This window comes from Lethenteron reissneri, chromosome 50 (genome assembly GCF_015708825.2).
Source record: "Lethenteron reissneri isolate LAM-NWPU_2019-01 chromosome 50, ASM1570882v1, whole genome shotgun sequence".
Classification (NCBI taxonomy): Eukaryota; Metazoa; Chordata; class Hyperoartia; order Petromyzontiformes; family Petromyzontidae; genus Lethenteron; species Lethenteron reissneri.
This window is the reverse complement of record NC_083828.1, coordinates 7,123,268-7,238,673: the sequence shown is the minus strand read 5'-3', so window position 1 is coordinate 7,238,673 and position 115,406 is coordinate 7,123,268. Positions and strand designations below refer to the sequence as shown.

Below are 115,406 nucleotides of genomic sequence, written 5' to 3'. Positions count from 1 at the left end.
AGAGCGGAGGAACGGGAGCACAGGGCCAGGAGAGACGAGGAGAGAGAGAGAGGGCTGCGTCAGGGACTCGCTGCTAGTGCTGCTGCTGCACGGAGCGGCGTCTGTTCTCACAGTGGGCGGGGCGAGGGGGAGGGCTCGGAGTGGGGGTGGCCACTCACAGAAGTCACGTGGTTCGCGGGAGGCTTGAGCTGGTTTAGATAGAGAGACGTTTTTATTGAGAGCAATCGCCGACGAGTGAGTCACTGCTGTGTTAGAGGATGGCGCGCAGAAGCGGATATCACAGAGCTAGCACCGAGAACCCTTCTTCAAATGGCCCCTGTAAAGGCATGGGGTATCTATATATAAGGGAAATTTGTGAATGTGTGTGACTGTTTAAAATGTTTAGCATACTTGCCAACATGCAACAAACTTGAAATTTGGCATGTGAGTAGCTTCCAGTCTGTACACAATGCAAAACGTAAATCGACTTTTGTATTTGGGGGGGGGGGGAGGGGGCGCAATAATGGATATATTTTGCACGGCAAGTGAGCGGTGACGTGAGGGGCTCAGAGTGGGGGTGGCCACTCACTGAAGTCACGCGAGTTACGGGAGGCCTCAGCTAGTTTCACATGGAGATACAGAGATGTGTCCATGAGAGCGGCGGAGGGATTCGGGGTGGCCACACAGGGAGTCACACGATGCACGGGAAGGCTTGAGCTGGCAGGTGGCGGAGAAAACATCGGGGACATCGCGCGGAACAACGCGCGGAACAACGCGCGCTCACACAGCCAGAGACCGCGCCTGCAGCTGCGCCGGCAGCGGCACCACGCGGCGCAGGAAACCGACGGCGAGCTTGCGGATCTTGGCCCCGGCGTGGGAACACGAGGGTGGATCCTGCGTCAGCTGCCGCCAATGTTGTTTGTTGACGGGCGTAGCGGCACGGTCGAGGGTGAAGGAGCAGGCCCTGCGGCTGCCTGCGCGTGCCACTGCCAGCGGAAACGGCCTCCACTAGAGGGAGCTCTCGGGAGCTTCTCTCTAAATTTCGATGTAAAGCTTTCGTGACTGCAGGGATTCATCGTCTTGGTTCTTTCGGTAAAGTCACGTAGAAGGGAAGTAATAAAATAATAAAAATAAAACATAATAAAATAATTCTCACGACGTTTCGGCCACAACGCAAGCAGCCGTCCTCAGGTGAAGAACATGTCTGTCGATAAGACAGAGTCTAAATGACACGTCTTAGGCTTGGAGTGTCTATTTAAGCTGTGAGGGAGGAGGAAGAGAGCCTTGACAAAATAATTTGCATTTGAAGAGGAATTTAGCATATTTAGCAATTTAGCATATTTATGGGAAATGCAGGAATGCGAACAGTGCTAATTGTGAAATGCGTGGGAGGTGGGCGGGGAGTTTTCTAATACTAGATTTGAAGCCTTCAGCCGCATCACCCAGTCCCATTTACACGCACCTTTACATCATCCGCATCCAGTTTACACAACAAAGGCTCATTCCTAACAGCGTGCTTCAGCCGCACCGAACCTCACAAAAATAATATTCAGGGCCTACCTTGGCTCCTCCCACCCTCAACCAGTATATATACAAATACTGTTCTTGGAATTTCTCTCCTTGATACAGCTATCGTGCTGTGACGGTACCACCTGAAGACGGAAGCTTGTGTTGCCTCCGAAACGTCGTGATTTTTATTTTATTTTACTTTTATTCATTTTAAATGTTACCTACGTGACTTTACCGAAAAAAACCTAAGAATATGAAGCCTCTCTCTACATAGGGTATTTGGCCTACTCTTCCACGCTGGCCAGACGACTCGGAAGAGGCGGCAACACCCACGCTTTAACCCCGCCGCCCGCGGCCTGCCGCTTGGCTCACTGTCACGGACCCATTCACACCGCCGGTTGGACAGAGCGGAGGAGAGGTGGAGGGGGAGGTGGATTTAAAGATAAGCCTCGTCGCTTCAAACCACCGCCCCGGGGAGATGAAATCGAACCCGCGACCTCTTGATCGCAAGTCCGGTGGTGCTGGCCGGTACACCGTGGGCAAAGTCTGCATTTAAAGGCCCCGAGTGAAACTCTGCAGGCGGCAGCAGCAGCGGCGGCGGGGGTCAGAGTGCGCGCGGCTGCTGTTACCATTGTTATTAGATCTTTTAAACAAATCCCCGTCTCTCTGGGGCGCCGCGCCGTTAAATTCCTTTCCCCCAACTCGAAAAACAAATCTGCCGTCTCCGTCTCCACTGGGCGTCGCAGCCGCCGCCGCCGCCCCCATCGCGCCAGCTCCACATGGGGTTCCATCGCAGGAAGAACGGGAAGGAGCGGCGGCGCCACGGTTAGCGCAGCGCGATAGGAGCACGGCGGCTCGAAAAGAATTCGAGTTCCGAACCACGGCCAACATCGGGGAGGGAGGCGAGCGAGTGTTGTGAACCCAGCCCTGGCGCGCCACCAACCCTTCACCTGACCCGTGCTGGCCAGCGTGGTGAAGTATGGTCTATTCGGCCCTGTTGAAGTCGTAAAGTAAATAAGCGTACAGCACGCTCCTTGCCCACATCTGGGCCCTGCGTGTGACGAAAAATATATAAAAGTAGTTTTTTAGACATGCCATCGGCCACGCGGCCTTCTGGCGGTGATTTCTGTTTTTTTGGTTCAACTGAAGCAAACTCTCGACCGGCGCAACATCCAGCGTCTCATCAGCAGCAGCAGCAGAGTGAGGCTCGCTTGAACTAATGCTGGTGACCTGCCAGATGTTTACTAGGCAAGGGCTCACTCTCTGTTAGATATGGGTCCTGGTTCAGCGAAAAAACTCTGCAATGCACGACACAAATAGCCACGATCGTCGTTGTGGAGAGGACAAGTAACAAAATGCATGGAATGCAGACAATGTAATTTACATAGCAGCCCTCACGTCAATCAGGGTTCTGAGTGCTTTACAATAAGTAATATTTTTTAAAACTTTTTTAAAACACGCTTTTATGAAATGTCCTAGTAATGGGAAGAACTCCACGACTCCAGGAAGTGGCCCCGAAGCTTGCCATAATGTAAGGGACCGTGGCCAATTACAGCCAACGTCAGTTGAGCGTGGACAATTAGACCCAAGCCGAAACATAACATATAAAAAAGACTGTTTAAAAATATACATATTTTTTTATTTTTATGATGGAATATAGTATTGTCATCAGTATGACATAAGTATACCAAGTCGATACCATATTGGGAAGTGGGTTAAAATTGAGTTACAAGATTTGAGGATACAATGACAACAACAACGACGACAACAGACAGTGAGTTAAATGAAAGCGTGTAAAAATAAAATTCAACGCCAACGCCCAACACGTGGGATACGCGGCACGCAAGGCGGTCCACGTAAAATTCATCAGCAAAGCCACGTGCCCCCTTGGGCCTCACCACCTCTGAGCCACACCAAACTGAACCTCAAATCCTGATTCGTGGAAAGCCATCGCACATCACCGGCAAGCGAGTCACTGCACGCCTGGCGCTCCACTCCCCCGCTTACCTCCAGTCGTGCGGAGTGCGGTCAGGCACGGCGGTCTACTTGCTGTTCCTCTGCCTGACGGCCTTCGTGTCGGCATGGCTATTCTCTGCTGCGCCCTTCCTGTTACCGTGACAGACAAAACGAGCGGCACGGTGACACATCCGATACTTAGCCCGGGGTGGCGGTGGTGGTGGTTGTGCCTGGGCACGTGGCCTGCAAACCCAGCACTACGGAGGTAGCGAGGGTTGGCGGATCAAGCGGGTGTCGAGTAGGACCCGTACTCTGGCTCGGCGGGAGAAGGCATTACCGGCAGAGTGTGGATGCCATCAATCTCCCTCGCCTGGTATGCAGGAGGTCGTGGGTTCGATCCAAACCCTGACGCCTGCTGCTGTATATTTGGAGTTTGCGTGTCTCTCTCTCTCTCCGTGTTCGCGTGGATTTTATACCTCCGGGTTTTCCCTCCACATTTAGAAACACGCGTTTAGTTATTTAGATTATTTTGGTGCTATAACTGTCCAAATGATGGGCCACTTTGTTGAGCTATCATTTGTGACCAAGTCGCTTCTGAAAAACAAGTTGATACCTCAGTGGGCTTTGCCTGGTAGGACGAGGATGGTTCAATGTTTGTGTGTGTTTGGGTGATTTTTTTTACCTTTCTAGTACTTCGCATTCCTATCGTGTTTTTGTACCGTTTGTTGTTGAAACGCTCTTCCCCCGTGCCCCTGCTGGACATCCGTGAACACGAGCTTCTCAGCTCATCGGATTCCTCCAGTAGTCTTTCCCAGGGTGCTCCGCTTCTCATCTCGGCCCCTGCGTTCACAATCTCCATTGTTCCTCACTATGCCCTCCCCCCCTCCCTCTCTGTACTCAGTCACGTTTCCGCTCCCCTCCGTTGGAATAAACTCCCGACTCCACGTCAACACAGCCAACTTCAATCGTTCGTTTTTGTTCCTCCCTTGAGAATAATCTTTTTTCAATAGCGTGTCCCTTCTACCACTTCCTGCACGCATCCTTCAAACCTTAACCACCCCCCCCCCCCCCTTCCTAACCTCGCCAGCCCTCCCTATCATCACCCTTCAACACATTGTCCTGCGGAGGGAGCTGGTAGGAACGTTGGGTTGCTCGGTCAATGGCCAGGGTCAACGGCGGCGTGGTGTGTTCCGCAAACATGCCCGACTGTGAGGGCGGGCACAAGCCGGCGTGAGTAGGTTAAACGTTGAGTTTTATAAGGGCACCACGGGGTGACCAGACCCTCCCCACCCAGCCCCACCCTCACCACCCAGCCCCTCCCCACCCTCCCCTCTACACCCAGCCCCACCCCTCCCATTTTTGGATGCACGACGGACGGACACAATAATCCCCTGTGGGCAGGTGGAACCAGAAGAGATTCCTACCAATATCATCCTTCCTCTTCCTAACTTCACCCCCTCTCTCTTTCCCTACCACCACCCTCCATTGCCATCCCTTCCCCACCCCAACACTCACTTTTCCCCATCGACCAATAACTAGCGGACACTTTGCAATTCTTGTAAAGCGCCTTCGACAAAAAAACGCTACGTAAAATCCTCGTCATTGATTTGGCCGAAAACATCGCCATATGTCGGGAACCACAGAGCTTGGGCAACGTTTGGCGCCGGCTCACCGCCCCGCTGCTACCGCTGCCTTACCACTCGTCCCCGTCACCCCCTCGCACCCCTCAGCCGTCCCTCTCCCTCTCTTCGAGGGCAATTTAGCGGACGCCGTGCGGCGGCGGCGCAGTGTTACGAGTTGACGTTTGCTTGTTTGTTTGTTGTTGTTGTTGTTACGTGAACACAGCATAGGTGTGCGAGGTACGCGACATTATCAGCACTGGGGGGGGGGGGGGGAGACAAAGGCGGCCGGGCGTGGTGCTATGACCACACCACCCTCTTCGTGCGTCGTGCCAGCCTTCATAGCTGCTCGCCGACAGCACTTGCCCTGATGGTTATGTGTAGGCTACACGGGGCACCTTTGGTTTCTTTGTGTGAGTGTGTGTGTGAGTGTGTGTGTGAGTGTGAGTGAGTGTGAGTGTGTGAGCGTGCGTGTGAGCGAGCGTGTGTGCGAGCGTGTGTGCGTGAGTGTGTGTGTGAGTGTGTGTGAGTGTGTGTGTGAGCGTGTGTGTGAGCGTGTGAGTGTGCGTGTGAGTGTGCGTGTGTGTGAGCGTGTGTGTGAGCGAATGTGTGTGCGCGTGTGTGTGCGCGTGTGTGTGCGCGTGTGTGTGCGAGTGTGTGTGCGCGTGTGTGTGCGAGTGTGTGTGCGCGTGTGTGTGCGAGTGTGTGTGCGCGTGTGTGTGCGAGTGTGTGTGCGCGTGTGTGTGCGAGTGTGTGTGCGCGTGTGTGTGCGAGTGTGTGTGTGTGAGTGTGTGTGTGCGCACGTGGACTTACAGTGCCATAGTTCCGTCATCCTCTGCAAGAACCGGAGAAACAAGAAACACGCGTTCCGTTTAGTAGACAAATACGTCGAGTACAGCATCAAATACAAACAACAAGTCATATTAAGCAGGTAACAATGCATGTACAGCTCTCCATTGCTCTACTCCTGAATTGATGCCTCTCTCCCCAAGGCCGTATGGGGGAGGAGGCTCGTGAAGGACGCTGCTGGGCAGCTGGAGCGACGCTCACAATGACGAGCGGAGCGCCAGGCAGCTAAAGCACAGCAAGTTAGCACAGTAGGGGGCACAGGTGGTGCATCAGCCAATCATCTCGGTCAGTCGACCCGTGGCACCTGGGTCTGTCCCGTGACCTCCTGCCAGCGGGCGCTCGACACTTCACGTGGCCTCAAAGTGCACTTAGCCTGGCACAGGCGCCGTGGTGAAGAACAAAACATACTCTTGGTCTTAAGCCTCACCTTACCATATTAATAAAAAAGTGTGCCGTTCCTGGCCCTTCCCCCTTCAACCATTATATATACGGGGTAGTATTTCTTGTGATCTCTCATTTACTTGATACAGCTGTCGTGGCTGTGACGGTTCCACCTGAAGACGGAGGCTTGTGTTGCATCCAAAACGTCGTGAATTTTTTAATTTGTTTTATTTTACTTTTATTAATTGAAATTTTTTACCTACGTGACTTTACCGAAAAAACCTAAGAGTAACAAAACATAGTACAACAAATTAATAATATGAATGGGTAGACCAGAATGGTGAAGTATGGTCAAACTAAATCACCGATGTACAAACACGTGTCGCGGGCAGCGCGGCAAAAACATCCCTCGCTGTACTCTGCTTCTACGGTTCCCGCTTTCGGCAAACACACCGCCCCGACCAACACGGGGGGGGGAAATCGACGGTCATCCAGCAGCGGAGTAGCAGAGGCGGGTCGCGCCGGCGTACCGACAGGGGTGGCCGTCGCTTTCTTGCGCCCCATCTTCTCGCAGGCGAAGATGATGACGATGAGAACGACCACCTCGGCGGCGATGCCCAGGAAGGGCCACACTGCGTCACGTAGGTCGTGAACCTGGGGGGGGGGAGGGGGGGGGTCGAACCCGGGCACGGCGAGGCGAGCGGCCGGTCAGGAGACAAGTCCTCGTCATCGACGCCGCCGTCGTGAGCGCGCGTGGTGCAGAGAACGCCGGTTTCAGTCAAAGATAGCAATCCCGCGCGCGCGTGTGTGTGTGTACATGGGCCTCTCCAAGGTCGGATCAGCCTCAAATGAGTGCCTGCTGTGGTGCGCAAAAAACATCGCCACTGGGGAGACAAAGGCGGCTGGGCGTGGTGCTGGCCGCCCACCCCCTCGCGTGCCGTTCCGGCCTTCGTAGGTGCTCGCCAACAGCACTTGCCCCAACAGTCTGTTAAGGCTGCACGGGAAATGTTTGTCTTTGTTGTCTTTGTACGTGTGTGCGTGTGTGTGTACGTGTGTGTGTGTGCGTGTACGTGTGTGTGCGTGTACGTGTGTGTGTGTGCGTGTACGTGTGTGTGTGCGTGTACGTGTGTGTGCGTGTGTGCGTGTACGTGTGTGTGTGTGCGTGTACGTGTGTGTGCGTGTACGTGTGTGTGTGTGCGTGTACGTGTGTGTGTGTGCGTGTACGAGTGCGTGTGTGCGTGTACGTGTGTGTGTGTGCGTGTACGAGTGCGTGTGTGCGTGTACGTGTGTGTGTGTGCGTGTACGAGTGCGTGTGTGCGTGTACGTGTGTGTGTGTGCGTGTACGAGTGCGTGTGTGCGTGTACGTGTGCATTTGTGGGGAGTTGTGGGGAGCGGTAGTTGCAGTGGTCCGCGTGCTGCGCTACAAACCCGGCGAGCCGAGTTTGATTCCCGCTCGCGGCCAACACCCAGTGACAATTGTCCGAATCGGTCGTGGGCCACCCCTAGGTCGACTGCTTTTTGTGTTTAGTTTGTTGTCCTTCCCCCGCACCTCCAATTAGCACGGTTGGCTACGTACGGTGCGAAAGAAGTTCAACGTACGCACCTACAACTCGACCTCAAATGAGTACCCGGTGCGGCGTGTAAACATTGCCACTGGGGAGACAAAGGCGGCTGGGCATGCTGCTGGCCGCCCACCCCTTCGCGTGCCATGCCGGGCTTCATTAGGTGCTCGCTAACAGCGCTTGCCCCAACATTCTGTTAATGCTATAAGGGGGGGATCGTTGTCTTTCTGCGTGTCACGTTTGCCAATCATCCGGCTGGTCAAGCGTGGTGAGAGCCTTGGTTTGTTGGGCCCCACCGACCCGGCTGCGGCGCTACGTTCAAGGGCGTCGGCGTCGGCGGCATTGAGAATTGCGCACGGCTCCCCCCACGTCGTACTTTGAAGGTGACGGTGTCGTTGCTGGAGCCGGCGTCGTTGCTGGCGACGCACAGGTATTCGCCCTCGTCCTCGCGCGAGACCGCGGCGATCACGTGCTGCGTCTTCGCGCCACTCTCGCTCTCCGCGTCGCCCAGCGGCTGCGCGCGCCGCGAAGGTCACCGGGCAAAATGGGCGTCAGCAACGTCGTCGTTACAGTCATCGGCAACATCACCATGGGCGTCGTCGTGATCGTGATCAGCAGCATCGTTGATCGTCAGCAGCAGCAGCATTATCATGAGCATCATCATTATCAGCATCATCATGATAGTCATCACCAGGATCACGGTAAACGTCATGATCACCTTCATGATGATGTCAAAGACCTCCGGCACCCACCCACCGAAAACCCACCCACCCACTGACACACCCACCTACCTACCAGCCACCGAAATCTCACCCACCCACCCCCACTGACCCACCTACCACTCATCCAAAACCCATCCACCGACCTACCCACCCATCCCACCCACCAATAACCCACCCACCTTATACGTATCTCGGTGTTAAAGACTTCACCCACGCACCCTGTGCGTAGGGTTACCGCCTCCGAGGTTCAAACCCCTGGGACACATCATGGAAAGAAGATGAATATCTCACAGTGCCAGAGAAGGGGAGACCCACATGCAAATCCACTAAGTGGGATATATTATAATTATCACTATCATCATCATATAATTATTATAACTAAACCGACAGATTTGCCGGGCGGGCAGCTGGAGCAGCAAGAGTTCGGGGGGGGGGGGGGTAGGGAGGGGATTCTGGGAAAGGCAGGCCAGGCAGAGGTCGCAAACGGGGTTTGATTTCTTACCCGTACCCATACCCGGCCGCACCAGGGTCGCATACGGGTACCCATACCCGTACCCTACCCGATACCCGGCTACCCGTACCCGGCTGGGTATCGGGTAGGGTACGTGTACCCGATTGCGACCTCTGGGATGAAGCCATGTTGCAGGCGCGGGTGGGTTGATTCTAGGAACTTGAATTGTGAGAAAAGACAAGACGTTGGGAAATGAGTGACAAACGGTTAGTCAGCAGTGACTCACGGCCTACCCGTACCCGGCCGCACCAGGGTCGCAAACGGGTACCCGTACCCGGCTGGGTACGGGTAGCCGGGTATCGGGTAGGGTATGGGTATCGGGTACCCGGTTGCGACCTCTGAGGCCAGGTGCCCGACCTCGTCCTCGCTCGCTCGCACGTCCACTCACCGTGAGCGTCTTCTTGTCCGCAGACAGCTTGAACCACGTCCAGGTTGGGGTCGGGAAGCCTTGGAAGGCCAGGTGGCAACTGATCACGGTCTTGTGGCCGATGTACGCCGACAGCTTGCGCTCCTTCTTGTGGTCCTTCTTGTGGTCCTTCTTGTGCTCCTTCTTGCCCCCCGACGACACCGCGTCGAACTGGGGGGCGGCTGCGAGCAGAGCGACGCGGGGACGGGGGCAGTCAGCGCCGCGGCAGGGCGAGCGACTTGCCCCCGACGCCTACGCGGGGGGGGGGGGGGGGGGGTACCTTTGGCTTTGTTGCAAAAGTTAACGGGGCCACTGGAAAGGCCTCGACGAGACGGAGCTCTGGAGAGCGAGAGGCGCCTCTAGCGGAGGGTAATTTGGCCTACTCTTCCACGCTGACATGTTGGAGTGGGTGAGAGTACCCACATTTAACCCCACCGCACGCGACTTGCCGATCGACTTTGGCGTCCCCATTTAAGCCGCTCGGAGCACAGAGGCGGTGCGGATGGGGGCGGGGGTGGGGGTTTAAAAAACTCTGCCCCATCGTGTTTCAAGTGCCACCCCGCCAGTGCTCGCATTGGGGGACGATGGTGAGCGTTGCGCTTGCAACGCAGGGGTCGTCAGTTTGATTTCTATGCGAAGATCGCCCGTGTAGACTTAACAGACTGTTGGGGCAAGTTCTGTCGGCGAGCAACCTTATGAAGGCCGGCACGGCACACGAAAGGGGGTGGCATGATTACGCACGTAATGCAGGAGATCGCCGATTATCCGGCGGCTTCGGGAGAGATTTTCAAAAACGGTGGATAATCACCGATCATCATTATTTAAAGTAGCTTATTTTTTGACACATTCTTGTATGGCGTAATGTTTTTAGGTGCTGTAGTATTTTTGTGCGTTTCAAATTAGTTTACTAGATGACATTGGCATGAATAAACAAATAGACAAAAATACATATCCTACTTTAAAAAGTTACTGTATTTACTGTACCATACTTACCACTCTAACCTCGATGATTCTGCATGGGGCGATGTATAAACGTGCAGTATTTTCATTGTTTAAGTTGTATGTAGTGTATAATGCACTGTATGTATTATTTAACACTGAAATCAAGCAAAGCTACTTTTTTTTGTAACGCTACACACAGTGGTACCGATCTCCAGACTGTTTACCGCTTTTCGAGCGATTTGCCGGTGTCACCGGATTGGCCTGGGACCACCGGATAAATGTTGGAAGCAGCCGGACAATCGGTGCGCCGGATGATTCGATGACCGACCGTATCTGAATCTCGTGACCGCTCACCTTTGACCAGAACGGTTGCGTTCCAGGAGTTGTGTTTGCTGCCGAAGAGGCAGGTGTAAGCGCCGGCCTCGAGCAAGCTACGAACGCTGAAAGCACAAGAACGGCCGCATCAACGGCCATTGTGGAGCAGAGGTCGCAACCGGGTACCCGATACCCATACCCTACCCGATACCCGGCTACCCGTACCCGGCCGGGTACGGGTACGGGTACCCGTTTGCGACCCTGGTGCGGCCGGGTACGGGTACGGGTAGGCCGTGAGTCACTGGTGAGTAACCGTTTGTCACTCACTTCGGGTAGGGTACGGGTACGGGTAGGGAACGGGTACCCGTACCCGGCCGGGTACGGGTACGGGTACGCATTTGCGACCCTGGTGCGGCCGGGTACGGGTACGGGTAAGGAATCAAAACCCGTTTGCGACCTGTGTTGTGGAGGCCCAGTTGTGGCAAGTTACGGGGCGATGACGATGACGACAACGAGACGCAGCCACAAAGTTCGAGGGTATTCGTCGAGCCGGACTTCCTTCTACCCTTTGGACGAGGCGACGTTACGACGCCGATCATCATCGCGACGAACGGGAACTTTAAATGCACGGCGGGCTGCGGAGATTACAACGACGAGTGTAATTGTAGCTCAGTGAGAACCCTTTCATTCCGCGAGAGGCAATTGGCGCGGGCCTGCGATTGGTTACTCATGCCGCGGCTTGCCCCCGTGCGGTGTCGTACCCGCAGACTCGGCCTCGGCAAGGCAAGGTAAAAGGTAAAAACGACGAGCCTACCTTTACCCTACCTTTTACCTTACCACAATACAATCACTCTACCCTACCTTTTACCCTTTAGCAGGTAAGGTAAAAGTGTAAAAACAACGAGCCTACCTTTACCCTACCTTTTACCCTTACCCCATACACATTGCCCGATGACAGGGTAATTACTGGGGTACTGCTACACATGAAGAAGGTTTGTAACAGGTAAATGCTAGGTAGAGCGCTTTATTCATGTAGAATACTCTCGATGATTCCAATTTTAAATGGAGGCCACGGACTGCGCCACGGAGCTTTTAGCGAGCGGCAAACGCAAGGTGTTTACGGTAAACACAAGGTGTTTACCGGGTAATTCTTCCACGCTACCTTTACCCGACCCTTTACCTTGGCATGTCGACACCTTTACCTTTACTCTTTTACCCGGTTTTACCTGGTAAAAAGGGTAAATTACTTCCCTTCTACATGACTTTACCGAAAGAACCAAGAAGATGAATCCCTGCAGTCACGAAAGCTTTAAATCGAAATTTAAGGGTAAATTACCTTACCCTGCTGAGGCCTACCGCAGACTTTGCAACGCGGTCTTCTGCCAAAGGTCGTGTTGTTTGGCAGGGGGGTAGGGGGGGGTTGGGGTGATGACTCCTCGTCTCTTGTAGAACATTGGGTGAAAATAAAAAATGTAAGCAATGTGAAAAAACCGGATGAGTTAGTTTTGGCTTGGCAGCAATTAACGGCGGTTGCCAAAATATGGGCAAACTGTGTTGACAAAACGGTGCCAAGTGCAGCAGACCGGCGTCATGGCGCGACAAGGAGAGCTCAGCCAAGGGCAACGTCGCGGGTCAACACACGTGCTTGTCATCGTTGGCGTCATCGCCAGCGCACGCCGCAGTCTGTCCACTGCTGGATGAAGGCCTTCCCAAGCCCTCGCGCTCGTTCAAGCGAGACCGTTCCGGAGATGGTTGTCGGGAACTTCTGGGGCGTGTTCCGCCCCTTTGGCTGCGACTCCACCACCAGTCTCGTGCACTCTCGCTGCGTGCAAACCGTGACTTCTTAAAACCCGTGTGCGTCCGAGCCGAACTCATTGCTCCAGCGGTCAGTCGCCTCTTCAACGCTCTTCTGTCGCTACTACCCTACTACCGCTCGGCGATTCGTCAATCCATGCGGAGGCATCGGTTTTGCAGACCGACTGTTGCGTCTCATCCACGCTAGAGGCTGACCGAAATTCGGTTTCGGTTTCGGCGCCGAAAGTTGGCAAATGGCCTTTTCCGGCATACTTTCGGTTTCGGCCAAAAGTCAATTATTTACTTTTGGTTTCGGCCGAAACTGATATTGACTTTCGGTCGTCATTCGTCAACCGAAGATCTATTTGTAGAATGTAACGCTAGTGCTACGTCTATCACTCTGCCTATCGGCCGGTCAGTCGGCGCTAGGCAATCCTATGCGATAGGCTGCAAACACACACACGTCAGCAGCAGCAGCTTGGGAGCGAGGTTACAGCCGCAGCCATGGTCTGCTAATGTATATACGACCGGTCAACAGAATGTCTGGCTGAATGCGGAAAAACTGTTGTTTCTTAACTACAACATTCGTTAGTTTATGGATATAATTACTAAGTAAGTAACACCTAAAGATTTGATATTTAGCAACTCTTACTGCAGGCTCTGAATAATTAGTTCTAGATTTATGTTTAATTAAAGTAGCATTGCATCGTAACATATTTCATGAATCTTGTGTTCGGTAACTTTGGTTATATACCTTCCTGTTTCGGTCTCGGTCAAAAGTGTTGTTAAACTTTCGGTTTCGGCTTCAGTTTCGGCCGAAAGTCTATTTTTTACTTTCGGTCTGGTTTCGGCCGAAACCAGAAATTTAGTTTCGGTCGGCCTCTAATCCACACTGTGTTCAACCACCGCACAACACACTCGCTCACCTAACCAATCGCTCTCACTCACCCACTCAGCAATCGCCATTCGCCACGAAGTGGCGGTGACTTTCACCATGGCGCTTGTGCCAGGCTATGTGCACTTTACCACACCCACTCACCCACGCATTCACCCACACAATCACCACACTACAGGTCACCTCACTTATTTTTCAGATTATTCCCTCTCACTCCTCCACTTTGTAATTCCATCCTCCTCCTCCCATCATCATCATCGTCGTCTCTTACAACAAAAATAACCTTGCTCAATGCAAGAAACGTATTAACACGTATCGACTACCAGAAACGTCATTGGAACCTCATTTGCCAGTAAAAAATATGATAATTGGTTTTTTACCCTTCTTTTACTGGCAAATGAGGTTCCAATGGTGTAAATGCTTACCCCGAGCTCTCATACTCTGATGGTGCATTGTCTTTGAGTTGTGCGCCTTTTGGCGTCATCTGGTCCAACACCATGTGAGACTAGGCTCTAAGGAAAGCTGTCTCGGGTGTGGACCAATCAACTTCAAGGACAGTGCATACATTATCAGAGTTATGTTTTTTGTTTGCATTATGACTGCAGGTATTGTGGTCTATGCAAACATGACTCCTTGTAAAAAAGGTGTCAGTTTTGTTGCCAGATAAAAGGGTAAAAAAAACAATTATCATACCAGAAACGTATTCACACCTTCAATAGTGCTGCTCTTTGTTGCGATCTCTCCCGTGTGTTTTTGGGTTGCACTGCACACGCTGTTCCGCACGCTCCGCTGCAGAAGCTCCCAGCACGGGCAGCGCAACGTCGGACACCGCGCGGTACGACTAGGGCTCCCCCATTATCAATTTCAATGACTGGGAGGTGTGGAGGGTGAATCGACGCAGCCCCAGCAACGGCTTCTCATGAGCAGCGAGACGTCACCGCCGAGCTTCTGGGATCGAACCCACGTGTCGGCCGTCCTCCGGTGGGGCATCCCGCTGGGCAGACGCACAGCGGCTCAACCCCGACGGCACAACCGGACGGACGGCACGTCAGCGCGGCGAGCTAAAGAACAACCTCGATGGTGCGGCCGTGACTCACGTGTGGTTCATGTAGTTGCTCGGCACCCAGTCGCCGTGGATCTTCGAGCCATTGTGGAGCCACGAGCGAGCCACCACCTCGTCGCCCGACGGCACGAGGCGGCACTCGAGCAGCGCGAGCGACGAGTTCTTCCCCAGGATGAGGTCGGAGGTCGCGACGACGGCGGCGGCGGCGGCGGACGGCGCTGCGGAAAGAAAAGGGGGGGGGATAAAAACGTGTCGGCAGAGACGGGGCGGCTGGCAGCAGCGCGGCGTGGTGACCGGGGGGAACAAGGCGGCTCGATCAAGTCGGTTTCCCCAAGAAGGTCCCAGGGCGAAACGTCGGGCGTCGTGCCGATGAACAGCGCGCGGTACGACCCAAGAGAGCACGGCGTGGCCGCGAAATCACCAAGAGGCCGGAATGAAGAGAGCCGGTTAACGGCAGCTGTTCCACTGCTGGATGAGACCGTGCGTGAGTAAGTCCCTCCCGCAATCGGGGTTTGAACTCACGACCTCCCGATTGCGAGCCGCTCGCTCTACCGCTGGGCCGCCTCGGCTAACCAACTCCACTGGCACACCAACTCCACTTGCACACCAACTCCACTTGCACACCAACTCCACTTGCACACCAACTCCACTTGCACACTAACTCCACTTGCACACCAACTCCACTTGCACACCAACTCCACTGGCACACCACGGTCACTTGAGTATACCATCCTATAATATGTACAGGTGTCTTGCCACAAGGGACTCGCCCCCACGGGAAAAATCTGGACGCGTTGGGCAAAACGGTTACGCTGTGGATGTGCTTGTGGCTCTTACGCCGTGGCAACGTGGAATTGCTGGAGGCCGTTCAGACAAGGTGGGCGATCTTTTCATTGCCACTCACATTTGCCAAACATTCGACCCAGGAAAGCCACGGTTTGAGTCTCAAGAATATTTATGGAGAGGGTCCTGCTACATGAGGATGTTTGGCCGATTTACAAACGAGCGTGCGAGAAAACCTTGCCACACAAAATGGGGGGGGAGGTCAGAGGTGGGGTGGGGAGGGATACTACTCAAAGCTCCACACAGATCGACACAACAAACCATTGCCATCTCCTGACCCAAGGCCGTAGCCATGGAGTCAACATTGGGGGGGACCAAATCTTCTAGGGTGTCTCGGAGTCCCAATCCAGAAAAATATCTAAATTTGAAAACTCATTTCCTGCCTAAAATATTTAAAAAGTCACCAACACATGGGATGGACTTTTTATTTATTTTTACAATAATGTCTAATAGTGTAATGTATTACATTGCCCTGTTTTTACTTTTTTACCATTTCTTATTTCATTGTATATAATGGCAGAATTTAGTGATTAATAAAGTACAACCATAACCACAATCATATGAACATAAATCTATGCATTGATTTATATGAAGACAATCCCAGATATTGTGGCCAAGGTTTAGCAAATTGTTGTTTTTATTTACATAGCATAGCAATTATTATTTTAAAGCAATATATTGGGGGGGACATTTTGAGCATATTTGAATATTGGGGGGGGGGGGGGATGTGTCCCCCCCAAAATATATTATAATTACGGCCTTGCCATGACCCGCCTCGCAACCCCGGCAACCCCGGCCTGCAAACAACCACACGAGCGATTACACTGGTCAACACACTTTTTCTGGCACGAGGTATTCCAACGGTTTTAAGGTAATTTTGCGATTGACAAAAACTGATTCCAAATCTGGCATCAGTTTTTGTCAATCACATCAGGTTTTTGAAATATCAAATATTGCATTTTCAATAAAAACTGCAGAAGAAAAATATTAAATAAATGTGCATATCTACATCAAATGATATTATAAACACACTATCCTAAAAATACAGCACCATATTTTAACACTAAAGCAGTCACTGACTCGCAACAACTTGCAATCATAAGTGGCAGTTAACTTTGGGTAAAATCAATGAAAATGGGGTATGCCGATAGCACCCTGAAATTAGTCTAAAACAGCTGCAAAAGTCCAGGCCAGAAAAAAAAAATTTGTTGACCAGTGTTATCCAAGCGCAAGGTCTACCGAGATCCAGGGGGGTGGTGGGGCATTGTCCCAGGGTTTTTATTCGGCAAGCCAGGCTGCCTCTCACCTGGGCTGGGAGTCAAACTGGCATCCTGGGAGACGGAGGCTCCGGCGAAGAGTGCGAGAGTGATGACGACGCACAGGGCTTGCAGCATGGCTCCCATCTCCCTTGGGGGTGGCAGGGGCAGGTGAGGATTGGCAAACACATTGTGACCGTAGCCAGCGTGAATCTTACACCACAAGGCAGCATTGGGAGAAGTGTGCGTGTGTGAGTACACTCCCGGTCCTGGGCACCCACCCCACCCCCCTCTAGGTCGACTCAGCCTCAAACGAGGACCGTACCTCGGCGCGGTGTGTAGTAAACAACAGCATTGGGGAGACAAAGGCAGCCGCGCGTTTGTTATTGATCGCCCGATGCCCTTGTAGGTAACGCTATCTCTGTGTCTGTGTGTGTTTTGTGTATTAACGTGGGGAGCGGTGGTGTAGCGGTTAGCGGATGTGTGGTATAATGGAGGGCTAAAGGAACGAAGCTCACAACAACGAGCGGAGCGACCGGGGCGGTTAAAACGCGACAAATTTGGCACAGTCTGGAGCACAGGTGGGGCATCTGGCGGTCATCTCAGGTGAAGGTCAACCCGAAATACCTGGCTGGGTCTGTATCGCGTGACCTCCTGCCGGAGAGACTTCCACACCGCACGTGACCTCAAGGTGCACCTAGCCTGGCACAAGCTGCCGTGATGACGTAGCCGTCAATTAATAGCGGAAAGGCGGTTGTTGTTGTTGTGTGTACGGGCGGCATAGGAGTGCATGTCTTTGGATGTACGTCTGCGTATGGATGTACATACTGCATTTTTTTGTACACGTGGGGAGCGGTGGTGCAGCGGTTAGCGCGCTGCGCTACGAACCCGGCGACCCGAGTTCGATTCCCGCTCACGGCCACCACCGGTGACGATTATCTGAACCTGTCCTGGGCCTCCCCTAGGTCGACTCGGCCTCAAACGAGTACCTGGTGCGATGTGCAAACATCGCCACTGGGGAGACAAAGGCGGCCGGGCGTGGTGCTGTCCACCCCACCCCCTCGTGTGCTGTGCTTCATAGGTGCTCGCTAACAGCACTTGCCCCTACAGTATGTTAGAAGCTACACGGGGGATCTTTGTCTTTGTGTGTGTCGCTACGTGTACAGTACACAAGTGTGCGTACAGTGCTGTATTAAGTGCAGAATAAATGCGCGTGAAGTGTGCGCACTGTATGGTACTAAATTAAGGCCGAGTAGACCTAGGCGCTGCAATAGGTTCTCGCTAACAACACGACGAGGCAATCTCCGTATAATTGTACCGTATTTAGACTACCCGTAGTTACTATTGAGACTACCCTTAGTTACTAACACACATGTCAACCCCGTATAAGTGCCCTACCTAATTATTACAGACCAATTCAGACCTTGCTGGTCACCCCGTGCCTCTTATAAATCTCAACGTTCATCCTGCAAAGTGCCATCACAAGGGAGAAACACAAACACATAGACAAAACATTATGTTGTTTTGCCCGCATTGAAACGGCGCATGGACCTGTAAACTCAATTTTCGTGAATAAGAATAACGGGTAAACCGTATGGGTTGACAGCTATGACAACCACACACTCACCCACCCACACAGCCACTCACTCACCCACTCACTCACCCACACACTCAGCCACTCACTCAGCCACACACTCACCCACACACACACTCACTCACACACTCACCCACACACTCACCCACCCACACACACACTCACCCACACACTCACTCACGCACACTCACTCACACACTCACTCACTCACACACTCAGCCACTCACTCACCCACACACTCAGCCACTCACTCAGCCACACACTCACCCACACACACACTCACTCACACACTCACCCACACACTCACCCACCCACCCACACCCACACACTCACTCACTCACCCACACACTCAGCCACTCACTCAGCCACACACTCACCCACACACACACTCACCCACCCACCCACACACTCACTCACTCACCCACACACTCAGCCACTCACTCAGCCACACACTCACCCACACACACACTCACTCACACACTCACCCACACACTCACCCACCCACACACTCACTCACCCACACACTCACTCACACTTACTCACACACTCACTCACACACTCAGCCACTCACTCAGCCACACACTCACCCACACACACACTCACTCACACACTCACCCACACACACACTCACTCACACACTCACTCACCCACACACTCAGCCACCCACACACTCACCCACCCACACACTCACACTCACTCACACTCAGCCACATACCCACCCACACACTCACCCACCCACACACTCACCCACCCACTCGCTCACCCACACACTCACCCACACACTCACTCACTCACCCACACACTCACCCACACACTCACTCAACCACACACTCACTCACCCACACACTCACTCACTCACACAGTAATCCACACACTCACCCACCACACACTCACACACTCACCCACACACTCACCCACCCACACACACACTCACCCACACACACACTCAGCCACACACTCACCCACACACTCACACACTCGCTCACCCACACACTCACTCAGCCACACACTCACCCACACAGTCACCCACACACTCACCCACCTACACATTCACCCACACACTCAGCCACGAAATAACCCACCCACACAGTCACCCACACACTCACCCACACAGTCACCCACACACTCACCCACCTACACACTCGCCCACCCACACACTCAGCCACGAAATAACCCACCCACACACTCACCCACACAGTCACCCACACACTCACCCACCGACACTCTCACTCACCCACACACTTACCCACTAACCCACACACACTGACCCACTCACACACATGCCTCCCTTATTACAGACCAATTCAGACCTCACAATTCAGACCTCACTGCCCTTACAAATCTCGACTTCATCCTACAAAGTGCCATCACAAGGAGAGAAACACAAATAGACATTTTTTTTGCCCGCATTGAAACGGCTGTACGCAGTATGGACCTGAAAAATCAATTTCCCTGTACAAAAAATACGGGCTTAACCCGTATGATTTGACACGGTAAGTTACTATAATCTACCATGCGAAACATAACGTGTACAACAACAACAACAACAAGACCATTATTATTATTTATTTGGCACGATTGCAAAGTCCACCGCTGAATGAATGACCTTCACCCCTCCGATCGTGGCGTTCGTTTGACCATACTTCACCACTCCGGTGTGCAGCGGAGTTGATCAGCTCGAACGTGGTGGTCCTGGAGTCGAACTCGGACGTCGCGGGTGACAGGTGGAGGCTGAAGCGACGCGTTGCGGCCGCCGGTTAAAAAGTGTCGCAGTTTAAATGCCGGGGCGGTGAGCGGTGGCGCAGCGGTTAGCGCGCTGCCGGTTTAACCCCACCACAACCTCACTACCACACCACCACCACAACACAGCCACAACTCCACCACAACACAACACCACAACCACAACAACCACAACACCACCACAAACTCACTACCACACCACCAACACAACACCACCACACCACTACCACACCACCACAACCACAATACCACCACCACACAACCACCAACAACACAACACCAACACCACCACCACAACACCACCACCACAACCTCACTACCAAACCACCACCCGACCACCACCAACACAACACCACCACCACCACAACACCACCACCACAACACTACAACACCACCACAACCTCACTACCACCACCACAACACCACCACCACAACTCCACCACCACTCCACCACCACAACCTCACTACTACCCTACCATCACCCTCCCCCCAACCCAAGTTCAATTCGCCGGCCGCTGATAGCAATCAGCGAACGAGCGTTGAATCAGATTCGCTCTTCGTCCAACTTAGCACCGACCTACGGGGTGAAGTATGGTCAAACGACCCTTCCAAGACCCTCAACCCAACCATCAGTTTCGGAAGTTACCTCTAAACCTCTCGATGTCTATAAACACAAGACCCGCCCTTGTGTTTATAGACGCAGCGTCCCTTGCACAGACACTGAAACACACGTGGGATGATGGTTTTGTTTGACAGGCGGCCAGAGAGAGATGGAGAGAGGGCATTGATGGGTGATGCTGACCTGGGCTGCTGCAGGGATTGAGTCAGCACCTCCTCCTCCTGCTGCTCCTCCTGCTGCTGCTGATCCACACTCGCTCACTCTTCTCGCTTCTGTCTCTCTCCGCTAAATCTTCTCTTCTCTTCTGCACGTCTACTCCGACTGATTCTCTCGCTCTCTCTGTGATGCTCTCTTCACTCTCTCTCTATCTGACGCTCTCTCTCACGCTCTCTTTGCAATCTCTCTCACGCTCTCTCTGATGCACTCTCGCTCCACTCTATCTCACGCTCTCTCTTCTTCCCGTGCGCTCTCTCTCTCTCACGCTCTCTCTCCACTCTCTCTGACGCTCACTCTGCACTCTCCTCTCTCTCCACTCTCTCCTCTCTCTCACACAGCTCTCCCCACCCTCTCTCTGATGCTCTCTCTCTCTCCACTCTCACGCTCTCTCTTCTTCCCGTGCGCTCTCTCTCTCTCTCTGACGCTCTCCACGCTCTCTCTCTCACGCTCTCTCTCCACTCTCTCCTCTCTCTCTCACACAGCTCTCCCCACCCTCTCTCTGATGATCTCTCTCTCTCCACTCTCTCTCACGCTCTCTCTTCTTCCCGTGCGCTCTCTCTCTCTCTGACGCTCTACACGCTCTCTCTCTCACGCTCTCCCCACCCTCTCTCTGATGCTCTCTCTCTCTCTCTCCACCCTCTCTCTCTGACGCTCTCTCTCACACAGAACCCCCTCTCTCTCTCTCTCTGTGCCGTCATTCAGACGGGATCTCGGCTGAATCACGGGGACCGCACCCGGCAACTCCCCCGTAGAGAGACACACAGCCAAAGATCCCCCGTGTAGCCTCAATAGACTGCTGGGGCAAGTGCTGCTGGCGGACACTTACGAAGGCCGGCACGGCACACGAGGGGAGTGGCGTGGACTGTTGACCAGCACATCACGCCCCCGGGGGCCGCCTTTGTCTTAATTTAAGGCTGAGTCGACCTAGGCGTGGCCCAGGACCGGCTAATATATTCACCAGTTGTATCGGTCGTCAGCTGGAAAATTACTACTGTACGAATACTATTTTTGTTGCTACGATTTGTGCGACATACGGAATCTTAATTAATTTTAAGGCGGTGTTACAACACCCGGAGGCAGCCACAGACATGCAACATCCTTGCATTTCCCTAAATACAAAAAGACAAAGATCCCCCATATAGCCTGAACAGACTGTAGGGGCAAGTGCTGTGAGCGAGCACCTATGAAGGCCGGAACGGCACACGAAGTGGTGGGTGGCCAGCATCACGCCCGGCCGTCTTTGTCTCCCTTGCGGAAATACTTACACATCGCACCAGGGACTCATTTGAGGCCGAGTCGACCTAGGGGATGTCCAGGACAGGTTCAGATAATCGTCACCGGTGTTGGCCGTGAGCGGGATTCGAACTGGGGTCACCGGGTTCGGAGCGCAGCGCGCTAACCGCTGCACCACCGCTCCCCACGTGTACAAAAATAATGCAGTACAGTATATCCATACGCAGACGTACATCCATGGACATGCACTCCTATGCCGCCCGTACACACAACAACAACCGCCTTTCCGCTATTGACGGCGACGTCATGACGGCGCTTGTGCCAGGCTAGGTGCACCTTGAAGCAACGTGCGGTGTGGAAGGCTCTCCGGCAGGAGGTCACGCGATACAGACCCAGCCAGGTATTTCGGGTTGACCTTCACTTGAGATGACCGCCAGATGCCCCACCTGTGCTCCAGACTGTGCCAAATTTGTCGCGTTTTAACCGCCCCGGTCGCTCCGCTCGTTGTTGTGAGCTTCGTTCCTTTAGCCCTCCATTATACCCCATTACCACACACCACTCCCTCTGAATAATCCATGCACGGCCCCCACTCACTCACTGAACGTTGCACGCACACACACACACACTGGTTAAGCCGGTGTCATATTACCCTGTTCAATTATTGAAGGCGCCAGCCATCTCGCCCCCCGCCACAGAAAATGAGGACCACGACGCTCACTGTATCATCTCCGAAAATAAATATATTTCGTCGTGGAAAATATACACGATAAGTATGATTCCCATAGCTATAGCCCTCCAGCAAATTTTTTTTAATGTATAGTTTTTAAAAAACAACACGTCCCATTAACCTTCTGGGAGTGCGTAATTTCAGCAATAAAGCCAAACTCTGGACCGGGTTTCAACATTCAGGCATCTTCTCATCGCTGCGTGCGACGGGCGGTGGTGATGTGGCCCTTGTCGTTTTGCAGAGACTCCACGGTTCGAACTACAGCGGCGGCCCCCTGGTTAATACCTGCGGTCGTATTAACCGTGAGCACATCGCCACAATATAAGCAAACAATACTGAAAATGTAATCGTAAATTACTCAATTATTCAACATGGCAAACCTCGCCCCCACGACTGCGAAAACGTTGCAGGACCCTCCTGACAACATGAATTAACCTCTCTGTGAGTGCACGTGGTAGTCGTTCAGAACCAAGTACAGGAGCTCCTATAGTTACGAACGAGTTAGGTTACAGAGGTCTGTTCGTAAGTCGATTTGTTCGAAAGTCCAACTGTGCTCCTGTCGATTCCAAACATGGTGTACACCGTGTACACTAAACACGGTGAATGGTATTAGAATGTGTATAATCTGCTGTGGACGTATATGTCACGGGTTATTCGTGTTCTGTAGATGTAGATGCCACTGCTCCTTCATGTTCTGCAGATGTAGATGCCACTGGTTCTTCATATTCTGCAGATGTAGATGCCACTGGTTCTTCATATTCTGCAGATGTAGATGCCACTGGTTATTCGTGTTCTGTAGATGTAGATGCCACTGGTTATTCGTGTTCTGTAGATGTAGATGCCACTGGTTCTTCATATTCTGCAGATGTAGATGCCACTGCTTCTTCATGTTCTGTAGATGTAGATGCCACTGGTTCTTCATGTTCTGTAGATGTAGATGCCACTGGTTCTTCACATTCTGCAGATGTAGATGCCACTGGTTCTTCATATTCTGCAGATGTAGATGCCACTGGTGCTTCATGTTCTGTAGATGTAGATGCCACTGGTTATTCGTGTTCTGTAGATGTAGATGCCACTGGTTCTTCATATTCTGCAGATGTAGATGCCACTGCTTCTTCATGTTCTGTAGATGTAGATGCCACTGGTTCTTCATGTTCTGTAGATGTAGATGCCACTGGTTCTTCATATTCTGCAGATGTAGATGCCACTGGTGCTTCATGTTCTGTAGATGTAGATGCCACTGGTTATTCATATTCTGTAGATGTAGATGCCATTGGTTCATCATATTCTATAGAGGTAGATGCCACTGGTTCTTCATGTTCTTTAGATGTAGATGCCACTGGTTCTTCATATTCTGTAGATGTAGATGCCACTGGTTCATCATATTCTATAGAGGTAGATGCCACTGGTTCTTCATGTTCTTTAGATGTAGATGCCACTGGTTATTCATATTCTGTAGATGTAGATGCCATTGGTTCATCATATTCTATAGAGGTAGATGCCACTGGTTCTTCATGTTCTTTAGATGTAGATGCCACTGATTCTTCATATTCTGTAGATGTAGATGCCACTGGTTCATCATATTCTATAGAGGTAGATGCCACTGGTTCTTCATGTTCTTTAGATGTAGATGCCACTGGTTATTCATATTCTGTAGATGTAGATGCCATTGGTTCATCATATTCTATAGAGGTAGATGCCACTGGTTCTTCATGTTCTTTAGATGTAGATGCCACTGGTTATTCATATTCTGTAGATGTAGATGCCATTGGTTCATCATATTCTATAGAGGTAGATGCCACTGGTTCTTCATGTTCTTTAGATGTAGATGCCACTGGTTATTCATATTCTGTAGATGTAGATGCCATTGGTTCATCATATTCTATAGAGGTAGATGCCACTGGTTCTTCATGTTCTTTAGATGTAGATGCCACTGGTTCTTCATGTTCTTTAGATGTAGATGCCACTGGTTCATCATATTCTATAGAGGTAGATGCCACTGGTTATTCATATTCTGTAGATGTAGATGCCACTGGTTCTTCACGTTCTGCAGATGTACCACCACCACCATCTATTGCGCGGTGGTTTAACTTACGACTCTCGGTCCGGACAGGCAATTAGACATACGGACCAGGTTTGTTAGTATCTATGAAAGTTCGTAAATCGAATGTTTGTAAGTCGGGGAGTCCCTGTAGAGCTGGGATATCCCATTAAGTACTGGATTTCATTACTAAATCGATTATCAATTTAATTGACCCACCAATCGGATGGCGCGTAAATAAGTTACAAAAATACAAGTCCCACCTCTATTCCCATATGTGCTGCTGTATATACACACAGACCCATAGGCCCGCAGACCCATATAGCCTTAGACACATAGACGTACTGTACATACAGATGCATAGACTTACATAAAGACCGTAGGCTTACATAAACAACCATCGTCGCATACTACCCATATACTGTACCGACATAACCTGATAAATAAACTGTGACTTGCATAAATTTACGTAGGAACTCGTAGGCTTATGTAAAATCACGTTTAAACACAGACTTACATAACCAGTGTTATTATCGAATGTGTTGAGCGTTTGTCATTTTGCGCCGCTGCCAACACATCAGCATCGTCAAATCATGTTTTGATTGGATACGCTTGCATACACACCCACAGCCTCACGAAGAGACTCAAAGACTTACACACGGACCCATAGACTCGCATCGAGACCCATTGATTTACACAGGGACCCATAGACTCGCATAGAGACCCGTTGATTTACACAGGGACCCATAGACTCGCATAGAGACCCGTTGATTTACACAGGGACCCATAGACTCGCATAGAGACCCATTGATTTACACAGGGACCCATAGACTCGCATAGAGACCCGTTGATTTACACACGGACCCATAGACTCGCATAGAGACCCGTTGATTTACACAGGGACCCATAGACTCGCATAGAGACCCATTGATTTACACACGGACCCATAGACTCGCATAGAGACCCGTTGATTTACACAGGGACCCATAGACTCGCATAGAGACCCGTTGATTTACACAGGGACCCATAGACTCGCATAGAGACCCATTGATTTACACACGGACCCATAGACTCGCATAGAGACCCGTTGATTTACACACGGACCCATAGACTCGCATAGAGACCCGTTGATTTACACAGGGACCCATAGACTCGCATAGAGACCCATTGATTTACACACGGACCCATAGACTCGCATAGAGACCCATTGATTTACACACGGACCCATAGACTCGCATAGAGACCCGTTGATTTACACAGGGACCCATAGACTCGCATAGAGACCCGCTGATTTACACAGGGACCCATAGACTCGCATAGAGACCCATTGATTTACACAGGGACCCATAGACTCGCATAGAGACCCGTTGATTTACACACGGACCCATAGACTCGCATAGAGACCCGTTGATTTACACACGGACCCATAGACTCGCATAGAGACCCGTTGATTTACACAGGGACCCATAGACTCGCATAGAGACCCGTAGATTTACACAGGGACCATTAGACTCGCATAGAGACCCATTGATTTACACAGGGACCCATAGACTCGCATAGAGACCCATTGATTTACACACGGACCCATAGACTTGCATAGAGACCCGTTGATTTACACAGTGACCCATAGACTCGCATAGAGACCCATTGATTTACACAGGGACCCATAGACTCGCATAGAGACCCATTGATTTACACAGTGACCCATAGACTCGCATAGAGACCCATTGATTTACACAGGGACCCATAGACTCGCATAGAGACCCATTGATTTACACAGGGATCCATAGACTCGCATAGAGACCCATTGATTTACACAGTGACCCATAGACTCGCATAGAGACCCATTGATTTACACAGGGACCCATAGACTCGCACAGAGGCTCATTGATTTGCACAGGGACCCATAGACTCGCATAGAGACCCACTGATTTACACAGGGACCCATAGACTCGCGTAGAGACCCATTGATGTACACAGGGACCCATAGACTCACATAGAGACCCACTGATTTACACAGGGACCCATAGACTCGCATAGAGACCCACTGATTTACACAGAGACCCATAGACTCGCATAGAGACCCATTGATTTACACAGGGACCCATAGACTCGCATAGAGACCCACTGATTTACACAGAGACCCATAGACTCGCATAGAAACCCACTGATTTACACAGAGACCCATAGACTCGCATAGAGACCCATTGATTTACACAGGGACCCATAAACTCGCATAGAGACCCACTGATTTACACAGAGACCCATAGACTTGCAGAGAGACCCATTGATTTACACAGGGACCCATAGACTCGCATAGAGACCCATTGATTTACACAGGGACCCATAAACTCGCATAGAGACCCACTGATTTACACAGAGACCCATAGACTCGCGTAGAGACCCATTGATTTACACAGAGACCCATAGACTCGCATAGAGACCCACTGATTTACACAGAGACCCATAGACTCGCATAGAGACCCACTGATTTACACAGAGACCCATAGACTCGCATAGAGACCCACTGATTTACACAGGGACCCATAGACTCGCATAGAGACCCACTGATTTACACAGGGACCCATAGACTCGCACAGAGACCCATTGATTTACACAGGGACCCATAGACTCGCATAGAAACCCACTGATTTACACAGGGACCCATAGACTCACATAGAGACCCATTGATTTACACAGGGACCCATAGACTCGCATAGAGACCCATTGATTTACACAGGGACCCATAGACTCGCATAGAGACCCACTGATTTACACAGGGACCCATAGACTCGCATAGAGACCCATTGATTTACACAGGGACCCATAGACTCGCATAGAGACCCGTTGATTTACACAGAGACCCATAGACTCGCGTAGAGATCCATTGATTTATACAGGGACCCATAGACTCGCATAGAGACCCACTGATTTACACAGGGACCCATAGACTCGCATAGAGACCCGTTGATTTACACAGGGACCCATAGACTCGCATAGAGACCCGTTGATTTACACAGAGACCCATAGACTCGCGTAGAGACCCTCTGATTTACACAGGGACCCATAGACTCGCATAGAGACCCGTTGATTTACACAGGGACCCATAGACTCGCATAGAGACCCGTTGATTTACACAGAGACCCATAGACTCGCGTAGAGACCCTCTGATTTACACAGGGACCCATAGACTCGCATAGAGACCCATTGATTTACACAGGGACCCATAGACTCGCATAGAGACCCGTTGATTTACACAGAGACCCATAGACTCGCGTAGAGACCCGCTGATTTACACAGGGACCCATAGACTCGCACAGAGACCCATTGATTTACACAGGGACCCATAGACTCGCATAGAGACCCGTTGATTTACACAGGGACCCATAGACTCGCATAGAGATCCATTGATGTACACAGGGACCCATAGACTCGCATAGAGACCCATTGATTTATACAGGAACCTATATACTCGCATAGAGACCCATTGATTTACACAGAGACCCATAGACTCGCATAGAGACCCATTGATTTACACAGAGACCCATAGACTCGCATAGAGATCCATTGATTTACACAGGGACCCATAGACTCGCATAGAGACCCACTGATTTACACATGGACCCATAGACTCGCATAGAGACCCGTTGATTTACACAGAGACCCATAGACTCGCATAGAGACCCATTGATTTACACAGGGACCCATAGACTCGCATAGAGACCCACTGATGTACACAGAGACCCATAGACTCGCATAGAGACCCATTGATTTACACAGGGACCCATAGACTCGCATAGAGACCCATTGATTTACACAGGGACCCAGAGACTCGCATAGAGACCCATTGATTTACACAGGGACCCATAGACTCGCATAGAGACCCATTGATTTACACAGGGGCCCATAGACTCGCACAGAGACCCACTGATTTACACAGGGACCCATAGACTCGCATAGAGACCCATTGATTTACACAGGGACCCAGAGACTCGCATAGAGACCCGTTGATTTACACAGGGACCCATAGACTCGCATAGAGACCCGTTGATTTACACAGGGACCCATAGACTCGCATCGAGACCCATTGATTTACACAGGGACCCATAGACTCGCATAGAGACCCATTGATTTACACAGGGACCCATAGACTCGCATAGAGACCCATTGATTTACACAGGGACCCATAGACTCGCATAGAGACCCGTTGATTTACACAGGGACCCATAGACTCGCATAGAGACCCGTTGATTTACACAGGGACCCATAGACTCACATAGAGACCCATTGATTTACACACTGACCCATAGACTCGCATAGAGACCCATTGATTTACACAGGGACCCATAAACTCGCATAGAGACCCGTTGATTTACACAGGGACCCATAGACTCGCATAGAGACCCGTTGATTTACACAGAGACCCATAGACTCTAATAGAGACCCACTGATTTACACAGGGACCCATAGACTCGCATAGAGACCCACTGATTTACACAGAGACCCATAGACTCGCATAGAGACCCATTGATTTACACAGGGACCCATAGACTCGCACAGAGACCCATTGATGTACACAGGGACGCATAGACTCGCATCGAGACCCATTGATTTACACAGGGACCCATAGACTCGCATAGAGACCCGTTGATTTACACAGAGACCCATAGACTCGCATAGAGACCCATTGATGTACACAGGGACCCATAGACTCGCATCGAGACCCGTTGATTTACACAGGGACCCATAGACTCATATAGAGACCCATTGATTTACACAGAGACCCATAGACTCGCATCGAGACCCGTTGATTTACACAGGGACCCATAGACTCATATAGAGACCCATTGATTTACACAGAGACCCATAGACTCGCATAGAGACCCATTGATTTACACAGGGACCCATAGACTCATATAGAGACCCATTGATTTACACAGAGACCCATAGACTCGCATAGAGACCCGTTGATTTACACAGGGACCCATAGACTCGCATAGCGACCTGTTGATTTACACAGGGACCCATAGACTCGCATAGAGACCCGTTGATTTACACAGGGACCCATAGACTCGCATAGAGACCCGTTGATTTACACAGGAACCCATATACTCGCATAGAGACCCATTGATTTACACAGAGACCCATAGACTCGCATAGAGACCCATTGATTTACACAGAGACCCATAGACTCGCATAGAGACCCATTGATTTATACAGGAACCCATATACTCGCATAGAGACCCATTGATTTACACAGGGACCCATCGACTCGCATTGACTATAGACTTACATAGGGACCCAGAGACCTGCACAGTGCTGTGGAATGGAGGATCGCATGAGAATCTGAAAGTCGCCAAAATTTTTTTTAAACAAGCCCCTCACTGCGCAGACAACCACGGCTCTAATATGGGATCTACTCACTCCTAGCGATAAATTATCTTAAACGTGCATCGCCTTTGTACTAAATTTCGATTAAAAGCTTTCGTGTCTGCAGAGATTCATCTTCTTGGTTCTTTCGGTAAAGTCACGTAGAATGGAAAGGATAAAATAATAAAATAAAACATAAAATAATTCTCACGACTTTTCGGCCACAACGCAAGCAGCCGTCCTCAGGTGAAGACCAGGTCTGTCGGGGAGACAGCGTCTGAGGACGGCTGCTTGCGTTGTGGCCGAAACATCGTGTGAATAATTTTATAATGTTTTATTTTTTTACTTTTTTATTTCCATTCTACGTGACTTTACTGAAAGAACCAAGAAGGCGTCTTTGTACTGTCCGCCTTTCGGCGTTGCTCTCCGGTCTCATCCTGGTGAGACTGGGCCATAAAGAAGGCCGTCTCTAGTTAGGGCCAATCAGTTTCAAAGATAATGCCATACATCACCAGAGCGTGTGTGCGTGTTCACCACAAGTGCGTGTGGTTAATGCAGACAGGATTCAAACTCGTTGGTTCTTTCGGTAAAGTCACGTAGATGAATAAAAATAATAAAAATAATCAAATGAAAATAACTAGATGAAAAATAATAAAACAAAACTAACTAGTTATTTTCATTGCATTATTTTTATTTTTCATCTACGTGACTTTACCGAAAGAACCAAAGAGTTTGGATCCTTGCAGTCACGAAAACTTCAAATCCAGACAGGATTCCTTGAAAAAAAGGATTCCGTTTGTCGTTTTAACATCTTAACATCTCACGGCTTTTTGCCAGAAAGGGTAAAACCTGTTGTTAATTGGTTGTTTACCCTTCTATCTGGCAACAAAACTGACACCTTTTTACAAGGAGTCATGTTTGCATAGACCGCAATACCTGCAGTCATAATACAAACAAAAGACATAACTCTGATAATGTGCACTGTCCTTGAAGTTGATTGGTCCACACCCGAGACAGCTTTCCTTAGAGCCTAGTCTCACATGGGTTGGACCAGAAGACGCCAAAAGGCGTAAAAAGGTGTCAGTTTTGTTGCCAGATAGAAGGGTAAAGAACCAATTATCATATTTTTACTGGCAAATGAGGTCCCCATAGGTTAAACCTGTTGTTAAACCGCGGCTCAAGTTCAAGTTCATGTATTAGGTATAGCCCTGTGAGCCATTCGGCTCTTGAATCGGGTGCAACCGCAACAAACAAAACACAAAAACATGAACAAGAAAACATCTTAAAGTGAATATGTGACTAAGTGCAAACAGAAAATCCAAGAAAAGACAGCAAAATATTGCAGAAAAAAACACCGTACACCAACAGTGTGCAAAAATCCCAGTGGGATGCAAGTCAAACAACAAGACAACTTAGATTAAGGCCATCATTTTACTCCGTACTACAACAAACAAACATGGCTAAACGAATACACTTTTCGAAATCACGGCCCTGCAGTTGTCCGACCCCGAACACAAATACAAACGTCGTTGTCGCGTCCGCGCGTTCACCAAGGAAAGCAGTAGCTCCGGGTGGTTCCTGCCAAAAGCTTCTGCTGCGTCAGGAGCCGCCGACGTCGCCGCTTCTCTGTGCGATCCAGAGGTCGCAAACGGGTTTTGATTCCTTACCCGTACCCGGCCGCACCAGGGTCGCAAATGGGTAACTGTACCCGGCCGGGTACGGGTACCCGTTCCCTACCCGTACCCGTACCCTACCCGAAATGAGTGACAAACGGTTACTCACCGGTGACTCACGGCTTACCCGTACCCGGCCGCACCAGGGTCGCAAACGGCTACCCGTACCCGTACGGGTAGCCGGGTATCAGGTAGGGTACGGGTATCGGGTACCCGGTTGCGACCTCTGGTGTGACCCCAGTAGAGTCCTGTGCAGGGCGCTTTTCAGCATTGGGATTGGGGTCTGTTACCTCGTGGTACACTCAACTGGCTCCCCATCGCCAGTAGGGTCACATACAAGACCGCCTGCCTCTGCCACAACGCCTTCATATCCGCCTGCCCGCCGTACCTCTCTTCATTATTGACAACTTGCAGCGCAGCACACGACAGATGCCTGCGCAGCGCGACTCACGACCTCCTCTTGATACCAAGATCCAGGATGGTCATCGTGTCTATACGCCGCTTCTCGGTGGCAGCCTCAACAGTCTGGAACGCTGCCATCCCTCTGCACATTCGCAGCATCACCTCAATCGCCTCCTTCAAGAGACACTTAAAAACTCACCTCTACAACCACGTGCTTTTGAGCGACTCTGAGCTTGGCTCCGCGCCTCTGAGTTGCGGCCACTACGTCTGCAAATTTGCGCGCGTTACAAATTTGAACTATTATTATTATTCAGACCCTGACGTCTGTATATTTGGAGTTTGCGTGTTCTGCCCGTGGTCGCGACGACTTTTATTCGGGTCCTCCTCCGGTTGTTTTCCTCCTCCACATTTCAAAACACGCCTTTGGAGTATTTGGGTGCTATCAAGGCCGTAATTATAACATATATATATTGCGGACACATCCCCACCCCCCCAATATTAAAATATGCTCAAAATGTCCCCCCCCCCCTCCAATATATTGCTATAAATTAGATTTTCTGTTTATATGATTGTGGTTATGGTTGTACTTTATTAATCCCTAATCTCTGCCATTGCATACAATGAAACAAGAAAAGGTAAAAAAAACAGCTATGTAATACTTAGACACTGTAAAAAAAAGTCCATCCTATGTTAGTGAATTTTTTTATATTTTAGGCAGGAAATTCGTTTTCAAATGTACATTTTTTTCTGGGAGGGGGGACCCCCAGACCCTCTGGAAGATTTAGTCTCCCCCAATGTTGACTCCATGGCGACGGTGTTGGGTGCTATACATTTCCACGTGGTGACTTCGTTGAGCTATCATTTGTGGCCAGATCGCTTCTGAGAAAGCTATATATAGCTCAATGGGCCTTGCCTGGCAAAATAAAAGTGGTTAAATTTACATTGCGTGTGTGGTTTTTTTGTTCGCTATCAGAAGGAACCAGAGGAGAACGCAGAAAAAATTAAGCCGTAAAAACAAAAGTTTTTCTCTATAAATCCTTTATATGCGTGGCATCGGTTTTATTTTATTATTCATTTCTGTTTTTCTTGAGTAAGAGTTTCATTTTTATCACATTGGTATTTTAAATTAAATGAAAAAAATCCTAAAAAGTGTAAAATTTTGGAAAAAAATTTTCAGGAAAATAAATTGTCACGCACAACGAGTGTGTGCAAAATGTCAGCTCGATTTAATCACGGGAAATGGGTTAAAAAACGACCGAAAGATTTGCACGGTCGAAAGCGCACAAGCAAGCAAGTGAACTTAATATAAAGGATTTTAAAAAGACGAGCAGAACATACAAACTCCACGCGGAAAGGCACCCCCACTCGGGCATCGAACCCAGGATAATCAATCCCAGGCAGAATTGCTACCACTTCGCCACCCTGTCAACAAGAAGCCACCACACCAGCCATGTTCTAGACACCGCTGGATCAAGCTCCACCCAAACCATCGTCACCTCCCGAGTCGGCGCCGCGATGCGACAATTCCGTGTTGCGTCGTGTGGGCGACGATGCCATCTCACAAAAAGGCATCCGCAGTGAATAACCGCATCGGTTTCACCAGTGGATGCGCTCTTCGAGCCCGTTGTAGCGTGGTGGTTGGTAGCGCTGTTGTGTCAGTCTACATGCTTTGTGATACTGGTAGAAACCCACTGGTTCCACCAGCCCACAGGGGATTATTGTGTCCGTCCGTCGTGCAGGGAGGGGCTGGGTGGGGAGGGTGGGGAGGGGAGTGTGGGGAGGGGCTGGTCACCCCGTGGTGCCCTTATAAAACTCAACTCAACCTACTCACGCCGGCTTGTGCCCGCCCTCACAGTCGGTCATATTTGCGGAATACACCACGCCGCCGTTGACCCTGGCCATTGACCGAGCAACCCAACGTTCCTACCAGCTCCCTCCACAGGAATGTGTTAATTTGCTTTGGTTCTTATCAACGTGCTTTCCATCTTAAACAGAATAGAATATACCACCGCCTTCATCCAATCTGGCCGTATCCAGGGTGATGGGTAACAGCGCCAATAGCGCAAAGCGGAGGATCATTTGTTTGCCGTTTTGTTCCGCACTGCGGGAAACTCTGTGGTGGCTTCACGGCAACACTCGCTCCGTTCAGTCTTCCATTCAGATTTAAAGTTAGCAGAAATTGCTCTTTTGAGAGGTTGAGATTAAACAGTTCAAGGACGAGGGTTTAACCTTTTAATTTTTTATCACTTTCATGAATGTACGTTTAACTTCTTTCGCACCGTACGGAGCCAACAATGCTGCATCGGAGGTGCGGTGGAAGGACAACAAACTAAACGCACACAACGCAGCTCTAAAGAAACAAAGTTTTCAATCTCGAAAATGGTTCGTGTCTTTGCCCTACACCAACCAGATCGTTCATCCAGTGCCACTTATGCCCCCCGCCCCCCATCTGTACATCATCCGCACAACTCAAGACGCGTCATCTTTGGCTCGGCTCTCTCCAAGCTGGCTCATCCGTGTTGATTCACGTGTGTGGCTACCCAACTATTGCGGGGCTGACGAGTTAGCATTAGGGACACTAAATTAGAACTGCACACCGAGTACAAATACATTAGCTGGCACGGAGCCCACACAACCCCACACACCCCTGTGCCGAGTGGCACAGCAGTGCCAGTGTGCCCTGGTGGTGCTCGGACATGTATTATATTTCACCTATTCTCATAAACATTGGTCAAGTGATGCATCCAAACTGAGAAATAAACACTCGTTTGCTGGAACGAGAAATGTGCCAACTTGGAATTTCAAGTGGCTAACTTTTTTAAATCCTTTATATTAAGTTCGCTTGCTTGCGGGCTTGCATGCTTGCTTGCTTACAACCGTGCAAATCTTTCGGTCGTTTTTTAACCCACTTCCCGTGATCCAATCGAGCTGACATTTTCCACACAGACTCGTTGTGCGTGACAATTAATGTTCGTGAAGATTTTTTTCCAAAATTTTACACTTTTTAGGACAAAAATAATATATTTAATTATCAATTGCTTAATGGTGCAATGCAAATCATCTGACCCATAGGTGGCAGCCATCTCAAGCCAGAGGACGAGAGGACTAGCCGCCACGCATATAAAGGATTTATAGTGAAAAAAACTGTTTTTACGGGTTATACTTATTCACCTATTCTCATAAACATTTGTCAAGTGATGTATCCAAATAAACACTTAAAATCATCTAAACTGGACACCCCGGTCGTTTTCTGGAACGAGAAATGTGCCAACTTGGAATCTCAAGTGGCTAACGTTCTTTTTTCTGAACAGACCCACCCTTGTGAATTTCTCCCCACCGGAAGTGCCGAGCTCACATCACAATCCGAATGATTCCTGTGGGGCAACACACGCACCCGACCTGCTCCACTAAAAATTTGCCCGCGAAACGAGACGAGTGAAACGCAAAAACACGCGCGGGGTGCACGCATGCTCACATGGATATTTTATTTTCCCTTTTACAAGACAAGACAAGCCCGGGCACGTCGGCAGCGCACAGTGCAGATGAAGCAAAGGGAAGGAAGGGAGGAAGGGTTGAAGGGGAGGGGGGGGGGGAGACGAAGGGGAGGTGAACTCAGGTGCGGGGAAGTGAGCTGAGGAACTTGGGAAGAGAGAATAAATACACTGCAGCAGCACAGCAAACACACACACACACACAGCCCACAGCCGCCGCCACCACCAACCACCACCACCGTACACACACACAATCTTCAAGTGTATAACTAAGACAAAAAGCACAATGTGGCTTTTTCTTCCGAAATCCCTAGTTACAGCCAAGTTTTTTACGTGTCATCCGTTACGTAAGCCCGCCGCCGTTGCAGCGCTGGGATAACGAGATGTGGCCGACCGCCCCGGGGTTAACCGGAGTGGAGGTTAACCGCCGCGGGGTTAACCACCGCGGGGTTAACTGCCTGTGTGGCAACGTTTGTCTCAACTATACGGGGCGCAGGTGCTGGCACCACCACCATGAAGTAAAGGCGAGACGACAACATTGACAGTGACGATGGCCCGAAGGAGAACGCGTTTTTCTTTGGGAGATGAGTCTTGGTTTTTGCTGGCAAGCGAGTCTATACTTTTATACTATTACGCATTTATATTGGTGGCAGAAAATATATGGATTCTTGGTTCACGAAGGCAAATTTAAAAAGCACGTCTATTATGCAGGAGAACAATCACCTGCCTATATTGCCGTCCTGTGGTTGTACGTGGTCGGAAAAAAAAACTTAAGCCACAAAGCAGCGCTCGCCGTGTTTGGAATGAGCTCACATTTTACATTTTTATTTCAAGCTGTGCACACATTAAAGTACTTCTCATAACTTTGCCGTTCCCAGGATTCACAAGAGAGCAAAATATCGTGGCCAACACCGGCCTAAGTGCTTGCGCGATACAGTAGATTAACGTTTGCAAGGGCCACACATGGATATATATATACGCACGCACGCACACACGGACACGCACGCAAAGCGGTAGCGGCGGCGGCAGCGACAGCCGCTGCGTGGGACTCATCTGAAGTCAAACGTTTGTCTTGAACATCGAGGAGACAAGACCTCCTCTTCCTGGTTATGTCTGCCGAGAACAACGCGGCCTTCCGCACTCAGAGTGCTACCATCGGGAGCGACACTCGCAAACACGCGCGTGGCCCCACGGCAAATCGTGAATTTTTCCATCAACCCACCGTCCATGTCCCGCCTACGAATGTCCGCGTCTGTGAACGCTCGCTCAGCCCATTTGTCGATCCACTGCTGGACGAGCACCTCCGGATGCCGCGCGGGTCGCGAAGGTCCCTTGCCCGTGATCCGACCACCGATGGTTCGGTTTGGGGAAAGAATAACGGGGATGTTGGTGCACTGCCATCTGTTGGCCAAAGACCCCTGTTGCACGATGGTCAACCGTGCAAAACGCAATCCGGGCTTCTACCCGGCTTGGTCGACCAGGACTCGGGCGCATTCCGGCCGATTTGGTCATAGGCTACGAGTATTCAGTAGGCCAGGTTTTTTACATTTTGCCATCGTTGTAAAGCACCTAGCCTAAAAATTTACCAGAGGAAATATCGTGTTACTATTTTGCGTGCGCGCAAGTTCCGTTTGAAACATGCGGACGTAATTAGTAAGGTACTTACACGTGTGCGTCTCACGTCCGACAGATTTTGCCAGTTCATGCTACGCGGTACAGAATTAATATTCTCACACCTGCTTGTCGGCATTAGAGTCGGCGTCGATTGTCTATTACTTTTGGCTGCTCACAGCGAGCACACATTGGTTGGTTGTGGTTCTTTGTTTTGGGAAATTACAGAAACGTGACCAAGATCTCAAAGCACTGACTGGTAAGTGCTCTGATAAAACGATAAAGCTGAGCAATGAAATTATTGGACAGTCCCGTTCGGCACCCGATGAAAGCACTCTGATGGAACGAAAAATATCAAAGGACTCGAAAATAACAAAACATTAAACCGAAAAAAAAATCCAGACAAAAACACACAGGAAAAACCATCCACGCAGTCATTTTGCCAACCGGCCCTGGAGTGTACTTGGTCCCCGGTTTAGCATGCGTCGTCATTTTCTACCCCCCAGCTCTCCTTGGCGCCCCCTTGCTCGCCTGCCGCCCTCTGTCGCGCTCGCTTGGCCGCCCGCTCTATGTGACCTTGATGACGCGCATCATGTTCGTGTAGCCGGAGCCCGGGCGCCAGCCCGTCACGACGATCACCACGTCGTCCTGCTTGAAGAAGCCGCGGCACTTGCCTGCCGACGAAAACAACGCAGACAAAGCCGTCAACACCAACTCGCGGGGAGAAACGCGACAGTCCCGTCGATTCACCGTAGACGGGGAGTGCAAGAAGAGGGAGAGGAGGGAGAGGAGGGAGAGGAGGTGGAGAAGGGAGGGAGTCGGGTGACTTCGTAACCAGCCCGCTAAGCCCGAGTGCCGAGGCGAGCCTCACCGACTTCCATGGCGAGGTTGACGCGCAGGTCCACGTCCTCGGCCCACACGTCGTTGACCGGCTCGCGGCACAGCACGGGGAAGATGCCGCGGTAGAGGTGCGCCTGGCGCGCGGTCTGGCCGCAGCGCGTCACCGCGATGATGGGCGCGCGCGGGCGGTACTTGGACAGCAGGTGAGCCGAGCTGCACGCGCCACAACGGATCGATCGTCTCAGCCGGAGGGAGGGCGGCCCACACCGTCACGACACACACCATGTCCCCCGTACCTCGCCACGGACCGTGTTTAACCAGGCGCGTGCCACACTCCACACGTTAGTTTACCGGGGAGCCGGAAGGAGAGATAAAATGCCATGCGATATTGCTAGCATTGTCACGAATTCCATAACCAGCACAACCACGACCGCATCAACCACCAGCAGCACCACCACTACCAGCACCACCACACTAGTGCCACTACGACTAGCAGCACAACTACAACCAGCACGACCTCCGCCGTTGTCGCTATCATCAACGCCGTCCCACCACCGCCTCCGTCACAATCATCACCGGCACCAGCACCACCACCACCACCACTCACCGTCCGGACTTGGTGAGCACGATGATGGCGCCAGCGGAGCACTTGAAGGAGGCCTCGACGGTGCCGATGGCGGTGGTCTCGGTGGGGTCGCTGGTGATGCCCGACAGCCGCCGCAGCTCCTCAAACAGCTGGCGGTGGTACATCGCCGCCTCTGCCTCCCGGGCAATCTACAGCAACACCAGATTGGTGGGGTAAGTCCTGTTAGCGAGCACCTATGGAAGGCCGGTACGGCACACGAGGTGGTGGGTGGCCAACACCGCGCCAGGCCGCCTTTGTCTCCCGAGTGGCGATGTTTACACGCCACACCAGGTACTCATTTGAGGCCGAGTCGACCTAGGGGAGGCCCAGGACCAGTTAGGAGAATCGTCACTGGTGTTGGCCGTGAGCAGAAATCAAACTTGCGTCCACCGGGCATCATAGCGAAGCGCGCTGACCACGAGACTACCGCTACCAACATCACCAATAAACCGCCATTCGCTACTAAGTGGCGGTGACATCACCAGGGCGCTTGTGCCAGGCTCTGTGCACGTTAAGGCCACGTGAAGTGTCGAATGCCCGCTGGCAGGAGGTCACGGGACAGACCCAAGTGCCACAGGTTGACTGACCGAGACGACTGGCCCGATGCACCACCTGTGTCCCCTACCGTTCCAACACCCACACTCACTCACTCACCGCGTGCTGCATGCGCACGGCCTCCAGGGGGTAGTCTCCCTTGGCCGTCTCCCCGCTCAGCATGATGCAGTCGGCGCCGTCCAGCACAGCGTTGGCCACGTCGCTGCTCTCCGCGCGCGTAGGTCGAGGCTTCTTGATCATGCTCTCTAGCATCTGCAGCAAACAAATCCATCAAGCGGCTGCTCGTAACTCGAGAGACGCAAACCAGAGCGAGGGAAGACCTTTTTGCAAATACGCACTTCGGCTCAACGGCCACCGCCTGGCAGAAATCGCAACCGGGTACCCGATACCCGTACCCTACCCGATACCCAGCAACCTGTACCCGGCCGGATACGGGGACCCGTTTGCGACCCTGGTGCATCCGGGTACGGGTAGGCCGTGAGTCACTGGTGAGTAACCATTTGTCACTCATTTCCCAACGTCTTGTCTCTTCTCACAATTCAAGTTCGTTCCTAGTACGGGTAGGGTACGGGTACGGCCGGGTACGGGTACCCGTTTGCGACCCTGGTGCGGCCGGGTACGGGTACGGTACGGGTAGGGTACGAGTACGGCCGGGTACGGGTACGGCCGGGTACGGGTACGGGTACCCGTTTGCGACCCTGGTGCGGCCGGGTACGGGTACGGGTAGGGTACGGGTAAGGAATCAAAACCCGTTTGCGACCTCTGCCGCCTGGCCTGGGCCCAGGACCAATTCGGATAATCGCCACTGGCACCGGCCCCGTGAGCGGGAAGCGAAGTCGGGTCCGTCGGGTTCATCGCGCTGTGTGCCACCCCCGTGGCCCTCACCTGCGTGGCACAGATGACCGGCTTGCCCGCACGGTTGCAGCGTCCGATCATCATCTTCTGCGCGATGAACACCTTCTCCCCGGGAATCTCGATTCCCAGGTCCCCGCGAGCCACCATGATCCCGTCGCTCGCTTCCAGGATCTCCTCAAACCTGAAACGAGCCCAGGGGGAGGTTTACTTCGGGTTTCAGAACGACCACGTCAGGCACGCCGAGCCGCTGGCTGAGGTTCGCGGATCGAATTCCACTTTCGGCCACCGAACCGTGAACAATAAACTCGGTTTCCCTCATCGTAGGAAAGTTATGGTCAATCATCCCGCACAACGCGGGGGCAGAGGCGCTCATCCGCACCTCCGATTAGCACGGTTGGCTTCGTCGGGGTGCGAAAGAAGTCCAACGTACATACATACACACACCCAGCAGGGGAACGCCCCAGAGGGCTGTACATGCACACGATCGTAAACACGACCGCGATTCGGTAAACGGCACACACCTGCGCACGCCCTCGTGGTTTTCAATCTTGCTGATGATCTTGATGTTCTTCCCCTTCTCCCCCAGCACGGCTCGCACCTAGGCGACAAGGTCGGACGTCGCCGCGATTAGTACGAGCGAGGGCGAGCGTCAGGCCTGTGGTCCCAGTAGTGCCAGGGTCGGCGTTAGACCAAGCGCGAGGGCTAGGCACGACGGGTGTCACACGTCCAGCGTCAGGGTTAAGAGTGGCCACTGGGGATTGACGGTCGGCGTCGGTTTTTCGACGCCAAGGTAAGAAGCGAGTGCCAGGTCTAGCCGAGTGCGAGACTGCGCTTAGCCACCACACCAAATTTAAGAGGCGCTGTGGTGAAGAGGTGTTAACCCCCTCACCTGGCATGCAGGTTGTGGGTTTGATCCCGACCCTGACGCCTGCTGTATATTTGGAGTTTGTATGTCTCTCCCCGTGGTCGTGTGCATTTTCCTCCAAGTCCTCCGGTTTTTTTTCCCCTCCACATTTATAGTCCACAACATGCGTGATTAAGAGTATTTTGCTGCTGCTCTAAATTTCCACATGGAGAGATAAGCCACCGCTTGGTTGAGCTATCGTTTGCGATAACCAGGTCGCTTCTGAAAAAGAGCTACATAGCTCAGATGGTTTTTACCTGGTAAAATAAAAAGCTTAGTTTATAGTTTAACTAGCTTTACTACCCGGCTTCGCCAGGGACTTGGATTCACGACGCCCGGCCGCCTTTGTCTCCCCAGTGGCGATGTTCACACACCACACCAGTTACTCGTTTGAGGCCGAGTCGACCTAGGGGAGGCCCAGGACCGGTTGAAATAATCGTCACCGGTGGTGGCCGTGAGCGGGAATCAAACTCAGGTCGCCGGGTTCGTAGCGCAGCGCGCTAACCGCTACACTACAATGCGTTACGCTTCCACATGCGCGGGTCACGTGACATATTTTACGTCACAGCTCACTTGCCGTGCAAAATGTATGCATTATTGCGCCCCTCCCCCCCCAAAATACCAAAGTCTATTTTTATAATTTTTGCATGGTGTACAGTCTGGAAAGTATCCACATGGCAAATTTGAAGTTTGTTGCATGTCGGGACAAACGCTAAACATTTTGAACAGACACACATAATCACAAATTTTCCTTTTATATATATAGAGATAAGTGCAAAAGTCCGTGTCGGGCAGGCGGGCAGGCGGGCAGGCGGTGCCGACACGGTGCCGACACGGCGCCGGCAGACCAACCTCCTCGACGTCGGCGGCCTTGCGGATGAACGACGCGAACACCATGTCCACGCCCTGGTCCACGCCGAACTGCAGGTCCTGCACGTCCTTGGCGGAGACGGCGGGGAGGTCCACAGCGGCGCCGGGCAGGTTCACGCCCTTGCGGCTGCCCAGGATCCCCCCGTTCTCTACCTCCGTGATGACGTAGTCGTCGCCTGGGAGAGGGCGGAGAGGGCAGGGCGATGGGTGACTGATAGTGGCGGTGAGCACAGCTGCGACGGTGTTTCATCATCAATTTCGACCACGCTCCGGTTCCTATTTTTGTTGTTTTTTGCTCCAGTTTCTATTTGCTTGGGATGTTGCCCTTGCTATTTTGTGTTGTTGCTTTTGTCGTTCTGGTGACCCAGGTCACACAAGTTTGCTAATTAAATTCATCCTGGTCTGGTTACACAAATGGTAAAACTAACAAATGTATGAACCACGATTTAACAGCCACTATGAATGAAATAGACAGGCCTTGATCCAGCAGCGGTTTAATAAGGTGCTGATGATAATTTTATTTATTTATCTGCTATACCTGCGTCATAAATCAATCCACTGCTGGGTGAAGGCCTCCAAGTCTGTAGACAGGTCATAATAGCCCTGTGATGCAACGATCACACCTAAGCACTCGCGCACGAGCCCATTTCAACGCTCCATCTCCGCGGTCGACCCTACGTCGCAGATTGCCACTCCGCCGTTGGTCTTGCCCAGCGACGGTACCACGTCTCTTCGCGAACTTCACCCGCTCCGTTCAATCGCGTTTAATTTGCCCGAGGTCAAAGCCCTTTCGTTGCTATGAGCTGCAGCAAAACTGCCCCCCCCCCCCCCACAGATCTTCGCGGAGAGGGGTTGTTGCCGTACATTGACCCCCCCCGTGCGTCATTGACACGTTGACAAACCCCCCCCATTTACCAGTTTAACACGAAGGCTCACAGCGATGACATAATCTTTACTCTGTTTAAGACCGAAAACGGGAAGACTTGTTTCCCAATTATGGGAGAGAAAAAAAAATACATTGCCCGATGAAGCATTGTTGGTTGTAATCACCAGCTAAACATCATGGTACTCGGATTGTAAATGTTGTGGGTTTACTCTCCCAAACACTGGGTGTGCTGAAGTACTGTAGTAACTAATTGGCACGTTTGGTTTCCGTGACAAACATTATTCATTGACCGTGATGGGTCAACGACACATTTATATTTACGTGATCCAACCCAAAATCCCCCTTATTGTGAATACCATTGGTCGCGAAAATCTACTACGTGTTAAATCAACCCATCTCTCTGTTCACGCCACCGAGCTAGCGACACACAGCCGCCACGCGTACCGTCTCTCGACGCGACCCGCCCATCATCGCCTCCCCCCCCCCCAATCACCGCCCCCCACGCTACCCGATGTCCAAGCCACTGGCGAGAAAGTCCGCGCTCGCGCGCTCTCTCTCCCTTCCTTTACCGATCTCCTTGACGAGCAGGGAGATGAGGCCGTCATCCACGAAGATCTTGCTGCCGGGCGTCACGACCTTGGTGATGTTCTTGTAGTCGAGCCACACCATGGTCTCGTCGCACGCGTCCTGGTAGGCGTCGTCCAGCGTCACCTTCAGCTCCGCGCCCTTCTTCAGCTCCACCTCCGCCGTGCCGCTCTGCGCCGCCGCCACCACCACCGCTCGCTCATTAGTCCGGCCGTGCGTTCGTTCGTTCAGTCACCCAGTCGCTCGTTTATTGATCCACTCACAGCATTTGTGAATTTCAAAACAACCATTTCATGTATTTACTCAATCGCTTATTAATGCATTCATTCATTTAAATCATTCACTCATTAATTTACGATACAATTTACTTAGCCACTCGCCCACTCATTTCGTTTACTTTTTAAAATGTTTCTTCCCAAGTTTTAAGGCTAAGTTCCAAATGTTCAAGTGTGTTTCATGTGAACCGCGTGAGAACTCATCGAGGGAACCAGCATGAGTCTTCATTTCCCTCGCCCTGTTGCGGCGTAACCAAGGGGACACCCAGCGGCAGCAGACCCTGCGTGTAGCGCAAAGCGTGCGCAGCAGCTCTGGCCTGCGAACTATCATTCAGGGGGCTCGATGTTGACACGGGTTGGCTTTTCCCCCAATTTAAGTGTCCGTTCGGAGCTCGCAGAGCGCAGCGTGGAAGGAGATGTCATCACGGGTTTCTCTCCTCCTCGCCACAAGAGGGCAGCACTTCCCCACCCACCTTGCCACAGGGAGAGGACGAATCGTCTTCGCACAACAAAGCTGAGCATTTGAATTCTCATAGCTGAAAGGTTATCCAAATTAAAATTATCGTGGTGGTGGTGTACTCCCTTGATGCGTGGACTAAGGGCCATGTTGCTGCTGCTGCTGCATCCCCTGGGTGTGGGGGTCCGTGGGTGGAGGCGTACCCCCTTGATGAGGCCGGTGCGGATCTCGGGCCCCTTCGTGTCGAGGGCGACCCCCACAGGGCGGTAGTAGATGGGGTTCCCGGCGAAACTCTCCGTGGCCTCGCGCACGTTCTTGATGGTGTCAGAGTGGTACTGAGGGAGAAACACACGCGCGGCACAGCGCAGCGCTCGCAATACCAACAACAACAAACACGTACGAAGCACGACAAAATAAAACGTTCGCGGTGCAACGCTCGATTACGCCACGGCAACGGACGCAAGCGGCAGCAGAAGGATCACGACACGCGGCAACGACAACGCCGCAGTGGCGGCACGCGGAGTGTAACGCTCGCGCAACAAAAGCCGCACGCGGCACAACAATAAAAGCCGCACGCAGCACCACACAGAAACGCACGCGGCATGCAGTTCCGCACACAGCACGGTGCGCCGCAAACCTCGTGGCTGCCGTGGGAGAAGTTCATGCGAGCGATGTTCATGCCCGACTTGATCATCTCCTTCAGGGTGTCCAACGAGCGCGACGCAGGCCCTGTGACATGGCGGGGTGAAGGAGGGAAGAGGGGAGGGGCGCAAGGGAACACACACGGAGATTCCGTATTGAGCAGCAAAGACGAAACAAAGACGAAACAAAGACAAAGATCCCCCGTGTAGCTTTAACAAACTGTTGGGGCAAATGCTGTTCGTGAGTAGCAGCTATGAAGGCTGGCACGGCACACTAGGGGGTGGGGGGTGGCCAGCACCACACCCGGCCGCCTCCGTCTCCTCCGTGGCAATGTTTACACACCGCACCAAGTACTCATTTGAGACCGAGTCCACCTAGGGGAGGCCCAGGACAGGTTCAAATAATCGGTGTTGGCCGTTAACGGGAATCGAACCCAGGTCGCCGGTTTTGTCGCGCAGCTCACCGATGGTGCAGATGATGCCGGTGTTGCGCGCCGTGATGGGCTCCGAGTCGATGTCCAGGAGGCACATGTGCTCCAGGAATGTGTCGGCGCGCGATGCCGACAGCTGCTGCGTCTGCACGAAGGCGCTTCCGGGGTCGTGGCTTGCCATGTCTGCTCAAGGGTGTGTGGGGGAGCTTTGCTGTGATTTTCGCCGAGATTCAACGTCCGCTGCAGACTTCTGCAAAAGCAAAAAAAAATGAAAACGGGGCGCATCAACAAATCAATCGCCGGTACATTTCGGTATTTATGCCATTCTTATTACCGTAGCTATGCTCGTTCACCCAGGAGAATCGTGGAGGGTCCTGCTAAGTTTTCACAGTCGTAGGGGAAGGCGACGTTGCCATGCGTCGCCGCATTAAAAAATAAAAAATCAGGCCACCTCGCGCGTAATTTTCCACCGTGGCCAAATTTCGATTGCAACGCCGGCGGGCGCGTGGCCCACCTCTTTCAAAACGACGTCACGGGGGACGACCAACGTCCACTTTGACGGAGAAGGGAGGGGGCATGTAATTACCTTAACGCACCCCCGCGGTGTTAACCGGGGCAGACGGCGAGCCCGAAAACGCGCAAGCTCAGCAATGAGGCTCGCTGGTATAAGATTGGAGCAGGTGGCACACGACTTGTAGCTACAGCGAGAAATACACTTGATGTGGTGAGCCGAGTGAGGACAGACGTGGCCGAAATTAAACCCTGGGCATTGTGCGCTCTATGCGGGGGGCGGGGAGGGTGTGGGGTTTGGCCGGCTTTGAATAGAGGCCCTTGAGTCGAGCGGAGATTAATTTTCGATGTAATCACGCGAGCGAGCTTGCGGGCAAAGCAGTGTAACGTGAGAATTTCGCAGGGTAGATCGGGTGGCGCACGCCACCGCTTCTCAACGGGGGCGACGCAATCGGCCTCGTTAACAACGAAGGATATTGCATGCGTCACTCGCGCAACGCTGTGCGTGCGCGCCTTTAATAAGTCTTTAACAGTGTTCCCGAGTGCCGTTTTTGTTCGACACACTTGGGGTGTAACTCTACAACAACAATGCTACTTCGGTTCCATCTTCATCATCATCAGCCATTATAGATCCAATGCTTGCGGACCACTTCCCGATACGGCATGGGAATCTCCATTGACTTCATTGTTATTGATTTTGTCTCGTTGGGCAACCCAGGTGAGACTCATCGTGGTCTCTTGAGCTCTCACGTAAGGTTAAAAACTAAAAAATAAACTTGGAGCTTGAAACTTGAGCTAACCTCACTCATCCATTCGACCACCCATCAACTCACCCATCCATTCACCGACTCACTAAATCTTGCAAATGAGGACTGCCCTCATCTCTTAAGTTCACGTATCGGTTAAAAATAAACTAAAACTTTTGACACTTGAATAGCTCCGAGATTTCCACAAAACCAAGAAAATACAAATGACCGCGCGCCGCTTAAAAAAGGAGGAGTGCGTAACGCCGAGCTGTGACGCAGCGTCTGAAATTCAAACGACCTTGGCCAAAGGGGGGCGGCATTCAATGTCTAGCGTCGGCGTCGGCGTCATCAGCTCCGACCCAGATTCCCACTGCATCGCGGCACAACCCCAGCATCGCCGCCCGGTCCCTTCACACCCCGGACTTGGCGGACGACGAGAGGAAAACTAGAAGAAAATTGTTGTAATTAAAATATTTCAAGCGGCTAATCCCACCCCCGCCTCGAGATGGGACGTCTCGTTTTTTTGCACAGGTGTCTGCGGCGTTGAGCGACACACGTAGCAAATGCGCAAGTCATGGGTCACGTGTGTGTGTGTGTGTGTATATATATATATAAAGTGTCGAATCTAAAACACTCCCCGCGTACGTTTAGGCAACGTCTACCACAGGTAATGCAGCGTATAGAACGGCGACGGGCCCCAGGCAGCACGTAGGAGCGTCTCGCCGCAGTCAATCATATGAATAAATAAACGGTGTGTGCAACGCCGGTTCATTTAGAATGTTCTCTCAGCTGTCGTGCTGGAATTAAGACCAAACCAAATATTCCTAGGGGGGGAGGGGGGGTAGCGGTGGCGCAGCAGATCGCGTACTCCACTGTAAACGCGACTACACGAGTTCGAGTCCCGGCCAAAGCCAATATCGGTGCCGAGTAATGGAGCCAGACCCACTCTCACAAACCACCCCCACCCCTCTTCACCAACCCGCACGACCCAATGTGATGAAGTATGGTGAAAACAAGATCCACACATGACAGGGCGTGGAGAGGGCTTCATCCAGCAGTGGATTGACAAAGGGCCTGTGCATTCCGAGATCCAACAAGACGTTTGGAAGCCAAGAGCAGGGAGTTGAGCCTGGTTCACACTTGGGATTGAAGACTGCGTAAGATAGCAAGGTGCTGCAGGCTTGGGCTGGGAAGTGGGATAGGAGATGGCGGGTACAGCAAAAGCGGTAATCGAATTCACCTGTGTGGAGCTTTGACCCCCCCCCCCCGCCGTGTCGTATGCACATGGTTGGTCTACTCCACGTATCTCCAGTTCCCTATCTCTCATTAATAATGGAAATCGGCCAAATGTCCCTGTGTGGCAACGCCCTCCGACAGAAAGGGACAAGCTTGAGACCGAGTGAGGCTTGCGCCTAGACACAGTATCATTTAATTACAAAAGTAATAAAGGAAAATAATAATGTAATGTCACGGTCATATGACCTTCTTGGTTCTTTCGGTAAAGTCACATAGAAGGGAAATAATACAATAATAAAAATAAAACATAATAAAATACAATTCTCACGACGTTTCGGCCACAACGCAAGCAGCCGTCCTCAGGTGAAGAATAGGTCTGTCGGAAAGACAGCGTGACTTTACCGAAAGAACCAAGAAGATGAATCCCTGCAGTCACGAAAGATTTAAATCGAAATTTAGGTCATATGACCTTCAGGGCGCACCATTACAGTGTCCTGCAGTGACGTCATGACCATGGCCCCCGTCACAACACGTGGGGCAAGCTGTAAGGACGCTCCATGTTTTTTTCTATGGAGCCCGAAGCGTGGAGGCTACTGCGTGTTATTCTACGGAGCAGGGAGCGTAGAGACGGCTCCATATTATTCTGAAGCATGGAGGCGGGCGGGGGGGGATTACAAAGTGATTATCAACACGCGTGCAATGTGCCTACAGAATACAGCATGCCTACATCAACTGGTTGATGTAAAATTGTGTCATATTTCCGGCTCTTGATGTAGGGACCCATAAATAAACATCCCGCAATTAAAGTGGAACAAAAGCCGGAGGGGGGGGGGGGGGGCGCCCACCAACAGCACGGAGAAGGTGGAGGCGCAAAGATTGCACCAAAAAGACAGAAAAAGAGGAAACCCCTTTGGATCGGAGAACATTCGCGAGACGCAGCCATCGCACGTCACGCCAAAGGGACACCACGTGGCCCCGGCGGTCGGAGTAACGGACGCGTCGTGCGGGAGGGCTCGGCGGACTGCTGAATCGCGATGCCGGAGGGCAGGCCTTCATCCAGCAGTGGGTAGAACAAGGCTGATAATGCCGATTGGCAACACCGCAGACGGCGCAGGTCTTGAGCAGTGCATTGGCAATGTTTGTATTTGCGCGAAGCCCAATTCAGCTGCCACATTGCAGTGGATCGACAGTATTAATATCGGTCTGGTTATACGCAGGTGCATTTGCTTCAAAACGTGCTAGATTCCTAGAGCCGATGCTACATTAGGAATCTGTCATTTTAAACCAAATAATTTTTCCTAAATATTTCTCTCCGATACGTATGTACATCAACCCCCGGCAAAATGAGGCCTTGATATTCATCTTGAACGCAGGCTACATGCGCATACTGTATATATTATGAAGGCAGGCGCTTCTCTTTTAATTGTATAGACCTTTAATTAATGAGGCGTGCGATCTAGCGAACGCTCGCTTCAACAAAACCTTTCGGGCAAAGGGCAAATTATGCCCAGAGCATCCACACAAAGATGGAACCCTATACGCAGCCTACATACAAAATGACTCGGCCATCTGGAATAATTTAGCCACTCAATCAGGAAATGTTGCCAATCCACTGCTTGTTGAAGGTCTCCCCATGCCGTATCAGACGTTGGTGTGAGGGGGGGGGTAATATGACCATACTTCACCACGCTCGTCGATTCGGGTTTGCGAAGGGTGTTTTTTTTTTAAGATGAACGAAAATGCTGACCCCATCGTTCCAGCTGTTATCTATACACTGCTGGATGGAAGCCATGCCACTGCCGAAACCATCGCTCTCACCACGTTCACACTCCATCTCTCGCTCCTGCACTTGAGCCCATCTCATCGCGTCATCTCCGCATTGGTCGTCCTCTCATCTATATACTTAAAACTTGAACAGTCATTTGACCATACATATACAGGACTCAATCATGTAGATATGTACGTTATATGCATATAGATACATTACGATATATGAATACACATGCAAGGGGTACACATAGCACGCATGTTATAATTAAGTGGAAGTGATTTTCTGCTCAATTGAGGCATTGGTGCTCATCTCCAGTTTACAACCCTGAGAACAGGAGTGCACATTCCACATTCCTATGATGGGGGAAAGTCTATCCACAACGTGGTACTTAATTTATTGACCCCGAAGGGCAGAATGATGGGCTTTGTCCATACCTCCCCAACCACGATTTAAACTCACAACCGTGTGACTGTTGAGCCGCCGAGACACCTGGCCGGATCGCATACGCACACAAAATAAATAAGCAGGATTTTAAAAAATAAATGTATTCGGTTGAAAGAATTATCAACATTTCAGCCAACAAGACTTCCTTAAAAAATGTTCGGTTTGCAAAGAGTCTTAAACAAATATCTAGCGACAAAAGACATGCGTTAATAATGTATTAAATAACCCATTTATCATTGCGTAAGATTACCGCGGTAGAAAGTCCGCAGTAGGTAGGTGTAATACAAGACACACACACACACAAGTATTCGCATGCATACGAACGTTATATTCACACACATCCGAATACTGCTTTGCATCTATTGCACGCACATTTCTGTATGCGTGCGCGTGAATTCAATAAGACGGTGACGATGACAGACGACCCTGTATTTGTACCCGTGGACGAATATTTCTACATGCGCATTTGCGTATGCAACATTTTACACGTATAGCCTCGCAGGGCACGTATTATAAATTGGATCCATATGCAACGTATGCACCACCACCGTCGTATCCGCTACACTCGCGCCCACGCGTGCAAACACAACGGCAGGAAACGCCAGCGCTGAGAATGACAAACCTGCGAAGGGAGAGACGGAGCAGCAGCAGCAGCAGGAGCGGCGAGTCTTCCGCGAGCTTCTATGAATGGCACTCGGGCTGAGACACGGCACTATCTATCCGGCCAAGCGGGTGAGCGGAACAGCTGTGACGTCCTTTTTAAGCTGCAGGCAGCGCACTTGTAACGTGGGGGGCGGTAAGGGTGGAGGGCAGGGGTGGGGGGCTCAAGGAGAGCGTGCGATGCGGGGCGGTGGGGGGAGGGAGCGGGTGGGCGAGGGTGAGCGAGTAGGCGGCTAACTCGATGGCTGGCTGACTAGAGCTAGGTTGGCAGCCTTATCGATTCAGGTTGTGGCTGGGAGAGTTGGAGGGGAGGGAGAATGGTTCCATGGGTAGGCGATAGGGTGGGTGGGTCGGTAGGTGGCAGGGTGGCGGCGTAGATGGCTGGGTTGGTTGCAAGTGATCGGGTTAGAATTAAGGTGAGCGAGAGAGTGGATGGATTTGGGGAGGGGATTAGGCTGGGTTAATAATGGTGGCTGGTATCTTGTGTCTCAACACAAATGTGAAAAGGCTCCGGTGAACATCGATTCATAAGCTCACAATAGATGTTGCATTTCACCGTGCCTGGGTTCTGTGTTTGTAATGGGTACTGGGCTAAAAAACAAATGTTTTTTTTATTTTACCAGGTAAGGCTTACGGAGCTGTATAGCTCTTTTGTTCAGAAGCTACCTGGCCACAAATGAGAGCTCAACGAAGGGACTTATCAAGTGGAAATGTACTGCAGCAAAATTACTCTAAACGCACGTTGATTCTAAAATGTCGAGGGGAAAAAATCGGAGGACCGGTAAAAAAAATGTCACGCGACCACAGAGAGAGAGAGAAAAAATGTCACGTGACCACAGAAAGAGAACATGCAAACTCCAGATAAACCGGCATCATGGTCGGGATCGAACCCACCACCTGTAAACCAGGCGAGGTATTTCACATTTTTCCGCTGTGGGTCCCCAGGTGGTATAGGTGGCTGGGTTCAGTGTTAGTGGTGGGGTTCAGTGTTAGTGGTGGGGGGTTCAGTGTTAGTGGTGGGGGGTTCAGTGTTAGTGGTGGGGTTCAGTGTTAGTGGTGGGGTTCAGTGTTAGTGGTGGGGTTCAGTGTTAGTGGTGGGGTTCAGTGTTAGTGGTGGGGTTCAGTGTTAGTGGTGGGGTGTGGTGGGGGGTTCAGTGTTAGGGGTGGGGTTCGGTGTTAGTGGTGGGGTTCAGTGTTAGTGGTGGGGGGTTCAGTGTTAGTGGTGGGGGGTTCAGTGTTAGGTGGGGTTCAGTGTTAGTGGTGGGGTTCAGTGTTAGTGGCTGGGTTCAGTGTTAGTGGTGGGGTTCAGTGTTAGTGGTGGGGTTCAGTGTAGTGGTGGGGGGTTCAGTGTTAGTGGTGGGGGGTTCAGTGTTAGTGGTGGGGGGTTCAGTGTTAGGTGGGGTTCAGTGTTAGGTGGGGTTCAGTGTTAGTGGTGGGGTTCAGTGTTAGTGGTGGGGGGTTCAGTGTTAGTGGTGGGGGGTTCAGTGTTAGGTGGGGTTCAGTGCTAGTGGTGGGGTTCAGTGTTAGTGGTGGGGTTCAGTGTTAGTGGTGGGGTTCAGTGTTAGTGGTGGGGGGTTCAGTGTTAGTGGTGGGGGGTTCAGTGTTAGTGGTGGGGGGTTCAGTGTTAGTGGTGGGGTTCAGTGGTTAGTGGTGGGGGGTTCAGTGTTAGTGGTGGGGGGTTCAGTGTTAGTGGTGGGGTTCGGTGTTAGTGGTGGGGTTCAGTGTTAGTGGTGGGGGTTCAGTGTTAGTGGTGGGGTTCGGTGTTAGTGGTGGGGTTCGGTGTTAGTGGTGGGGTTCAGTGTTAGTGGTGGGGGGTTCAGTGTTAGTGGTGGGGGGTTCAGTGTTAGTGGTGGGGTTCGGTGTTAGTGGTGGGGGGTTCAGTGTTAGTGGTGGGGGGTTTCAGTGTTAGTGGTGGGGGGTTCAGTGTTAGTGGTGGGGTTCAGTGTTAGTGGTGGGGGGTTCAGTGTTAGTGGTGGGGGGTTCAGTGTTAGTGGTGGGGGGTTCAGTGTTAGTGGTGGGGTTCGGTGTTAGTGGTGGGGTTCAGTGTTGGTGGTGGGGGGTTCAGTGTTAGTGGTGGGGGGTTCAGTGTTAGTGGTGGGGGGTTCAGTGTTAGTGGTGGTGTTCAGTGTTAGTGGTGGGGTTCAGTGTTAGTGGTGGGGTTCGGTGTTAGTGGTGGGGGGTTCAGTGTTAGTGGTGGGGGGTTCAGTGTTAGTGGTGGGGTTCAGTGTTAGTGGTGGGGGGTTCAGTGTTAGTGGTGGGGGGTTCAGTGTTAGTGGTGGGGGGTTCAGTGTTAGTGGTGGGGTTCAGTGTTAGTGGTGGGGTTTAGTGTTAGTGGTAGGGTTCAGTGTTAGCGGTGGGGTTCAGTGTTAGTGGTGGGGTTCAGTGTTAGTGGCGAGGTTCAGTGTTAGTGGTGGGGTTCAGTGTTAGTGACGAGGTTCTGTGTTAGTGACGAGGTTCAGTGTTAGTGGTGGGGTTCAGTGTTAGCTAGCGGTGGGGTTCAGTGTTAGCGGTGGGGTTCAGTGTTAGTGGTGGGGGGGTTCAGTGTTAGTGGTGGGGGGTTCAGTGTTAGTGGTGGGGGGTTCAGTGTTAGTGGTGGGGGGTTCTGTGTTAGTGGTGGGGTTCTGTGTTAGTGGTGGGGTTCAGTGTTAGTGGTGGGGTTCAGTGTTAGTGGTGGGGTTCAGTGTTAGTGGTGGGGTTCAGTGTTAGTGGTGAGGTTCAGTGTTAGTGGTGGGGTTCAGTGTTAGTGGTGGGGTTCAGTGTTAGTGGTGGGGTTCAGTGTTAGCGGTGGGGTTCAGTGTTAGTGGTGGGGTTCAGTGTTAGTGGTGGGGTTCAGTGTTAGTGGTGGGGTTCAGTGTTAGTGGTGGGGTTCAGTGTTAGTGGTGGGGTTCAGTGTTAGGGGTGGGTTCAGTGTTAGCGGTGGGGTTCAGTGTTAGTGGTGGGGTTCAGTGTTAGTGGTGGGGTTCAGTGTTAGTGGTGGGGTTCAGTGTTAGTGGTGGGGTTCAGTGTTAGTGGTGGGGTTCAGTGTTAGTGGTGGTGTTCTGTGTTAGTGGTGGGGTTCAGTGTTAGTGGTGGGGTTCAGTGTTAGTGGTGGGGTTCAGTGTTAGTGGTGGGGTTCAGTGTTAGTGGTGGGGTTCAGTGTTAGCGGTGGGGTTCAGTGTTAGTGGTGGGGTTCAGTGTTAGTGATGAGGTTCAGTGTTAGTGGTGGGGTTCAGTGTTAGTGGTGGGGTTCAGTGTTAGTGGTGGGGTTCAGTGTTAGTGGTGGGGTTCAGTGTTAGTGGTGGGGTTCTGTGTTAGTGGTGGGGTTCTGTGTTAGTGTTGAGGTTCAGTGTTAGTGGTGGGGTTCTGTGTTAGTGGTGGGGTTCTGTGTTAGTGTTGAGGTTCAGTGTTAGTGGTGGGGTTCGGTGTTAGTGGTGGGGTTCTGTGTTAGTGGTGGGGTTCTGTGTTAGTGGTGGGGTTCAGTGTTAGTGATGAGGTTCAGTGTTAGTGGTGGGGTTCAGTGTTAGTGGTGGGGTTCAGTGTTAGTGGTGGGGTTCAGTGTTAGTGATGAGGTTCAGTGTTAGTGGTGGGGTTCAGTGTTAGTGGTGGGGTTCAGTGTTAGTGCACGGCTTGGCTTGGGGCGGGGGCGGCTGCGGTCTGGAGGGATGCCGGGACAATCGCCAAAACGCAGCGACGTGCTCAGCCACATGATCGTCGCCTGGGCGACCAACCCCGTCGCCACGGCAACCATCCGGGGAGGACCGACGGTCCGCAATGCGTAAGCGCCAGCCAATAGGAGCAGGCGAGGGGCGGCCGGAGGATTTTCCTTCGGACGGACGTCAGCAATGCAAGCCCCAACGTGGATCCGCTTTAAAAACGTCATTTGCTTAGCGATACTATAAATACAAAGCTCATACTTACTGTAATATTCATACACGCGTGACGATGTGCGTGTAAATTCAATGACGCATCCTGTTAAATGACGGATATTCTATTACGGAAGTATATATGGTACACATATACCGGGAGGGCATGAGTGCTCGTTTGTAAAGCCTTAAAAAGCAGCGGTGGAAAATGTAACATTCCCTATGCAGGGATGGACGCACGCATGTGGAACTTCTTTCGCACCATACGTAGCCAGCCGTGCTACCAACGGGGCAACCTGCTGTTGTTTCCCCGCAAGGTGGTGCTGATTTTATTGAGCCCCGGAGTTACGATGGACTGAGTGACGCGCGTCTAATATAAATTGCATACGATGCTTGTACCAGAGGTGAGTTTTACGTACAACATACAAACAGTCCATTTATATATAAACGCAATATTTAGTCATAGGGCTGCTGCGTTTAGCAAACTTTATAAAAAAAAACTCACCATTCGTCAGTAACACTGTGGCCATAAAGAAAACGTATAATAGGCAACGGTTCAGGCAATGGCCCTTTTTCATGATTCATGATTCATGAAGGAGGCCTATTGCCCAAAACGTCTGTCATAGATTCATCTCATTTTAAGGCCACACTGTGTTGACAAATGTGTCGAGTTTATGTCACATACATAAAAAGTACATTAATATGAATGGAATATTAGCTAGTCATTATTTAAGTAGACATGTTACAATACCGCACATATACTATGCCACGAATATATTTGGTATGCATACACCACGACGGATTGGAAATATAATACGATATTTGTAACGTGCCACACCCACGCATTACAAACTCTACAAGTATACATTGATACAAAGACAAATATCCCCCGTATAGCCTGTAACAGACTTATGGGGCAAGTGCTGTTGGCGAGCACCTATGAAGGCCGGCACAGCACACAAGGGGGTGGGTGGCCAGCACCTCGCCCTTGTGGCGATGTTTACACATCGCAACAGGTACTCATTTGAGGCCAAGTTGGCCTACATTGATACACACACGAGTCCACGTGTACATCATTAGATCCAAATTGGTTTTATGGGCTACATCCTGCTGATGAGACTTGGAGTAATCCAAGCCGGCCCAGGGTTTTTGTTGCTTAAAAATAAAAACAAACAAAAAAGACACTGCTGGAAAATAACTAATTTCAAAAGACCCAGGGGAAGAGAAGACCTAAGGCCAAATGGAGGTGAGAAACTGCCAGGCCAGAACCTTGCAGATCGCTATGCGTCTCCTGGGAAACAGTCCTGGCATTTGGCTAAGGGGAGAAAGTGTTGGTCGCGGCGAGTTACGGTGGTGGGTGGGTGGTGGTAGCGGTAAGGTACGGTAGTGGTGGTGGTAGAGGTAGTGCTGATGGTTGGTCGTGGAGAGGTAAGGTAGTGATGGTGGCAGCAGTGAGGGACGGTGGTAGTGGTGGTGGTAGCGGTGAGGGACGGTGGTGGTGGTGGTAGCGGCGAGGTAGGGTGGTGGTGGCAGTGAGGTACGGTGGCGGTGACATCCACTGCTGTGGCGGCGATGCCTTTCGGCACGAGGAGCTGGCCGCGTTCGTCCATGTGTAATGAAGGCAGGCACTGTGCACACACGCGGCAAGGCTGGGAGTGGGGGAGGAGAAGCGAGCTTCTTGCAGGGATCCAGCTATGAAGGGGCGATGAACGGAGCGGCTGTCTGCAGTGGAAATTCCTTACTCGCCAAGGTCACCTATTAGAGCCAACGTCAACGCATTGCAGTCGCCTTCAACAAGGCAAAAGGCGCAGCCTTGCAATGACCTGCTCGTGACACTGACGGCAGATCGTTGGAGCTGTTGGGAGGAGCACCCTGTAGTAGCCAAATGTCTTGGGATGGTGGGAATACCCACACTTTACCCCACCGAGCGCACGAGACCTGCCAATCAAATACCATGCACCCATTTAAAACTTGCAAGGGGTCCGTCGCCTGAACGCAGGCAGAATTCAGTTTCAGAAAACTATTTTTAAAAATATTTGTTATTTTACCAACCTAGGCCCACCGAGCTATAGAACTATTTTTCAGAAGTGACCTGGCGACAAATGATAGCTCAACGAAGTGGCTTGTCACGTGTAAATTTAGAGCAGCAGCCAAATATTCTAAACGAGTGACGTTGATTCTAAATGTGGAGGGAAAAACCAGAGAACTCGGGGAAAAAAAATCCTCGCAACCATGGGGAGAGAGACACACAAACTCCAAATATACAGGCGTCAGGGTCGCGATCAAACCCACGACCTCCTGCATACAAGGCGAGGTAGATAACATCTCGCCACCACGGTGTCCAAAACGGTGGTCAAGCTAAACACCACTGTTGAGAGAAGAGCTAAGGGGGGGAAAGAAAGCCACCATTGCCCCTTTAAGCCTGGTCCCCAGAGGTCGCAAATGGGTTTTGATTCCTTACCCGTGCCCGGCCGCACCAGGGTCGCAAACGGGTACCCGTACCCGGCCGTACCCTACCCGTACCCGGCTGGGTATGGGTATCGGGTACCTGATTGCGACCTCTGGGATGAAGCCATGTTGCAGGCGCGGGTGGGTTTATTCTAGGAAATTGAATTGTGAGACGAGACAAGACGTTGGGAAATAAGTGACAAACAGTTACTCACCAGTGACTCACGGTCTACCCGTACCCGGCCGCACCAGGGTCGCGTACGGGTAGCCGGGTATCGGGTACCCGGTTGCGACCTCTGCTGGTCCCGTTGTCACAACACGACGGCGACAAGGAGCGTAGAGCCCACGAGACGACGAGCAGAGTGCGGGGGACGAGACGCGGCGGGGGCCCGGGGGAGGGAGGAAGCTGGGAGCCAGGGGTCGTCCCTCGGCCAGGAGAAGCAGTGGGACGACGAGCGGCGACGGCACCAGGGGATGAACCCGCCACGTCCTTCGCATCGGGGTAACGCGCGGCTCGCGGCTCGCGTTTCAGAGTTCAGTTTGTAATCTCGCTTCTATCCCTTTCCCTTTTTTTTCCTTACGCAAATTTAGTTTTTTTGATCCCGACAACCGCGAGGATGCCTACCGTACCCTGGAGAGTGCAAGAGGCGCGGGATTCGTACGGCGCCGAAGCACGGCGGCATACCGAGCCGCCGCAACTGCAGAAGCCCAAGGGGAATAATTAGTTTGCGGAGAGAGGGAGAGGTGGGAGGGGAGTCTTGGTCACGGGCAGAAGGAATGAGGAAGGCCTTGAGCCTGGACTTCAATGGGGGGCAGAGGATCACCAACACTGGCGCTGTGGCAGAGGTTGCAACCGGGTACCCGATACCCGTACCCTACCCGATACCCAGCTACCCGTACCCGGCCAGGTACGGGTACGAGTAGCCGTTTGCGACCCTGGTGCGGCCGGGTACGGGTAGGCCGTGAGTCACTGGTGAGTAACCGTTTGTCACTCATTTCGGGTAGGGTACGGGTAGGGAACGGGTACCCGTACCCGGCTGGGTACGGGTACCCATTTGCGACCCTGGTGTGGCCGGGTACGGGTAAGGAATCAAAACTCGTTTGCGACCTCTGGGCTGTGGGAAGGGAGTTCCAGACTGTGGGGGGCAGCGAAGGAGAATGAGCAACCAACCTCCCACGGAGTGACCAGGGGATGGGGTCCACAGAAAGCCTCGGTTGAGAGAGATTGCAGAGGTAGCAGGGTGCGTGGAGGGGGAGTAGAGCGAGATAACAGGGGAGAGGTAGGCAAGCACGCAACTCTATTAGGGAGCGTGGCGTTGGTATCGGGAGCCAGTGGAGGATTGGAGTAGCGGGGTGTGATGTGGACGCGTGTAGAGGTGCAAACGAAAAGTCAAACTAATTTTTAACGGTTAAACGCGAAGTTACGTGGGCGAGAAGCAACACGTCCCCCATCGTGCCTGTGGCGACGAGCACGTCTTACACGACGAGCACGTCTTACACCGCGCGCCCACGAAGACCGCAACACGCCCACAAAACGCGCTGCAGCCAGTCACACTTTCAGAGGGGCTGGGTGATTTAAGGGTGGGGGTCACAGTGACTTTGTCGGCTTCGATTCGCGACCATCGGATGTGTTTTTACTTGCAAGACGCCACCGTGGGGTAGTTGGCGTTGCAGAGGTGGCAAGATCTAAACTACCTCGCCTGGTATATAGGAGGTTGTGGGTTCGATCCTGACCCGATGCCTGAATGTGGAGTTTGCATGTTCTCCCCATGGTTGCTTGAAATTTTCCTCCAGTTTTGTCCACATTTAGAATCATGTGTTTGAGTCTTTGGTTGCGATAAATTTCCAAATGATAAGCCACTTGGTTAAACTATCATCTGTGGCCAGGTTACATCTGAAAAAGAGCTATAAAGGTCAGTGGGCCTTACCTGGTAAAATAAAAATGTAATTTAAAGATTACTGGTTCGCGGGAAATCTCTGCCCACCAAGATCGGCAGGTCACGCTGCGCCCTTATGGTGGGGTAAAGTGTGGGCATTCCTGCATCTTCCGAAACGCTTGGCTCAGCGTGGAAGAGTAGACAAAAACACTCTAAGACGGGGCTCTCTGGAGCACCCTCTGGAGGGTGCCCCACCGGCAGTAGCGCAAGCGAGCAGTTGCAGGGCTCCGCCTCTGCCTCTTACCTTGAGTTGCGTTAAAAGACCGAGAGTGGAAATCACAAGTGGGCCATCGATTTTGTAACAGCTTTGGGAACTGGCAGAAGGAAGTGACCGTGGGGATGTGGTTGCATCAACGGCACTGGCCATCATGACCTCCTGACCTTGACAACGCGACCCAAATTTGGATTAATAGCTTAAAAAATATACATGTAATCGCAGAGATTTCCTGCACAAAATGACAACCACTGTTGAATCCCTCCCTTCCCCGTACGAAATAGAAATCATTTTATCTATCCCTGAGAGATGATGGGCTGAGTCGACCCATGTCCGAGCAAAATTTGAAGTCGCAAGCTTCCAATTGAGAGCCGCTCGCTCGCTCGACCGATGAGCCACCCGCCCGGTCTATATAGCGCGTGCGCAAAACGCAATCATATCAACCACAATGTTGACAACACAAAGCTTCATCTTGTTAGCGGAGGTGTCCCCCCCCCACCCCAACGATGAACTGAGCGAGCAGTTCCAGGTTTGCGCCTCTAGAATCCCACGCTGGCTTTCACCTTGGTGCGAGCAAGCATCCGAGCTTTCGGAGAGCTGCAGTTTATTTTTAAATCCGCTAATGCGCATCCATCCGCTACGGTCTGCAACTCACAACTACCGCCCCCACGCACGCAGCTGGAAGTATAAGCAGAGCGCTGACATGGTGAGATCCATTATAAATCGGCACTTTGTTTCGTCACCAAATATTATCAGGGTTAATGCACGACTAGATTAAGTGGCTACAGGCACACAGAGAGAGAGATAGGTATACTGGATGTGGTGTGCAGGGTTGCCAACTATGTCTGGGTCGCTGCCAGATTGGATTATCCGGCATGTGAAACCTAACCACGGGCACCGAGACAGCCATCCTGGATTTTGTGCTGAAATATTTTCTGGGTCTCAGACCAGGACAGACCCCGGCTGAAATTAATCCCCAAATACAACGAGGATTTGCTGCTGAACAATTGAGGACGGTGCGCAAACATAACGTCCAGCCGGGAGGCAGAGCAGTTATACGCACATGGGGCTTGTGAGCCAATGAAGTGGACACCGTAAAAAAAATTCACTTTGATATTTTGAATGTGTTTTTTTTCCTATCCCACTGAACAGTGGTTTTAGTGGCATGCACAGTATGAACACAGCAACCGACAGCTACAGGACATCTGTGAAAAAGAGCTGTATAACTTCGTCGGATTCCTCCAGTAGAAATAAATATTCTGTTTCTCAACCTCAGTTCGACTCCGAAGCGACGGCTAACATCAAGTTGGGCGCCACCGTTTCACCAACACGCATTGAACAGTCAAGTAAAGAAATGGTCCAAGAATCCCCGTGGTTTATACGTGGGAAGACTTTCATCCAGCAGTGGATTGACAGGGCTGCAAATTATTACTTTCAAACAATTATTGCTGGGTTACCAAAGTAGAGACAGAAGCATTCGCGTTTGGATCTCTTGCAGAAAAAGCAAGCGCGCCCTCATCGCACGTGCGGGAGACTGGGCTGCGGAAGATGACATTACAGAACTACTTCTGAGGTCCTCTCATCGGCTTTTAATGCACACGAGGTGGCACTTCTCCTTCTCACAGGACCTGCTAGAGACAGTAGTCAACTTGGTAACGGAACAGAACGTTCCTTCGCTCTTCAGAACCCGAATAAAGTAAAAGCCCTAGTTGCATGTTTAATAAAAACAGTACAAGCAAAACGCACGTCCTTTGAAAGGTCACTCCTCCATGCGCTTTTTCAGTTCCAGACATCAGGCCCACGATGTACAACATGGTACAACCCGAAAAACAACGGATACCTACCAAAAAAATCTGATTCTTACACAAACACACACGACTTGATGCACCTCCCCGCACCTCCGATTAACACGGTTAGCTACGTACAGTGCAGAAGTAGTTGAACATACATGCATACGATGCACGTATCGTGATATTAAGGATCGATTCATTGATGCGCCGTACCATCGCCGTCCATCGGTGGCTGGGCCGAGACCATCAATGCTCTACACCGCGAGGATTAAGCCAATCGTTGAAACTGCAGGCAGCCTAAACCTGGATTCGAACCCGGGCTTTGGCCGGTGACGCGCCGGTGTTTCCGGCCAGGGTTTATTAGCGAGTCACCCGGCCACATCACTTCAAGTTCAACTGTCAGACATGCAATTTACACTTACGCAATGGTGGCTTATCGATAACGACCGCTCTCTCCAGGTGGACGACGGTTACAAAGTTTCCTTTAGGTGACAAAACGCCCAATTCGCACACGCACATAGTAAAAGGCGGCACGACTTATACGCTCCACTACGACGCTAATGAATAAGTGCGTTGTGCATTACGTACTTCTGCGGTGAACTCTGACCCCATATCGTAGCCGAAAAAGGGGTGTTGTCCTTGCCTATAAAAGACCCGGGATTGCACCAACACGGTTTGGTAAAGCCAGACTGCTGAGATTTTACTGAAATGGTAAAAAAACGGTCCAGAGTTTTTTTCCCCCAATGAAACCAACGCTGTTAAAATCAATGGACTCCGAAAAAGCCGCATGGCTGATGGGATTTGTATAAAATGCTTTAATTTGTTACGTGTAAATACAAATATGGGGAGGGCGCGTTATGTCTGCTTGTTTATAAGGTTTTCTAAACATACATCTCACTAAATTTCGATTTAAAGCTTTCGTGACTGCAGGGATTCATCTTCTTGGTTCTTTCGGTAAAGTCACGTAGTAGGGAAGTAATTATTATTTTATTACTTCCCTACTACGTGACTTTACCGAAAGAACCAAGAAGATTCATCTCACTACTCTGACATTTCAAATGTTACAGGCCGTATACGCATCTCAAGGAATTTAAATTACACGAAATTGATTCCACATGGTCAGATTTCACCGGTTCCACAACGCCATAGTAAGTGGGTTTATACGTTTAACCGCACAGACAAAGATCCCCCATAAAGCCTTAACAAGACAGTTGGGCAAGTGCTGTTAGCGAGCGCCTATTAAGGCCGGCAACGATACACGAGGAGGGTGGCCATCACCACGCCCGGCCGCCTTTGTCTCCCTTGCGAAAATGCTTACGCACCGCACCAGGTACTCATTTGAACCAGAGTCGACCTAGGGGAGGCCCAGGACCGGTCCAGATAATCGCCACTGGTGTTGGCCATGAGCGGGAATTGAACTCGGGTCGCCGGATTCGTAGCGGAGCGCAACAACCGCGACACTACCGCTCCCCACACACACACACATCCACGCGCCGCTTGTGCCAGGCTAGGTGCAACTTACAAAAGACACAAAGTCAAAGATAGCCCGAGGGAGCCTTGCACTCACTGCAATGGCAGTGCAGTTAGTGGTCACCTGAGGTCAGTGCGGTGGAGAAGTAGCGATGCACGTGCCAGGCACCGTGCCCTAACGCATTCCTGTCGCCCAGTGACCGTGTCTTTACACGCTGCACCAAGCACTCGTTTCAGACGGAGTTAACCCAGTGCAAGCCCAGATGCTAACCATTGCTGGGAATCGAACCGAGGTGTCGCTGGTTTCGTAATGCAACGCACTCACAGATATACTAAATCGCCCCAACAACAACCGCCATTCGCCACTAAGTGGCGGTGACGTCACCACGACGCTTGTGCCAGGCTAGGTGCACGTTAAGGCCACGTGAAGTGTCGAACGCCCACTGGCAGGTCACAGGGCAGACCCAGCAGGTGTCACAGGTCGACCGACTGAAATGAAATGACCGAGATGACTGACTGATGCACCACCTGTGCCCCCTACTGTGCCAACTTGCTGTGCTTTAGCCGATCCCGGGACTCGCCTAGGTCTACTCAGCCTCAAACGAGTTACCTGGTGCGATGTGTAAACATCGTCACTAGGGAGACAAAGGCGGCCGGGCGTGGTGTTGGCCACCCACCCCCTCCCCACTACACACACACACAGGACACACACAATGAGATTTTAAAATCCAAACTTGACCTCACGTTACCTCCACCCCGAACTCTTCCCACCCCCCACCGCCCGAGGTTGGTGGGGTGGGGGGCGCGTGGTGCTACGTCACTGCGGCAGGTTGCCACGGCAACAGTCGTGCAGGCGCGCCCTGCCATTGGCCGCGGGCGCCCTGCAAGCACGCGCCGGGCGCGTGCACGCACCGCGCGTAAGCCAATCGGATCGTCCGGGTTCTGCAGCGGCGGGGAAAACACGGGGGCGGGGTGGGGGGGGGACCCCCTCAACTGTTTGGGTGGAGACGAGGGGGGGTTAGAGCAAAGGAAGCAACCCACCCAGTCCCCCCCCCCCCGTGTAATGGTTTGCCCCACTGGTGAGCTGTGGCAGCAACCCCCCCCCCCCGTGTAATGGTTTGCCCCACTGGTGAGCTGTGGCAGCAACCCCCCCCCCCCCGTGTAATGGTTTGCCCCACTGGTGAGCCGTGGCAGCGACCCCCCCCCCCCTTGTAATGGTTTGCCCCACTGGGGAGCCGTGGCAGCGACCCCCCCCAGTGTAATGGTTTGCCCCACTGGTGAGCCGTGGCAGCGACCCCCCCCCGTGTAATGGTTGCCCCACTGGGGAGCCGTGGCAGCGACCCCCCCCCCCCCCCCGTGTAATGGTTTGCCCCACTGGTTAGCCGTGGCAGCGACCCCCCCCCCCCCCCCGTGTAATGGTTTGCCCCACTGGTTAGCCGTGGCAGCGACCCCCCCCCCCCCCCGTGTAATGGTTTGCCCCACTGGTTAGCCGTGGCAGCGACCCCCCCCCCCGTGTAATGGTTTGCCCCACTGGTTAGCCGTGGCAGCGACCCCCCCCCCCCCGTGTAATGGTTTGCCCCACTGGGGAGCCGTGGCAGCAACCCCCCCCCCCCGTGTAATGGTTTGCCCCACTGGTTAGCCGTGGCAGCGACCCCCCCCCGTGTAATGGTTTGCCCCACTGGGGAGCCGTGGCAGCCCCCCCCCCCCGTGTAATGGTTTGCCCCACTGGTTAGCCGTGGCAGCGACCCCCCCCCGTGTAATGGTTTGCCCCACTGGTTAGCCGTGGCAGCGACCCCCCCCCCCCCCGTGTAATGGTTTGCCCGACTGGGGAGCCGTGGCAGCAACCCCCCCCCCCCCGTGTAATGGTTTGCCCCACTGGTTAGCCGTGGCAGCGACCCCCCCCCCGTGTAATGGTTTGCCCCACTGGGGAGCCGTGGCAGCCCCCCCCCCGTGTAATGGTTTGCCCCACTGGTTAGCCGTGGCAGCGCCCCCCCCCCCCCCCACGTGTAATGGTTTGCCCCACTGGGGAGCCGTGGCAGCACCCCCCCCGTGTAATGGTTTGCCCCACTGGTTAGCCGTGGCAGCGACCCCCCCCCCCCCCCCCACGTGTAATGGTTTGCCCCACTGGGGAGCCGTGGCAGCACCCCCCCCGTGTAATGGTTTGCCCCACTGGTTAGCCGTGGCAGCGCCCCCCCCCCCCCCGTGTAATGGTTTGCCCCACTGGGGAGCCGTGGCAGCACCCCCCCCGTGTAATGGTTTGCCCCACTGGTTAGCCGTGGCAGCGACCCCCCCCCCCACGTGTAATGGTTTGCCCCACTGGTTAGCCGTGGCAGCGACCGCCCCCCCCCCCCCCGTGTAATGGTTTGCCCCACTGGGGAGCCGTGGCAGCGACCCCCCCCCCCCGTGTAATGGTTTGCCCCACTGGGGAGCCGTGGCAGCGACCCCCCCCGTGTAATGGTTTGCCCCACTGGTTAGCTGTGGCAGCGATTTAAAAAGACAAAGCCCCCCCAGACCCCCGTGTAGCTTTAACAGACTGTAGGGGCAAGTGCTGTTAGCGAGCGCCTATTAAGGCCGGCGCGGCATGCGAAGTGATGGGTAGCCAGCGCCACGCCCGGCCGCCTTTGTCTCCCTAGTGGCGATGTGTTTAGACACCGCAACTAGGTACTCAATTGGAGGCCGAGTCGACCTAGGGGAGGCCCAGGACCGGTTCGGAGATAATCGTCACTGGGTGTTTGGCCGTGAGCGGGAATGAACTTGGGTCGCCGGATTTGTAGCGCAGCGCGCTAACCGCTGCACCACCGCTCCGCACCACTCCACACACACACCCTCTAGACTTTACACCGGTACCGGTTTGATAGAGAAAGAAGAAGAAAAAAACACCGCACAAAGATAAAAATCCACAGCAGCGGGTTGCGGAACGGGCAGCCCCGCCTGTTACATAACAGACCCACTCTTCTTTCAGCATCTTGCCCGGTTTACGCGTTCCAGATTGAGAGGCGTCACGCGATTCCGAGGATTTTCGACATCCTTGGCAATGCTGCCAACACGAGGAGGGGCCCCGATTTCGATCGAACCCATCGCAACGGAACGCACCACAACCGCAGAGGGAAAGAAAAACTTTCTATAAAAAAAATCTATCCGATGCGGCGCCGTTCCTTGCGTACGCTCGCGAGCTTGATGTTGTGACCCGATTAAAAAAGAAATAAGCAATATTTACAAAAACTTTTTTTTAAACACGCTTTTATGAAATGTACTAGTGATGGCAGAACTCCACGACTCCGGGAAGTGGCCCCGAAGCTTGCCATAACGTACGGACCGTGGGCAATTACAGCCAAGGTCAGTTGACCGTGGACAATTAGGCCAAAGCCGAAACATAACATAAAAAATTATAGAATATAGTATTGTCATCAGTATGAGATAAGTATACCAAGTTTGCAGTCGATACCACATTGGAAAGTGGGTTAAAATGGAGTTACAAGATTTGAGGATACAACAACGACAACAACAGACAGAGTGAGTTAAAAGAAAGCGTGTAAAATGGGTTAACCGTGACACTAAATTGAACCGGGAGTTGTTGCCACCTCTCCCACGTTCGAACCTCGGACAGTCCCGGGGGGAATTGGCATGGTGTTCGGGTGGCAGCAATTGATTTGTACCGGGGTCTGGTCGCTAAACTCCATCACAGTGCAACCGCACGCATCGTGTTCATCGATTCGGGCCGACGGAGCCATTTGTCCCGGGTCTACGAGAGGGACGCTCAGATTAATACGTAGGCTTTCGCAACCGATATTATCCACAATAAAAAGGTGCGTTTTTTTAAATCCTTTATATTAAGTTTGCATGCTTGCGTGCTTGCTTGCTTACGACCGTGCAAATCTTTCGGTCGTTTTTTAACTCACTTCCGTGATCCAATCGAGCTGACATTTTCCACACAGACTCGTTGTGCCAGACAATTAATGTTCGTGAATAAAAAATTCCCAAAATTTTACACTTTCTAGTTCAACACACCTGCGTGTTGAACTAGCAACAAATTCGCACGGTTTGTTCACGCGACCCATACCTTCCTGAATTGGCCGTGGTCGGGTGGTGGCGGGTTTAACGACACCCCAAAAAAAAAACCTTGATTACAAGTGGTAAATCTGACAAACGCTAACCCCAACGCGGAGCTCAACGCGTTCGACGTAACCGACCTTGGACTCTCACCTCGTTTCCACATCCCCTCCTCCCCCAGGGCTCGAATCGGCTTTCGACAACGCGAATGAGGCCAAAGCGTAATTTCACAAGTGGCATCGACCAATTTTGTTTCCACGCTATAAATGACCGCCACCGCCGCCAAACCTTGCACGTCAACATCGGCTAACGGCTGGACAAAGGCCTCCCCCCGCACTGGTGGTCGGTCACGTGGCATCGTCTGACTATACTTCACCACGCTGGTCAGCGTGCCTTTGTGAAGTGGGGGGGGGGAGAGGGACCCTTCGTTCATCTTATTGATATCGCGCATACAGGTTAAAACAAATTATTTGGTGATGCTGCTGCTCTTTATTTTCAGTGGTGCACAAGCACAATTAACAGAAAAGTATATACCAGGTGATATCACCCCTATTGTCCCTATGTTCAGTGAAGGTCCATTGCCCGAAACGTCGCCTATTAAATACATTTCCCTTGAAGACCACAGTGGTCATTGGCCAATTGAGTTTCCTTGGTAGTAAAGGTTTGCGAATGGAAATTGGTGCGGGGGGTTAGGGTGACTTCACAAAACTACTTCGAGGCCCCATCAGCTGCCCCTTGATCACCTCACCTTCTCGCATGCCCTGCTATCGGGGAGAGGTGCCCGTTCATCGGCGAATCAAAGAAAATTATTATTTTCTTCTTAAGCCCCAGGAGGAAGTCCAATATTACAAAAATTGTCTTCTCTCTGCAGTCATCGATGGCCGGGCCGAGGTCATCAACTCATTGCAGAAGCATTAGCATTTGGATCTCTTGCAGAAAGCAAGCGTGCCCTCATCGCACGAGCAAGAGACTGGGCTGTGGAAGGCCAAGATTACAGAATTACTTCTGGAGGTCCTCTCAACGGCATCTAAATGCACACTAGGTGGCGCTTCTCACAGGGCCTGCTGGAGACACGAGTCAAATTGCCAAATCAAACAGAACGTTCCTTTGGTCTTCAGAACCCGAACAAACTAAAATCCCTAATTGAATGTTTCATATAAACAGTAGCAGCAGAACGTACGTCCTTCGAAGGCGTCGCTCCTCCAAGCGCTTCTTCAGATCCAGACATCAGGCCCAAGAACAACATGGTACAACCCGAAAAACACATCGGAGACCTACCAAAACATCCAATTATTCAACACACAACTTGATGCACCTCCCAGCACCTCCGATTAGCGCAGATGGCTACGTACAGTGCGAACAAGGGGTGGCTGCAACCTTGATTCAATCCTCAGAGCTCAAGTGGTGCCGATTCAGCGTCTCTGGCCTAACTTCATGCCGTCCGAGTCACCCTGACACCTACCTCACTTCTGGTTTTATTTGCACATTTAGTTTTGCGTTGCCGGAGACGGCTCTCGTCTCATTACGTGCTCTTGCCAGGCAATACAAGTCAAAAGGTAACTAGGCCAGAAAAACAACATCATTTGTGTTATAGAACCTTAATTATTTACCCAGGAAAGCTGCACAGTCACAATGCTAGTTTTGAGCAGGGTCTTTGCTTCACTAGGATGTTTGGCCAATCCCTTTAATACACAAGAGTTTGGCTTCTTGCGGTGGGAGGAAACCGGACAACCTGGAAAACCACCCATCACAAGTACGAGGGGGGGTTACACTAGGCACTGCCATCGTGTGGCCACACATCTCAGGCAACACCAACAAAACCTGCCGAGTCCTAACTAGGCTCATCCCAGCTTAACTTCCAAGATAACTTTTTTGTTAAATACATTTGCCGAGCTCAAGCCAATGGATCTAAAATTACAAGTGGCACACAACGAACAACACTATCAAAGTTGTCATTAAAAAAAAAATTCTTGAATTGAGCCAAGTAAAATATATATATTGTGATTCTGACTGAGAGAACGAGTGGTACTATCCCCACGAGCCACCCGGTCACTCTTTCACAAAAGCACGGCAACAGCGCATGAACCTGAAGCCAGTCAGCGGGGGGCACTTGAGATGAAACCATCGAGTAAGATGGTCATCAACGTGCCTAGCAGACTGGAAGGTCGCGGCGCACTCGGGCATGCGTTCAAATCCGTCGCCACCCCGGGCTTGTCACTTCGTGTCTCCGTCGCTTGGGATATTTTTTTCCCACTTTCCACACGACACATCTGTCAGCGTTCTGGTTCTCTGTGCACTTATCGCGCTCTCCCCTCCTAAAGCTTTTATAGTTTCCAGTACGGTCACTTTCCCCATGCACGGAATTTCAAAGCTCCCGAACATCTGCCTAAGAGCACCGACTAAACCGTTGCCAATAGTTGGGAATGTAAACACCACCACCACCTGCACCAGTAAATCAGAAAGTCGTGTGAAAATTAGTTGGCAACATTAAGATATTTCTATTTGTTATCGAGTCAGGAGAGAGAGCTCTCAATCAAAAGGTTGCGAGTTCAAACCCTAGCTTGGGGTTTACCAAATGGTGCTGAAATTACAGGAATCAGAAGGCAATTGGGGCCCCTAACAGGTTATGTAAGAAACGCCTGTATTTCTCGTGACGCAGTGAAATGGATACGCGAAGGAGACTCGTCTACCCACTGATTGTGCGCCAATAAAGGTTGGAATGACACACGAGCAAAGGGTGTGGTAATTGTGTCGGTCTTTGTTTGGCCTATGTTTGCCCAGTGCGGATAAAACCCGCCCCAAGTAGCAAAATACAGACTTCAAGGTCAGATTGTGGGGGGTTTTCTTTTGTTATGCGTGGATCTAACTTTGTTTAATTATATACAAAACCATTTTGATTCTTTACCGTGTGAAATTACCTCCACATATCCACGAAATGTTGCTATCAAATATTTTTGCTCAAAATGCAAACCATGGGTTGTGCGATAACAACTTTGGAAAATGGACAAGACGAATTTAAGTAATGTATTCCACTCATTAACATTTATTAAATGCATTTAGGATGCAGTCAATGATAATAATCATGTTTTAGTTTTATAAATATACTGTGTACATCGTGTTCATGCATATTGCATCTCACAATCGCAGAGGATCCACAGCTGTGCTGGAAGGGAGCAGCAAGGCGGCGAGCCGGCACTGCCAACAATTTGCCCAAGCTCAGCAGTCCTTTATATAGTAAGATGTTTTCAGACAATTATTGAGTTACTATGCATGTTGGAGGAAACCGGAGCACTGGGAGAAAAGCCAAGCTTCTGAGGGGACAACACTCTATCCCACACAGATGGGACAGAGGATATTTTTCCGCACTTTATGCTCTAGCGCCTTCTTTTGGCGATCCAGAATTTTGGTTCAACGCCCATTAGAAAAGCAAAGCTATAATATTTTATTCACACAAGTTTAACACCCTCATTTGTCGTGATATATATTACTGAGTCCAGACAACCCGTATTGCTCCCAGAAGTACACTGGGCCCTCCAGCACAGCCATTCAAGAGCCCGTGTCAAATTTAGTTTTGCAAGTACATCTGCACTGCATTATCCAATTTCCGTTTTCACTTGTTCCCAAATCAAATAGACTTAACAAACAAAAAACAATAAATGCCATGTTAAAATTAAATACATCCCTCTTTTTAAAATGTGATATACGACTCGTGTGTACGAGGTTCAGGCCTTGAGTTGCACCGAGAGACATAACGAGAATAATGGAGACCAGAAAACAAAATGAGAATGGAGGTCAAATCCACAACTGCTTCAGGAGCTGTAAACGGGCGTAGTGTTTAGGACCAAAGAGTATGGATCCCTACAGTCACGAACACATTCCTGCGGAGGGAGCTGGTAGGAACGTTGGGTTGCTCGGTCAATGGCCAGGGTCAACGGCCAGGGTCAACGGCGGCGTGGTGTATTCCGCAAATATGGCCGACTGAGAGGCGGGCACAAGCCGGCGTGAGTAGGTTAAACATTGAGTTTTATAAGGGCACCACGGGGTGACCAACCCAGCTCCACCCAGCCCCACCAAGCCCCACCCTTCCCATTTTTCGATGCACGACGGAAGGACACAATAATCCCCTGTGGGCTGGTTTTAACCAGGAGGTTCCTACCAGTAAAAACTTCAAATCTAGATTGAGCTGTAAAGGGCTACAAGTGTGCACGTATAAACTAACAATAGCATCACAATAGAGTGCGCCAAGAGAGGTGCATGCTTGGGATAACATTGAGAGACGGAAAGAGAAACACTGAAACAAACAACCACACCCGCCATTTGCCACCAAGTGGACGTGACGTCCCCACGGCGCCTGTGCCAGGCCAGGTGCACTTTGACGAAAGAAACACACGCGGGGGTTCAGGACGTTATACAAACCGTTCAGAAAAGTACAGGACACGTCGCTAGACGAGTCGATGGCAACTGCAGGAGGACGGGTGATGGAACGATAGTAGAAGAGCGGGATCAGGCCCAAGTCCTGCTTTGAAAGCATGCACAGTATAAACATTATGCTCGAACCATGGTAAATACGTCCAATCTCGGAAGCCCAGCAGGAGGTTTGCCTGTAAAATGCTTTTCATTGCAGACCATCTTGGAACACTCGGTGCTGTCGGCGTGGATTGCAATGTGGCAGTACGGTAGATTGTAATACAGCAACGGATTATTGAATGACTCCGTGTGGAGCTTTGAGTGTTAACCGGCCTCGTACGAGTGTTGGATTTTTTCAGGGTTCTCCGGCGACCTCCTCCGACGCGAAGCCAAGTTCTCATTAAAACATGGAATTCGCGAACAAAGATCAGCAATGTAGAGCAGCAACCTCTTGATAAAAAAAGGAGTCTTGAGAATGATATGCTTTCCTTGGTTTATAAGGGGCATTAGTTTAACAGGTACACGTGCGCTATTATTACGCGCTTGTATATTAAACAACTGGCCTGATCAGCATGTTGCTGTCAGGTTTCTTCCCATCAGATAAATTACCACAAAAATTACAAGTCTCCATCACGGAAATCAAAAACCGTGTTAGTAAATTGAATATTTGGCCAAACTAAACCGATTTGGCATGGGCCCTCCTCATAAATGAGCCTTGAGGGCTCAGCCAGACGGTAAAACAGAAAATACCGGCGAGATAAAATATCACTCGCACGCGTGTGAGCGAGAGAGAGGTGATATGTGTTGCTGGTGGAACCTTGAACACTGTACGGTGCTGTGCAATCTCGCTGGGTCACCTTCATTCTGCTCAGGAGGGGAAAATACCCGCAGAGGCAGCTTCTACCCTGCCTCCAGTGGCTCTCTCCGCACTCACTCCCTGCTAGCGTATCGCTCTCCCCCTTCCTTGTTAGAAAATCGCGTGCATGTGCCCGCAAGATATCTGAACCGCTCCAGTGCGGTGAAGTATGGTCAAGAAATCCCGACCCCCTTCATTATTGCAGCAGTGGATTGGGAAAAAGCCAATCAAAACAATTGGTGCAGTACATCTGGTTAGGGCGCTATGATTCCCAATCGTGCAAGGCCATCATCGCAAAGGATGGCGTTGAGAATCGCACAAAAGTCTGCAGTTGGTTACAGTGCAGTCGGGGAAGATTGCTACGGTCAGTTTTCACATCACAGTAAAATTTCTGGAAATATTTTATAGCCAAAAAAAAATTCGGACCGTGTCGCAGGCACACGCGACCGAACCTTTCTTTCGAATAACACCGACGGGATCTATAAAGTCCACAGTGAATAAGACTTTCGGCGCGTATTGACGGTGCATTACGCCCGCAGTATTTACCAGGACGGCCACCGTGGTTCGAACGTCAAACAACAAAAACCTCTGCAACGAGTGGCAATCGTCCCACAACGCACAGCGAAATCATTACTACCGTATTATTATTGATAATACGCTCCAAAATAAATGGTGTTCTTATAATTGCAACGGCCAGCAAAAAAAATCCAAATGGCCGAGTCCCAATAATAATACTATACGTTGTACTCCAGATTGTATCGGTGTGTGGATGGCGTTATACACCGTACCGTAAGTGCAAATGTGACCTATTCGTTGCATGCCAGGTCTTGTCGAAGCAAACCGCATTGAATGACTACGCCCGGTTAATAAAGACGTTACTTCATTCATAATATACACACAAAGGATGTGTGTTTAGCCTGCAGTTACTATGTAGTAGTTGTGCATGTACAGAGACCATTTGACAATCCACTGCTGGATGAGTGCCTTCCCATGCCGTGCGGGTCGTGATGGGGGGGGGGTATCTGACCATACTTCACCACGTCGGTGCTTGTATTTTTGCCAATTACAAAAGCATGGGATCGACTAGATTCGTTCAGAAAACCCACCCAAACTTCCTCGCCCTTCTAGAACATTATTAGACCGCCGTTAATGTCACTCGGCGAGACGTCATCCTCTCGTCTGGGTTAAGACACACAGAGGACTTGTAAATTGCACACGCACTACGCATGTACGATACAAGTAAAACATGTGTCACGTTACACATGCATGTACTTAACATGCATACGACATGCACCACGCGTGATGGGTGTATATCCCCAACATTATGCATGCACTATAAACGAACTATGCAAGTATAGTGTCATGCGTCTAACATTCATCTCTCACGATTTAGTTACTCTCCATCGTATTAAACGTGCAACATACACGTACGAATACGTACGATACCCGTAGGACATATTTGCTACGCATGAACCGTACATATTAATCATGTACAGTACACCACGTAGGTGCTATGCGCGTACGCATGGTACACGCATGACCCACGTATTCACGGCAATGCGTGGTTACTGCACTGGCAGTAGTAACCACGCATGTCCTAGGCATTGAGGCATTAACCACCACATCATACATGCACACAATGCATGCACCCCATTGTACATGAACAACGCTGGCATGCGGCTCGCCACTGGGCGGACACGATTATGCATCCGCCATACACGCACTGCATGCATGATACATGCGCCACGTGTTATAACATGCACAACCATCAGGGCACCCCATAACCCCCCAGAGAGGGGCATTTCACACCCCCAGAAAGGGGCATTTCACACCCCCAGAAAGGGGCATTTCACACCCCCAGAAAGGGGCATTTCACACCCCCAGAAATGGGCATTTCACACCCCCAGAAAGGGGCATTTCACACCCCCAGAAAGGGGCATTTCACACCCCCAGAAAGGGGCATTTCACACCCCCAGAAAGGGGCATTTCACACCCCCAGAAAGGGGCATTTCACACCCCCAGAAAGGGGCATTTCACACCCCCAGAAAGGGGCATTTCACACCCCCAGAAAGGGGCATTTCACACCCCCAGAAAGGGGCATTTCACACCCCCAGAAAGGGGCATTTCACACCCCCAGAAAGGGGCATTTCACACCCCCAGAAAGGGGCATTTCACACCCCCAGAAAGGGGCATTTCACACCCCCAGAAAGGGGCATTTCACACCCCCAGAAAGGGGCATTTCACACCCCCAGAAAGGGGCATTTCACACCCCCAGAAAAGGGGCATTTCACACCCCCAGAGAGGGGCATTTCACACCCCCGGAGAGGGGCATTTCACACCCCCAGAAAGGGGATCTCACACCCCCAGAAAGGGGATCTCATACCCCCAGACAGGGCATCTCACACCCCCAGAAAGGGGCATTTCACACCCCCAGAGTGGGCATCTCACACCCCAGGGAGGGCATTTCACACCCCCAGAAAAGGGCATTTCACACCCCCAGAAAGGGGCATTTCACACCCCCAGAGAGGGGCATTTCACACCCCCGGAGAGGGGCATTTCACACCCCCGGAGAGGGGCATTTCACACCCCCAGAAAGGGGATCTCACACCCCCAGAAAGGGGATCTCACACCCCCAGAAAGGGGATCTCATACCCCCAGACAGGGCATCTCACACCCCCAGACAGGGCATCTCACACCCCCAGACAGGGCATCTCGCACCCCCAGAAAGGGGCATCTCGCACCCCCAGAAAGGGCATCTCTCACCCCCAGAAAGGGCATTTCACACCCCCAGAGAGGGCATCTCACACCCCCAGACAGGGCATTTCGCACCCCCAGACAGGGCATCTCACACCCCCAGACAGGGCATCTCACACCCCCAGAAAGGGGATCTCACACCCCCAGAAAGGAGGCATTTCACACCCCCAGACAGGGCATCTCACACCCCCAGAAAGGGGATCTCACACCCCCAAAAAGGGCATTTCACACCCCCAGACAGGGCATCTCTCACCCCCAGAAAGGGCATCTCTCACCCCCAGAAAGGGCATCTCTCACCCCCAGAGAGGGGCATTCCACGCCCCCAGAAAGGGGATCTCACACCCCCAGAAAGGGCATCTCACACCCCCAGAAAGGGCATTTCGCACCCCCAGAAAGGGCATCTCACACCCCCAGAAAGGGCATTTCACACCCCCAGAAAGGGCATCTCACACCCCCAGAAAGGGGCATTTCACACCCCCAGAAAGGGGCATCTCACACCCCCAGAAAGGGCATCTCGTACCCCCAGAAAGGGCATCTCGTACCCCCAGAAAGGGCATCTCGTACCCCCAGAAAGGGCATTTCACACCCCCAGAGAGGGGATCTCTCACCCCCAGAAAGGGCATTTCGTACCCCCAGAAAGGGCATCTCTCACCCCCAGAGAGGGGATCTCACACCCCCAGAAAGGGGCATTTCATACCCCCAGAAAGGGGCATCTCACACCCCCAGAGAGGGCATTTCACACCCCCAGAGAGGGGATCTCTCACCCCCAGAAAGGGCATTTCGTACCCCCAGAAAGGGCATCTCTCACCCCCAGAGAGGGGATCTCACACCCCCAGAAAGGGGCATTTCATACCCCCAGAAAGGGGCATCTCACACCCCCAGAAAGGGACATTTCACACCCCCAGAGAGGGGCATTTCACACCCCCAGAAAGGGGCATTTCACACCCCCAGAAAGGGGCATTTCACACCCCCAGAAAGGGGCATTTCACACCCCCAGAAAGGGCATTTTACACCCCCAGAAAGGGGCATTTCACACCCCCAGAGAGGGGATCTCTCACCCCCAGAAAGGGCATCTCTCATCCCCAGAAAGGGCATCTCTCACCCCCAGACAGGGCATCTCTCACCCCCAGACAGGGCATCTCACACCCCCAGACAGGGGATCTCACACCCCCAAAGAGGGCATCTCACACCCCAGAAAGGGCATCTCGCACGCCACGTGGGGTGGGGGGGGGACCCCAGGTGAAGAAAAACCAGGTCAAGCACCACGCATGCACCCCCAGACACACTTGCACCACGTGAGTTTCTCGCTACGCAACTCGATAACGCACGGCTAAAGGCTTACGGGTGTCCCAAAACAATCCATATAAACACAACCGCCGCAACGTTTAAAACGACGTGAATTGCTTTCTTTAAAATTGACGAAACGTTAACCGCGATTTTAATTCAACTCACCAGGGCTCAAGGGGGTCAGCAGTACGGTGGGGATGGTGGTGCCGATATCCCTCCGCGCCTTTTAAAGGGTGACTCGCCCCGTGACGTCGCCGCCCAGGAATTCTACGGCGCAACGAATGGGTGGAATTATATAATTAAATATTGCATCCAACTTGTCATTATGTGACTCGAGGTTGTTGGAGTCGACGGTTATTAAAGTTCACCGTTTTATATTTATCTTATTTTTTATTTATTTTTATACGAGGTTGCAATGTAAACAGTTTGAGTCGCTAACGAATGGGGGAACTATTTTTCTCTCTTCATTGTTGGTTGTTACTTTGTTGCGGTGGCGGCGTGCTGCGGCGGGTGTGGGGTGGTACGCGTTGTAGGATGTAACCCTCCGCCGAGATGGCCCATATAAGGCAACGAACGAGGAAGCTGTGTAAAGCACGTGGTTTGGGTTGCCGTGTCAATTCTGGAACGACTAAAATTTCGAGAAGTTCCCATCTTATCTAAAAAATTAAAGGGAAATTTGTGAACATGTGTGTCTGTTCAAAATGTTTAGCCTACTTCCCGACATGCAATAAACTTGAAATTTGTGAACATGTGTGTCTGTTCAAATTTTTTTGCGTACTTCCCGACATGCAATAAACTTGAAATTTGCCATGTGGGTACTTTGCAGAATGTACACCATGCACAAAATATAAAAAATTAACCCGTAAAAACTAAGTTTTTCACTATAAATCCTTTATATGCGTGGCGGCTAGAGTCCTCTCGTCCTCTGGCTTGAGATGTCTGCCACCTATGGGTCAGATGATTGCTTGCCACCATTAAGCAATTGGTAATTACATATCATATTTTTTTCCTAAAAAGTGTAACATTTAGGAAAAAAAATTCACGAAATTTTATTGTCACGCACAACGAGTCTGTGTGCAAAATGTCAGCTCGATTGGATCACGGGAAGTGGGTTAAAAAACGACCGAAAGATTTGCACGGTCGTAAGCGTGCAAGCAAGCAAGCAAGTGAACTTAATATAAAGGATTTAAAAGTAGACTTTTCTGGGGGGGCTCAATAATGCATATACAGGTAGTCCCCGACTTACGACGGAGATGTGTTACAACGACCCCATCGTAAGTCAAAAATATCGTAAGTCGAAAATGGCCTAGCCTACCCAGGAGTCTTAAAGGATGGTGATAATTTAGCAAAACAAAGCAATTTACAGTACTGTACTGTATAAACTATATGTTGTATGTATTTATTAATTACAATAGTGTATTGCACAGTAAAATTTTAAGTAAAAAAAACAAGGTAAATTCTTAGCCTATCTATATGAACTGCAATTTCATAGAAGGTTTTTTTTCAGGAAACAATCCTATCTGCTTTTAAAAAAAACTTTTAACATGCATTGAACACCGAGACAACTTAACTCCGTCAACCGCTGGTGAGAGTGAGAGGCATCACCATGCGTACGGTACATCCCGGCATCGTCCCAACGTACAGCATCGTATCTCGTACGCTGCTGCGTTTGCCTGCCGCGCGAAATTTTAAATATTTTACAATTTTGTCGTATCGATATCGCCATCGTATAATCGAAATATCGTAAGTCGGAGCATCGTAAGTCGGGGACTACCTGTATTTTTGCACGGCAAGTGAGCTGTGACGTCACATCTGTCATGTGACCCGCGCACGTGGAAGCGTAACGCATTGTAGTGTAGTGGTTAGTGCGCTGCGCTACGAACCCGGCGACCCGAGTTCGATTCCCGCTCATGGCCACCACCGGTGACGATTATTTTAACTGCTCCTGGGCCTCCCCTAAGTCGACTCAGCCTCAAACGAGTAACTGCTGTGCTGTGTGAACATCGCCACTGGGGAGATAAAGGCGACCGGGCATGGTTAATCCAAGTCCCGGGCGAAGCCGGGTAGTAAAGTTAGTCATAGTATTATTCAAATAAAATATGTATCGTCGTTTACATGTTTTAGTATTTTTGGCATTAGTGTGGAATTTGGGACTCCGCATAACCCTCAGGATAAATAAAGATTCTGAATCTACTGCTGCACTGTCTTGTACTCCTCACCTTCTCCAACCCACACTGACCAAGATATATTAAACATGGTTAACCACCAAATACAAAGGTACCACCGTATATCCTTAACAGACTGTTGGTGCAAGTGCTGTTAGCGAGTGCCTGTTGAAGGCTGGCACGGCACACGAAGGGGCGAGGATGGACATAAACGGCTGTGTGCGAGATGTGGCGAGATGTTGACTACCTCGTCTGATACACAGGAGGCCGTGGGTTCGATCCCAAACCCTGACGCCTGTATATTTGGAGTTTGCATGTCTCTCTCTCCCCGTGAATTTTCTCCGGGTCGTCCGGTTTTTTTCCCGTCCACATTTAGAAACGTGGGTTTAGAGAATTTGGCTGCATTACAATTCCATGTGATAAGCCACTTTGTTGAGCTTTCTATTTGTGGCCAGGTCTTAACTGAAAAAAAGCTTTTTAGCTCAGTGGACCTTACCTGTTTAAATACAAATAGTCATCGTAGCAAGACCGTAATTATAATATATATATCAAATTTGCTCAAATGTCCCCCCCAATATATTGCTATAAAATAGATTTATGTTTATATAATTGTGGTTATGGTTGTACTTTATTAATCCTTAATATCTGCCATTACATACAATGAAACAACAAAAGGTAAAAAATAAAAAACAGAGCAATGTGATTCCATACACTATTAGACATTGTTGTAAAAAAGAAAATAAAAAGTCCATCCTTTGTGTTAGTGAATTTTTTTTATATTTTAGGCAGGAAATGGCAGGAAATTATTTTCAAATTTAGATTTTTTTTTCTGGGTGGGGGGACCCTCAGACCCCCTGGAAGATTTGGTCCCCCCCCCCCCCAATATTGACTCCATGGCTACGGTCTTGCATCGTAGTAGAAGTAAGATATGTTTGACACTTATTGCAACATGGGGCGATTGAGTTTACCCCCGCTCATGGATTCCTGGCTGATGACTCGGTTGCACCAGTAAAGTAACCACAGGCAGTTGGTGACTCACGTAGTCGGGAAACTGATGGCATGGGACTGCAAGGTTGGTGACTACTAATTAATCATTCTAGACCCTCTCACCAGTACTACGAACTCCAACGACTCAATCATTTTCCCCTTTCCACTGCTGGCATGACCCAACCAGATTGGCTGGCATGGCACCATCATACTTGGCTGGCATGGCACCTCTCAAATGCTGGATTGACATACTAAACATAGTTTCATTAAGTGTACGTGTCGTGACATAACGTCATGTATGTATGCATAACGTGCCAGCTGCACCGCGCACGTGCATGTAGCGGCATAAGGGTAAATATGTACACAGCCACTGCGCCACTACTCTTCCCAATATCAAATATTTTAAACAAAACTCAACATATCCGCCAATAACACTGTGCCCTTAAAATAACAAAAATGTAACCCGTAAAAACAAAGTTTTTCACTATAAATCCTTTATATGCGTGGCGGCGAGAGTCATCTCGTCTTCTGGCTTGAGATGGCTGCCACCTATGGGTCAGATGATTGTCTGCAGTATTAAACAATTGGTAATTAAATATTTAATTTTTTTTCCCTAAACAGTGTAACGAGTCTGTGTGGAAAATGTCAGCTCGATTGGATCACGGGAAGTGGGTTAAAAAACGACCGAAAGGTTTGCACGGTCGTAAGCAAGCAAGCAAGCACGCAAGCAAGCGAACTTAATATAAAGGATTTAAAAATGAGGTTACGTTTCGTGCAATGGACCTTCATAGCACGTGACCACTCCATATACTATGAAGAAAGGCCATTTGCCCGAAACGTTAACTATTTGTTTCTCTTCTTTAGGCAGAGTTGTTGACGAATGTGGTGGGTTTTGTTGTTGTTATACAATATGTGGATGTTGTACCACTGAAAACGAAGTATCACCAATGTGTTTAATCATCAAATATAGATCAACCAAATGAGTGGCACAGTACTGATGAAAATTTGAATGTCTCATCATATTCATATCCTCATCACTGGTTGACTCATGCCAACATCCTTCGGGGAACTTAAAAATAGTTAAACTGTGGGAAATCAAACATAACTTTTCCCATGGATAGACTCCACTATGGAAAAATGGAATTTCCACCACTGCATCAGGGATGTACAGTAAATGGGTTCAAGCCGTCTGCGTTTAATTAACGACGTAACAGTAAAGTGCACACTTAGAGAGGTGCGTGCATGAAACGTTGAGAGACAGAGGAAGACGGTGAATCAGACTGAAATTGTTTGTTAATTCGTTAAAGTGTATACTTCGTATATGTGCGTAAATTTCAGAAAGAAAAGAAAATAGTGATTTTAATTCTACAACTTTGCATCATAATCGGAACGCTCAAACCGACATCAATCCTCTAGCGCCCTGTTCCAGCGAACACTCTGACACCAAATGTCCACAGAGACGTGCAATCCGCAAAGGGAGTTAACACGATTTCGCACCAATGACAACCACACACAACATCTTAACAACAATCAGCCAAGACCTCGACGTCACCTCGCCGTCGACTCAAGCACCGATCCCATCCCTTCTGCTGCTGTCACCGTCCTAGGATCTCACCCCGATGACGGGAGAACGCTGATCGTGAACAGAGTGGAGAAACGCGGACGTCCAAAATAAACATCCTTCTCATCATTCCGGACTCAAACATCATCATCATCATCCTCCACGCACCTCCTCCTTGGCTCTGTCATTCCTCCCCGAAGACACCGGTGGCGTGGCCATCAACCCCATTAGAACATCACCAGGTCGAAGTGCACATCTCCTTAATGATTTTGAAAATCAAAGACACAGACGCAGTAGTGCAGGCATGTCCAAAGTCCGGCCCGCGGGCCAATCACGGCCCGCGGTCAGCTTTGGTCTTATAATGTGTTAGTTATGGCTCGCCAGCTGTCAGAATAAATACATCATAAAACTCATGGAAATTTCAGGTATTCTATACAGTTTGCTCAATGTTATCTGACTGAATGAAAGGCAGAATTGCGTTTTTAAAGTTGTTCACGTCTGCCTGAGTGGCTCATATTTGGTTACATTGTCATTTGAAAAATAAAGGTAATTGTGACAATGAAAATTGTTTTATAACAATGTGTATTTCCACGTAACTTTTGTGGTTAAAACAATGTCAAAAGGAACTATTGGCCCCCGGGCATCTTCACTTTATCAAATGTGGCCCTCTTTGCAAAAAGTTTGGACACCCCTGCGGTAGTGCGACTGTGGCCATCCAACCCAACACTGTGGCCCATAATAATGAACGGCTGTAGGGGAGCAGCACAACGACACGGAGTATCACCTGAAGCCTTCTCGTGGCGAGCAGACCTGGACATTGGCCTTAAGATCCTGAACCATACTGCCATACGGTTGACCGGTTATTGTTTAACAAACCTAAGCGCGAAGCGTGTGGCGATGTTTTTTGAGAGAGGGGTCCTTTACCCGTGAACGTCCAGCAGTGCAATCTGCGTTAGTTCTACCGGACATGTGCGGGCGAAGAACTTCATGGCTCATCAGATTCCTCCAGTATAAATACGTATTCTGATTCTGTGTTCAAGCAAAGCCTGATCTCTACTGATGACGGACGTTAATGTCAAAACCGAACCACAGTTTTTACTTGTTTTGAACTAACGTTGCCGTTAATGGACTCCTAGAATAATCCTCTTTGCGGCTTATGGGATATAAGACTAAAATAATAATAATCAAGTAATGTTTCATTTGGAAGGGCAAATCTCAGATTGGAAAGTCTTCCTTGTTCCGCTGGACGTCTGTGAAAAAAAGCTTTACAGCTCATCGGATTCCTCTCAAGTATAAATACGTAGAAGGGAAATAATAAAAATAAAAATAAAACATAATAAAATCATTCTCAGGACGTTTCGGCCACAACGCAAGCAGCCATCCCCAGGTGAAGACCAGGTCTGACGCTCTCCCCGACAGACCTGGTCTTCACTTGAGGACAGCTGCTTGCGTTGTGGCCGAAACGTCGTGAGAATTATTTTATTATTTTAATTTTTATTATTTTATTATTTCCCTTCTACGTGACTTTACCGAAAGAACCAAGAAGATGAATCCCTGCAGTCACGAAAGCTTTAAATCGAAATATAAATACGTATTCTGATTCCGAGTCCAAGCAAAGCCTGCCCTCTACTGATAACAGGCGGTAATGTCCACACCGGACCGGAATTGTAACTTGTTTTAGAACTAACGTTGCTGTTATTTATATTCTTAGGTTTTTTTCGGTAAAGTCACGTAAGTAAAAAATTAAAATTAATAAAAGTAAAATAAAAATAAAATATAAAAATCACGACGTTTCGGAGGCAACACAAGCCTCTGTCTTCAGGTGGAATAGTCACAGCACGACAGCACGATAGCTGTGACTGTACCACCTGAAGACGGGGGCTTGTGTTGCCTCCGAAACGTCGTGATTTTAATTTTTATTTTATTTTTATTTTACTTTTATTAATTTAAATTTTTTATTTACGTGACTTTACCGAAAAATCTAAGAATATTAATCCTTGCAGTCACGAAAGATTCAAATCTAGAATTAAGTTGCTGTTATTATTGATGCACTCCCAGGATGACCCACGGTGTGGCTGATGGCACGTGTCACAAAAAATAATAATAATCAAGTAATGTTTAATTTGGAGGTACAACTCTCAGATTGGAAAGTCTTCCTTGTTCCGTTTTATAGTTCATCGGATTCCTCAAGTATAAACACGTATTCTGATTCTGAGTTCAAGCAGAGTCTGACCTCTACTGATGACAGACGCGGAAATGTCCACACCGGACCGGAATTGTAGCTTGTTTTAGAACGAACGTTGCTGTTATAATTATTGATGCACTCCCAGAATGACCCACGGTGTGGCTGATGGCACGTGTTACAAAATAATAATCAAGTACAGTAATGTTTAATTTGGCGGTACAAATCTAATGTAGGATTCCTCCAGTGTAAATGAATAACAACTTGTGATTTCTGAGATTTGCGTTGGCTTGAGTGACGCTCAGCGTTCTAGATTTGAAGCTTTCGTGACTGCAAGGATGCATGCTCTTCGGTTTTTTCGGTAAAGTCACGTAGGGGGAAATAATAATAATAAAATAATAAATGAAAATAACTAAATTAAATCACTGAGTGCATCAATGTAGTTATTTTCATTTATTCTTTTATTTTATTAAATTAAATCACTGAGTGCATCAATTTAGTTATTTTCATTTATTATTATTTTATTTTATTATGATTCATGCTCTTAGGTTTTTTCGGTAAAGTCACGTAGGTAAAAATTCTTATAATAAAATAAAATAAATGAAAATAACTAAATTAAATCACTGAGTGCATCAATGTAGTTATTTTCATTTTTTATTATTTTCTTTTATTATGATTCATCCTCTTAGGTTTTTTCGGTAAAGTCACGTAGGTAAAAATAATAATAATAAAATAATAATAATAAATGAAAATAACTAAATTAAATCACTGAGGGCATCAATTTAGTTATTTTCATTTATTATTATTTTATTATTATTACCTACGTGACTTTACCGAAAAAAACGAAGAGCATGAATCCTAATAAAATAAAATAATAATAAATGAAAATAACTAAATTGATGCACTCAGTTATTTAATTTCGTTTTTTTCATTTATTATTATTTTATTTTATTATTGTAGGTGAGGGTGGGGGGGTTATAAAGGCGGAGCCGGGGGATCTGCGAGGACCAATAGGATTACGGCTGTGGCGTGACGTCATGCGACGAGTAAACAGCCGCGGCAGGAGGAGGTGGGTAAGGCCGATGGCCATAATTCACAACAATTATCGTGTAATTGTATGCGTTCGCTAACCAAATCGTACACGCACGCGTGCGGTTGCATGTCTGCGCTAGAGGAGGCAACTAGCCGTGCGTCGCGAGTTTGAGTTTTTTTTAGTGTTTTCATTTTATTATTTTTTTATTGCGGGATTGACGGTCGAGGCCTAAGGTGGGTTGGGAAAGCCTCGCTCTGGCCTAAGCGGCCTGCCGCCGGGAGAGGCGCGGTCGCCCCGGTTCCCAAACGGCTTCCCTTAGCGCGAGTTCTCGCCCACCGGGGCGAGGGAAACTCGTGTATCGTTTATTCGAGACGTTTGCATTGGAGACGGTGTAAAGGGGGATTGGAAATGGGGTTTTTTTTGCCCTAAAGTGTAGTCAAAATGGTTTGCACAAAAGGGCGAATGATTCTCATGAGATCGGTATTTGTGCGATAATGCTACGTAGGAACATGGTGAGATGAGTGCATAATATAGTGATGATTGCAAAGTCATCGGATATGGAATGATATTGATGAATGTGTAGGATGAGGTGTATGCTCGTAGATGATTATGATGAGTTGGCCGGATGTTGAACTTCTTTCGCGCCGTACGTAGCCAACCGTGAAAATCTCGTACCTGTCAACCCACACGGTTTAACCGTATTCTTGTTGGGGGAAATTGAGTTGACAGGTCCATACGGCGTATGGACCTTATTTTAATGGTTTTATAGGATGAACGTTGAGATTTCTAAGAGCACGGGGTGACCAATAGGGTCCGAATTTGTCTGTAATAAGGTAGGGACTGATAAGGGGTTGACAGGTATGACATCGGAAAGTTGAGGATAGTCCTTTGTATGATGCAGTATATGGTATATGATATATGGGATGATGGTGATGATTGCATATGATAATGGCGATTAATGCATGTGTACGTATAAACCCTAGTTTGCAAGGCGTAATTATTTTCCATTACTGTACCTCCATCATCTATAAATGATGAGATGAACGCAATTTTTAAAGAAAAATAGTGGAGGCCGGAAAACCATATATATATTTCAGCAACGTGTAAAAGGCACTCGGCCTTTGCGCATAATGAAAATAAACCACCAGTAGTTCCTGAAGAAGTGCATTGTGGTCCTAATGCCATAGATCACCATTAAAATAAAGTTCTCTTCCTTTCAGGGCTGGTCTCACAATGTGCTCTGCACCACCAAGCACGGTGATTTCGTGCCCTGGCTTCTGCGAGCTGTCCCCACCACCATCTCCTCCACCACTTCCGTTTGTGGTTCAAATTCCGGACGAAATTGACCCTGATCATCTAACCCCATCGGAGCTTCCACCACCACCTCCTCCTCTTCCCAATCTTCCACCTCCCCCATGCCATCGTCTCAGTTACCATAACGGTGCTGGCGATGATGGCGGTGGCAACAGTGGTGGCGGTATCGGTGACGGTTGTGGTGGTGGAGATGGAAGCTGCGACAGGGCGGTGGCTTCCCGTGGAAGTGAGGCTGCCGAAGAGACCGGGTTTATCCCAGGGTCCAGATTCGGGTGCCGCGCTTGCGATGCCGCGGCCGATGGAGCTGCGAGCCATGAGGCAGCGAGGCGAGCGGGCGGTGTCGACATGAGGTCAAGGGACCGCCGTGACAAGACCTCCACCACAGGTATAAACTAAACTAAAAAACTTAACTATTTTTTATTTTACCAGGTAAGGCGCACTGAGCACTGTAGCTCTTTTTCAGAAGTGACCTGGCCACAAATTGATAGCTCAACGAAGTGGCTTATCACCTGGAAATTTATAGCAGCCAAATACTCGAAACGCATGTTTCTAAGGTTATGCCAGTTCACAGCCCATACAGTTAATTCCTGATTGTGGAAATATCCTTTTTAAGGATGAACCATGCGAAAAAATAAGTAAAATGTTTTATTTTCATGATGGATTAATTGTCTGATTTTAACTTGTCAAAAGTCAGTGATTCGGTGCCCACATAACTGCAGACGAGCAAACAATTATGCAAATAAACTGGCTAACAAGAACAAAAAAATCGTACATAATGCGTTCTGTAACGTTTTCCAGCATTACGTTGTTCTGAGTAGTATTTAATTTGTGATAAAAAAGTTACCTTCCAAACCGTACGACGAGACGTCACAGAGTGCAGGCTGTGTGATGTCACACACAGAGATGTCACTGGGGAGCAAGGCATGTACATGACATGTGACAGCTGTGTTTTATCGCCAAACAGCTACGAAATCGCTGATACATTTTACAGTGTTAATGCATTTTTCTAAGCAAAATTTACATACGTTTTGCATTTGTGTTTTTTTAACTTTCAAAGCAAGGTTGTAAGTGGTAATGCATTGTCAGTCTTGTTGTGATCATTCAGAACATTGTGAACACAAAGTTGCGTAAAAATGTATATCATTACGCAAATTAATTGTGCTTTTAACCTGGTATCTTAAGTTTTCATCTGATTAAACAAACTACACTAATCATTACATTGTATCGCATCACACTGAAGTACATTACACTGTTGTATCACATCATATAGTGTAGACTTGAAGCTTTCGTGACTGCAATAATCTATATTCTCTGGTTCTTTCGTTAAAGTCACGTAGGTATAAAGTAAAATAAAGTCACCTACGTGACTTTACCGAAAGAACCAGAGAGTATCGTATAGTGTTGCATCGTGTATTGTGCTGTTGTGATATGTTTCTGTCTGGTGGGGGCTCCCCATAGCAGCTGGACGAGGAGAGAGCTGGGGCCAGGAGGAGCGCCCCAGCCACATGGAGCGATACCTGGCACTGAGGCGCAAGCTGGAAGAGGTATTGAGTGTGCGCAATGAGCCTGCGGCCGGTGGCGGTGGTGGTGGCGGCAGCGGTACTAGTGCCAACAACACCAGCAGCAGCAGTGACACTACTAGTGACACCAGCAGTAGCAGCAGCAGTGAAGATGAAATTATTTATGAAGATGGCCACTTGTACACCAGTGCCGGAGTGTGGGGCGGACACTGGGAGCAAGGGGCCGACGGAGTAACGTTGGCAGAATCGGCGGCAGCGGCAGTAGAAGCAAGGCCAGTTTGGACCATAATTGATGATCCTGGCAGTACTGGTTGCCGAGATGGAGACGCATCGTCAACCGAGCACTGCGTAAGCAGCAGCGGCGTCTGCGCTGGCGATGACGATAACGACGACGACGACGACGCCAGCTGGGCGGCCGTGACGCGCGGCTGGGGCAGGAGCCGCAGCGACCTGGGGCTGTCCCAGGCGCGGTTGCAGGGAGCGGGAGCGAGCGAGGAAGTGAGCGGCGGGGGTGGTCGCAGGGGCAGCGCCGGTGACCAGGCGACGCTGTGGGTGTACCGGAGGGAGGGCGCACGGGATAGGCTGCTCTCTGATGATGACGAGGAGGACGAGGAGGAGGAGGACGCCTTCCACACGGCTTCGGGCGGCAGCGACGGGTGCTCGTGGGAGCATCGCGAGCGAGGTGGCTGCACGTTATATTTTGCGTTCGTCTTTTTGGAAAGGTCCGTGGCCTTGTCGCATTGGAGTTGTTGCACCACTCCTGTGGGTTGTAGGTCACAATATTTTCCATCACTCTGCACCTGTTTGTGTTGGTTGCAGTGAGACTCTGGGTTGCCACAGAATCTCTAATTGCTACTTGACTCTTTAATCACCTGCCATATAACCATGCCTACACGCCTGAACTGTATTTTTAACTAGGTGAGAGCCTCATTATTGTTCATTCACTCATACAGTTCGTTTATAAGCAGGTAAGCGCCAATTTACTCTTAAGTGTCTCATCAAGCAAGACCTGGTTAAAACAACATAATATGTTAAATATGATAAAAGATCAATGAAACTGCAAACACCTCTTGCAAAATGATAAACTTAATTGGGGATTTTCAAAACCTTAAATATAACTAATAATTTTCAATAACATTTTAATGAGGTAGTAGGCTAGGTTCAACAGCCCTTAATAGTACTCTCTCACAAAGAATATACAGCGCAAAAATAAAACCACTGTCATAGTCATTGTGAGTCGCTCACCATCAATAGTCGGAGCATCTGCCCGGTTGAACGAGCAATGGCCGATGACACGGCCTAGCGGTAACACGCTCGCCGCTTCCTGTAGATGTTCACGGTTCGAATCTGGCAGTCACCCTGGTTAACACCGCAGGTTTAACATCCGTAAAAATAGGTGCCGTCTGCATCACAGTGGACGTTAAGAGTTCTCGTGACGTCTTATGCAAGATTAGGCCATTGTGTGCTCGTGCCAAATTAGATAAATTACCTGCCACTTATATGTATCTTGAACTTCTTTTGCACTGCACATAGCCAACCGTGCTAACATTACTCAATTGAAGTATACATAGCAATGATCACCCCCTGCTGTGAACGCTTGGCAGGACCCTCCATACAACAGTCAATAGGCTTATAGAGGCTTTTCTGGGCAAAGGTGTTTAATAATAATATTGTCTTTTGATGCACTAACCAACATTTTAAAATTTTTTATAAATGTTGCTAAATAATTAACTGGGTAGTCAGGTTTCCACATCCTCGCTCTCTCGCACAGACGAACTGGCACTCGCAAACACTGAAGACGAGTTGCTGCTGCTCCCACCCGGCCCCGAGACGTCCGACCAATCGGGCGACTGCGCAATTTGCGCCAGTCGGAGCGCGGCTTCCTCGCCGGCAAATCACGGCATGCCGTGCAGCCTGTTTGCGGCGGATGGTGGGGAGCTCGCCGCATCGGAGGATAACGGGTTTGACTCCATTCCCAGTCTCAACGAGCCGTTTCTCGATCGCACGGAAAGCTTTGCCGACGGCGGAGAAGTTTCGTCCGGGTAAGTTCCAACTTTCGCGTTATTTTTATTAACAGGCTGCGTGGGAAGTGTGCTTCTTGGGAAGCCTTGTACAATTTCAACTGTGTTAAGTTCACAGCAACACAAACGTATCGCAATGGTGGTTCAAATATATACGTAGAACGTTTCAGCCAATTGGTGTATAAGTATGCAACAATTTCGCTATGTTTGTCATTAACACACAATATTAACGTAACCACAACTGCCAACTGCACCAATAACACAACCATCACCACCACCAGTATCACGGGATCGGCACCACCATGGTATTGTTGTTGGTGGTGGTGTTGGCCTCTTTTTGGTGGTTGTGGTGATGATTAAGAGCCACCCGCTGAATTTATTATTCCAAGACCAAATAAACACACCACCATGAGCCCCGATGACTTGCTTGAAAGCTCCCATTGTCAATGATGCTGTCACTGAGGATTTGTTGTTTTATTTTGGTGGTGGGAGCAGCAGGAGGAGCAGGGGGAGCAGCAGTGCCAATGGAGACATGGTGGGGCACAGCCTGCCCTGGGCTCCATGCCCCAACGATGTTCTCTCCCCTCCCGGCGGAGCCACGGGGGGACCTCTCCATCGACCATGTGGCGGTGAGGAGGAGGAGGTGGTGTTGTTGGTCGGGATTGGATTGCAGAAGTGGTATTTTTTGGTTGGTGGTGAAGATGTGGCCAACATCAGTGACGTGTATCTGACAGACCCCAGGCCCTCCCCCAGGTTTACTTGGCCTTAAATGAGTGCCTGGTACAGCGTGTTAACATCACCACCAACAAAACTTGCCCCAACAGTGTTTCAGGTAATATGGGCATCGGTTTGTATATATGTTGAAGTTCTTTCGCACTGTACGTAGCCAACCGTGCTAATGGGAGGTGCGGGATAGTGTTGATAGTGGTGGCAGTGTTGTCGGTAAAGTGGTATTGTGGTGGTGGTGTTTGGGGGTGTTGTGATGATGCTGGTGGAGGATATGGTTGTCATGCTGCCCGTACTGTTGGTGTTGCTGGTGGTGACATGATTCGGCCTCAATGAGTACCTGGTGCGGTGTGTAAAAATAATCGCCACCGGTGCTGGCCACCCACCCCCTCCTGTAGCTTGGCAGCCTTCATTGGTGCTCGCTAACAGCGCTTGCCCCAACAGTCTGTTTCAGGATGTACGGGGGGGGGGTCTTTGTCATTGGTGACATGATCATGGTAGACACTGTGATGTTTGGAGTGCTGGTGTTGAATATGGGGCTGGTGGTACAGATGTTCATGGCGTTGATGGAAGTGTTGGTGGTAGTGAGGATGGTGTTGGTGGTGCTTGTGTTGTTGGCGATGATGGTTTGGTATGATGTTGGTTGTTTTTTTTAGTGGTGACCTGTCATAGTGGTGGTCATAGTGGCCTGGGATGTGACCCCAAGCTATGGGTCAAACGAGTCGTCATTATCTCTGTGTGGTCGATAAAATGAACACCACCCTCTAAGAAGCTGCTACGCGTGATGCGTGAAAGTGGAATTTTCACCACCGATTCAGAAGTATTAATGAATCACAGAAGTTGTCACGATCATCGTAAAAAAAAAAACTCTCATTCACAGCCCTTTACCAATCCATTGATGGATGAAGACCTCTGCACATCTTTTTCAGTCATGGGGGTCGTTTGGCCATACTTCACCACCCTGCTCTGTTAATTGGTGAAGGGGTGGAGAGGCTAGGTCCTGCCATCACCAGGCGCATCACCCTCGGGAGTGTATTATATACAGGGGTTTCCAGCCTTCAGAAGGCAAGGTTTCGGAGTGGCCAGCATTCCATTATGATTTTGTTTATCGACTCATCGTCCCGGCTGTAATTAAAATGATAGGCTAAGTAGCCACCGACCAGGGTGACACCCTGTCCCCCCTTGCGTTTGCAGATGAGGCCGAATCTCCGAGCGCCGGTCAATGTTGCGCGGACTCCTCCCACGACTCCACCCCGAACGCCTCCCCGTCGCACTCCCAGCCGCACGCGCCGCCGCCGCACTCGCGCCTACGCCACCACCACTCGCACCACCACCACTCGCACCATCACCACCACCACACGCACCACCACCACTCGCACCACCACCACCACACGCACCACCACAACGCGCAGCGCCACCCTTCCTCCACGCTGGCATCATGGCTGCGTCAGCCGTTGCTGGTACCGGAGATTCCGGCGGTGGCCGCACCGCAGCGGCTACCGCCGCAACCGCCGCAACCGCCGCCGCAGTTGCAACCGCCGTCGCAACCGCCACCGCCGCCGCCGCCACCGTGCTGCGAGTTGTGGGTTGCCGCCGCAACCACCGGCGCCGCGCAAACGCAGCCGACTGTGGCTCACCGGAGCCACCCGTACTTCAACGCGCTGGGCGGCGTCGGTGGCGGCGGCCACCACTACCACCACCACCGGGGCGGCGTGGGGGCCGGCGCCTGGCGCTCGCCACTGCCGACGTCTCTGCCACCGTTGCTGTTGGTGCCGCCCATTGCCCCCGCTCCCTTCGCCGCGATGCAGCCCTTGGACGGCACCATGGGGTTTAACGGATACTCCGTGCTGGGTCTCGGGGGTCAGCCGGGCCCGCCCACGGGCACCGGTGGTGCTGTCGGGCGCCTCCGCAACGCAGCCTCCAGCAGCGTCGGCGCCAATCAGGTTCGCTTGTGGGTGGACGTGATGGAAGCAAAGGGATCGGGTAGGTTGGGCGGCTAATAAATTACTCTTCAAGATTGATAAAACGGGTAAATAATGAAGCGATGAATTAAATTTCTCAGCCTGAAAGAATATTATACGAAATCTACTTGTATTGCACTGCTTACAGGTCAAAAAGAAAATATTTTGAACGTTTGCAGAAGATATGTTATGTCGAAGCCAGCCCAACCGATATTTACCAGCATGATAGTGCATCGTGATTTTTTTCTATTCTAGTTGTCTTCCCCCATACATGCTTCATCACATGTAGCTCTCTCCTCTAGAGCCTCTCCCCATATCCCTCCTCTCATCCCCACCTGTAAACGAAACCACGTAACCTGTTGATCGCTCTCAATACGATCCTGCAACGATGCCCAGATCACCCTCACTAATCCTCAACATCGTCCAATGACTCTCCCATCTCGCTCCACTCCGCTCCATTCACTCGACGCTGCTCCGGCAACCGAAGCTTTTCTGCTGCCCACACAGTCTGGAATGCTAGCCCCCTTCCACTCAAGCTGTTGACTTGGTGCCCCTGTCTGTAGGCGGAAGGCCTTCCTCTTCCCCTCTGCCTGACTGCGTCATCTCTTCTCTGTATTTTATATTTTTTACTCATACACCTCTTTGTTTTTCCGAGATGCACATCCAACTACTTCGTGCAGCGTCTAGAGATGTGCTTACATTCAGGTTCCCCATAAGTCCGAAGTTGATCTTACATGACAGGCTCCAGAGAGATGGTGACAACTCGGAAGGTCTTCATTCAACAGTTGATTGTCCACGGCTGATGCTCGGCCACAATGATAATTCCAGCTTGTATGTTAACCGCTTTTGTTCACATTTTCAGGATATGACGGATAGTCCCAGTCGTCGCTCGAGCCTGGACCGAGCCCCAGCTGACCCGGTCTCCTCGGAGGGGCTGACCGCATTGCCGCCCGATGGAGCCATGCCCGCTCACCCGGCGCTGTCGTCCGAGTGCCCCTCTCCACTCGTGCACCGCAGCTTGTTCAGCCAGGCGTGGGGACCGTCCGGCCTCTCTACGCCTTCAGGCACAGCCATGCGGCGTGTCGCCCACTGTGAGTATTACCACCGCCACCATTGCGACTGCCGTCACCATCACCGCCATAACCAGCACCCGCCGTCTTAGCCACCGCCGCTAACAATTGCACCACCCCCTCCTCACCACCGTCACCATCGTCACCGCCATTACCACCACCCATCGCTAACGCCATGAGCGATTCTGCTGTAGGCTGGGTGATGTCTGTTACCTAAGATGTTCGCAGTCTTGGATGATTGTTGTTTGTGGGCCGCTACGAAGGGGCAGGCCTCAAATGGCTGTGGGCCGTATGGCGCACAGTCTCGAACCATGTTCGCCCCTGCCCGTGTACGCGTACAAGTGAAGTGCTTGGCTGTTCCTCCCCTGACGCTTCGTTTGTGACTCCCGCTTGCAGGCAGCGCATGCGCGCGTCTCCCCTCCCTGTGCGTCTCCCCATCGCATCGCCGCGTCTGCCCGTGCTTCTCGTGCCCTCCAACCCCGCCGGGCGGCTGCGCCGCTACCTCCGCTCGTGGGCGGTCATCCCCGGCGGGAGCTGTCGACGGGGCCGGCGAGACTCGCCGCCTTGACGACGATACCGCGACCGCAACGACCGTCGCCGCGACAAGCGTGACTGCGGCGGCAGCAAACCAGGTGCCCGCTCAGCCGCCGGAATTCTTCTCGCTTCCTGCCTCGCCCGCTTCGCCCACCTCGCCCGCCTCGCCCGCCTCGCCGCGGGGCCGCCGGCGGCAGCAGCAACTGCTGGGGCGCTGCTGTCACCAAGCGAACTGCGCCATCAGGCGCGCGGTGACCGCCGGAGATCACCAGCAGCGGCGCCGGCTCGCGGCAGCGCGTCGATCCTCGACCCCCGATCCCTTCTTCCTCTTCGACGCAAACGGCGAGGAGGACGACGATGAAAACGACGATGACGAGGACGACGACGTGGTCGTTGACGGCGCTGCCGCTTCGGCCGCGTCCACGCAAGCGTCGGACGCAGTTGGTGCAGGGACCGGTGCTGCTGCTGCCGCTGACGTTGCGGTGTTGGTAGCGGCCACCCGCCAGTTGATGGCGAACCGCGTCGAGCGGCTCCACCGCTGCTGGGAAGCAACCAAGGCGGCGCTGGCAGTGGCCACCGACGTGCCACCCGACACCGATGGCGCCGCGGAGTCGTCGGCATCGGCGTTAGGCTGCGCCCGGCCTCCGACCCCGGTGCCTGGCTTGGATGAGGTTCAATTCCCGGGCGAGGGCGACGGCTCGCACTTCGACTTCCCGCCCCTGCCTCAGGAGCTGCGGGCGGAGCCACACGCGCGGGGAAACGGCGCCGGCGATAATGTCGGTTCGTCGACGCTGCTCCACTCTACACCCAAGCGGCGCTGCGGCTTCCGCTGGCCGTCGACCACGGGGGTGGCTGGGCCGGCGGATTGGGCCAATGCCTGCCAGCGTTTGCCACGCTCCCCGGCGATTGGCTACCCATTCCGCCGTCGCTCAGCCGAGCCATCTGATGTTTTCCTGTCAATGCCGCCGCCGCCGCCGCCACCACCGCCACCACCGCCGCTGCCGCCACCACCGCCGCCGCTGATGGTGCTATCCGCGTTGGTGAGGAGTGCGGCGCTGGGAGCACCGGTGGAATTGGCCAGCGCTGGGGAAGCCTCGGAACGCCAGCCGCCCTTCGAACGTGACGGTGCGGACGGGGCAAGGACGACCAGCTCGAGCTATGAACCGATTGGTGGGCGCCTCCCGCAGTACATGCAGTCCGAGTCGCAGGTTCTGGGTGGCAGCTATGATCTCGCCCTGCCACGAGCCCACTTCTACCCGCACATGGCATCCTTGTACCACCACCATCACCACCACCACCACCGCCACCATCACCACGGCCACATCCAGCAGCAGCAACAGCATCAGGAGCAGCAGAGGAGCGGAGGGGATGGCCAGGCCTTCGCGCACCACACTTCGATGAGAGGGCACGGGGCGGCCGATGCACGGCTGTCTTCGCACGTCTCGTATGGACAACCCATCTTCGTGGCGAACGGCGGCGTGCCGGTGCCGTACTACGTCCGCCAGCAGCAGCAGCAGCAACAGCAACAGCAGCCCAACGATGATGGCGATGGTGTCGGGTACGTGGGCGCTTGCGCGCGAGCGTTGGGGACAGCTTGGGCACTTTGAGTGGTGGAGACCATGGTCGTGACTGCAGCTGCTGCTGTGATAGCAGTGAGAGTGTAGCCACCTCCATTGTGAGCTGTGGTGGTAGCTGGCCGTGCCTGCCATTGGCCGGACGTGCTCTGCAACCGCTGCTGCTGCTGCTGCTACAACAACAGCACCGTAGGTCAACCAATTATGGCTGTAAGTCGGAGCTAATTAACGTGTCTACCTTTTTTTGATAAGGGAGAAACAATCGCCAATGGTCTATGTACATAACTTTCAACCGCTTCATCAGTGCCTACCTTATTATAGACCAATTCAGACCTTATTGGTCACTCCATGCCCTTAAAAATCTCAACGGTCATCCTACAAAAGTCCCCATCACAAGGCAGAAACACAAAAAATAAAAAAAAAATTCCCGTATTTAAACGGCTGTACGCCGTATGGACCTGAACTAAATTTGCCTGTACAAGAATACAGGTAAACCGTATGGTTTACCCGTATGTAGGACACACGGGGGCGGGGAGTTGGATCTTTATCTTTGATTCATAATATCGTGCAGGTACGTCAACGTTTTAACGATAACCCTCCACCACCCGACGACAAAGCCAATCAAATCAAGTTGTCACACCAAGGGCAAAAATATGCCGACGGATTTTGGCTTTTCGGCAAGCGGGAATGTCGAGAGACAAGCAACATTTTGACAAATTTCGATTTAAAGCTTTCGTGACTGCAGGGATTCATCTTCTTGGTTCTTTCGGTAAAGTCACGTAGAAGGGAAATAATAAAAGAATACAAATAAAACATTAAAATAATTCTCACGACGTTTCGGCCACAACGCAAGCAGCCGTCCTCAGGTGAAGAACAGGTCTGTCGGGAAGACAGCATCTGAATGAGTCTTTCCGACAGACCTGTTCTTCACCTGAGGACGGCTGCTTGCGTTGTGGCCGAAACGTCGTGAGAATTATTTTATTATGTTTTATTTTTAATATTTTATTATTTCCCTTCTACGTGACTTTACCGAAAGAACCAAGAAGATGAACATTTTGACAGTTGCGCTGGAGGTGACTTTTAACGGCATCGTCAGGCTTAGCTCGTGATGCAGGTCCTTTAAGTAGGTGCCATGATGTCATCAGAACAGGCACGCATGATGTGAACCGACTTGGTAGTTCGAATTGATTGCTCGTTGTGATTGGCAGGCTACATTCGTGTAATAAGATGACTCTATTTAGAGGTTGGTGATAATAGGCTTTTGTTCATTATATTAAGGTATTGAAAGCCTGCGTGTGGATGCATGTCCCTGTGCGGGTAAATGTCTTTGTGTACGTGTGGATGTGTGCGTGTGTTTCTCTGTGCACCTAGCCTGGCACAAGTGCCATGGTTACATCTTTGCCACTTAGTGCCGGACCGTGGTGGCTGTTATTTTTATTGTTGTGTACATGTGTGCATGGGTGTTTGTATCTTGTGTGTGTGTATGTGGCACAGTAAGGAACACGGGTGGTACATCTTCCAGTCATGTCAGTCCGTTAATCCACAACGCCTGAGTTTGTCCCGTGACCTGCCAGTGAGCCTCAAGAGTGTACCTAGCCTGGCACGAAGCGGCACGGGTGACATCACCGCCGCTTAATGTCATCGTTGCCGTGTGACCGTTCACCACTGTCTGGCTTCCGCAGGGATCGCGACCGGGAGCCACCGCTGTCCGTGCCGCGGTACCGCGCGTTCCCCCGCACGAGTGCCGCGCACCGTGGGGACGACGCGCAGGCCACTCGAGACGACTCCAGGTGACGCTTCGGTGCCGGTGGCGGTGGGCAGTGGCAGCAGCGGCGGTTGGCGCGCTGCGCTACGAACCCGGCGGCCCGAGTTCGATTTTCGTTCGCGGCCAACACCGGTGACGGTTATCTGAACCGGTTCTGGGCTGCTCCTAGTTTGACTCTGCCTCAAATGAGTGCCTGGTGCGGTGGGTCAACATTGCCTAATGGGGAGACAAAGGCGGTCGGGCGTGGTGCTGGCCACCCTCCCCCTCGTGTGTCTTGCTGGCCTTCATAGGTGCTCATTTAAATGAAACTTAACAGCACTTGCCCAAAACGTCTGTTAAGGCTATAAGGGAGGGATATTTGTCTTTGAAGTTGGTGGGGATGGTGGTGGCAATGCTGGTGGTGTTAAAATTGTAGGTGGCAGCGCTCGTTTTGTTGCCGATTCAGTTGTGATGTTGGCGATGATGACGGTGGCTTGCGGTGGTTGCGACAATGTTCGGCTTGCAGGTGGTGGTGGTGGTTATGATTATGAAGTTGTAAGAAGTGGTAATGCTTATAGCTTTGAGGATGATGACCTTAATAACGATAATGTAAGCCAACTGCTGCTGCAAGCAATGACTGACGACGATGATTTTCACGACGCATTGCGACGACGATGACAAACCGCAGGTCTCGCGGCGAGGCCGACTTCCATCACGCCGTCCCGCGCACCGTCCTGCCGCTGCCGCCCCACTCGCTGCTGCGCTCCACACGTCCCTCCCCCGTCCGGGTCCAGCACTCCACGCTCGGGAGCTCCTCCTCCCACCCCTCGCCCATGGTCAGTCGATAAACATTCGTACGGCGCTGTGCGAGCGAATGGCCACCGATTTACGCAGATATTGGCCAATCAAAAAAAAAGGGGGGTGGCGTTTCACACGACGCTATACCAACCAATGGGATATTGCTCGATGCGTGGGATCACTTGGAAATGAATACACGCAGTGATTAAACCTCGAGGGATCGATACTCTAACGTGGCTGTCGCCTGAATGTCCCGAATCGATACAATAGACACCTCCAAGTCGGGTTCCACAAGACCATATATTGGCAGAGATGCACCGCTAGGGGCAATGCCAAAGCCTGCTTCCTTCCATATATGGGCAGGTGGCTTATCGATGATTTCGTCGGGTGTCCAACTTTATTAATAAGACTCTTGATTTGAAGCTTTCGTGACTGCGGGAATCCATACTCTTTGGTTCTTTTGGTAAAGTCACGTAGGTAGAAGAATAATAATAGATCACGACGTTTCGATCGCTACGCAAGCAACCGTCTTCAGGTGGGAGTGGTTGCTTGTGTGGCGATCGAAACGTCATGATCTATGATTATCTTTTTGCCTACTTGACTTAACCGAAAGAACCAAAGAGTATTTAATAATAATCAGGTGAAGACGGCTGCTTGCGTTGTAGCCGAAACATCGTGAGAATTATTTTATTATGTTTTATTTTTATTATTTTATTACTTCCCTTCTACGTGACTTTACCGAAAGAACCAAGAAGATGAATCCCTGCAGTCACGAAAGCTTTAAATCGAAATAATTATATAGCGCTTTTTATTAAGGATCTCAAAGCGCTGTACAGGATGCAGCAGCAGCACCCATACACTGGGCATGAAAATAATATAAATACATTTTAAGAATCCATTTACTAAATTAACTAAAATTTCGATTTAAAGCTTTCGTGACTGCAGGGATTCATATTCTTGGATCTTTCGGTAAAACATGTTTTATTTTTATTATTTTATTATTTCCCTTCTACGTGACTTTACCGAAAGATCCAATAATATAACTAAAATTTCATAAGTGTAAGTGTATAAATAGGGTTTAAAGCACATTTTTTTAATGTCCACAGACTGCATTATGTATTACAGCGCGCGCCACATCAATAAAAGCATCTCGAAGCCCTTTACATTAAGTATCGACGAGTAGAGAATGCCAGTTACCACCTGGCATTTCGTCACGGGCAGCTGAGTGGGGGGGTGGGGGAAGTGTTCTGGTCGCTCACAGGTCAGGGAAACCACATGCCCCTGTCTGGCAATTTCGATCCACCAAATCCAGGCATCTAAGCGTACCAAGGACAAATCTGCGTTCAATGGGTGATCGAGGTTTCAGTAGTCAGGTACCTCATTTGTAGATTGTCTTATCCCAGTCCATTAGGGACGCTCCATCAGTCGAGGTTTTTAAGGCTCGTCTGAAAACGCATGTATTTTCTCTTGCGTATCAGTCTTTGTACTCTTAGTTTAGTGTTTATGGTTTTTACAGGGGTTGTGTTGTAAAGCGCTGTGAGGCCTTGTGTGAATGGCGCGATATAAACTTGAGTTTGACTTACTGTGTTGGCACCGCTGAGATTCTGGTTTCAAATGTTGGGTTTCATCCAGCCTTGATTAAACCGGGTTTCTCTAGTATAGCGAGTTCATCGTCTCAGAGGGTAACCAATGACTGACATAGAGGCTCAGAGACACACCAATAGATGAACATAGACACACACAGACTCACCTAGACTTAGTCGTGAATACATTGGGCTCTCATGTTTAGTGATTTGATATCACCTACATATTGCTTCAGCCGGGTTCTCAAGTCTCGTTAATTGATGGTTTCTACCCGGTCACCAATCGCCTATATGAATCCCCATTGTGTCCGCTGTGTCTCTGTGTCTCCCCTGTGTAACCCCCCCCCCCCCCCCGTGTGTCTCCTGGGTGTGTAGCTCGGTTTACCCCGGGTATTTATGGCGGAGATCCTCACCGTGCCAAGGCCGGAGCTGGAGGTGAGGACATCGGAAATTGTGTTGATGAGTTGGGGGGGGAAGGGGTTTAACTTTTTCTAGGATGAAGACAAATAGACAAATGTATACACTTGGATTTGCAAATCTTTGCTTACACGTGTTTGTTATCGGAGGTATATGATCAGCTCTCCCGCACCTCCGATTAGCACGGTTGGCTACGTACTTTGCAAAAGGAGTTCAGCATGCATACATAGTATATGACATTTTTAAAGCATTTGAATAATTTTTTTTAAAGGAGTCTCCGAAGCAAACCCTCGTTTATGAAGAGGTAAGGCTCAAAACTATGCTGTACAGATAGGTCGGCAACCTATTTGTTGTACTATCATTCATTGGCACCGTGCAGTAGATCTGCGGGGCTTGGTAATTCACTCACACAAATAATGTCGCTCGCGTTGACCGAGGTTCTTGTAAGTTGCGGCCATGGCCTGCGTCTGGCTCTCGGGGGGTCTCGGGAGTGGCCCACCAAGAGGTTTGGCCCGCACAGAGATGTGGTTCACGTATAAAGACATAAAATTTTGATTTAAAGCTTTCGTGACTGCAGGGATTCATCTTCTTGGTTCTTTCGGTAAAGTCACGTAGAAGGGAAGTAATAAAATAATAAAAATAAAACATAATAAAATTGTTCATTCAGACTATGTCGCCTCGACGGACCTGGTTTTCACCTGAGGACGGCTGCTTGCATTGTGGCCGAAACATCGTGAGAATAATTTTATTATGTTTTATTTTTATTATTTTATTACTTCCCTTCTACGTGACTTTACTGAAAGAACCAAGAAGTATAGAGACATGCCGATCTCCTAATACGGTATTTTTAGTTGGGTTAGATCTCGTTAATGTAAATGTGTCGTAAACCCTACTTGCACTCGACACAGCCAAACAGTAAGGGTTTGTCACGTGAACAAAACGTGCCAATTAGTTACCATCTTCTTGGTTCTTTCGGTAAAGTCATGTAGAAGGGAAGTAATAAAATAATAAAAATAAAACATAAAATAATTCTCACGACGTTTCGACCTGAGGACGGCTGCTTGCGTTGTGGCCGAAACGTCGTGAGAATTATTTTATGTTTTATTTTTATTATTTTATTACTTCCCTTCTACGTGACTTTACCGAAACAACCAAGAAGATGAATCCTTGCAGTCACAAAAGCTTTAAATCGAAATTTAATTCGTTACTACTTCAGCACACCTGTGTGTTGAAGAGCAAACCTAAAACATCAACAGTTTGAGCACCTGCTTAATCAGGCAATTGACAGAACCCAAACAACTTTATTACGAGTAATGTTGGTCGTGAAAGCCTGCGTGTTAAATAGAGATACCGCTTGGTTCCATGAAAATGAGATGAACAAGAGATAGAAATGAGAGTGTTGTGAGAGGTTCACAAGAGAGAGCCATGCGACATCTGGAGACGAGAGCGGCGCGTAACACGACGGTCACACGTACGGACGCCATGGGCAGCACGTCGCCACGTGCCCGTCATAGTGTGTGGCGTCACGTTGCCCGCCAGGACACTCCGATTTGATCTTGTTGTGGCCCACTGAACTGCTTCTCCGATTAGCACAGTTGGCTATGTATGGCGTGAAAGAAGTTCAACATCTTTTTTCCACCGTGTAAAAAAAAAAGTTTGATGGCCGCGAGACGTTGATGATGATGCTGCTGCTGCTGCTTCGGTTCTGTTTTGCAGGACCTGATGAATTTTGACTTCCAGTTCATCCTGCACGGGGCGTCTCAGAGCACGATCGAGTGGTACACGTGCGCGCACAAGTACAAGAAGGTACAAGCGCGTGGCGGCTGCTGCTGCTGCTGCTGTTTCGCCCGGTGGTCAGAACGCTTGCCAACGAGCCAGTTTGCACAGAGGCAGCAGTTCAATTCCTGCTAATAGATATTTGTGCTGCTCTGTAATGGTTGAAATGCAATGCTCCTTAAATTTACTGTAATCCCATCACGCTGAATCCTTATAATTTAATGAATTAATGCCCTGGTTTAGTAGTATTGACAGCTGTTAAAGAATTGTGAAAGGTTTTTCAGGTACCACCACACACACGCACCACACACACACGCACACCACACACGCACACCACACACACTTTTGTATGTATGTAAGTTGAACTTCTTTTGCACCGCACGTAGCCAACCGTGCTAACGCCACACACACGCTCCAAAGACAACACACACACACAACACGGATTGATCATCTTGCCCTGGCCAGACATGCGTAGAATCGTGATCAAAAGAAGTCGGGTATGGTGATTCATTACATGAGTTGTGCAAGTTCAAGCAAAGGCCGGTAATGTAGTTTCACCACCCCCCCTTCCAAAATAACCCCCCCCCCGCCTCACAGCTGAGGCCTCGTAAAGAGGACAAGAGGCCAGACGGCGAAGAGAGCGATGATGAGAAATGCACCATCTGTCTGTGCGAGCTGGAGGACGAGGAGGATGTGAGGTTTGTGAATTGCCGTTGCTTGCTCTTCCTTTATATATTTTGGCACAGCACAGCGCCGCTTATCCCACTCGCTGTGGACTGATTGTACAGGTTGCTCTGTGAAAAAGTCAGATGTGTGAACATGGATGGAACATGAAAGGTGCATCACAAAAACTGCACTGGGTGTGGGCGGTCAGTTGGTCAGGATGAATTTGTGACCTCAGATATTCAATGACCGGGGAAATCTCTGCTGTGTGCCCCCCCCCACCCCCCATGCCTCATTCTGCCCCTCCCTGGTGGTACAGGAGGCTGCCCTGCATGCATCTCTTCCACCAAACGTGCGTCGACCAATGGCTCGTCACCAACAGGAAATGCCCGATCTGCCGGGTCGATATCACAGCTCAGCTGCCCGTGAAACCCTGATCAGTTCGGAGCATCATCCCCCCCCCCTCTTCTCTGCCCCTCCCCACTGCCCCACTCCCCACCGCCCCACTCCCCACCGCCCCTCTCCCCACCGCCCCTCTCCTCCGACACACGAGACCCACAATGCGATGAGATGCCTACCTTCCTCACTGCAGTGCACACACACCAGTAGTGTAGTCCTACCCGTACAGCCCCCGTTGCGTGTATACAGCCCGTGCGATGATCCACTGCTGGACGACGGCCTTGCCCTCGTACAATGCGGGTCGTCGGGGTTATTTGACCGCACTCCCCCCCTCCCCTCCCGCTGGTCAGCGCGGGTCGGTGAAGGCGGGGAAGTCTGGTTGGCGCAAAGGAGGACGGTGCAAGCCGCTTCACAAAACTGTTCCTCGTAAAAAGCTGGTTTGGGAGAGGTTCAGTTGTAACCCGTCCAGCATTTGAAACGGTTTGGTCAAAGCTGCTGGGCGAGATCCAATTATTCCACGCGACGAGGGCTGTTCGGTGCAGACGCAGCGCGATGCACCCATTCGTCCTGTAAGGACAACGATGATCACGCGATGGAGCTTGTGGATCGCCGGTTTTCACGCGGTGTCTGCGGTGGCCCGGTAACCTCTGTTCACGACGACGTTTTACAAAGAACCTGTTCTCCCGCATTGAATCGTGATCTGTGAATCGCAACGATTAATCGAATCGCAGGGCAGGTGAAATCGATACGCCGCTGCTCCTGGCGTAACTCTCTTTATTGTCGCAATCCTTGCACTGGATATTTTTCTGACCTATTATGATCTCTCGAGGAGATGGTATCTGCCATTGATGTCGTTTCGTATATTTTGCACTTGCATCCCTCTGCTGCGTACACGCACACCTGCTTGGCATTCCGTCGTCGACTTTTTGCTTTCCTGCCTCCCACACTTTTGAATTTACGGCACGCTGTTTGTTTTTGTCACTCGATTGTACGATATGCAGCCATTTGAATAGGCGTAGTTAACCTACTGGATTGTTTTGCATTCGTTTTAACGTTGGCATCAGAATGTTTTTTTCTTGTTATTTTGTTGAAAATAATCTCACCCGTTCTCTAACAAGGTTGACCAGATGATCGATAGAAAGGCCAGTAAATAATGAGGTCTTCAGACGATGAACAAATCCTCTCAAGAGGGTACAGATCTATCTGTTACGTGGTCTTTAGAGACGAACCACTTATGATCGGCTCTTTATACAACAGAATAGACAAACCAGTTCCTGATTGAGCCTCTAGACAAATGTCATAAAAAAAAAATCTCAAGTAGGCCCTAAATTTGCTTTGCCGTTTCTGCGGCTCCCCTCGCGTTGAACGAAGATCTCCGATTTTCATTGTTTCGCGCACAAAGGTGGGAATGATGTAGAAGCAAAGTTTGATGTGTTTTGAGGTTGAGCAAGTGCTGCTTTGAACCTTCGCAAAGCACCCACGGTGATCGAAGTTAGACATTTTGCGGTGTTTCATGCTGCGCCCCTATAAGCTGAGCGCAGGTTGGGATATTTTTTTTTCCCCCGTTAGGAAAAAATAATTAAGTCATGGTTTCTTGCATGAAGACCTTGCGCTGTTTTTGAAGCACGTGTTCATTTGGTGCTTGCGTCACGTTTCGGTTTCGCGTGACGTTTTCGACTCCCATGACGCCCGCAGAATTAACAGTTATGTCACGCAGCAGCTTTACGCTGAAAATGTTAACAACAAAAAATCGCCACCCATCGGCTTGTTGCAGGGAGAAACCTCTACACGGCACACGTGCAGCCCATTTGTCAGACCACTGCTGGATGAGGGCCTTCCCCATGCCTGTGTGGGTCGTGGCGATATTTGACCGTACTTTGCCACGCTGAAGTACGGTAAACGCAGGTGGCATCGACGCGAGAGCTTCGAAGTGCAGCAAAAAAGTATCCTGCTGCCCACCACATAGCTCCAAAGCAGCCTATAACACCTGTTTTGCATGGTGGTCACCCATCCAGGAAGCAACAATAGTCTAATCCTGCAGTACTTTTTGCGTTGATCTTTTTTTTTTTGCAAGCACATCGGTGCAATAGAGTCTGTGCAAGTTTGTGGTTAGAAGAAACGCAATAATAAAAACATGTTTAAGGTGAAAATAACGTTACTGTAAATGGCTCATCTTGCTGTGAATACAATAACATTTTCCTCAATATAGTTGGAATGGGTACACCACATCCCTCACATGTAACAGGTTTGTTTTTGGACAGTGGACCCATCAAAAGTGAACAAAAAAATGCATTGTAGTCCTGAAGCTGAGTGCGCACAGCAATGATTCTTTGGTGTTGAGCTGCATCCCCATGCCGTGCAGGTTCCCGTAATAAAGTTCAACACAGCAATGCCGGCACCAGATCTCTGTATGAATCAACTCCTGCCGCCCAAACACATGCCAAACTTTCAAACTGTTCTGGTCAAACCGGACAGGTGGCCACCGTAATTAAAATCAGATATTGTGGGTATGTTTTGACACATTCCTGCGGAGGGAGCTGGTAGGAACGTTGGGTTGCTCGGTCAATGGCGGCGCGGTGTATTCCGCAAATATGGCCGACTGAGAGGGTGGGCACAAGTCGGCGTGAGTAGGTTAAACGTTGAGTTTTATAAGAGCACCACGGGGTGACCAGCCCCTCCCCACCCAGCCCCACCCCTCCCACCCAGGCCCACCCTCCCCACCCAGCCCCTCCCTGCACGACGGACGGACACAATCCCCTGTGGGCTGGTGTCACCAGGAGGTTCCTATCAGTATAATCATAGCTGTGTGTTGCCACTGGAGAAACAAAGGCAGCCAGGTGTGGTGTTGGCCACCTAACCCCTTGTGTGCCGTACCGGTCTTACAGCTGAGCGAGATGCGGGGAGGAAGTGGGTGAGCTAGTGGAAGGAAAGAGGAATATGGAGAAACAGAGATAAATTGGGATATCCAGTACAGATAAGGCAAGAGAAAGCTGCGAGACAGGGCTCTATAGAAGATGAAACGTTTTTCTCTGGCTGGGAGGGAGGGCTGGACAAACATTCAAATGACGCGCAGGTTGCTCAGTCTTACCCAGGGCGCACCACGGTAAGAGGAGTCAAGGATGCAATGCACGGAGAAAGCACGGAGAAGGACAGAGTGGGAGAGGAGGCCGGGAAGAAGTCCCCACCATGAAGATGGACAGAGGAGGCCGAATGGCACGGCTCAAGACGAGCGAGGGGGCGGAGACGCACCGGGCCAGAACTTTATCCAGCAGTGGATTTGGCAAGGGCCGGATAAAACAGCACTACCCACCGTGACCCACAAACCCGAAATGAATGAATGGCCAGCTTCACGTTATTTAACAGACGCCAGTTTAATGTGATTCACAACCGCGTTGGGAAAAGTACGCATGCCCGGCGGGGTTAACAACGTATACAATACACACATCCGCTGTACAACTCGCTCGCACTCAACTCTCATCCGACACCACGCAACTCACTCGTCCGTAACTTGGATTTTATACACCACCCGAAATCGTCACGAACATGACAGCAGTCAAAACTTTCAGGTAATTCATCCGCTACACACTGGCGATCGTGACTTTGACAGAATTTGTTTTATGATGTTGCAGGGCTAGAGCTGAAATTTGTTACAAGATGCAGGTTTTTTTTTTGCTTGCAACTTGGAAAGTCCATCTATTTGAAAATGTTGGGCTCTAATAAACACAACTCAAATGTATAATTCATTGAATGGGGTGAGAAAAGGTTCCGAAGTATTGTCTCGTGCAAAAACTCTTCTGAATATACAACCACCATCGGTGAATCGAGACCGACCCCCCGTGGAGTGATGCAACAGCCGATAGAAGCACCGTCATAAAATACAGCAGAGTTCTTACTGTTCATAATAAGGTTTTTTGGCTTAGATCGCGTGAGTATAAATATGTAGTTAACCTGCCACAGCCAACCAGAAAGGTTTGTCTCGTAAACGTGCCAATTAGTTACTAGTTTAGCCAACCGGTGCGTTGGAGTAAATCCACATTTACAATTAGTACCGCGACATTTCGCTTGTAATTACATCCAACATCATCGGGCCATTTTGCCAGATGATGCTGGATTTTGCCAGAATTTAGCGATCCAAGCCAAAAAAAAAAACCTTTACGAATAATATTGGTCGCGTACACCTACGCGTCCAAATTGAGCTGTGTTTATGCATTGCATTTTTGTGCTTATTGTACGCAACTGTTAAATGCACGCCGGGTTTTCACTCATTCCCAGGGGGGACTTTGCCAGTTTCCTGGCCATTACGGTAACGCGGACAAAACGTTGGCATTTCTTTGTGGTGCGAAAGCGCGAGTGTCCAGAAGAAAACCCACACATGCGAGGAAGAACACTTAGGGCCCCCCACCGCACAACCTTTAAGAACCTACTTGCTGTACTGCCTTCAACAGGCACCACCTCTCGTCTTATGTTCTATGTTGATATCTGAACAGCTGAAAACAGTGTATAAGCAAATAATACTCAGTTATCAAAACATTTAGACTGCTCCCACAGACTCCAGCACCGCGTGAATACAAAGTCAAAACGCAAACACTAACCTCTTAAATAAAATGTACATCAGCCTTAAAAATGTATATAAATACTGTACATTATTTTTCATTTTTTTCAACTTTTTTGTAAAAAGTATTTTTTATTCTCTTGAATCTATTGTTCAATACAAACAGTTGAATTTCATTTTATATAGCCTTTTAAAAAAATTATCATCTTTTCTTCGCTGGATGACGATTAGGGTCCATGTTAGTGTCACTATACAGAAACGTGGCGTGGCACGGCAGCGCAGCGGATAACGCGCTGCACAGTTAACCCGGCGACCTGAGTTCGTTTCCCCAGCCACGGCGAACATCGGTGGCAATTTATATATATGAACTGGTCCTCAGCCTCCCCTCTCACTGACCAGCATGGTGAAGCATGATCGTAACCACGCCCCCCCCATGACCGACGCAGGCGTGGGGAGGACTTCATCCAGCAATTGACTGACAATATCTATACACATCATTCAGCATTATTATGATTTCTACACAGAACTGTACATTGGGTGGTTATGGGTATGAACAGCACACTTTGAATGCATGTTTAAAAACAACAACAAAATGCTCAAAAAGGAACAAAAGCAGGTTACAACGGCATTCCAGAAAAAAAAGGGAAGAAAATATATCTATTCGTCTAGTAAATACATTCAACTTGAGGAGCTGTAATAAAACAACCCCTCACAAATGAACTTCATAAACACAGGGTAATTGGGTTAAGTTTTACACAATGCCGTGTAAAAATAACGAGAAAAAACCGCCTCCCCATGTCTATGAATGTACACACAAACTGCGCGCTGTGCGGAATATTGTAGAGTTCTTCCTGGAAAATGTGTTATTTTTTGTTATATTGCACAAAGCTTACTCTATGGGTTTTTTTAATCTAGAATATAGATCTGTAGCATTGCGATTAATGGGTGGCGCCCCTAGTGGCTGGAGGCTTTACGCAAACTCCACACAATAGTAAACATCGATTATTACACCATTGGAACCTCATGCCAGTAAAAAACATAACTCTGATAATGTATGCACTGTCCTTGAAGTTGATTGGTCCACACCCGAGACAGCTTTCCTTAGAGCCTAGTCTCACATGGTGTTGGACCAGATGACGCCAAAAGGCGTACATTATCAGAGTTATGTTTTTTGTTTGCATTATGACTGCAGGTATTGTGGTCTATGCAAACATGACTCCTTGTAAAAAAGGTGTCAGTTTTGTTGCCAGATAAAAGGGTAAAAAAACAATTAGCGATTCTTACATGCACACACGCAATTCGATGCGTGTAACGCAAGCTTTGAGAATCAAAATTCATAATCGCAACGTCCTACCCACTCGTCCTGTATTGTACATCAAAACACAATTGAAGAATTTTTTGGAATACGGCGGGAGAGTTCATAGCTGCCAAATTTAAAAACATCAAAATCGGCTTCGCTTCCATGTGCGTAAATTTATGACGGAGCACAACAACCGAGATAAAAGCGAAAGTAAAAAGGATATCATCAACCAAAGCCGAATAACTCGAAGGGTGCCCGAGACTCGTAATGAAAGTGGCATTTGAGAGTCGCTGCGCCTACGATTGATTCACAGCCACCATTCCTCCGACACGGAGGATGGATAGAAAATAAATAACTGATATAGCCAAAAATATGGGACGATGCTTCAGCAAATCAGCACAGGTGGAAGCTATGAAAATGAACGATTTATGACAATTTACATCCATTCCTATAACTAGCAGGCCATATTAGATGTTATTCAACAAATGTGTAATATGCATAGAGGGGATGCTACGAGTGGAGCATGTGGTTCGACACATTCTCACGCACACTTGCCAAGAGGGGGAGGCATGTACCCGATTATCCTCACGACCACCCCATAGTGATGCAAAACTGACTATCCAGGGTAGCTGATTCAATGCGAGTGCCGAGTTTCGTCTCATTTTTACAATATGAATCGTATCGTTTACTGCAGTTCAGTGATATCATTTGTACAGTTCTGTTTGAATTCCACGAGCCAAAATATGCAACCCATGAGCTTATTTAATTGCGTGAGAGTAGATTGTAACCGATGAACGGATGCGTCGATACACTCCTAACAGAATGGGAACCATGATAACGATGACTCAAACTACCGTCCACTGTTACCACCGACACTGGAGAGGGCCAATCACCACGAGGCATTCAATGGGGGGAACCGTGAGCACAGCGAAAATGTTTTATAGAGCATTGCGGTGTTAGGGATCGGGTCAGGGACAGAGTTAATGCCAAGCGGCTGGTTGGCTCGTTTGTTAGGGTTGGGCTTGTGTCGAGGTGGCTGATTTGCTCTGCCTGCGAGCAGTTTTCCCCCACTGCCGAGCCATTTCACCGATTTCTGTCCACTCAGGTGGGCACAAAGCACAGGTCAAATTTTCCCATGGGCAGTTCCACGGTTTTCGGACGTAACATTTTTGACACTTTATAGATGTGGCCATCAATAGTAACCGAACGGAGTGGCTTCAACTCAACAACGTACACCGTCAGCCAATTACAGCTGTGATTGAGAGGACAAATAAATTGTCCATGCTTGATTAGAGTAATTCTCGTAAATTACCGTGGTGTTGGGACGTACTAAGACAATACGACTTTTCATCCATGCTGGGAAGGTGGTGATGGTGCAATCATTTTCCTGTACAGTCCATGGTCAAACCACCACCTTATGCCATGAATAATTAATATTGCAAACATATAATTACTCGTATATAGCACCAGATAACATTATTCGGATGGTTTTACAAATGTTGACCTCTTAATGAGGTTGCCAAATTTGTGCAACTTTCCAAGCATTCCACACGGGAAAGTTGTACAGTAAAAAAAAGGAAAAAATGATCAACTTTAGTCACTCAGTGATGGTAAAACAGATGTACAATTGACTAGGCAATCAGACCCTAGCACTACCCACAACCACACTAGCCCACCAGACCCTAGAGCCTGACCCCTGATCTTAAAAAAGCCCACATCAACCCTACACCTGATTATCCCTAACCACAAAAGCTAAACACTAACCCTAACCAAACTAGCCAACCAGATTCTAACCCTACCACTAACCCCAACTGGCTAACCAGCCCCAAGCAGTCCGAGCCAGCTCTCCTGCTTCACCTTTTAATTTCTAGTTGTCCTTTTAACTTTTGGTGTTCGCAAGCAAAAGGATGAAAGTACAACAAATATTTCCGGGCATGTTTGGCCGCAACACTTAATTTTGTACGAGTTTAAAACTAGCGATGAAATATTTCATGCTTTTGTGACGTTTACACCCAAATGTATTACGGAGCTGTTCTGAGTTGGCGCAGGAGCGCCTACAGTTGCAAGACGATCCATCGCGCGCAGTCACTGCCCGTTCACTTTGACTCTCTTGTTAATGGAGACGTTCGTTCATTTCTCAATCCGCTTGTCCTGGTCAGGGTCGTGGGCGGCAGCATGTTGAGTAGGACGGTCCGGATCTCCCTTTCCCTGGTGCCAGCCTCCAACTCTGTCTGGGGAATTCCCAGGCATTCCCAGGCCAGTCGAGCGACATAGTCTCGCCAGCGTGTCCTGAGCTGGCCCCGGGTCTTCGCCCAGACATGCCCGGTAGAGTTTCAGGGGGAGTCTACCGGGGGGTGGGCACCTTACCAGGTGTCCACACCACCTCAACTGTTCCTCTCAATGCGGAGAAGCAGCGGCTCAACTGTGAAGCTCTCCCCGGATGGCCAAGCTCCTCATCCGATCACGGAGTGAGCCCGGCAAGCCCAGCGGAGATACCTCAGTTTGCCCCTTGTACCCCCCCGTGATCTCATCCTTTTGGTCGATTACCTAAAGCTCATGACCCGAGGCGGAGGGTGGAAATGTAGACGACCTGTAAACCGAAGCTTCGTTCGGAACTCAGCTCACAGCTTCACTACCACGGAACGGTACAGTGCCCGCAACACTGCGGACGCCGCACCGATCCGCCGGCCGATCTCCCACTCCCACTTACCATCACTCACGAAAGAGACCCCGAGGTACTCAAACACCTCCACTAAGGGCAAGCTGTTCCCCTCTCACCTGGAGAAAATCAATCCAGATTTGGAGGTGCTGATCGTCATCCCCAGCCTCATCACCGCACTTTGGCAGCAAAAGAGACGTCATCTGCAAAAAGCAGCGAATGCCACCCTCCATGCCCCCGTAACTGGACACCAAAATACGAACACAGCTCCACTCCGGGAATACAGAGACCCATATAGCGCACAAAAGCGGCACCGGTACATCATACTCCCGCAGCACCTCCCACAAGACATTGCGGGGAACATGGTCATCTGCTTTTTCCAAATCTACAAGCAGAGGTAGAGTGGAGAAGCATATTCCCATGAATACTCAAATATCTGTAAGAGGGAAAAGAGCTGGTCCATTGTTCCACGACCATGACGGAATCTGCATTGTTCCTCCCGAATCTGAGACTTGACCACCGGGTGGAGCCTCTTCTCCAGCACTCTGGCGTAGGCTTTACCTGGGACGCTGAGGAGTGTGATTCCTCTGTAGTTGGAGCAAATCCTCTGGTTCCCCTTTTTTAAAATGGCAACCACGACCCCAGTTTGCCAGTCCAGAGGGTACTATACCATTGAAGAGGCGTGTTAACCACAACACTCCTACACTGTCCAGCGCTTTCAACAATTCTGGGCGAATCTCGTGCACCCCAGCAGCTTTGCCGCTACGAAGGCCTTCGACCGCCACAGCGACTTCAGCAACAGTGATGGATCCGACACCCCCCAGCTGTTTACAGGGCTGCCTCCTGAAAGGAGGGCATGTCCACTGGGTTAAGGAGCTCATCAAAGTGTTCCTTCCACCTCTCAACAATCTCCCTAGTTGAGGTAATGTTACGCCACCCTTACTGAAAACAGCCTGGGCCACGTCCCGTCGACCACTCCTAAGGCGTCGGTTGGTTTACCAGAATATCTTTGAGAATGCCCGATAGTCCCTCTCCATGTCCTCTCCAAACTCCCACGCCCGGGCTTTCGCTTCAGTGACTCCTGCCGCGCTCTTGGCCAGTACCTCTCAATCGAGTCGGAAGACCTTTTTCTGAGTCTGGCTCAGAAAGCCTCCTCCAACTTGACAGCTTCCCTCACCACTGGTGTCCACCAGCATGTCCTAGGGTTTCCGCCATGAGAGGCACCAACTGCCTTCAGACCACATCTTTTCACACCACAGCTTTTCACAGCTGCATCCACAATCGGGTCCTGAACATCGTTCACTTGGACTCAGCGTCCACAACCTTCCCTGGAGCGCAGGAGAAGTTTTCCCGGAGGTGGAAGTTGAAATTTTTCTGCACTGGGTCTTCCGCCAAGACATACCTGGAAAACTCGCAGTATTCACTTGGGCCTTCCACATCTATCTGGTCTGTGCCCCAAGCGTCGGCTCCAACTTACCACCAGGTGGTGAACAGTTAACAGCTCTGCCCCTCTCTTCACCCAAGTGACCAGAACATACGGCCTTAGGTCCGATGATACAACTAGAAAGTCAATCATTGACCTTTGGCCCAAGGTGTTCCGATACCAAGTATACTTTTGAGCATCCTTGTGTTCGAACATGGTGTTTTGTTATTGACATTCCGTGACTAGTACAGAATTCCGATAACATTTCACCGTTTGGGTTCTGATCAGGGGGGGGGGCCCATTCCTTCCAATCACGCCTCTCCAGGTATCTACATCTTTCCCACGTGAGCATTGAAGTCGCCTCGTAAAACTATGGAGTCGGTAGGCGGCACTCTGTCGAGCACTCGACCCACCATCTCCAAGGTTGAATACTCTGAATTGCTGTTTGGTGCATACGCACAGACAACAATCAAGAGTTTTTTTTCTGAGACCCAAAGTCTCATTGAGGTGACATTCTCATCCACTAGGACAAACTCCAGCTGAACAGCACCCAGCTGGGGGCTTCTGAGTATCCCCACACCCATCCAGGGCCTCTCACCAGGGGTTACTCCGGAATAGGAGACCACCCCCTCAACTAGCTCTGGATCGATACTTGGTTTTTTACCCTTCTATCTGGCAACAAAACTGACACCTTTTTTTACAAGGAGTCATGTTTGCATGGACCGCAATACCTGCAGTCATAATGCAAACAAAAAACATAACTCTGATAATGTGCACTGTCCTTGAAGTTGATTGGTCCACACCCGAGACGCTTTCCTTAGAGCCTAGTCTCACATGGTGTTGGACCAGATGACGCCAAAAGGCGTCAGTTTTGTTGCCAGATAGAAGGGTAAAAAACCAATTATCATATTTTTTACTGGCAAATGAGGTTCCAATGGTAGCTCTGGATCCTCCCCCCCCAGTGACATTCCACGTCCCAATAGTCAGCGTCCATCGCCAAGGTCTAGTCCGTCCGAGACCATCCCTCTCCCTGCTATACTGGCATCGCACCCGCCCCTGACCCTTCGTCATGCGGATGGTGGGCCCACAGGACAACACCACATAGCTATTTTGGGCTGGGCCTGACCAGGCTACATGGGTCACCTGGCCACCAGGTGCTTCCGGGCGAATACCACCCCCAGGCCTAGCTCCAGCGGTGTATCCCGTTATCTGTTGTTCCGGCACGATTCTCTGATTTTTGTATTTTGGACCGTTATGTCTGGAACCTCCCCCAAGATCTGTTCGGAAAACCCTACCAGGAGTATAAGACTCCAGGTGACATAGCTCCGAGGGTCCTTGGAACCCACAAACCCACCACCACGATAAGGTTACGATCCTCCGAATGGAGAAGTGAGAATGAAAGTTGTACTTTCGAGGCGTTTGGTGAGAGGCGATCTGTCGTGTGAAGGAACCATTTTTGATGACAGCATCTAATGCCCAGTAGTCTTGTCCCAAGGTACGAATTGAGTTCCTGTAAAAAAAAAAAAATTAAAAGTTGTTATGTATTACAATCACAGCAGATAGGGTAAAATTTAAAGGAATGTTATCAATATGCTACTAGCTTTTTTGCCCGGTCAAAGGACGGGTGTATATTTCAGGAAATCTGAAATATTCAATAGAAAAATTGTTCATCTCATGATTATCAATTAGGGGGGGGGTTGCCCCATGTGGAGTGACGTCACCCGCTCATGATTTAATGAGGGGAGAGGGGTGCGTCATGTGGAGTGCGCGACCTTCTTGTGCGTTAGTGTAAATTTCCACGTCGGCATGAATATAATGAAGGGGGGGGGGGGCCTCTTTTGCAGTGACGTCACGCACGGATGTAGCACTGTGCTGCGAATATTTATTTTTAAATCCTTTATATTAAGTTCGCTTGCTTGCTTAGGACCGTGCAAATCTTTCGGTCGTTTTTTAACCCACTTCCCGTGATCCAATCGAGCTGACATTTACCACACAGACTCGTTGTGCGTGACAATTAATGGTCGTGAAAATTTTTTTCCAAAATTTTACACTTTTAGGACAATAATATTATATTTAATTACCAATTGCTTAATGGTGCAATGCAATAATCTGACCCATAGGTGGCAGCCATCTCAAGCCAGAGGACGAGAGGACTCTAGCCACCACGCATATAAAGGATTTATAGTGAAAAACTTTGTTTTTACGGGTTCTACTTATTCACCGCCACTTTCTGTAAAGAAACGTCATATTTGAAGCGACGTTGCGCAATAAATTATTTAATTCTGCTCGACCTTCCTCTGCGTTAGTGTAAAAATGTGGAGTGACATCACGCGGGGGGGTGGGCCTCATGTGGAGTAACGTCACGCGCGGGACCACACACATTCTCGGCTCATTATATTAGTAATGTGGGGGGTGGGTGTAGTGAGGGGGAGAAACCGGTCCCTTCACAGCTTTCCCTACCGCTGTTGACGCGTCGGGCGCTAGCGGCTGTGCTCGTAGACGTGGCGCGTCGCCTCCTGGCGGCACAGGCTGCTGAAGGAGCAGTTGGTGCACGTGTAGAGGCCACGCGTGTGTTGCCACGACACCCGGCGCTTACTGGACAGGCCTGTGAGGGGGAGGGGGGGGGGGCGGCACACGGTGGGGGAGGGCGGAAACGCGGTTAACTCCCGGTAACCCATAGGTGCATTATCCATCCGGGTTGTAGATTAGCTGTGCTCGTGCCATTGCAATCGTTAGTTGCTCCTCACTTGTCGGGGATCCCAGCACTGTGTAGCCTTTAACGGACTGTCGGAGAAAGTGCAGTTAGCGAGCAGCGCCTATAACGGCCGGCGAGGCAGACGAGGGCATGGGTGGCCAGCACCACGCGCAACTGCCTTTGTCTCCCCAGTACTGTTTATGCACAGCACCAGATACTCATTTAAAGCTGAGTAGGCCGAGGGAAGACCAAGGACTGGTTCGGATATCATTCGCCATTGATGTCAGCCATGTCCAGGAATCAAACTCAAAGACACAGGAAATGGTCATGCACACACATATTTATACACCCTCACAATTTCACTCGCCTGTAATGCACCCGATCCCGTGAGATCAACACAAGTTAGGCCGGTATGAGCTTGGATAGTGCTCAGATGGATGACCACCATGCACCATGGGTTATAGGCTGCGAAGCTATGTGGTGGGCGGTAGATGGCAGTTGTGACGGTTCTTCTTTGCTTCTACTTCAATGATAGCCAACTTCACCAATCTGCACTGACCAGCGTAATTAAGTATGGACAAATAACTCCTGCAGCCTGCACGGCCTGGGGAGGCTCTCATCCAGCATTAGGTTGATGAAGAATTGTACATGCACTAACCTATGTGCCAGCATTCAACCAGGACAAGTTTTGAAGTTGCAGTTTAAAAATAAACTCTTGTGAATTTCTGACAAGATGTAACCTCAAAGCCAACCTCAAGCAACATCACCAGAGTACAAATGCCTTGCTTGGCTTACATTAATTGCTCCCAGTAATTTACAGCCAATTGTCAATCCCCTGCTGGATGAAGGCTTCCCCAGGCCTTGTTAGTTATGGGGGTTAATTGACCATACTTCACCACACTGGTCAGCGGAAGGGGGAGAGAGAAGGGGGTGTTGTGCCCCAGACAAACCGGCACGACCAGCGTGGTAAAGAAGAAATAGCAAAAAACCACACTACTCATGGCGTTGGGAGGGGAGGGAGGGGGGGAAGCCGGTCATCCACAAGCGGATCGACAGAGTGGCGCTGCGCTCCGTGGTACACACG

General features: G+C 50.4%; 3 protein-coding genes across 12 annotated transcripts; 1 reads left to right on the top strand and 2 right to left on the bottom strand.

Annotated features, from left to right (window-relative positions):
* Positions 1–3,206: 3,206 nt before the first annotated feature.
* LOC133355148 (basigin-like) lies at positions 3,207–21,476 on the bottom strand. 3 transcript variants are annotated; one of them, XM_061572476.1, is made up of 10 exons: positions 19,840–20,028; positions 18,001–18,068; positions 16,653–16,753; positions 14,538–14,721; positions 10,791–10,876; positions 9,477–9,676; positions 8,232–8,369; positions 6,824–6,947; positions 5,877–5,898; positions 3,207–3,594 (listed from the first exon to the last, which is right to left on the bottom strand). In XM_061572476.1, exons 3-10 carry the CDS (start codon positions 16,747–16,749, stop codon positions 3,531–3,533), a joined length of 915 nt encoding a protein of 304 aa, XP_061428460.1. In that variant the 5' UTR covers positions 16,750–16,753; positions 18,001–18,068; positions 19,840–20,028; the 3' UTR covers positions 3,207–3,530. The 3 variants fall into 3 exon arrangements, with proteins under 3 accessions (XP_061428460.1, XP_061428458.1, XP_061428459.1); XM_061572474.1 differs by lacking the exons at positions 18,001–18,068; positions 19,840–20,028 and adding an exon at positions 20,739–21,476; XM_061572475.1 differs by lacking the exon at positions 18,001–18,068.
* Positions 21,477–35,719: 14,243 nt separating this feature from the next.
* LOC133355134 (pyruvate kinase PKM) lies at positions 35,720–75,944 on the bottom strand. Of its 4 annotated transcripts, none has more exons than XM_061572451.1 (12): positions 75,831–75,943; positions 45,277–45,493; positions 44,809–44,900; positions 44,375–44,506; positions 43,424–43,610; positions 41,951–42,144; positions 40,716–40,792; positions 40,225–40,375; positions 39,439–39,591; positions 38,767–38,933; positions 38,191–38,372; positions 35,720–37,993 (listed from the first exon to the last, which is right to left on the bottom strand). In XM_061572451.1, the coding sequence occupies exons 2-12, from the start codon at positions 45,422–45,424 to the stop codon at positions 37,887–37,889; spliced, it is 1,590 nt and encodes a 529-aa protein (XP_061428435.1). In that variant the 5' UTR covers positions 45,425–45,493; positions 75,831–75,943; the 3' UTR covers positions 35,720–37,886. The 4 variants fall into 4 exon arrangements, with proteins under 4 accessions (XP_061428435.1, XP_061428438.1, XP_061428436.1 ...); XM_061572454.1 differs by lacking the exon at positions 75,831–75,943 and adding an exon at positions 63,061–63,082; XM_061572452.1 differs by lacking the exon at positions 75,831–75,943 and adding an exon at positions 50,573–50,729.
* Positions 75,945–83,546: 7,602 nt separating this feature from the next.
* LOC133355120 (uncharacterized) lies at positions 83,547–103,901 on the top strand. 5 transcript variants are annotated; one of them, XM_061572428.1, is made up of 14 exons: positions 83,547–83,629; positions 84,814–85,292; positions 86,369–87,109; positions 88,199–88,469; positions 88,944–89,077; positions 90,369–91,117; positions 91,998–92,226; positions 92,602–94,297; positions 95,996–96,103; positions 96,746–96,893; positions 98,814–98,873; positions 100,572–100,661; positions 101,229–101,329; positions 101,614–103,901. In XM_061572428.1, the coding sequence occupies exons 1-14, from the start codon at positions 83,598–83,600 to the stop codon at positions 101,729–101,731; spliced, it is 4,956 nt and encodes a 1,651-aa protein (XP_061428412.1). In that variant the 5' UTR covers positions 83,547–83,597; the 3' UTR covers positions 101,732–103,901. The 5 variants fall into 5 exon arrangements, with proteins under 5 accessions (XP_061428412.1, XP_061428411.1, XP_061428414.1 ...); XM_061572427.1 differs by having other exon boundaries at positions 86,366–87,109; XM_061572430.1 differs by lacking the exon at positions 83,547–83,629 and adding an exon at positions 83,677–83,826 and having other exon boundaries at positions 86,366–87,109.
* Positions 103,902–115,406: the final 11,505 nt, after the last annotated feature.

Coding starts and splice junctions, on each gene's coding strand:
- LOC133355148 (XM_061572474.1), bottom strand. CDS start 16,749: ATGGGAGCCATGCTGCAAGCCCTGTGCGTCGTCATCACTCTCGCACTC. Junction 9,677..10,790: donor CGCAACCGTTCTGGTCAAAG/GTGAGCGGTCAC, acceptor CTCTGCTCGCAG/CCGCCCCCCAGTTCGACGCG. Junction 8,370..9,476: donor CGGACAAGAAGACGCTCACG/GTGAGTGGACGT, acceptor CGGCGCGCGCAG/CCGCTGGGCGACGCGGAGAG.
- LOC133355134 (XM_061572451.1), bottom strand. CDS start 45,424: ATGGCAAGCCACGACCCCGGAAGCGCCTTCGTGCAGACGCAGCAGCTG. Junction 42,145..43,423: donor CCTGCTCGTCAAGGAGATCG/GTAAAGGAAGGG, acceptor GCCCTCTCCCAG/GCGACGACTACGTCATCACG. Junction 40,793..41,950: donor AGGCCGCCGACGTCGAGGAG/GTTGGTCTGCCG, acceptor CTTGTCGCCTAG/GTGCGAGCCGTGCTGGGGGA.
- LOC133355120 (XM_061572427.1), top strand. CDS start 83,598: ATGCGACGAGTAAACAGCCGCGGCAGGAGGAG. Junction 96,104..96,745: donor GCCACTCGAGACGACTCCAG/GTGACGCTTCGG, acceptor GACAAACCGCAG/GTCTCGCGGCGAGGCCGACT. Junction 98,874..100,571: donor TGCCAAGGCCGGAGCTGGAG/GTGAGGACATCG, acceptor TCTGTTTTGCAG/GACCTGATGAATTTTGACTT.